The 140,573-nt window shown below is 51.6% G+C and overlaps 4 protein-coding genes and 2 long non-coding RNA genes across 7 annotated transcripts in view; 4 read left to right on the top strand and 2 right to left on the bottom strand.

Annotated features, from left to right (window-relative positions):
• Positions 1–2,969: 2,969 nt before the first annotated feature.
• Positions 2,970–37,527, top strand: LOC135974934 (C-type lectin domain family 2 member D-like). Of its 2 annotated transcripts, none has more exons than XM_065564279.1 (6): positions 2,970–3,129; positions 28,227–28,444; positions 29,077–29,175; positions 31,605–31,792; positions 32,499–32,602; positions 34,689–37,527. In XM_065564279.1, exons 2-6 carry the CDS (start codon positions 28,351–28,353, stop codon positions 34,840–34,842), a joined length of 639 nt encoding a protein of 212 aa, XP_065420351.1. In that variant the 5' UTR covers positions 2,970–3,129; positions 28,227–28,350; the 3' UTR covers positions 34,843–37,527. The 2 variants fall into 2 exon arrangements, with proteins under 2 accessions (XP_065420351.1, XP_065420350.1); XM_065564278.1 differs by lacking the exon at positions 2,970–3,129 and adding an exon at positions 22,076–22,247.
• A 7,984-nt stretch (positions 37,528–45,511) lies between these two features.
• LOC112060880 (uncharacterized) lies at positions 45,512–57,257 on the top strand. Its single transcript, XR_010591830.1, has 5 exons — positions 45,512–46,516; positions 50,695–50,930; positions 51,679–51,747; positions 51,944–52,070; positions 55,426–57,257. It is a non-coding gene; the product is annotated as an uncharacterized LOC112060880 (long non-coding RNA).
• LOC103306936 (uncharacterized) lies at positions 52,667–71,775 on the bottom strand. Its single transcript, XR_010591829.1, has 4 exons — positions 71,505–71,775; positions 66,076–66,663; positions 54,532–60,469; positions 52,667–54,023 (listed from the first exon to the last, which is right to left on the bottom strand). It is a non-coding gene; the product is annotated as an uncharacterized LOC103306936 (long non-coding RNA).
• A 21,809-nt stretch (positions 71,776–93,584) lies between these two features.
• LOC135974712 (uncharacterized) lies at positions 93,585–95,650 on the top strand. Its single transcript, XM_065563186.1, has 2 exons — positions 93,585–94,506; positions 95,057–95,650. Exons 1-2 carry the CDS (start codon positions 93,966–93,968, stop codon positions 95,485–95,487), a joined length of 972 nt encoding a protein of 323 aa, XP_065419258.1. The 5' UTR covers positions 93,585–93,965; the 3' UTR covers positions 95,488–95,650.
• Positions 95,651–114,516: 18,866 nt separating this feature from the next.
• Positions 114,517–131,125, top strand: LOC101952734 (C-type lectin domain family 2 member D-like). The gene is made up of 6 exons (XM_065564280.1): positions 114,517–114,927; positions 118,578–118,832; positions 119,531–119,617; positions 122,252–122,433; positions 123,887–123,990; positions 128,010–131,125. Exons 2-6 carry the CDS (start codon positions 118,736–118,738, stop codon positions 128,197–128,199), a joined length of 660 nt encoding a protein of 219 aa, XP_065420352.1. The 5' UTR covers positions 114,517–114,927; positions 118,578–118,735; the 3' UTR covers positions 128,200–131,125.
• A 4,981-nt stretch (positions 131,126–136,106) lies between these two features.
• Positions 136,107–140,573, bottom strand: part of LOC101953012 (C-type lectin domain family 2 member B-like) — a 7,645-nt gene continuing 3,178 nt past the window's right edge. The window contains exons 3-5 of the mRNA XM_008176429.4: positions 138,150–138,319; positions 137,263–137,366; positions 136,107–137,096 (exon numbers count right to left, since the gene is read on the bottom strand). Of these exons, the coding sequence (XP_008174651.3) occupies positions 136,949–137,096; positions 137,263–137,366; positions 138,150–138,319 (422 nt within the window). The 3' untranslated portion in view covers positions 136,107–136,948. The remainder of the gene's footprint in view (positions 137,097–137,262; positions 137,367–138,149; positions 138,320–140,573) is intronic.

The raw sequence follows: 140,573 nt of genomic DNA on the forward strand, positions 1-140,573 counted from the left end.
TGCTAATTATAGGAGTACATTTATCTTTCTTTAATGGTACAGCCTCAGCAATTTTGGAATCAGGGAAACATTTTTTTAACTAGCGACAGAGTCCTGTGGCCCTTTATAGAGTATAGACTAACAGACGTATGGGAAAGCTTATGCTCCAATACATCTGTTAGTCTATAAGGTGCCACAGGACCCTTTGTTGCTTTTTACAGATCCAGACTAACACGGCTACCCCTCTGATATTTTTTAACTACTTCAGTCAAGTGTTCCACAGATTGAATACTGACATTGTGTTCAGCAAAGTAACAGGCCATTCTCATCTCTGCATTTTTAACTTGCTCTTCACATTTTTGTGCTTTTTTTAATTTCACAAGCTAGTTTACTAAACATATCATCCGTTTTCTTTGTATTAGATATTGTCACAACCTTTTGTTTATGTTTTTTACCATTAGCGTGCTTATCTAACTCACTAGTACCTGCCTGGATTTTTACATCACAACATTTGCAATAAACTAAAAAACGATTGTTTTCTACTTTCTGCAGCCAGGCTTTGTATTTCCCTTCTTGAAGGCGTGAGTCTCGAAAGACTTTTTTGAAAGTAGATGGCTTCTCTTTTAGTGGAAGTTCACTCCGAGTCTTCAATACTCTGTCGGGGGTGCTATCCCATTGTTTTGGTTTCAACGTGGACGGATCTTTGTCTACTCCTGCAGTCCTCTTCTCGCCAGCCTTACCGGTCTCTTTATTCATTTTTTATGTTAGATAAAAAATGGAAAGAGATCTCTGAAATAATGGAATGCGATAATTAGTATAATGTATATTTCAATTTATATTTAAATCAAAGGGAACATATGATATATTATTACCCAGCACAGTAGGCGAAGATATTTAATATTTGCCTGGAGGAAGGTGCTGTTACAAACGTATGAACAGCCGAACGCTCTGGTCCACATTCTCTGTGCAACTGCAAGCACGAAATACAAAATTTTAGAGATTTAATGACAGATCAAGAAACTAATCATAACCAGTAAGTATTGCAATAGATTTAATTATTGGAAGAAACCTTCCCTAGAAGGTAAATTTCATAACCATCTCCTCATTACCCGCCAGCCAGCTGTTGCTGAGGTTGGTTTGTTGTGAGTGCATGTGCGCACTTGTCACTTCACAGGTGCTGTCATGATATAGTAGGTTGAAGCACCACCAATCAGAGAGCAGCACAGCCTGATTATGAAAATCACGTGACAAATATTCACCAATCGAAGAACGCATTTTGAGGGAAATTTAAAAGAAGCGCATATATTTTACTTTTTATGAAAACTTCCCAGGATTTTTGAGATTTGGAAAGTCTTTTACTTTTTATGAAATTTTCCCAGGATTATTGAGGTTTTGAATGAAAATTCCCAATTTCCCAAATTGAAACATTTTACTCAAAAATTCCCAGATTTTGGGAAATTTCCCAGGATATAGAAGCACTGATTCCGTCTCACACAGAGGACGGGACCCCCCTGGCCTCCTGACTCCCTGATTAGCCTGCCCACCCTGTCAATCAGGCTGACCTGGAGCATTGGCCTCTCCCTGTTGCCCCCTGGGGACTGTCAGTCTCAGGGTCCTGATTTCCCATTGACCCCTCCCCTTCCTTTTGGTACTGGGAGCTAGCCAACCAAACCCCCCACTGAGGGGGAAACTTGTACCCCCAAAGGGAGCAATGCACCCCCAACTTCCTTAATGTGGTGTGACTCAGCCACTGCAGGAGGGTTTATTCGATGTCTGGAAGACAGCGTAGAGAGTCCTTGGTTGGAACAGAAAGTTACAGCGCGGTCCATCCGCGTCAGCCGAGAGCCCTTTGACCCCTTTGCTGTCCCAGTTCAGGAGCGTGTCCCCGATTCCAGCAGCCCCACACGTAACAACCCCCAACCTGACTCCTCTTCAGCCCTTTGTTTTTGTTCCTGGGCAAACCTTGTCCCCTGGCCTTCCTCCTCAGCCCTTTGTTCTCCAGCTAATCACATCCCACTGGCTTCCTGCAGAGGGTGGGCCATCCATGGTCGTTAGTTGCTAGGTGCCAAATGTCTGGGCAATTGGAGTGGCCATTTTCTTCTGGGGATCTCCATGGGCATGGGGCCCCAGAGCCCAGGCATCGGCCACACCTGTATCTCTGGGTCTCTACAACGGGTAAACAACCTTTTCCCGCCACCTATTTAACCATGCTGCACATGGGGAAACTGAGGCACATAGTATTCATACAAAATAGTACAGAAAATTCCCACTCTGTCACAGTTCCTCACCTCCCCCAGCCTGTGCCTGGGACGGAGAGGCCCTTCTTTGCCCACCTGCTCTCCCAATCTGTGCCCAGGGCAGAGAGGCCCTTCTTTGCCCCTTCTCCTCCACTCCCACCAGTCTCTGCCCCTGCTCGCCCAAGGATTGCAGTGGCTCTTCACTTTTCCAAACGACTGCACCCCTTTCAGGAGTCTGATTTACATACCCCAAGTTACACCTCACTTAAAAACTATTCGTTTACAAAACCAGAGAGAAAAATACAGACGTGTCACACAGCCACTATTACTGAAATATTGCTGCCTTTCTCATTGTCACCATATCATTACAAAATAAATCAGCTGGAAAGATCCATGTCAGTGTATACTCTATAGAGCAGTAATGAACAAGTCACTGTCTGAAATTTTAGTTTGTACTGACGTCACTAGTGCTTTTATGTAGCCTGTTGTAAAACTAGGCAAATAGCTAGATGAGCAGAGGCGGATTAGCAAAACCAACGAGGAGTCCTTGTGGCAAGTTAGAGACTAACTAATTTATTATGTATTTGGGCTGATACAGACTAACACGGCTACCACTCTGAAACCTGTCACCATGAGAGGCGGGACCCTCTTCCCCCCCCCCCAGTGCTTCTGCCCCTTGTCCAGTCAAGAAGCAGTATGCTAATAAGGTGTATGAGCACATCCGTGGTGGTAGTTTCCTTCTCCTTGTAGCTGGCTTTTTCGCGCGCTTTTTGTGGCACTAGCAATGGGGGAAGACATGATGTGTGTGAAGTGGGGAGTTCGGGCTCCCCCCTCAGCTAATGCACGGAGAGGGAGAGGGGGAGCAGGGACCTGCCTTGCAAGGGGTGCTGCAGCTAAGGAGTCCCTGGAGAAGGTAAGCTGTGATCTTCCTACAGAGCAGTGCCCTGGGAAATTGACTCCCACCCCTGCTCTGCAATGGAGGGACTGGGATTAGGGTGGAGAGGGGAGGTTATTCTGAAGATCCCAGTGTCATAGCAGCCCTGTTATTATTTTTACAGCCCCCCAAAGCAGGGTGGAGCGCCTTACAGTGGTTGGGTGTGTGCAAGACAGGAAATCCCTTTGCAAAGGATTCCTTTGCTCCTCTCCGTGTTCTGCTTTGCAGTGTACATCTCCTGTGCTCCTGTCCTTTGTGGTTAACTCTCCCCTTCAGGCAGAGGTGAGAACTTTTCATAAAAAGTCGGGTTGGTTTTTTTTGTTCTGCTACACAGACTCGGTGCTGGTGAGGGGGGATGTGTTGCCTCATAAAGGTGCCCCTGGGGGTATTTAGTTTTCCCAGATTACTGGCCGGGGGCTTGAGACGGTTCTGTTTTGAGTTGTTAAGGGGAGCCCCTGGATACTGAACCACACCCTTGTTGCTGCCGACACCACGTGGCAGAGGGGTTACATAATTACAGCCCAAATCCCTCCCCCAGAGCAAAATTTTCCCTCAAAAAAAGTTGAACATGTGTAACGAGGCTGGTTCTGGTGGGACCCAATTGAGAGTGTCAATTCAGGACAAATTGCTTAGAGCAGGGCAGTTACAGCCCAAGGCTGGGGTTTCTATGCACACCAAGGCAAACCAAACCAGCCAAACAGAGAAGACTTCGGTTTTACCGCACTGGTTAACCATAAGTCATACAAACAATTCCCTTAGACACTCCAGTTTCCCAGTATCACCACCAGTGCCACTCGTTATGGGGACAAATGGTTATGAAAACCAATACCCCAGTAAAAGAAAAAAGGTTCTCCCGATCCCAAAGGACCAAGCCCCAGACCCAAGTCAATATACAAACCAGATCTTATCCACAAATCATGCTGTTGCCAATCCTTTAGAATCTAAAATCAAAAGGTTTACTCATAAAAGGAAAAAGATAGAGATGAGAGCTAGAATTGGTTAAACTGAATCAATTACATACAGTAATGGCAAAGTTCTTGGTTCAGGCTTCCAGCAGTGATAGAATAAACTGCAGGTTCAACTCAAGTCTCTGGAACATCCCCAGCTGGGATGCGTCCTCAGTCCTTTGTGTAGAGCTTCCATTTGTAGTAAAGTTCCTTCAGAGGTAAGAAGCAGGATTGAAGACAAGATGGAGAAGGTGCAGCAGCTTTTTCTAGTCTCTTGCCATGTGGCCTCTGCTTTCTTTGTTCCAAAGAGAACCTGTCCATGAAAAGCCTTAGGGCATGGCTCCACTTGCAGATATAGAGCGCTGTGAGTTAAATCAGCCTTCAGAGAGTGCAATAGGGAAAGCGCTGCAGTCTGTCCACACTGACAGCGGCTTGCGCACTGGCGTGGCCACATTTGCGGCACTAGCAGCGGCATTGGGAGCGGTGCATTATGGGCAGCTATCCCAGCATGCAAGTGACTGCAATGTGCTTTTCAAAAGGGGGGATGGAACATGACAGGGAGTGTTTTGTGTGTATGTGGGGGGAGAGAGAGAGTGGGTTTTGGGGGGAGGGGAGACCTGAGAGCATGTCAGCATGCTATCTTGTAAGTTCAGAGAGCAGCAGACCCCCCCCCCCCGCCTCTCTCTCTCACACACACACAGCATTCCACAGTAACGGCTTGCACGCCAGCTGTCAGAAACGGAGCTTCGAAAGGGCATTTCTGCATTCCTACAGGAGTTCAAAACAATGACCAGAGTGGCCACTTGACTTAAGGGGATTATGGGACATTTCCGGAGGCCAATCAGAGCGCAGTAATGCAACACCTCATCCACACTTACGCCCAGGCATTGCAGCCAAGGTGCAGCAAACGTTATTCCTCTCGCCGAGGTGGAGTACCAGTAGCGCTTTAGCAGTGGAGTCAAAGTGCTTTACATGCCTTGCCAGTGTGGACGGGGAGTGAGGTAGGGCGCCCTGGGCTCCTTTATTGTACTGTAACTCGCAAGTGTAGCTAAGCCTTTAGAGTTCTGTCCATAGGCATGTCCCTGAATGCCTTGCTGAGTCACAAGGTGTATCTGCCTTCTCTCAATGTGTCAATTGTATAGCTGACACCAACTTGTCTGGGGTATCACCCAGAAGCACAGCACAAGTTTGAACTAAAGACAGTATAGAGCCAATACCTATAACTTTAAATACAAAATGATACAGGACTCCTCACTTAAAGTTGTCCCAGTTAACATTGTTTTGATGTTAAGTTGCTGATCAATTAGGGAACATGCTCGTTTAAAGTTGCGCAATGCTCCCTTCTCACGTTGTTTGGCAGCCGCCTGCTTTGTCCACTGCTTGCAGGAAGAGCAGCCCTTTGCAGCTAGCTGGTGAGGGCTTGGAACCAGAGTGGACCGGCAGCCCCCCTACTAGCTCCCCCATCAGCTCCCCCCTCCCCTAAGTTCCCTCTGCAGCAGCTGCCCAGCAGGCCATCAATTGCAGCTGTCCCTGCCCCCACTGCCATGTGCTGCTCCTGCCCTCTGCCTTGGAGCTGCTCCCCAAGACTCCTGCTTACTGTAAGGGGGGGGGAGGAGGGGGAAAGAGGGGGGCTAATGTCAGGGTGTCTCCCCCTGCCCCTGCACCCCACTTACCCCATCTTCCATAGAGCAGGGGGAACACACGGAGGGAGCTTCTAGGCAGTAGCTGCGGTGTCAGGTCTCAGCAAGCTGATGTAATTAACAAGGCAGGTTACTTAAGCCTGGGGTCAGCTACTTAAAGGGGAATTTTTTTAAATTTTAAATTTAAAGCACATTTTTTCTCTCACACACAGGGTGTGTCTCTCTGTCTCTGTCTGCCCTCCCTCCTTTCCTGCTGCCCTGTACAGTGTGAAAGTTAACCCTTGAAGGCTCAGTCAATTGCTAGTTCATTTAGCAGTAAGGCATTCCCTGGGAAATATCCCACCCTCTGACTTCACCACCGCAACCAAGCTTCACAGTCATCATCACTGTCTACAGTATTACATTGTTTGTTTGAAACTTATACTCTGTGTGTGTGTGTATGTATATATATATACACACACACACACACACTATATATATATATATATATATAAAAATATAGTTTTTTGTCTGGTGAAAAAAAATTCCCTGGAACCTAACCCCCTCATTTACGTTAATTCTTATGGGGAAATTGGTTTCGCTTAACATCGTTTCACTTAAAGTCGCATTTTTCAGAAACATAACTACAGTGTTAAGGGAGGAGTTCCTATACATGCATACAGATAGCACAATCATAACCAGCAAACCATAACCTTGTCTTAGACACCTTATTTGACCCCTTTTATACAAGATTTGGTGCCACTACAGGACTTTGCTTGCAACAATGAACTATATGGTCCCAGTTCATGTCAATAACATCACACCCCCAACGCAAAATTGATGCAGGAAGGGATGACACAAACATCACTGACTGCATCCCAAAAACTCCCCATCCTTGGTTCTGTCTTACTACAGCAAGTATTGGGTTAGAAGACGTACCAGTGTATAACAGAAATGGTTTATCAAAGTCATGTTCAACAACATGATTGAATCTCTTTACAAACTTAAGGTAAAACTTGGTTAGAATAACAGTGGATAGGATCTGCTCTTGCAGCATGGTTCCTGTATGTCTCATGTGATCTTGCCCAGAGCTAAAGAAAACAGCTACTTTATCCATACAAGCTCTGGCAAATGTTTGGAACCCAGTTAACATCAAATGAATGTAGATATTAATGTCATTCATAGTACAGGAATCTTGGCATTTAGCCATGAAAGCAATAGGGTAGTGTGCCTCAGTTTCCCTTTTCATACAGCACATCAGAACTGGAATGTCTTTTCTCCTGTGAAAAGTTCCAAGACTGTTTTTAGGCATTAACTGTGCAACATCAGTATAACACGGACTTTTAACATAAAGTGTGTTCTCGTGTATTCCTTTTAACATGTTCAAGGGTTTTTTCCAAAGATTAGGCACATTGTACATTTTTACAGTTCTTGGTAATAGCAACACATTAGTTACAAAAATGACCATTAGCAATAACAACAAATCCATTGCAAGTGTCCATTTACAATCATCTTTGTCGTGCCACACCTTTGGCCCAATACCATTGGGATTTTGGCATTTTAGGCAAATGTGGCCTTCCTTTGCAAAATCAAGTTTTCTTTCTCCTCCTCGTCCTGAAGGATCAAACCCGGATTTTTCTTGCTTAACAGAATTCACTGGCTGATGGGGTGGGCTCGCTGTGCTAACAGCTATTAGCAAGTCTTTCTTTTCCTGGTCAGCCAGGTAATTTGCATTACCACAGTCAGGAACCAGTTCACCAGTTTTCAGGTTCTTAACTGCTACCAATTCCAAGGCTGGACTTTGTCTTAAAGAGATACCATCCATTTTTACTAGCAAGCTAGACTTAAAGTTTTGTTGTCCTTAGGGTGACCAGATGTCCCGATTTTATCGGGACTGTCCCGATATTTCCTTGTTTGTCCCGCGTCCCGACCGACATGCGGTCGGGACACTGGACAAACAAGGAAATGCCCCGGAGCCTAGAGCCCAGAAGTGCTCGCGCTCCCCCCCCCCGCCCCGCCCCCGCCCCCACCTCCCCCGATTGGCTCCCTCCCTGAATCCCCGCCTCTTCCCCGGGCTCACCATTCCCCCTCCCTCCACAAGTGCTGGAGGGAGGCCCGGGAGACTCAGGGGAAGCGCGGGGCCGGGGTGAGTAACAGTCCGGCCTGGCCCCGAGCAGGCAGGACTCAGTTGGGTGGTTGGGAGAGGAGGGGGGCGGCCCGTGGGGCCAGGCGGCGACTGTTGTTGTCCCCCCGGGCAGCGGGACTCGGGAGCAGCCGCTGCTGCAGCTCCCACTGCCGCGTGGGAGGAAGCGGCCATGGCGCTCCGTGGCTGCGGCGCCTCCGAACCCCCCGAGCCGGGGCCTGCTGCGGGGACCCAGCAGCGCGTACGCTGGGCCCAGCCCCTGGCCAGTCGCGTCTGGGCTGCTGCCCAGCTGGTGCAATCCCGCGGCGGCCCCGGGGCGGAGGCATCGGCAGCCCAGCCCCGTTCGTTCCCCTGCGGGACGGGGGGGCTGGGGCCTGCTGCCCCCACTCCGGGGCCACCGCGGGATAGCACCAGCTGGGCAGCAGCCCAGACGCGACTGGCCAGGGGCTGGGCCCAGCGTGCGCGCTGCTGGGTCCCCGCAGCAGGCCCCGGCTCGGGGGGTTCGGGCCCGGGCGCCAGAGCTGCAGCCGCGGAGCGCCATGGCCGCTTCCTCCCCCCGCGGCAGTGGGAGCTGCAGCAGCGGCTGCTCCCGAGTCCCGCTGCCCGGGGGGGAGAACAGCCGCCGCCTGGCCCCGCGGGCCGCCCCCCTCCTCGCCGTACCACCCAACTGAGTCCTGCTTGCTCGGGGCCAGGCCGGACTGTTACTCACCCTGACCCCGCGCTTCCCCTGCGTCTCCCGGGCCTCCCTCCAGTGCTTGCGGAGGAAGGGGTTTTTTTTTGGCCCCGCCACGCCCCCCCCGCATCACCCCCCCCCCCCCACGTCCCAATATTTGTCTTGGGTGATCTGGTCACCCTAGTTGTCCTTCCCTTACCAACCTCTGCTCCCACATGGAATCAGACGTTAAGTTTACTGAGAGATGACAAGTCATATCCAAAATGTGTAGAGATGAGAGTATACCTGCCCTCCCCTGCATTCTCAAGAGATTAACTGCCCAGCTGCTCTGCTCTGCAGACTCAGCTACCCAGTCTTCCCTCTGAACCTGAGACACAGACTGTTCACTCACAGAATCAGCATGGAGACATTCCTCTCTCAACAACCTTGTCTCCCCAACAAGCTGGCCAAACCCAGCCACTGGATTATAGGGCTGTTCAACGTTTTTACCAGCTTTTACTCCAACTGAGACCTTCTCAAAGCGATCCACACTGGATCTTTCAAATGGAAAGTCAGTAGATCCATTCACAACAGAAAATTTCTGGCTGCTAGGAATTGAAACTTCCTTGATTAACTTACTTTCACACCCTTCAGTTGCAGCAAACTGCTTGCACAAATTACCATGAGGATTCCTTTCTCTAGGAGCTTCTTTAAGCCACAATTCATCCCTCACAGAAATTCTGCCCTTACCCTCTTCACCTTCAACCCCCACTGCTCTAAAGAAACACTTTCCCAAGACCTCTTGCTGGGTCTCACTTACATCCAGGACTACCTCTGGCCCATCAGGCAGATTCCTACACAAACCCCATTCAGGCAAACTCATAGATTTTATAGTCAAAAGATCAGAAGCATTCTCCTTCCCTTTGCCGCACACAAGTTCAGGAATTTTGTCCTTCTTGCTACAAGTTTTCAAACTGTCAGTAGGTAACACAATTAAATCACCTTTATGCTCTTCTTGTGCCCTGGCTAGGATATTACCCTGATTAGACCGAGTTGCTATGTCCTTTTCCAACCACACACGAGCAACAGGCAAAATACAAGCACCAGAATTGTCTGGTCTCTGGGATTTTGCTAAGACATTAACTGGATGCAACCTAGTTACAGTGCCATTCTCCCCAGCAGACACAGACTTAGGACCATTCCCCTCCTGGGCTTTAGTTGAATTCAGAACCAACTTTGAGACAACTGCACTATTCTCAACTATCACAGGCCGAAAGGCACCTTCTGTCTGCTCCACAGACAAAGAAGAGCCGGAGACACCTTCTCCTTTACCAGACACACAGCTTGGGATTTCATTTCCCTTGTCCCAGCACACAGGGCTGTTCACAGACAACTGCTTGGAGCCCGAGGTAGCTCCCTCCATAGGCAAGTCACTAGCCCTGACAGAGACAGGCACATTTCCTTCACTGTCACACTTCTCCACACAGATAACAGGTAAGGTATAGGGACACTCATCTTTCACTATCCTTGCCTTCCCAAACTGCTGACTAGAAAAAGCCATCAGCTCACCGCTTATGGTTACCCTATTTGAACATTCAAAAAAGAGGACACCATGGGGGGTGTCGGCCCCACCCACAGTCCACCCCCGCTAGTCCCCAACCCTGACCCAGGTCCCCCTCAGCCCTGCCACCGCACCCCTCCTCACCCCCTGGCCCGCCGCTGGCTTGCTGCATCCCTCCTCAGTCCCCCACCCACCGCTCACCTCCTCCCACCTGCCACTCACTTCCTCACTCCCCTGCCAGAAACCCCCATGCCTGCTGCAAGAACCCTCGCCTGCCGCTGGCTCACCGCTCCTTGCCTCCTCACCCCCGCCTGCCCACCCGCCGCTGGCTCCCTCGCCGCTCACCTCTTCAACCCCAGCTGCCCCACTGCTGGCCTCTTCACACACCCCCTGCTCACCCCTCATCTACTCAACCCCCACTGCTCACCCCTCGCATCTTCACCCCACTGCCCACCGCTGGCCTTTTCACACACACACCCACTCACCTACTCAACCCCGCTGCTCACCCCTCGCCTCTTCAGCCCGCCCCGCTCGCCTACTCACCCCTCCTGCCGCAGGTCCCTCTGGCTCCTAGGATCAGGGGCAGCCGAGGGGTCGCCACGTGCTGCGCCTGCCACAAGTGCAAGCTACATGGCTCCCATTGGCAGGGAAAAGCGCCAATGGGAGCTACCGGAGCTGCGGAGTGGGGCTTGCAGGCACTGGCAGTGCGCAGAGAACCCTCCGTCCCCCCTCCCCCCCGACCTGACCCTAAGAGTCAGAGGGACCTGCCGGGCGGTGAGGTGGGGAGTCCTGGTGGTGCTTACCTGGGAGGGGCTCCCGGGAAGCATCTGACAGGTCCCTCTGGCTCCTAGGGTTGGGTCGGGTCGGGGGGGCGGAGGGCTCTCTGCCCGCTGCCGGTGCCTGCTAGCCCCACCCCCGCAGCTCTGATTGGGCAGGAGGGAGCCAGTGCAGCACGCGGAGACCCCTCCGCCTCTGTGCCTAGGGGCCGTCCACACTGCAGGCTCCTGCTGGCCAGCGGGTGCCGGGAGCTGCCCCAGGAAGTGCCACCAGCCCCGGGACTTTGCACTTAGGGTTACCACACGTTCGTATTTTCCCAGACGTTTTTAGATATTTTAAAGTTCCTCCCGGACAGTGATTTAAAAATTAAAAAGCCGGACATGTCCAGGAAAATACGGACGTATGGTAACCCTAGGCTGCTCTTCTCACTACACTGAGCTACTGCCAGCAAATCACAGTTACCCTTTGCAGGTTCACTTTTATAAGCTGTACTAGCCAACAATGTTTCACCCTTTCTTTCCTCAGTCAGGGCTCTAACCTGACCATCCACTTTAATCTGCTCCAGAGAAACATTTTCCTGACCCAGGAGATCTCTCTGTGCTTGATCTCATTCCAGATTCACTTCTGAGACATTAGACAGATGTAGCCCAGTGGGGCGGCTTACCTGTATTATATTTATTGCTTTGTTATTTTGCTTTATTATATTTAATAGTAATGCAAGAAACCTACAGGCTTTTATCCTGTAAGATTTGTCTTTAGTAAATAGTGTGAGGCTTAAGGCCTATAACCTTTGGCATAAATAAACTTAAGTAACTTATAAGTTATAGAAAATGAAAAGTGGCATGCCAGAGGGGGGATTTTGTCCAACATACTAATATCAGCCACCCACAGAACATAGCTAACACTAGCACAAAACATCGCTAACACCAACATCCGGAAGGTTCCGGACAAAACCTCCGACCGCAAAGGTGCTATAACAGCAAATTGACATGTGTGCGAATAGGGTAACACCATACAAATACTAACCTATAAAAAAACAAACACCTTAACGGGAGGAAATACAAATAAAAACCTCTATTAAATAGGCATTGGTCATGGCGGCGTCAGCGTAACCTACTATAAAAGTAACACCCCAGGGGCAGCCGATAGGCTGAAGAGATGTAGACCTTAAAAGGGGCCAAAATAATGGCCACCAAAAAATAAAATAAAAACAATAATGGTAATAAAAAAAATAATGGTTAAGTATAAAAAATAAAGGTGTAAGTATAAACATCCAAATGTACTTTCTGTATTATCTCTATTTGTCTTGTTAAGTTTAAATGTGTGTATAACTTTGCTAAATTATTAATAAAGTATATATTTGTGTATATATATAAAGTTCCTATAGTGTAAGTGGTGCACCTGTGCACATCAGGGTTCCCAAATTATATAATAATTTTACAATAATCTTGTGACGGGTTGGATCACAGAAACCCCCTTGGGAGCTGCCACCTGACATGCAAAGACTACCCCTGCTTCTATTTTCCCTGCCAGCTCAGGACTCCAGCACCCTGTCTTGCTGAGCCAGACACTCCCGTCTGCTCCAACATAGACCCAGGGTCTGAATCACTTGCCCCAAAGCTGCAAGTTTACCTGAAAACAGCTCACAGAAGTGTGCTTGTCTTTAGCACTCAGATGCCCAACTCCCAATGGGGTCTAAACCCAGATAAATCCGTTTTACCCTGTATAAAACTTATGCAGGGCAAACTCATAAATTGTTCGCCCTCTATAACACTGATAGAGAGAGATGCACAGTTGTTTGCTCCCCCAGGTATTAATACATACTCTGAGTAAATTACTAAATAAAAAGTGATTTTATTAAATACAGACAGTAGGATTTAAGTGGTTCAAAGTAGTAACAGACAGAACAAAGTAAGTCACCAAGCAAAATAAAATAAAATGCGCAAATCTATGTCTAATCAAACTAAATACAGATAATCTCACCCTCAGAGATGCTTCAGTAAGTTTTCTCTCAGACTGGACACCTTCCAGGCCTGGGCACAATTCTTTCCCCTGGTACAGCTCTTATTGCAGTTCAGGTGGTAGCTAGGGGATTCTTCATGATGGCTCCTCTCTCCCCTTTGTTCTCTTCCACCCCTTTATATATCTTTTGCAGAAGGCGGGAACCCTTTGTCCCTCTGGGTTTCCACACCCCCCTCACTGGAAAAGCACCAGGTTAAAGATGGATTCCAGTTCAGGTGACATATCACATGTTACTGCAAGACTTCATTGCCCACTTGCCACCACACACATATACAGGAAGACTAACAGGTAAACGCAGCCATCTGCAGACAATGGTCCTTGTTAATGGGTTTCAGAGTAGCAGCCGTGTTAGTCTGTATCCGCAAAAAGAAGAACAGGAGTACTTGTGGCACCTTAGAGACTAACAAATTTATTAGAGCATAAGCTTTCGTGGACTACAGCCCACTTCTTCGGATGCATAGGGCTGTAGTCCACGAAAGCTTATGCTCTAATAAATTTGTTAGTCTCTAAGGTGCCACAAGTACTCCTGTTCTTCTTGTTAATGGGAGTCATCAAGATTCCAAACCATCATTAATGGCCCACACTTTACATAATTACAATAGGCCCTCAGAGTTATATTTCATATTTCTAGTTTTAGATACAAGAGTGGTACATTTCTACAAATAGGATGATCACACTCAGTAGATTATGAGCTTTGTAATGATACCTTACAAGAGACCTTTTGCACGAAGCATATCCCAGTTGCATTATATTCACTTATTATCAAATCTTTATAAAACTATCCCAGTTACATTATATTCACTTATTATCATGTTTTTATAAAACCATATAGACTGCACGTCACAAATCTAACTGGGCCTAATTTTAAAACAAAAAACCTGTTAATCCTCAAGTTACAATTATATATACCCAACTTTGGGTCAGGCTACAGTTAGCCCCCCAGATGGGACCTCGAGGGGCGCACAGAGGGTAACCTCCCTACCCGGGATAGGTAACTCACCTTTGAAAATTCTAAATTAGAATCTAAATGAAGAATCCAGGCAACCTCTGAGTCAGAAGTTGGTGCCCGTCAGAAACACTATAACTCAGCAGGGAACTCCCGCTTTTTCCACTCAGCTGTTGTTCCTCTTTTCTGGTTCTTTGCCTTTAGTCTATTATGTCTGCTTTTCTTAAGTAAGGAAGGGACAAACATCAAAGAAAGGTGCACTGAACTCAAGTTTTAATCATCAGGCATGCCAGGAGCAGGATGCAAGTGGGGTGATGTGGGACATCAGCCTGGTTGCACTCCTCATTGTATATATTTGAGTAGTCAATGGGGTTAGAATCTTGCAAGAATCTCTTATACACGTGTTAAGGGGGCTTTGGGAGTAATCAGTAATTGTTAAAATAGCAGTAGCAGCACAGTGTACGGTGACCCACACTTTGAGGTGGCTGGAGAGTTAACTAATTGCCCCCAAGAGGCCGCAGTACCTGAAAACTTAGTATGGTTCAAGCTGCCTTAATGTCAGTCCCCTCAGCTCTCTTGTGCTGAGCCAAGATCCCTCGCTGACCAGCTTTCCCCTTGCTGTTTAGTAGGTCCGACTAGGTCATTGGCCTCTTGGGGCTGGTCCACACTAACCCCCCAGTTCGAACTAAGATACGCAACTTCAGCTACGTGAATAACGTATTGAAGTCGAAGTATCTTAGTTCGAACTACAAGGTACTTACCGCGGGTCCACACGCGGCAGGCAGGCTCCCCCGTCGACTCCGTGTACTCCTCTCGCGGAGCAGGAGTACCGGTGCCGACGGCGAGCACTTCCGGGATCGATTTAGCGCGTCTAGACAAGACGTGATAAATTGATCCCAGAAGATTGATTGCTTACCGCTGAACCCAGAGGTAAGTATAGACGTACCCTTGGTAAATTAATCCATCGAGGGAAGAGAAGAGATACTGCTCAGTGGGTCGGTCCATCAGAGACCTTGAGGCGAGTTAATCCATCAAGAAGGAGCAGAACCCCCCTCCCATCTGTTTTTCTTGGAACTTGTTTAAGTAATTGTTAAACCAGTCAAGGGGTTAATTATTTAACGTGGAACGTCCCTATATATGTATGTGTGTGTGGATGTGTCATATAACTTATTTAAGCTTTAAGTGGAAGTTAAAAAAAGTAAAGAATTCTGCTGAGAATTCTGTGGTCAACCAAAACCATATCATATAAATTATAAAAAAGTATACGTCTAATATGTCATATAATCATACATATAAAGTAATATACCAACTAACTCTTGTTGGTAATAACTAAAATTAATTAATAAAATAAATAAAAAGCTACAGAACTGTCTGAGCACAGCTGTAAGTACATGTCCAACTTTCACCTAAGCAGGGTGTTAAAAATCCCAAAAAACTAAATTAAATAATAATGTAAAAATGGTTCATTAAAAGATATTAAAGAAACCAGAAAAACCCTTACCAGAAAGTAGCAAAAAAATTGTTCCCCCACAGGTCATAAAGACTTTGTAACCATGCCTTTATCCCATATCATGTAATCCACCAAGCCAACAGTTTCTGTGCCCTTAACTTGTAATGTCAAAAAAACCCTCAGCAGCAAAAATCATTAAGGCTTTAACCAGTAGCTAGTATGTTGCTAAAAAGGGGAAGTGCTTGTGTGCTCTGTGCTTGAAAAAAAATAAACAGGCAAAGCAAACTGCTTCTAACTCAAGTTTAGCAGTTAATTAATAACTAAATAATTACAATTAAAAACTCCTAAACATTTAATCATATATAAAATGTCCCCCAGGAACAGTGCTAGAGGAAAAGTAAAGTAAGACAAATACTCTATGCAATTGATAGAGAGAAAATAGAGCATCTGACTTGCTGTACCCAAACAAAAAGTGAGAACTGTGTTTTTCTCCGACATTAGGAAATAAGCAATTAAATGTTGTAAAGGGGAAAAGTAAAAAAATATCTTTTTAAATAAAAAAAGGTTAGGTCTAATATGTCTAACGTGCATGTACAAGGTAAAAAAAAAAAACCTTCACTACTCCTAACCTGTAAGTGGTAGAATCAAGCAAGGTAATGCCTTTAGAACAAGTTGAAGCATTCAGTACTTGTTACTTGCATGTTTGTATTCTACATCCCTTCTTAATCTAACCAATCAGTTGTGTATTATTATTCCATAAATAGGTATCAAGTTAGTTGCAACTCCAGACCTACCTTATACCAAAAAAAAAACAAAAGAAGCCAGCAACATATAATATTTCTGCTTTATGCAGAAATCATTATTTTAAAAAAAGTGTTGAAGCTTCTTCAACATGTAGCAAACTTTGCTACCCGCAAAATAAATCGTGCTTATCATTATAGGTCCTAATTCATCAATGTAAAATGTAAAATTAATCTAATTACAGGTTGGCCATCGTATTTCTTAAAAAATATTGGCACCTGCTTTAATTCTTTTTTCCACCCATTTCTGTTTTAATTTAGAATCTAAAGAGTCAAAAAAAGCAGTTCCTAACTGAATAATTACATTTATGGTATAAAGCAACAGAGGGTCCTGTGGCACCTTTAAGACTAACAGAAGTATTGGGAGCATAAGCTTTCGTGGGTAAGAACCACACTTCTTCAGATGCAAGTAATGGAAATCTCCAGAGGCAGGTATAAATCAGTCTGGAAATAACGAGGTTAGTTCAATCAGGGAGGGTGAGGTGCTCTGCTAGCAGTTGAGGTGTGAACACCAAGGGAGGAGAAACTGCTTCTGTAGTTGGATAGCCATTCACAGTCTTTGTTTAATCCTGATCTGATGGTGTCAAATTTGCAAATGAACTGGAGCTCAGCAGTTTCTCTTTGGAGTCTGGTCCTGAAGTTTTTTTGCTGTAAGATGTCTACCTTTACATCTGCTAATTGTTCTCCTACAGGTTTTTGTATGTTAACATTCCTGATATCTGACTCGTGTCCATTTATCTTCTTGCGTAGTGACTGTCCAGTTTGGCCAATGTACATAGCAAAGGGGCATTGCTGGCATATGATGGCATATATAACATTGGTGGACGTGCAGGTGAATGAGCCGGTGATGTTGTAGCTGATCTGGTTAGGTCCTGTGATGGTGTTGCTGGTGTAGATATGTGGGCAGAGTTGGCATCGAGGTTTGTTGCATGGGTTGGTTCCTGAGTTAGAGTTGTTATGGTGTGGTGCGTGGTTGCTGGTGAGAATATGCTTAAGGTTGGCAGGTTGTCTGTGGGCGAGGACTGGCCTGCCTCCCAAGGTCTGTGAGAGTGAGGGATCATTGTCCAGGATGGGTTGTAGATCACTGATGATGCGTTGGAGAGGTTTAAGCTGAGGACTGTAGGTGATGGCCAGTGGAGTTCTGTTGGTTTCTCTTTTGGGCCTGTCTTGTAGCAGGAGGCTTCTGGGTACACGTCTGGCTCTGTTAATTTGTTTCTTTATTTCCTTGTGTGGGTATCGTAGTTTTGAGAATGCTTGGTGAAGATCTTGTAGGTGTTGGTCTCTGTCTGAGGGTATAGGCAAACCAAGGCTATATACTTAAACCAATATATATATACACACCTAATAATTTCAACCCTTAAAATTCCTAAACCTGCTCAAAATATCAATGTATAGTCCATTGGTGGTATGCTGAAATTACTTGTTTAAACTTTTTATAAACTTATTTTTCTTTTAAAGTTATTTTTATGTTTTGCGTCACATAAGTAAACCATTTTTATTTTTCTCTTTTCTCCTTACATGTTAAAAAGGTTTTTGTTGCAAAATGATCTTTTGCGCAATTATTAGTAACATATTTTTTCTTTGTGGTACCACATTAGTTCAGTTGTAAAATTAAAATCTAACCACCATAGTGTCTGTCCTTCTATGACACCTGGGGTGGTTCAATCTTTGTAAAAAATCAGTCAAAAATATAGGTATGTTTGTCTCAATGAACAATTTATGTAAAACTAACTCATATATATTGGTTATTAGCTTTAATTTGGAATTTGTCAGGCAATCTGGCCAGTTGTTTGGCAAAACCCAAATTACAATTGAAAAGTTCCTTAAGCAAACCATCATCCTATTAACGTATAATTAATAACTATATTGTAGCTATAGTGCTTTATAATATAGCTAACGTAACCTGGTATTAAACCGTCAGGGTTATCACCATTTGTGAATTTGCTCTTGTAAAATGTTTTGTTTAAAAATAGCAAAAAAAATTGATTTGCTAAATGAGTAAATGTTATAATATCAAATATCACTAGGCTGTACAAAAAAACCCCATGTCTTTACAGGTACTCAGCAATAAAACAAAATCCTCAAAAAGAACCCAAATCCAGCTCACAGCACTATGTTAACAGCATTGTTCCTCCTCTGCAGCAGTCTTAAGGTCCTAACAGTTTGTTTAAAAAGGCAAACTCACAAGCTCCAGTGTTTGTACCATGTTAGAAAAAACAAAAACAAAAACCCAACTAAACTTTGTTGTAAACCTCCAAATAATCATCTCTTAATGCTAAAGTAACCATGAGCTAAAAAATATAAACACACTTCTTGTTGCTCTGGTGCAAAAACACTCTTTAATACATTGGTGCCTTCCTTAAAGCCATATAATTTCATCCCCAGTATAGCAAACTTTAAAAAAAATTAATAATCAAAACAGTATTAAGTTTATTGCCTAAACTAATAATATCAATGTATATATATATATATATATATATATATAAATAATGTATTAAAATACAATATGTATGAAAACTAAACATATGGTAAAAGGGTATACCAAACAAAGGTGTAGCCCTCAACTAACAAATGTAACCATGTCACCTGTAGTAACTTAAAAAACACCACCCCATCCTCCCTCAATAACTCCAGGGTAAAAGGTGGCTACACTCATATCAAAGGTATAATAAAAACTATATGTCATATATCAATTTCTGGGTTAAAAAGCCCCACATTTAATTAAATATATATATAGTATATTAATAGTAATATTAAAATTGTTTTTAAATCTAAAACAGGAAGAGCCACTTGCTCGAATCCTTATTAAAAAATGCCACTGCTTTCTACTAAGGGCAGCTCAAAGACAGGGTCTGTAACATTACACCCTAATTAAAATTCTTATTTAACTAAAATTACATTATGGTACCTCCTTAACTAGGTCCAATCCAAATAAAAATGTATTCGGTCACTTGGCCGCTCCACTCAGTAGGTCACCTCAAAAATAAGGTCTACAACTATCACAGCCATGTACCTCCTCTGGTAGTATTCCTCCCAACGTAAAAAATGTCACTAATAGCCTGGTGTTCTAACAAAAAAATCAGTACATCAAAGTAATATTTAAGGTGGCCAAAAAAAAAGATACCAACAAAATCCATCGTCATCTTCATCATTGGTAACCAGCCTGGTTAATCAAGTGTATAAAGGGTAACATATATCAAAAGTGGCAAATATGGCAATAACCAAACATCAAATTATTTTTATGGCCAATTAAAGTGTAAGGTCACATTACATTTTGTTATACCCCACAGGCATTTTTACCAACATCTTAATTGGGCAGGTGGTGCTTCCATCAGTCTTCTAGTGTACGTAATGCACAGGCTTTAAACATACAGCAAGGCCCTAATTTATGTGATAGGGTTCATTGGCAATCACCCTATCGAGGTGGGGACTGTAGCCCAGTGGGCGGCTTATCTGTATTCTATTCATTGCTTTGTTATTCTCCTCTATTATATTTAGTAGTAATGCAAGAAACCTACAGGCATTTATCCTGTAAGATTTGGCTTTAGTAAATAGTGTGAGGCTTAAGGCCTATAACCTTTGGCATAAATAAACTTAAGTAACTTATAAGTTATAGAAAACTAAAAGTGGCATGCCAGAGGGGGAATTTTGTCCAAAATACTAACATCAGCCACCCACAAAACATAGCATCCGAAAGGTTCCGAACAAAACCTCCAACCACAAAGGTGCTATGACAGCAAATTAACGTGTATGCTAATAGGGTCATGTCATACAAATTCTAACCTATAAAAAACAAACACCTTAAAAAAAAACCCTCTATTAAATAGGCATTGGTCATGGCGGCGTCAGCGTAACCCACTATAAAAATAACATCCCAGGGGCAGCAAATAGGCTAAAAAAATGTAAACCTTAAAAGGGGCCAAAATAAGGGCCACGAAAAATAAAAATAAAAAACAATAATGGTAATAAAAAAAATGGCTAAGTATAAAAAATAAAGGTGTAAGTATAAACATCTAAATGTACTTTCTGTATTATCTCTATTTGCCTTGTTAAGTTTAAATGTGTGTATAACTTTGCTAAATTATTCATAAATTATATATTTGTGTATATATATATAAAGTTCCTATAGTGTGAGTGGTGCACCTGTGCACATCGGGGTTCCCAAATTATATAATAGTTTTACAATAATCTAACTGGGCCTAATTTTAAAACAAAAACCTGTTAATCCGCAAGTTACAATTATATATACCCAACTTTGGATCAGGCTACACAGACATTCAGAAACTTCGTTTATAGACAAACAGCTTTCTTGCACAGACAAATGGCTATTTCCCACCAGGTTAGAGTCCCCCCCCCCCCCCCCCCTGGTCATAGCATAATGGGTTAAACACAGAAAACTGCTCAGAGTAATACAACATTTCAACGTAGTTATAAGATGGACTTCCAAGAGGATAAAATTTTATCTGTTCTTCCATCGCTTTTTTTGACTTGGAACTGAAGTCTGGCCATCTCCTGTTGCATCTAGCGAACCCTCTCCTCAACAGCCAGCAGCTCCAGATGCCCCATACGAGCCCTTTCCTTTCTTTCAACAGCCTCTCTCTCCAGCTGGGCCAAGGCCTGCTTGTCTCTCATTCAAATTTCTGCCAGTTTTTGTTCATGTTCCGACTGCAGGCTGTCTCTCAGGGCTTGCAGTTTCATTGCTTCTGCTGATGCTTTCTGGCTCATGGTCACTGAGCTTTAACCAACAAAACTCTCAATTCCAAAATTCAAATTTGGATAGCGTGGGGTTCTGACCCAAAGCTTAATTGACCTGGTTGTGTGGATCCAAGCACAACTACGCCACTGTAACAAGGCTGGTTCTGGTGGGACCCAGCTGAGAGTGCCAATTCAGGACAAATTGCTTAGAGCAGGGCAGTTACAGCCCAAGGCTGGGGTTTCTATGCAAACCAAAGCAGCCAAACTGAGAAGACTTCGATTTTACCACATTGGCTAATCATAAGTCATACATGGGGATAGCTCAGTGGTTTGAGCATTGGCCTGCTAAATCCAGGGTTGTTAGTTCAAGCCTTGAGGGGACCACTTAGGAATCTGGGGTAAAAGGAGTACTTGGTCCTGCTAGTGAAGGCAGGGGGCTGGACTTGATGACTTTTCAGGGTCCCTTCCAGTTCTATAAGATAGGTATATCTCCATATGTTGTTTAAGCAAGTCCCTTAGATGCTCCAGTATCACCACCAGTGCCACTTGTTATGGAGACAAATGGTTATGAATACCCCAGTAAAAGAAAAAAGGTTCTCCCAATCCAAAAGGACCCAGACCCAGGTCAATATACAAGTCAGATCTTACCCACAAATCACACTGTTGCCAATCCTTTAGAATCAAAGATCTAAAGGTTTATTCATAAAAGGAAAAAGATAGAGACGAGAGCTAGAAAAGATCCCCAATGGTCACAGTGTCTCCTGAGCACCCTGCCCCGGTGTCGACTTAGGGTGGAGGCAGCTCCATGGCCCAGCTGGTGTGGACCCGGGAAGAGTAGTGTCATCCCCCAGGGAGCCAGGGCAGAGAAGGCTGTAGTTTCAAGGAGGGGGGCAGTGGGGCACAGGCGAGTTTAGTTTCAACAGCTGGAAGTGGTGGGGCAGGAGGTGGGGAGACTGCGGCATAAGCAGACCAAGCCTAAGCAATTGCTTAGGGCCCCCAGTAGCTCAAGGGAGCCCCGATAAATTTACTTTTTGTATTATAAGAACTTGTGTGTTTTACTATTGGGGGAGGGGCCAGTGCCCCCCAGCACTAGCCCGGGCAGGGAGAGGGAGAGGGAGAGGAAGGAGAGGAAGGGGCGGGGCGGGGCCAGAGCCTTGCAAGCCGGTGACGTTGAAACCCCCGGCCGGGCTGTGGCGCGAGTCCGAACCCCCCCAGTCCGCGCGCGAGAAGGGGAACTTCTGAACTTCTGGAGCCCTGCTATTGGCTCCTGTCGGCCGGGGCGCCCCGCCCACTCCCCCCCCCGGGACTCACATTGCTTGTGTCGTCAGCTTGTTTTGAGCAGCGGGACACTCTCCCCGAGCCGGGCAGCCCGTCCCCTCGCTGCTCCCTCTGCCCGCCAGCCGGGTTCGCTCCTAGCCCGCTCCCCGGGGGGCTCGGGCTCCAGGCGCCCGCGGAGCGATCGGGGCTGGGGGGCTCCGCCAGCAGGTGAGGAGGGGCCGGTGTTGTGCACGGACCGGGGAGGGGGGGTGCATCGATCACACTGGGGAACCGAAGGTGGACCCGGCTGCACCAGTGTTTGGGCCCCAAGCCCTGAGCTTTTGGGGGGGGGGCAACGTGGGGCGCTCCCACAAGCAGCCCCCGCCCCCCCCCTTCCCACAAGCAGCCCCCGGCCCGACGACCCTGCCTGCTGCGGGGAGTCTCAGCAGCGGTAGGGCAGCTCCGCACGATGCCTCCGTCTCCTGTTCCCGCCGCCCGCGTTCGCATCGCCCCGGCGACCCAGCGCCGATGCGGCTCCCAGCCCGTTGGCCGGGAATGGGAGCTGGGGGGAGGCGCCAGAGCTTCCCAGCCGCCCCTCCGCGGCGGGTCTCAGCGCCGGGCAGAGAGAGCAGCAGGAGTGTCACTGTCAGGGGGGGGGGGGGGATTGTGGGGACAGACAGAGCGGGGGGTGCAGTAGCGATGGGCACCCTGCGGTTGGCATCAAATACAGAGTAAAGGGAGCTTCCTGGGGGGGCAATAGCAACACCCCCCATTCCCCAGAGCAGACCTGGTCTGCAGCTGGCTCCATCCATCACCCCCCTGCCCCACAGAGACCCACACAACCCTCTGCCCCCCTGAAAGACCCCATGACCCCTCTCCAGAGAGCCCCCCTTTGTGCCACCAGAGACAGCTCCCTTCCCCCCTGCTCCCGAGCTCCCTACAATCTCCCCCTTTGCCTCCCCGCTTCCCCCAGCCTATTGGCCACTGTGGCTAATGGGAGCTGCACCTGAGGCTTACAGATGCAGAGCTGCCTGGCCTTGCCTCCACAGCATGGGGTGGGGGAGCCACAGGTGAGCAAGCAAGCCCCAGTCATCATCATCATCACCGGCCCAGCAATTCTCTGGGTATTTAATTTCACTGAGGCAAGTAATTCAGTCAACTCTTCCTTTCCAGACAGTTTGTGGCTTTTCCTGTAAGAAATCTTACAATTTCTCTACAAAGGAGTCCAGTTAGAGTTTGTTTTTTTTTCCACTTGGAAGTATATTTTCTGGTTGTTCATAAGCTCATTTATTTTGTTAACTCGGTTTCATAGGCAATTTTAAAAGTCACTTGAATTGTTCCTGGTTTTTTTCCATTGGTCCAAAAGCACGTGGAAGATGTGCAGATTTTTATTTCTGTGGGCCAAACCACCCTGTGTAGAAATGTAAATGTCGGAGCCAGAAAACCTCTGCAAGGGTGTGGGTCCCTCCAGGAAATTGTCCTCAAGTCATTCATTCTTCTGGGCATTCCACTCTATTGCTCCCTCCTATAGTGATCAGTGTCTCCACCCGCAGGAGAGAGGCAGAATTCTGAGTCAACCCTGCAGTGACTCTGCCATGCTCTAATAAATTTGTTAGTCTCTAAGGTGCCACAAGTACTCCTGTCCTTGTTCTCTGTCCGCTCTCTCTACCAGCCCCTTTGGTCTCCCTGGATTCCCCCTCCCATTACTCCCTCTGGGTCTTCTTTCTCTGGAGCAACTCCTGAAGTAAAGTCTGTCATTACAGGTTCTTATCTCTGTAATGTATTTAATTTTGATGAATTTATTTAGTGTTAATTAATGCACTATGGGAGTCCCCTTCAGCCCTCTGTATAAACTGATACCCTTCTTTCCATATGTTCTGCCCCTAGGATTTTCTGCATCCCTAGGGCACCCAGCAGTAACCCCTGTGCCTTTGCAATGGGGTGAGGGAAGGGGACCATGGGTTCCCTATTTATGTGATTTGCAAGAAGTGTTCTCATTATTCAGGGTACCAGATGTGTTTAAATGATGTAAGTGCCTTGTAAAATCCCAAAGCAAACTCATTTTTATTTCTCATGTAATAATCTCATACAGTATACGCACATTTTTCATTAATTATATGAGTTGAATTTATTGTTGTTGTTAGCTAGGTTATTATTTTTTTTTTCAGGGTGGAAAATGGCTATTTTACAGGTTGAATGACTGAATGACATAGTACATCCCCCTCCCCCCATGTCTGTCACTAAGTCTGGTAATTTTTGTCAAGTGTCCATAGCACAACATGGTGGTGTCTACCCCGGCCTCATGCTTCAGGGGGACGCGGGCTCCAGGGCGGCCTGGGGGATTAGCGGGGGGGCCTGGCGCTGGCAGCAGCAAGTGACCCGGCCTCAGCCCACTCTGCCCCGCCAGCTCCCGGCATTGCTCAGGGGCAGGGGCTTGGGGGAAAGGGTGGAGTGGGGGAAGGGGAGGCGCATGGCAGTTGTTCTGCTTGGGCACTACCAAAAATTATACAAACCTGGCGCCCATGGGTATAGGGGAGGGGGCCGTGTGCTGGTCAGATGGGGGAGGGGGGTTGGGGCCTCTGGGCTAGGGGGGCCGCCTTTTTCCCCCTCTTTCCCCCTCCCCTCCAGCAAGGGGGGTGTGGGGCCTCTCTTTTTTCCCCCCCTCTTCCCCCTCCCCTCTGGGCTGGGGAGGAGCGGGGTCTCTCTTTTTGCCCCCACCTCCCCTCCCCTCTGGGTTGGGGGGGGCATCTCTTCAGTGTCAGGTGGCTGGCTCTTGGGCAGGCCCCCTGGTCTGCTAGCTGGGGCTGGGGCACCTGTGCTGTGTGCCGCGTTGCGCTTTGGAGCCCCCAGGCTGGTCTTCCCAGGGGCATCCTCCCCCTGCCTGCATTGCCAATGAAAACGTTTTATACCTGAAGTTTTAATGGTTCTGTCACCCTTGAGTGTGCGCCTGGCCTTAGAAAATAACTGAAGTATAAATGGAAAAGTTGGTTAAAATTGATCATTTAAATTGAGGCTTTGGACTTGGTGATTTAATTGCCTTGATGTTACTCAATCCATCCTGGTTCCCTCCCTCCCCCAGCCCCGCCCACCAACTCCCCACTCCTGTTAGGATTCTCACCTCCTGCAATCAAGAGCAAGTAATGTGTGGGGAGGGAGGGTTTTTTCTCCTGTCCACCCCAGCTGGGTGCCTGTCACGTGTGGGCAGGTCCCGGCAAGTGGGGCCTGTAGCAGATCAGGTCTCTGAAGCCTTTGGGGGTGGAGGGGCCGATGGGGTTTAAGCAGTAGTGAGTTAGGGGGGAGCCAGGGGAGCGGCCGCCCCCCTGACCACATTCCTCAAAAGTGGCGCCTTTTTAATTTTCATACTCACTTGGCGCCGCTTCTGAGTCCTTCCGCTTCCGGGCCTCACTCGGCGCCGCTTCCGGGTCCTTCCGCTGTCTCCTCCCTCTTGGAGGCAGGGGGCTGGGGGATATGGCGGGCTTGGGGATGCTGCCCAGGTGGTGGAGGCACTGCTGGTGCTTGCTGCTGCTACCCACCCTGCTGGGACGGGCAGGATGTGCACATCGAGTGGAGCTTCGTGCCGGAGTAGTGTGCGTGCACGGTGTGCAGCGGGGACTTCGTGCGCTACCACTACCACGGCACCAAGTTCGACTCCAGGTACTGTCCCATCCGCCTGTCGCAGTCAGGACAGGAGCCAGGGGTGGGGGCCACAGGGAGAAGGAGCTGCCCCCTTCCAGGGCTTCCCACGAGGAGTTTGGGGTGTGGGGAGGTCAGCAGTAGATGGGGCAGGGGGATTTGAGGTGGGAGAGGCCCTTAGGAGTTTTCAGAGGGGGCTGGGGTGGGTTATGTTGGGGGATGAGGGGGGCTGGGTTGATTTGGGGGGTGCCAAGAAAGGTGGCAGAAGGGGATCAGGTGCATTGTGGGGTTTTTGTTTGTTTGGTTGAGGTTTTTTTTACTAGATTATTTGAAGACTTTTATTTAAGGTTTTTGATAATACCTTTGGTGCTCATGCTTACCATATAGGAATTAAAGATTGATTTAATCAAATGTATACTTACGATTTATTTATTACAAAGTATCTATTATGGTTCTCATAGCTGCAGCTAGTTTTTTAAATTAAAGGTACAAGAGAAGACTACATGAATGGAATCAGAGCAAATATATTCAGGTAGTGATTTGAAATGGCTTTATAAAAGACCTCTGTAGCCTAAATGGAGGCAGGCTTCTATGATGGATAATTGTCAGTTTTATTTAGCTTTGTGTTTCAGTGATGAAAGTTTTCTTTACAAATGTATTCATGCATTATACCACAGACCAACACAGGTCTGCGGGACTAATTTTACTGACCGCTTACACAGATGGTATTTGTTTTATTTCTTCAATATTCTGTAGTTAAAGTCAGACCCAAAACTCCAAATTGTTTATATGGGGATGGAAATAAGCACACCTATTTGAAGAAGAAACCAAATGGCATGAATTCTGATTTTTAAAAATAGATGGAATGTAACAATTACTTCCGCAATACATTTTACAAGTCTTTATAAAAAGTGATTTGTACCAAGGAGACCTAACTTAGAAAGAGCTGTACAAGTTGTGCACTTTCACTTCTGAAGGGTCCTGGGGATGTGCTGTGATGCCTCTTCTCCCTCCCTTTCCATCTGGACTTTGAGGCCTGGATTCTGGCCTGTTCCCAGGAAAGCAGCGAAACGTACGAACCACATGTAACAAAAAGAACTTGGGCTGGAGCGTAGGGCCTAGAATAGAACCCACCTACCCAGTAGCAACAGCAGCGGTGCACCGACCACCCCGCCCGCCTGGGCACCCCCCTCCTCCTCGGCTGCTACCGGGTCCTTCCGCATCTGGGTCTTGTAGAACTGATGAATTAAATTGTTTTTAATTGTTCACTTTATTAATGTAACTTCATAAGTAAAGTTTTATGAATGAAACAATATTCATTCATAAAACCGGTTACCCCAATAACTGGCTAATTAACAATTAAGATGCTTGTTAAGAGCCATAGCTGTTCAGTCAGCTGCCTTTGTAAGTTTCACTATCAATCCAATTCCTGCTTAAATCACTGAGACTTGCACTGTTTCAGTATTGTAACTTCTGTTCACCATTTATTACACTTGCCTACAGTGTAACTTCTGTTCACTGTTTGCCATCCATTATACTTGTCTATATTGTAACTTCTGTTCACTGTTTGCCATATTGTAATTCAAGCCCCATTTTAAAACGCTTACTCCATTTTGTAAGGGCTTGCTGCAACCTTCATTTTTGCAAACCCTGCTGTAATCTTATTAGTTTAGTTTAAATGTGTGAATGAGGGATGTATGGATGATGGAATCAACCTCCAGCCCCAGCCTGTCCTGATTAAATAGAGTTCAAACACCAATGGCTGAAGATGCAGACAAGAGCCCTAACAAAGTAAGAAGAATCCACCCTAAAAAGAAAAGGTACAATAGAAGGAAAATCAAAGCCCGGTCCCAGGCTGAAAGTCATGTCTGCAATTGACAGGTGATCAATCACCAAACCCGGAGGAAGCATGACACAGGGAGACCTATAGACTCTGGATTCAAACTAAAGCCTACAGAAAGGATGGGTGAGATGGAAAACTTTGGAGGAGGGTAACATTCTGCTGCCAACATGGAAGGGCATCGGTGCGCGCCCAACAGAGACCCAGCTTGTCCTTGTGCCCGGCTTTCCTGGCCAGTTAGCCGCCACAAGCTACGAACTCAAGCCGCAAACTCAAGCAGGACTAGTAACTATGCAGCAGCTGCAGAACATCTGATAGATGTGTGTGTGTGTATAGGTATTAGGTATAATGTGTGTGTATAAGGATTAAAATATTAGTTATTGGTCATAAATCAAATTGTTATCATAATAAATGTGGCATCTTTATCTTGTCCCCTTTAATAAGATCCTGCTAGTTTTTATTGGTATAACAGTCTCGGCAGCAATTCGGTGACAGGTCCTTCTTTCTTCTGCGGCAAGACTTGGGTTTTTCTTTTTCTTTCTTCATGGCGCCTTTTTTATGTGTTTGCTCCCCCTGCTGGTAAAACCTGGCTACACCACTGGGTTAAGGGGTCTAATCAGCATGGCACTGCCTCTAGCAGGGGGTTGGGCTGCTGGGCAGGGAATGAGAAACCACAAATCGCCCCCTCCTCCTCCGACCCTGACCTGTCCTGCTTGGTCTGTCTCGGCTTTCAGATCCGCTGGAGAGTCCGGAGCAGGGGCTTTGCTGCTGCTGGATCGGACCCAGTCAGACCGAGAAGAGCCGACCCCAGCCCAGCACCTGCAGCAGCGTCTGTAGCCTGAGTGTCGCTGAGAGACAATGGGGCCAAGAGCTGGGGACACTGAGAGCGAAGTGCCGCTGCAGGAGTTGTGTGTTAATGGCAATGGACACCTGGAGACTGGTGGGGAGCCAGGTAATGGGGCGTCGCTGCCTGGGAACAGGCTGGAGGGAGACACTGAGGCTGCCCCACATGGGGCCATGTTCTCAGTGGCAGCAGCCAGTGCCCAGCAAACCCCCCTGTGGGCAGCAGGGGCTGGATCTCCCCCAGGGGCTCTCAGGGCACCAATCCCTGGCTCACAGCTGCAGTCTGGCGCACACAGTGGTGGCCGTGGGGCTGTGCAGGGGCCTTTTGGGCTGGGTGTGTCAGACCCCCTGTGACAGCCCTGGCCCATCTCTGCCTGGTTCGTTCTCCCCACTTCTGCTGTGTATGGCCAGTGTGCGACCCCAGTGTGCGGGGACAGGTGCACTCGGCAGTGGGGGCTTGAGCTCCTGCCATCAGAACATGCGGGTCCTTGTCTCTGTATCCCTGAGCTCACCAGGCCCCATGACAGCCTGGCTGGGGGTGCCCGGGGAGGGCACTGGGCTGAGGGGAAGGAGGGACTGTTCTGCCAGCCCCAGCCTGCCTGAGCCTCCAGGCGCCTCTCCCAGAGCGTCTGACGGGAGGAGCAATCGACAGAACGGGGCATGTTCTAGGGCAGCTCCAGCCCTGGTGCTGTCAGTGAGACGTGTCCTCGTGGCCCTGCCTGACGGGTCTTTGTGTTTCAGAACCTCGACGTAACTGCAAGAAAAGTCAAAACTGTCCAGTTGCGGTTGCGCTGATAGTTGTATTGTCTGCTTTGATCGCTGCCATCATTGCTCTGGCAGGTGAGTTTCCAGCTTCCATCCGGATCCCTTCCCCTCCCCTCCCTCTGCGATTTCTGCGCATCCCATGCCCCCTGGGACTTACCACAGTCACAGTCTCTCCTCCCGGCCTGTCTGGCTTCTGCCCCTGAGACAGAGGATTCCTGGGGGATGTTCCTCCACGACCCTCCTCCCGCTCCCTCCCAGACCCTGCACCTGGGCACGCTCTGTGTCAGACGATCTGACTGACATTAGCTCCCCCCATGCAGCTCTGAGCAATTTAGACCCAAGTCACCTTTACCCGGCGCCATGAAGCAGTCACTTACCAGGGTGTCCCATGAGACAGGGCGCAGAGCAGCAGTGAGCCCTCTGCCTGCACTGGGTTGCTCTGAGGTACCAGCCTGGCCTTCCTGCATCTTCCGGTCATGCCTGTGGCTGGGTGGCAGGTGCTGCCGTGTTATCGTAATGAGCCATAGAATTCAGTCTAGACCCCTCCATCAACGCAGTGTTGAAACCCACCAATCGCTGATCTTGGCCATGAAGGGTCCCTTAGCACCATTCACACCCCCGGGCTGCACAGACAGCACATGCTAGTGCAGAGGTGAACATGAGCCCGGCTGTATCTGCCAGTAGTCTGGGGCAGGGGGAGCTGTAAGATTGTCAGGGGTGGGATTTATCTATTGCCCTGGGATGTGATCACTGGGCCCCAGGAGCGTTAGCAGCTGGCAGAGGGGGTTGAATCCAGGTCTGTCTGCATTAGGAATCCTCTGTGCTGATGTCATGACCTCAGTGCAGTTGAATTGGTGCAAACGGCTACAGTAGGCGCACTGCACTGGTGCACGAAGGAGCTTGCCTTGGTGCAGGAAGTTACCAGAGTGAGCCACGCTGCTCCAGCGCATCTCCAGGAGGTGTTTGCCCTGGTGGAACTGCGTCACTGTGATTATACTGGTGCAAATTGCTCTGATACAGATGGGCCCTGAATCCCGGCTCCTGCTGCAATGGCCGGCTGTTGCAATGGGCAGCATTGCCTCTCACTGTAAGGCGGGACCTGTGAACTTAGGTTGGTTACACTCCTACAGGGGCAGGGGGCTCCGCAGAACATGTGACATCTGACCTGGAGATGGATGGTAGAGACAGCCTGTGCCATCAGCTGTCAGTCACGGACTTCTCCCCTCAGTTCTGTGGGGGAGGGGTGTGGGCTACTGTGCACTGCACAGTTAAAGCTACAGGGTGAGACCTGTCTTGTGAGTGAGGTGAGCACATGCTCATTTTCTGATCACAGCTGCCACATTTCCTAACTCTTCCAGACTTAGTGTCTGTTCCTCACTGAGCACCAGCCACATGGGAAGGCTTAAAAACCAGCTACCGAGTTACTGTGGTGCAAAAAAAAGTGATGTGCTCCAAAATGTCTGGAGGGGTTTGAGTCAGACTCCTCCCCACCCCAAAAAGGAAACCGCAGCAAATACCCCGAAGGGTGAAAATGAGCAGGAGTGATTCTTGCAGGGTTTCGAATGGTTTTGTGGCTCTTACCCACCGTGATATGATAACTCTGCCTCTGCTTACTCACCAACTAGACAGGCCTTTCAGATCTCTCTTGGGTGTTGCTTATGGGTGACCCCACTGCTGTTCTTTCATGGCACTGAAAGGGTTACACTGCCCTGAGGGCTTCCAGCAAGTTCCTTTCTTGCTGTTGTACTGGGGGAAAGAAAAGTCTGCAGGTAGGAGGTGAATTAAGTTACATCATTCCTGGCCCATAGGGTAACAGGTCACTTCCTGCTGCTGCAGTTTCTGGCGCCACCTTGTGGCTTTCATGTCCCTGGGTGAAAGTTACCACACATCTCAGTTATTCACCTGCTGTTTATTGCTAGGTTGAACGTCCAGCTGTTGATCTTGTGCCTGGGGTGAAATGCTCTGAGCTGTGTTAGTCTCTCCCAGGCTGGGAGTGTCCCTGGAATCCTTCTTGCCAGGCAAATTTACTGGGACAAACGTCTTCATCAACCTGCGTCTGATTGCAGTGGACAGGCCCAGGCTGGGGGTCCCAGTTGGCTTGGCAAGCCGGTCAATTGACTGCCTGTTTGGCCGCAGTCAAATACTCCAGCAAGAACCCTGGGTGTAGGAGGCCGTTTGCCTTTTTGATTGTGTCATGGAGCCTCGCTTGTGTCTTTCAGAACTTCGTTTCATTGTTTTGCTTTTTTTTTCCTGAGTTAAAATAATTCATTTTAAAATACACCTAATTTTAAAAAAATGTACTTAAGTATCTATCTAAAGCTAAACCTACTGGAGACCATGCAGTCTTGCTCTTTTTTGTTACTGTTCTGATAAATTGATATTTTAAAATATTTGACCGTTTTTGGACACATTTGACTGGTCAACTGACCAATTCGTGTTTGTACCAGTCAAATGCCCAATTCTAGATGCAACTCTTACCCCACATGCCACTTTCTCATTCTCAGTGCTGGCATCTAAGCTTTCATCAGCTGCTCTGTGCCCCCCTGCTGGCCCTGCATGCCCGGACGGCTGGATGGGATACCGAGGGAAATGCTACTATTTCTCGGAGGCTGAAGGGAACTGGAACAACAGCCAGAGCCAGTGCTCTGCACTCAGCGCCTCCCTGGCTGGGATCGATAGTGAGCAGGAAATGGTGAGAGACTGTCTCATTGCGATACACTGGCCTTGGCACAGAGGCTGCTCCTGTAGGACCTGGGCTCTGCCTCTGCGGGGCGAGGAGCAGCTCTGACCCCTCTCGTGCTGGGAGGCCAGAGTGAATGGACTTCCAGCCCCTCAATGCCAGGCCTGGCTGGGCCCAGGGCCCTACTGTCTGTGTGTGATCACAGGGATTGCCCATTCTCAGCTGCCCCCTCCCCGAATAGGGAGACAGCCCCTCTCTAGGGCAGGACTGGCTCAGGCATCTGTTGGCTGCTGGAGTGGGACGGAGACCACAGGCAGTGTCCTGTTTTGGGAATGGGAAAGGAGCAGCGAGCTGAGGATGTGGGGGGGATCCTCTCACATCGACCCCTCCCACTTCAGCTAGACTCGCTCCCTCTTCCTGCCTTGCTGTGGTGCGGGGCGGCTGCTCTGTGAGAAGAGACGTCTGAGCTCTCTGCAGAGACCCAGCAGCTGCCCCCAGCCCAGGGGAACTAGGGGTGTGGGTGACTGGCAGCACAGGGGCGGGGCTGCTGTGTTCGGTAGGAGCTTGTGCTTTGCAAGAGGGAGGGGGAAATCTAGCGTCCTTCTGAAAATAAATTGAGCGCCTTCAATGTGTGACTGGGATTCTCTGCAGCACAGGGGCATGGGGGGGAAGCACCAGAGCTGTGTCTGATACCTGCTGTCCCTCGGCTTTCTTTAAGACGTTCCTCCTGCGCCATAAGGATGCCCATGACCACTGGATTGGCCTCCGGAGGGAGCGGGGGCAGCCCTGGAAATGGACCAACGGCACCGAATTCAACCACCTGTGAGTGTGTCACCCTCTGTACTAATTCCCTGGGCTTGGGGATTCTGGTGTCTGACCTGTTTTGAGCTCAGGTGGATCCACCATTCAGTGCTAGTGAAACAACCAGACATGACCAGGGCCGGCGGCGGCAGTTCAGAGGCAGGTCCTTCGCTCCTAGAGGGAGTGAGGGACCTGCCGCCCCCGAATTGCCGTAGGTGCCGCCCCTCTCCCTTTGCCGCCCCAAGCACCTGCTTGTTAAGCTGGTGCCTGGAGCTGGCCCTGGACACAACCCTGGTCAGCAAGGTCCCTGGGGTGTCTGACCCCCCCCCCCCCCCATTGAAGCTAAAGAATCCACTTCTTTAACTGAAAACCCCTCCTGATTGATAAAGCTCTTATGCAGGGCAGCCAGCAGAGGGGGATGGAGACCCCCCACTTCCCTGGTCTGGGTCACTTCAGTACTTTGAAAAATCAGGCTGTTATGGTGCTGGGTCAGCGCTCCCCAATGGCCAGTCCCTATTGTGCTGTATTGGACCCAGCCTTGGATCCCACCTGCTTCCAGCCCCACTGGGTCTGAATAGCTACGAGACACTGTCTCTAGTTCAGGCATCCGTGGCACGCTGCTGGGGTACAGACTCCCTGTCTGGTTCCCTCCTTAGGATGTGGGACCCTGCAGTCCAGCTGCTGTAGGGCCCAAAACCAGTGCTGAACCCTCCCAAACCTCCCTAGAGGCCATGTTGTCCCTAGAGCTCCACCCTCCAATCCAGATTAACGCTGGGAGGGTCATGTGATGGTTACAAACAAGGAACACCTGCTTTCGCAAAGGAACTTCTTAAACACACTCTCTTTCCCCCCTTCCCAGTGGAAAGCTCAAGAGTTATAGATCAGTGGAAGAGGAAACACCTGAATGCAATTTCCTCTTTCAGTGTCATCTTGGTTCTGCTCTGTGTGTTCAAGGAGGCAGGATCCCTCCTGCCCCCCACTTTTCCTGCTCAGTGGTCTGGTTCTGGTGATGCTCTGCCCCTCTTGTTAGAGGACCGGTCCCTTTTGAAAATCAGTCTCGCAAATTCTCTCTGTCCTGCTGGGGACTCTCCATTCTCTAGCACCCCTGTGGGCTGCTCAGTATAGAGCAGGGGTCTTCCCTGCGGTCCGCCAAGCTCCCCGTGCCCCCCTCCCCAGTTACTTCCTGTCACCGTCAAACTCCCCTCACCCCCAACCCCGAGATATTTTATGTGGCAGCTAAGTTCCCCACGCGCTGCTCCCCAATGTTTGGGGCCGGGTCACTCCCCCACCCTGCCTGCCGCCCCCACGCGCCTCCCCCAAGTGTCCCCCGGCCTCACTTGCTGCCCCTTCAGTGCCCCACGCTCTGCTCTGCCGGCTTCCTGCATCACTTGCTGCCACAGGGTCCTAGTGCCCCCCTCCACTAGGGCCAGGGCAGGCTGCCCTTCCCCTGCCCTAGTCCTGAGCCTCTCCAATGCCCCAAACCCCTCAACCCCAGCCCCACAGCCCTCACCCCTGCACCCCCTCCTATCCCAAAACTCCATCCCAGAGTCTGCACCCCAGACCCCCTCCCCCATCCAAACTCCCTCCCAGAGCCTTAGGCAGGTGGGGGCGGAGTTTGGGGGGGCAGGTTTTGGGCACCACCAAATTTCTACAAACCTGCCACCCCTGGAAGAGGCATAGCAGGGGGGGAGTGGTGGTGTAGCCCAGTGCAGTGGGGGGGCTTTACTGAGTGTATATATTTTATTAAAACCGCTTGGAGGAGGAGGTGGAGAAGAAACGGGGCAGGGGCGGGGCCTCATGGAAGGGGTGGGGTGGGGGTGGGGCCAGGGGCAGCGAGGAGGGGTGTCAGTGATGCGGCCCTCGGGCCAATGCACTAGTCCTCATGTGGCCCTCGCGGTCATTTGAGTTTGAGACCCCTGGCATAGAGGGTCACTAACAGTCAGTGGTTCTGCAAAGCCCCCACTGTCCTGAGCTCTGCTCCTGAGGGGCTGTGAGAGTAGCTGCTCCGCACTCAGGCCTGCACTGTGGAGAAGGGCGCTCCTGGCTGTGACTGGTGTGAAATGCCCGGGCTCTGTCTGACCCCAGCTCCCTGGCTTCTGTGTTGCAGGTTTCAGATAAGAGGAGGAGGTGACTGCGCATATCTGAATGACGAGAAAGGGGTCAGCAGCTCACGGTGCTACATGGGAAGACGTTGGATCTGTACCAAACCTGAGGTGTATGTGATGGGAAAAGGGACTGCACTGGAAGGGAGCTCAAAATAAGTCTCCTAGAAATGACACTGATACAACTCACACCTACAGTACTTGAATGAGCCATGTCCCCATTCATCAGCCTGGCCAATCTCAAGATCTCAGTCAGGCAGTGGGGCCCTCAAGCAATAAGTGTGTGTAGTTTAAACTGTGGATTCTTTGTATGTGCCTTCTGCTTCTGAACCTTTAAACTCAGGGACACATTGTCCAGCTTTTCTCTGAGCTGAGAGGGAGTGATCTTATGAGAAGGAGTCTCAGCCACACGCTGGGGAAGTAAGGGAAGGGGAGGCCTTGTTAGTTTAGACTCCAGAACAGCATTTCTCAAATGTGGCCACCAGCCGATTGTTTGTTTTGTAGCCACGAGAGCCTCCAAAGTGGTCAAACAATTGCTGAGATGTTAAGTGTCATAAATCATAATGCAACTGTTGTGGTTACTAGGCCTGCCTGAGCCAGAGTTCTTCCATATTTAAACTCTGTCCTTCCATGTTTAACTCTAATCTACCTCAACAACCAAGGACAGGAATTGGAATGTGTAAATAGCCAGTTAAACTAACAAGCTAGATTTATAGCCCTAGAATGATTTAGTTGCTTAAATGTATAAACATGCCTTCGGTAGAGAGGGGAGGGGGAGTAGAGGGGGGGCTTAGTTGTAAAGTGTATAAAGAAGAGAGAAACTGTTTTTGCTGGTGTGCTCGATTTGAGACTTGCCTGTCTCCTTGCACCACTTTGGGATCTCAAATAAACTTTGATTGTTTCTCCACCCCGGTATGTTTATTGGCACGAAGCACTCCAGGCACCGAACCCCACTGTTGCTGTCCTCAGGCCCCTGTGCCGGCAACACGCCCTCCCTTCTAAATAGTACGGTGCAGGCAGAGCTGAACTACATAGGTGTGGTTTTCTTTCAGGTTACAAAGCATATTCATTGGCTAATCACTGTGTTTACATCTCATGTTACTGTAGCTCTGTAAGAGGCTATTAGCCATCTCACTGCATCTCACTGGTGTTTGGGTAGGTTGCGATTGTTCATGGGGGGAGGTGAAAGAGTTAAATATGCGAATGGGGATCAGAAAGTATTTCAAATAATCCAGTGCCAGAAAATGACCCTGAATGTGATAGACTGCCCCAGAGGAGCCACCTGCTGCTAAGAAAAGCAAAACAGCAAGAAAAATGAACACTTCAGCACCAGGGGGAAAGGCAGATTCTTGTGTTTCTGAAGCATCCGATTCCGTTTCTGAGCAAGTTGCCGTGTGCGCTGTTTGTAAGCGAGAAATTCATCACATTGAAATGTATGTAGTGCAATGTCCCTATAGCCTCATGCAAGGGAAGTTGAACAAAATTACCACAGTGAATTTCAGAGCCGCAAGCTGTTAAATGATGCAAAAACCAAACTGAAAAGACAACAGCAACGACTCAGCAAGTTTGTTGTTATTACTGGGATAGATTGATTTTTTTTTTTTTTTTTTTTGGTCTGTGAAAGAAATTTTGGACATATTGGCAGATATGTTCTTTAATTATTATTTGGACGTCTATTATGTAAAGTATTTTTAAATTTAGTTCAGAATTGTTGTACAGCCATCCACCTTTTACCAAAAAAGCAAAAAAACCAACAAAAAAGACAATGTGCAAAGAACTTTGTTTGTGTTGAGGTCCAGTAAAGAACAGATACAACTGTACCTTATATTTATTATTGAGTCTTCAAAAAACCCCTATGTAAATATGCACATCATTTATTTATTTATTTTTCCTACAGTTAATTAAGTATTGTCAGAGTCACATTCTGAGGCTGCCAAAAATTTGTGAGAACCCCGGCTCTAGAAAGTGGCATGGTTACACGGGAAAACAAAATCATTACTTTCCAGTATTTATTCACTCTCACTTGCATTTATTTGATGACAAACTCATTCTTGTTTTCTGTAGATATAGATGTGATGTTGCATTCCTTATGTTTATGGAAATATGTTTGAGTGTGAATATAATGTAACTGGAACATGCTTTATGCAAAAGGTCTCTTGTAAGGTATCATTACAAAGCTTCTAGTCTACCGAGTGTGGTCATCCTATTTGTATGCATGTATCATTCTTGTATCTAAAACTAGAAATATGAAGTCCGACTCTGAAGTCCTATTGTAATTATTGCAAGTGTGGGCCATTAATGGTGGTTTGCAATCTTGATGTCTCCCATCAACTAGGACAATTGACTGTAGATGGCCCTGTTTACCTACAAGCCTCCACTGCATACATGCAGGCCAGTCCTGAAAGAATGGAGGGGGGCTCACAGGACATGTGACCATGTCACCTTAAACCTGGTGCTTTTCCATTTAGAAGGAGGGGTGGGGACCCAGAGAGACAAAGGATTCCTGCTTTGTGCCAAAGATATAAAAGGGGGTGGAACAGAACAAAGGAGGCTGCAAGTCGTGACGGAATCCCCGAGTTACCACCTGAGCTGGAACTAACAAGGCTTGTACCAGGGGAAAGGATTGGGACCAGACTAGTAAGGTGTCTAATCAGTTAAAGAAGCTTATTGGAAAATCTCTGAGGATGAGATTTACCTGTATTCAGTTTCTCAATGTATTAGGCTTAGACTTGCACGTTTTGTTTTATTTTGCTTGTTAACTTACTTTGTTCTGTCAGTTATTACTTGGAACCACGTAAATCCTACTTTTTATACTCAATAAAAGCACTTTTGTTTATTAATTAACCCAGAGTAAATGATTAATAGCTGGGGGAGCAAACAGCTGTGCATATCTCTCTCAGTGTTATAGAGGGTGAACAATTTAGGAGTTTACCATGTATAAGCTTTATACAGAGTAAAATGGATTTATTTGGGGTTTGGATCCCAGTGGGAACTGGGTGGTTGGAGACAGGAGTACTTGCTGAGCTGTTTTCAGTTTAGGCTGCAGCTTTCGGGGCATGGTCCAGACCTGGGTCTGTTGCAGCAGGCTAGCATCTCTGGCTCAACAAGGCGGGGTTCTGAAGTCCCAAGCTGGCAAAGAAAACTGGCTCGGGGCTCGTCTCAGCAGATCAGGTGACAGTGCCAAGGGGGACTCTGTTACCGAACCTGTCACAGTTACATTTATATCTGTATATTTATACATTTATATCTGAGCGCTGTGTTTTAAATAGAGTGGTTGACCTGAATTGGCTCTGACGAGCTGCTGTGGGCTGCGCCTGTGGGAATAGGGAGTCACAGTTCTGCACGTGCTCAGTGGAACAGGGGCTGAGCATTCCAGAGGGATGTTCAGAGGCTTTGGGGGCTGGTGGGTGCCTATCGCTAACCTGTACAGAGAGAGTGAGTCCTGCAGGGGACTGGCAGGTCGGGCTTGCGCTGCCAGGGGTAGGTGGTTGCAGAGAGCTGACCCATGGCGGGCATGGACAAGGGTCCCCCAAAGGTGCCTCATATGCCTGCTATGAATCGCTCAAACGGGCACACGTACCCTGCTCATTCCACCCCTGCGCCCCCAGGTACAACCTGCACCAGGCATTTTACCGGGGCGAGGAGAACAAGCGCGTCACTGCCCTTCTGTTCCATTCCTGCTGCTTGCACGGAGCTAGGCTCCTGCAATGGGTTTTCAGTGTTTGCTACTTTAAGTCGGTTTGGCCTGTGAGTGGATGGGGGAGGGGAAAAGGGAGTCAGAAAGTTGTATCCAGAGGGCTTAGGGAAGCATCAACCTCCGTAGTCACATGAAAGCCGTAGCAAATAAAGTATGTGAACTACCACCCTGCACCGCCTCGCGTTCCCCAACCTGTGTCAGCCTGTGATGCAAGGATGGGGGTGCACAAGACGTTGCTATTTACCTTGCTCGGCTGGACCCAACCCCAGTGATAATAGGGGGATTTCTGGTTGGGTGTGCTGGGCCTGCAACCCAGCAGTGTCTTGAGCCCTCTCCAGGGGAAAATTCTCACCCATATTGTCACAAATAGGGTGCAGGCCGTATCCAGCCATACTGCAGTTGGCATTAGTACTGCTCACCACAGGGCAGTGGGCAGCAGGAGGTTCAGTTACTCAGTTGGTTTTAAGAGCCATGGCAGGAGAGGGGAGGTAGGAGCCTCTTAAAAACTATATTGGGCACAGACAGGCGCTGGAGAAGTTTGATTTGCCCCATGGCCCCATCCCCACTCTGCCCCTTCCCCCAAGACCTCACGCTCGTGCTACCTCTTCCTGCCCCTGCTCTGACCCCCCCCCCCCCCCCCGCCCCCAGCTCCTTCCACCCACCCACCAAACAGCTGATTGGCTGGTGGGTGCTGAACACCTGCAAATTTTTTTTTCTGTGGATGCTCCAGCCCTGGAGCACCCACGGAGTCAGCGCCTCTGGCAGGTGCGTAAGAAAGACTAAGTGACGCGTGTGTGTGTGATAGAGAAATAGAGCGAGAGGTGTTTAGATAATTGCTGTATTGATAAACACGAGTTAAAAATGAGTCAGGCCTCAAAACTGTGAGACCCACTTAAATCATGAGACTTAAAAATACTAAATGCCGAGTTTGTTTTTATTTATCTGCTGGTTTGTGAGCCTTTGGCGGTCATAGTTTCTAGCGTTCTCTGCAAGGGTTAACAACTTCTTTTTATCCGCCCTCCCTAAGAAAACCCTGAGAACTGAGATTCTGGCCCACCTCACAGGACTCCAGGAGCTGGGGCTTTAAGAAAAACACCAAATATCATGAGACTTAAAAGGGGGGAATGGGCAGTAAGTTACAGCTGGTTTAGGGAAAGTGCAACTCTCCTTACTCCCCCTAGGAGTCCGAAGGAAGCAGATGAGGACTGTGAGTGGAGATGTATCTGAGTCCCATGGGGCCTCTTGGTGCAATGTGGATTATCCTCTGCCTCCTAGCTCTGCCTAAAGCCACAATCTAGCCCCATTGGAGATTAAATCCGGGTACTTTACATTCCAAATCCGGATCCTTAGTCCTGTTATATCACAACAGCTTCTTTTTGGCAGATCCATTTGAGTTCAGCATCACACGTATCCGACTGAATCCGGCTGCCTCTCAGCATCCACAGCTGTTCCCTGCAGTAGAGCCCAAGACTTGGAAGCTGCAGAAATAAGAGACAGCCCCTGTCATTGTGCTTCCCTTTCACCAGAGAAGGCCCCACCAGCAGCCATTGCTCCTCAACCTTCCCTCTATTGGGAAACTTGGCTCCAGCATCATCCATAATTTTCCAATAGAGCCCCAGCTGCTCAAAGACACTGCAGGATGGGAGGTGAGTTTGGTTGTGTCTCACAAGGAACAAATTGGGCTGAATCACAATGGGTCAGCCCCCTGGTGCTTTTTCTTGGGAAGCTGCCATCTCCTGTGCCAGCATTTCAGCTTTCCTTGAGAAACAAAGTCTCGGCCCTTATGGATTTGAAGAAAACCTGCACAATGTGACCCAACTGGAACCAGTGCAGCAAGTCTGCCTGAGTCTGCAGAGAGCCTGAAACAATCGCTCTGGGAGAGCAAACTGCCACATGCAGTTCAGTGGGATGTTAACTCAGCTCCCCATTAAAGAGAAATAAAACGTCAACACTGTTTGTATGGGAGAAAGGAGAGGGGTTATCAAATGATAAGGATCTGCCCCATTTATTGGGAGCAGCAAGTGATTTTGGCCCCACAAATGGCTAGTATCTGAGAGCTATCACCACCTTTTTCCCCCTGCAGTCTGACCCTGGCAGCCAAAAGGTGTTAAAGTCAGGTGACCATATTTTCCCAAAAGGAAAATGGGACACCCCTTGGGCTGCCCAATGCCATCCTTGCCCCTGTCCCCCCTCCCCCAGTGCAGGACCCCCTGAGCCCTCCCTGCCTCTGTGAAGCTGGCCTGAGGTCCATCTCCCCACCAGTGCCCAGGGCCTGCCCAAACCCCCTGCCCCCGCTGACCCTGTGTGACCCCCTTTGGTCAGAGCCCCTGCGCTGCCTGCTCATATGTGACACTGGTCCTCCAAACCCCTCTCCCGCAGCTGCCCATGCTCACGTGGGGCTCGCCTGACCCCCTCGCTGCCGGCCCGTGTGCGGGGCTATAAGCGTTGACTCCATGGGTAAAAAAAACCCGGGGGTGCTCAGCACCCACTAGCTACAGCTGTTTGGTGGCACCTCCCATGAGCTAATCAGGGTCCACCAAACAGCTGATTGGCAGCCACTGCCAAACAGCTGTTTGGTGGCTAGGAAAGGGGTGTGGGGGAGGGTGGAGAGCAGCGGACGGGCTCTGGAGGAAGGGGGCGGGAAGAGGTGGAGTGAGGGTGGGGCCTCAGGTGATGGGGGCAGAACAGGGGCAGGGCCTTGGAGCGGAGCAGGGGTGGAGCACGGCCAGGGAAAACTAGAAGTCGGCGCCAATGCGTGGGGCTGGTTCTCCAAGTCCCCCCTGCTGCCCACCCGCCCATGCGTGGGGCTGCCCACGCCCTGCTCTTCCCCCTGCAGATGGGGCAGGCCAGTCCTTGGTGTCACAGGGTGAGCTGGCCCTTCAGGGAGTGCTGGGTTCAGCCTCACCTGTGACTAGATGCCCCTGGTCTGAGAGGTTCAGGTGATGGAAGCAGGTGACCAGGAGCCAGGCCTGGTGGGGCTACGAGGGCAGCCCGAGGTCAGTCTGGGCAGGGCGAGATGTGATGGGGTAGGAGGATTCTGTGAGTAGCTCTATGCAGAACGGCTCTGCTGAGCTCTCAGACAGGGCTCAGGGGGGCAGAACCTGCAGGAGCCAGCTAGGCAGTCTGGGGTGGGAACGCTGTGGGGGTCTTGTTCTGAACTGTATGTTAATCAGCCAGACGCCCCGAAGGGGAGAAACCCCCCCCAGTGTGGAGTTTGGTTAACTGGGGGAACAGGAGAAATGAGGCAGAGGGGTAGAGCCAGACTGGATAAACCTGCTGCTCTGGGGTTGTAACTAGTGACACACGTCTCTCTCCAGCTGGAGTTTGAGCCTGTATTTTATGTTACCATCTCCTCCCGGTTCTGGATCACAAGCATGCGAGAGCTCTTCCCCGAGCAGTCGTCATGGAATATCTGGAATTGGCAGAGGTCACCAGGGAAAGGAAGAGGTTTCCAGTTGGAAGCCAACATTTTGGGACCGTTTAGGGCTAAAGCACAAGGGCAGGCGCACTGCCGCAGAGCAGACTGAGATTCGCTGGGTCGTACTTTGTACTCCCAGCTTCTCCCTTGCTCTGGGGTGGAAAGGGAGCAGTAATCAAATCATCTGCAAGTGCCCCAGATCTTCCTCAGTTTCACCAGCTCGTACAGTGTGGGAATGGGTGGGGGCGCCCTGGCTCCCTTGCCCCCTCCCTCTTCACACCCACCCACTGGTGTGGGGGCAGCTGAAACCCACAGAAGCTGCTTTTGTGGGCTGCTGCTTGCAATACATGTAGCTAGTGCAGGGCAGTCTGGGGACAGGGCAGGTGCAACCTTTTGCTCCCCTGCTCAGATGTTGTAGCCAGGTCACAATCTGTCCCCTGGGGGCGAATATCCCACAGCAAATCACAGCAAAACTAGGCCAAGTCCTAGTCCCATTGAAAGTGAATTTTGTCATTGATTTAGATGGAGTCAGGCTTTGGCCCACAGCGATTCATTTCTTTTTTTATCTCAAAATTAAAGAAGTTGCAGTTAATAATCGCCCAAGGTATGTTTTTCTTGGGAATGGCTGAGTAGCGCCATGATTTTGAAGATCACGTCTTACCCAGAGCGTGTTTCCAGATGGGTTATTCACAGCCAACGGGATTTTTATTTGATCAAGCTGGGTATTATTTTCAAGCCACTCGGCCTATTTCTGTGGATTTCCAAGAAGATGCAAAATTTCAGCTTGAGACAGAAAAGCGGGCGGCAACTTTAACTGTGGAGCAGCTGTGGCCACCCCCATTATTTGCCTCATTGTTCTTGTATAGGATTAATGCTGGAAGGGAGATCCCCTCTGAACTGGCTAGAAGCAAGACCAGGGCAGACACTGTGCAGGCTTTCCCCATCCCCTCCCTCAGCCCTTTGTTCTGAGATCACCCCTCAGTCATGATTCGCAGTCCCCGCGCTATTTCATTCCTACTCCTCTCCTGTGCACTTTTTCTGCAGTTGCTGAAGGGATATGGACAAACTTACCCCATTCTCCACTGCACATTCCTGTTTCAGGACCCCACGTTAGGGAGGATTTGGGTCCAGGCAGACACAGAAGACAAAAGCCATCCCATTGGCCCATTTTTCAGAGGCCCAAAAATAATCTTTGGTTATTGGGACAAATATGTACGTGACCTTTAATAAAGCAAGAAAATACCAACTGCAGCTGAGGAAGCCATACATGTGGAAGTACGTGGGCCCCACTGGGACTAAATGCTGTAAGTCACCTACATGCTTAGGTGTTCTGGTGGATTCACGGATGCCGAACAGTGCAGGATAACGAGCAAAGAGCTCAGGCCCACCTACATTGAAATGAGGGACAACAGGGAAAACTCCAGCACAGATGTGAAACCTGTTCACTTCTTGAGGGGCTGGACGGGAATTTACAGAACTACACCACCCGCCCCAGAGCATAGCCAGGTCGACAAGGACGCACGGACGGTGAGTCTGTGGGCAGGGGCTGCTCGCTAATGGCACTAACTGTGGGTGTTGGTGCTGCTGGTACAGAACGGTCAGCAGGAGCTCTCCCTGTGCAACCCCTGTTTATACAGACTCCCCTACCCTGCAGCAGGCAGAGCCGCTTGGCCCAAGCGACCCATTGTGGCTGGTGCTGGATTACAAATCGCTCTGGTATGGGAGGTAGGAGAGTGAAATGTTGTTCTCCGGATTGTCCGGGTAAAGGGCAGCAGAACTGTGCTTAGCCTGCCCTGATTGAGGGGTCACCTAACCTGGAGGGGAGGGGAGCCCAACCCCAATGGAATAGGGTCGTGCAAGAGAACTTTTATGATGGTTGGGTGTGTGTGGGACAGGAAATCTCTTTGCAGCGGGGTCAGGGCAGAGAAGGGTGTAGTTCAGGGGATGGGAGGTCAGTGGGGCCTAGGCCCAGGCCCAGGCCCAGGCCCAGGCGAGTTCAGTTTCAACAGCTGGAGGTGGTGGTGCAGAGCATGGGGAAACTGCGGCACATGGGCTGGGCTGGGCTACCCACACTCAGAGCCCTGGGCATAAACAGACTAAGCCTAAACAATTGCTTAGGGCCCCCAGCAGCTCAAGGGTGGCCCCTATTCCCTTTTTTTATTATAAAGTAAGTGGAGTCAGGATGAGCTGTACCCTGACATCTGGTGGTGAATTGTGGCGAGTTGTGGAAAAGAACTTCAGGGGCTGACCTTGTTTGCATAGGCACACCCACCCCGCCTAGCATAAGCCCAAATGGTCACTTTGGCTGCTGTGGGATCCCCAGTTTCTCTGTTATTGGGGCAGGAAGAATAAAGTGTTATTACCCTGATTATGTGAATCAAGGACAATGAAACTCTTTTATGACAGAGGGACTCGTCATCAACTAAGTAGCACTCGCTAGACAAGGGACATGGGTTCCAAAACCCAGTGAATTGAGAGAGAGGGGTGGCTAGGGATAGACACAGATGTTTGTACCTGATGGTATGTGTCCCTTGTTGAGAGTCTGAAATACCCATTGTGTGTCCTTCTCTCTCTACTGTAGAATATCAGAGCTATTTTTAATTCTATTAGGAGTCTAGTTACAGGGTGCTGAGCTGAATTAACTTTGGGCTAATAGTGCACCAGCCAAGAGGCTCCCCTACTACAAGCTGAAATCACTAAAGAGCTAAAATTACTGGGAGCTGAAATCACTGGGGGGGCAGAAGATATGTTGCTGAGCAGCTGGTGGAGCAGTTTGTGGGATGGCTGGAGTGGCTTGTGGGACAGGACAGCTTGGCAGAGCAGAGAAGTTTGCAGGAGGACTGGAGCGGTTCACTGTGAATGCTGCAGCAGAACCCCATGGAGAGGTGGGGCAGTCGGCCTCAGACCAGGTAAGGTGCCCCTTAACACTGCTGCGTCCCCCCTCCAGGCTGGGAGGTAAAACTCTCCAGATAAACTTTTGAACTCTGGGGCTGCACTGACCAGGGACGGTTGTTGGACTTTGGGGTAATTTTTTGGGTTGCTGGACTTAAGACCCTGAGGGGAAAAGGACACTGCCAAATATAGTTGGGGAGGTGGGTCTTTTGCTCATGGTTTGTGTTCTGAATCCTGTTTGTGGTGTTTCCTCAACATAATGCTGAATTGTTTCCCTCCTTTATTAAAAGGATTTGCTACACTCAGACTGTGCTTGCGAGAGGGGAAGTATTGCCTCCTAGAGGCGCCAGGGGGGTGGTATGTAATTGTCCCAGGTCACTAGGTGGGGGCTCGAGCTGGTTTTGCATTGTGTTATTGAAACAGACCCCTAGATACTGAACCCGGCCCTTATTGTTGCCACCTCTGACGGGCAGAAGGGTTACAATAAGAACTTGTCTGTTTTTGTATTGGGGAGGGGCCAAAAGGCGACTGGAGGGTCCAGTGCCCCCCAGCACTAGCCCGTGCAGGGAGAGGAAGGGGCGGGGCGGGGCCAGAGCCTCTCCGCAAGTCTGGGACGCTGACCCCCAGCGCAGCAGCTGCCTGGTACGGAGAGCGACTGGGGCTGCAGCGCCTGTCTGCCCCCCCCCTCCTCCCTCCACATTATACTGGAGGGGGGAGGAGCGAGGGGGCGGGGTCTCAGGAGAAAGGGTGGAGCAGGGGGCGGGGCCCCTCACTACACATTTGTAGGTGCTTCCCCCGCCCCCTAAAGCCGAGCAGGGCGGACCGGGCTGTCCCCCTCCCCATCCAGCTGCGGCGCACAGGGCCTGCCGGGGAGCGGCTGCGGCTCGCTGGGAAGCCGAGCCCGGGCAGCGATCGGGCTGCCGCTGCCGCCCCTCCCCAGCCAGGCTCCCCCCCGGCAGGAGGCTACGCTGCACGGAGCCACGTCGGGCAGCAGCTCCATCCCGCTCGCTTGCCGCCCGGGGCCCGGCTGCCCGGCAGGGGGAGGAGACTCTGAACCTGGGGGGCGGAGCAGCAGCAGGTCACAGCCCCGCCCACCGCGGGAGGGAACCACGTGTCTTCCCTTAAACGTTGGGGCCAGTCCTGGATGGCAGACGCGCCTAATATGGTATTGTACGTCACTTGGGGCGGGTTTCCCCGACAGTCTCCAGCAGAGGGGGACAAACTAGGGCCCGGGGGCCACATCCCGCCCGCGGGACCCTCCTGCCCGGCCCCTGAGCTCCTGTCCTGGGCGGCTCGGTCCCTTCCCCGCAGCCTCAGCTCCCCGCCCCGCCAGGCTCTCCCCGGCTGCTGGCTGCGTTGCACTGAGCGCCGTCCCGCTCCCCCATGCACCTGATATGGTCTCACCTGTTACCGTCTCCACGTCACTGGCTGCCGATCCCGGCGGGTATAAAAAGGACACCCGGGCTCAGCGATATGCCCGAGGCGGTAGCGGCACAACTGCAGGGAGCGGCGTGCGGTGCTGGGGAATCCTGGGCTGCCGGAGCCTCTGCTCTTAGCCCGCTCCCGGGGGCATTTCGCTTCGGTGGTTAATGACCCGCCCAGCTGAGCGGGGCTGCAGCAGCGGGACCCTCTCCCCGAGCCGGGCAGCTCCCGGCGGGGCAGCCCGTCCCCTCGCTGCTCCCTCTGCCCGCCAGCCGGGTTCGCTCCTAGCCCGCTCCCCGGGGGGCTCGGGCTCCAGGGGACACGAGCCGGTGCGGCTGGGCGAGCTGCGAGCCGGGCTCCGGCTGCCCGCGGAGCGATCGGGGGCTGGGGGGCTCCGCCAGCAGGTGAGGAGGGGCCGGTGTTGTGCACGGACCGGGGAGGGGGCGAGCAGGGAGCTGGGGGGTGGGTGCATCGATCACACTGGGGAGCCCTGGTCTATTGGGGAGGGGGCTATGCGCTGATCGGCTGGGGGAGGGGTCGGGCGGGGTCTATTGGGGAGGGGGCTATGCGCTGATCGGGTGGGGGAGGGGTCGGGCGGGGTCTATTGGGGAGGGGGCTGTGCGCTGATCGGGTGGGGGAGGGGTCGGGCGGGGTCTATTGGGGAGGGGGCTGTGCGCTGATCGGGTGGGGGAGGGGTCGGGCGGGGTCTATTGGGGAGGGGGCTGTGCGCTGATCGGGTGGGGGAGGGGTCGGGCGGGGTCTATTGGGGAGGGGGCTGTGCGCTGATCGGGTGGGGGAGGGGTCGGGCGGCGTCTATTGGGGAGGGGGCTGTGCGCTGATCGGGTGGGGGAGGGTTGAGGGGGCAAACTAGTCGGTTAAACTGCACGAGCTGAAGTTGCCTCAAGAGAGAAGAACTCCGCTGGGGGGGAGAAAATCAGGAGAGCGGATGGTTTTGTGGTGGGAGGGGAAATGACTTTTCTTCGTACTGAGAAAAGCCGTCTCCGTTGTTCCCCCTGCTCCCCAGGGCAGCCTTTGTTTCTTTGCCTTTTAACTGATGGGCAAAAGTGTCCTGCCCCCCCCCCCCCCCCCCCGAACTGCCGCTCCAACAGCACCGTGTGTCTCAGCGAGCCGTGCGGAAGGGTCTGCGGCCGACACTCCCTCCTGATCTCAAGCGAGCCCCGGGGGTGCCGGGCTGAAGTGGAGGGTAACTAGAGAGATTTTATTATAGCAAAGCGCCAGTTCTGCCTAGCGCACAGATCTCCTGCCTGCTCTACAATCCCCCCGTGACTTGGCGCCTTGACACTGTGTGTGCCTCATGGGGGGGGGGGCACGGGGCCATTTGGACAAGGGGTTCCTGAGATCCCCTCCTCCCCCTAAAAAACCCCCGACCAGCTACAGTTGCGATGCTTGGCACACAGCCAGAGCTTGAACCAGGCGGAGATCACCGCACCCGGGATTTTGATGGTTGAGAGTTATCCCAGCAGAGTCCAGGGCATCCCCCAGCCCTTTGGGGAGAGCAAATTACCGCTTGATGAACCAGTTTGATTCTAGGTAGTCCCGCTGCTAAGCACGTGTGAGACTCACACGCCAGGCAGGTCACACTGTGCCTGGGCAGGGAGAGAGGCCAAGGAGCTTGAAAGCTAGTTATGACCCAAGGGGGAACGGTCCAGCCATTGAACCACAGCGGGCACCATGAATTCATGGAGGACAGGTCCATCAATGGCTATTAGCCAGGATGGGCAGGGATGGTGTCCCTAGCCTCTGTTTGCCTGAAGCTGGGAATGGGCGACAGGGGATGGATCACTTGATGATTCCCTGTTCTGTTCATTCCCTCTGGGGTACATGGGCTGCCAGACCCTCTGCTCTTAGCCCGCTCCCGGGGGCATTTTGCTTCGGTGGTTGCTGACCCGGGGCTGCAGCAGCGGGACCCTCTCCCCGAGCCTGGCGGCTCCCGGCGGGGCAGCCCGTCCCCTCGCTGCTCCCTCTGCCCGCCAGCCGGGTTCGCTCCTAGCCCGCTCCCCGGGGGACTCTGGCTAGACCCAGTGTGGCTGTTCCTACGTTCTTATAAATTCCAATCCAACCCTTGGTGGGAAAGCTGGATCTCAAAATAGGAGGCATCTTGCTCTAATCTGCCTCTCTCCAAGGATTGATTGATTGGAAACAAAGTCCAAATACAGCAGAATATTCAGAAGGTGCTGACCCTGTCTTTGAAATGACAATGGATTACACATGCTGGGAGGGGAGGGTGATAAGGAAGGAAGTGTGTCTGGGAATGGGGCAGAGGGGGTTTGAGGTGCAGCAAGAGGAGGGGTGATTAATGGGGAGCGGATAAATGGGGTGAGTGGGTAGGAGAGAGGTTGGGGGCTAGGTGGGGTGGGACACTGAGAAGGGAGGTGTGGGGGAGAGGGCTGGGGACTGGGGGAGAATAGGGGCAGGGGTGCCTTTCAGCCCCACGTTCCTCTCCTGTGTGTGTGCCGGGATCTGGGAGCTGGAAGGCCTTGGCCTCTCCTTGGGGGATCTGAGCCTGTTTCCCTAAAACTTCCCATGTGTGACTGTCCCTTCTGTGAGTGCCAGGATCTGGGGAGGGCCCTGACCATCTCTGGGATTCTGACGCCACCCTCCCTGCCCTCCAGCCTCATGAAAGCCAGGTTCGGGGGGGGGGCATTGCTTTTGAGGAAGGGTCCTTAGCCCCCTCCCTCCCAATGATCCTCTCTCTACACCCTCATGTGAGCTTGGCTCTGTGGCTCCCTGTCCCTCTGGGGGTGCCTGAGCACCTCTTCCTGCACCCCCTGTGAGCCAGGATCTGGGGAAATCCTACCACTGTGGGTGTGGAGTGGAGAACAGACATACTGAGAGCATACACCAGGAACACACCGCTGACACCAGCGTGAGGAGCTGAGTACAGGCACACTTGGTGCATATCCCAGGCTCTCCAGCAGGGGGGTAAGAATATCAAGTTCAGCAAATCTCAAACATGATAAAGCCAGGAAATACAGGGAGGTGCCCAGGTAGATGTAATTCCGCCCTCTGAGTGATATCATGGACAAGTGCTACCTCCACTTGCCCAGTGCTCAAACACTAAGCATAATCCCTGCAGAATCCTGCACGTGTGAAGTGTCACAACCACTTCACACTCACTCACTGGATACCGTCTAAACCTAGACCCTTCCTTACCCGCCCTTCAGCCCCCAGACTGCTCTGGCATCCCACCGCACTGCTGCCAATCCCCATGGCAAGACCCCCCAGTGCCTTGCTACTGAGACAACCTACACAAGTTTGCAATAAAATGAGGCAGACTGGATCCTCAAGGTACAATGTTTCCTGCTCCTTTATGGGGTGGGGGCAAACCCCGATTTCCTCATAGCCCATTCACAGCTCAGGCCTTAGTCTGAGGAATGTGAGTCTCCTCATTTTATAATCCCCTCTCCCAACCTGCCCCACCATTCAGTACAGCGACAAGTCCCACAGTGAGTGCAGCTGCTGTACGTGCAGATAATCCCAGTGCCTATTGCCTGTTCCAGGGGGCAGAGATGATGGGCATGGACCGTAACTCTCGAATTCCCAGTTTTCTGATGCTTGAGTTCTGCTGATGCCCACGTTCTGGAAGGGAACGAGCTGTCACTGGGAAGCCTTACCTCTGCCTTCATGAAGTCTTTGCTGTTTAATTTATTTCAGATTCTGCCCATGGTTGGAACTGAATTCACACTGGGGGGGGACAGTCTCTCAGAGCCACACAAATCCTGTCAATCCCAACTGCCTTTCACCCCTCGGGATCTTTCTGTGCATGCTCAGTGTAATCCAGGGGTTCTCAAACTGGGGGGCGTGAGGTTATTGTGTGTGTGGGGGGTCACGAGCTGTCAGCCTCCACCCCCAAACCCTGCTTCACCTCCAGCAATTATAACAGTGTTAAATATATAAAAAAAAGTGGTTTTTAATGTAATAAGGGGGTCGCACTTGGAGGCTTGCTGTGTGGAAGGGGTCAAAAGTTTGAGAACCGCTGGTGTAATCCATTTGGTGCTTGAGCTGAAGGCACAAACCTAACCGGAGAAGCACACGCTTTTGCTTCTAGTGTTCCCAATTTTGCTCTGGCTGGTGGGGCTGCAAGGGTAGCGGCTGGTGGGGCTGCAGGGGTAGCGGCTGGTGGGGCTGCAGGGGTAGCGGCTGCCCCTGTCCCAGGCTGGGTAGGGGGAAGGGAGGGACAGGGACCCTGGGCTGGAAGCGCTGGGAATGAATTCTCAGCCAATCAGATTGTGGGGTGCGACACCAGGAGCATGGGCGAGGATATGAAGCCAGAGAGCTGGGTGGGGAATGGAGGGGCAGCAGCTCAGGAGCCCATTGGCGTGGCATTGGGACGGGGTGCTTGGGAGAGACCCCACTGGCCACAATCCCGTAAGTGGGAACTGGATGAACATGAGTGAATGTCACCACATGCCTGAGGGATCCCAGCAGGCCAGGGCCAAGGACTGAAGTGAGATCCCTCCAGCTGGTCCCTCCAGGGCCTGGTGAGGGGATATAAGGGGGATCATGATACAGGGACCTCACAACCCGTTCTAAACAATAGAGGCAATGTCTTGACTGACAGGTCTGGGAGGAACTGTCCGGACTCCCCTCGGAGAGACGCTCGCCACGGTCACACAATCTGCACGGGGCCAGGAGGCAACCAGCCCTGCGAACCAGCTGCCCAGCTCCCCCAGAGGGGCCTGATCCCAGCCCAGCGCTCGCCCGGAGCCCAGATGGAGCCAGCCGCTTCTCCCTCTACTGAGGCACCGCAGCCCACAGGGCATCTTCATGGCAGCGATGGGCCTGGCACAGCCCCAGGTACCGCCGCTTCTCTGCCCGGGACGGGGATGGGGATGGGGAGAGGCTAAACACTGACCCGGCAGCTGACTGGTCCCTGTGCAGATCCCCCAATTGGGATCTGCTGCAGCTGCTATTTGGGGGACAGGGAAGGGGCCCTACAGCCAGGCAGGGGGCACAGCTGTGTGTGCAATGGGGGCAGGGGCTGGAATTGGGGAGGGGAGGGTTGTGGGACCTGGGGGGGGGTGGGATGTGGGATTTCACAGCAGCTGTAACTAGTGGACTGACATGGTTCAATTGACTTTTTTTTTTAGGGAAAATTGGGTGTTTGATTAAAGGCAACTTTTTGTGGAAAGTGTCGGCTTTAATAGAAAACATTCACTGTTTTCTTGGAAAATTCAAACCCCCCAAATTGTTCGGCTTTCAATAATTCTGGACTAATTTGGCGCGTTTGGCCATTTTTGTTGAAGTTTTTCTTGTTCTAGCCCTCCTGGATGGGGAGAAAAGCTTGAAACAGTGACCCCTAAAGGTTCCACCACCACAAGATCAAGAACAGAACCCAAAGTTGTTTTCAGAATCTCACCATGTTTAAACCAATCTCATGGTTTTGGGGACTCTGACTTGTGATTTTTGGTCACTGGGGGTTGGCCTTCCCCGAACACACCCACAGACACCCCCGCAATGGGGGTCCAGAGCTAGGAGCGGGGCAGGGGGACCCCTGGGCACCGACTCCTCACCACACTCTCCTCTCGCTGGTCTCTCTCTCCAGATTCAGCCAGCCGGAGCCGGGGGGCAGCTCCTCCTGCCCCACAAGGACCCCTTGCTGCAGCTGTCATGAGTAAGTGTCGGGGAGCGAACCCCTCTGCCAGGGCTCTCCCAGGCCGGGATCTCGGTGTCTGGGGTTGGGGAGATTTGCTGGGGGGTGTCTCTGTTCTGCGCTCTCACAGCCCCGCTCTCCTCTCTGTTAAACCTGGGGTGGAATCCACCTTCCACCCCCCGCTGACCTGCCTGTGCCCCTCTCCTCTCTCTGCCAGGCCTCTGCCGCTACCTCTGCCTTCGCTTGGAGCTCTCGCCAGGGAGGGGCTGCTGCTGGCTCTGCTCTGAGCTCTGCCTGAGGATGGGGGAGCCGCGCTCGGCCCCTGGAGGGGTCAGGAACCGAAGGTAGAGAGAGCGTCTCACAGGGTTTCCTATTTCACACCGATCTCTGCACCATCGCTGCACCCTTGCGCTGGGAGAGCTATCGAGGGCCTGACTGTGGGAGCTGCCTCCTCCGAGAATCAGCCCTGAGACGCCTGGAACTAGTTCATGGTTGAGATTGTCTAGCTCAGCATTTCTCAGACGGGGAGTCCTGGCCCAAGAGGGGGTTGCAAGGCTATTGCAGAGGGGTCACGAGATCACAAATATTCTCAGGGGAGGGGGGCCAGGAGGGTACAACAGCTGCCACTGTGAGGGAAGGATGATTAAATTCATGGAGGTAAATGGCAAAGGGGATGTAACCAAAGGTAGACAGGGTCTGACTAACCAGAGTTCCGTCTTTGAGACGAGAATTGTTCAGGGCTGGGTCTAGGTTTTTTGCTGCCCCAAACAAAAAAAATTTTGGCTGCCCCCCACCCCAGCCCTGCGTTCACCCCAGCCCTGCGTTCTCCCCCGCACTCCCCTGCTGCCCCAGCCCTGGGTTCTCCCCCCACTCACCCACACCCCCTACCACCCCCCCCCCCCGCCACCCCAGCCCTGGGCTCTGCCCCCCCCCCCCCCCCCCAACCTGCACTCTCCTTCCGCCGCAGCCCTGGGTCACTGGTAACTCGCTCCCACGGCGGGTCATTCAGCAGGAATTTTGGATGTGCCCAGAACATAGACAGGTTTGGTTCCCATATGGTTACAGAACTGCAGTAAAGTGGAACAATTTTCAGCTTGTGTGATTGGAGGATATCTGGATGCATATTATAAGATTGTCCTACATAAATGAGGAAAAGTTGAGGTGCCTTTATTATTCTTTTGTTCCACTCTTTGTTTCTATGGGGAATCTGCCAATCCAATATCACTGTCTTCCTTTTTAAACTAAACAAAACAAAACAAAACAAAAAAAGCAATTCCAGTCCTAATAACCACTGGGAAGCATTTCTTGCTCAATTTATTCTACTTTTTCTACAGCAAGTTACAGTGGATCAGTAGATTTGATTTGGGAGAAATGAAGTAACAGCCGCCCAAATTGAGTTTGCGCACTCCTGAATTTTGAGGTGTTCAAATCTGGAAGGCAGGTGCTAGATTCAGATTTAGCTAATATTCAGAAAGGGAAAGGAAAGGTCAATTTCTGCTTCCATGGCTCAGAAGTGGAAATCCTCCTACGTGCCTGGTACTGTATCTAAAGCTGCCCAGTCTAGTAGAGCCTCCTCTCCCTTACTGTTCATTTTAAATTCTAGTGGGATCCACGTACCTCCCTTGCTAGGCTTCAGATAGAGAGGGGCACTGTCCATTTAGTCCCCCCAATTCCTTCTTTGGGGGCTGCAAGGTGAGGTCACACCAGTATCCCTAATCCAGTCTGGGGATGTCTTCTGAAGGGGATATCTGGGCCAAAGCCTTCTCCTTGGGCTGGGCACACTTGTTCCCCATTCATAGTGCCACCCCTTTCAACTCACAGCAAGCTGCAGCATGGCTCAGCTACGTCACTCCTTCCCCCTCCCTTTCCTGTTGATAGCTGCCAAGGGAATGCTGGGAAATGTAGTTCTTTCCCTGCTCCAGGGCTGGCTCTATAGGCAGGGAGCTAACCAAGGAACCACAGCTCCCATGCTGGATCCCCAGCTGCTCCCTGGCTCTGCAGGGTTGTGAGAGGGGAAGAAGTGAGTTTAAAAAAAAAAATGGCCCAAATAAGGTGGGTGAGGAACCAACTAAGGGGAGAAGGCTGAAAGATGAACTATGGGGCCAGAGGGAGGTTCCTAATGGAATTCTTCAAGGATGTGTCTTGGGATCCATCTTCATTAATCTCTTTACTAGTGGTGTTAACACAAAAAGTAAGAGGGTGATAACAAAATTTACTGATGATAAAAAGCTGGGAAACGTGGTCAGTCCAGAGGAGGGTCAGAATATTATACAGGAAGATCTGGATGTCCTTGCAGCCTGGAGTAACAGAAAAAAGATGAAATTTAATAGTACCGGGTGCAAGATCCTGCATCTAATCCTAAGAATTTCTGCTGTATGCTGGGGGCTCATCAGTTAGAGGGGACAGAGGAGGGGCGAGACCTTGATGAGTTGGTGGATTACAGGATGATGGAGCCACCAATGTGATGTGGTCATGAAGAAGGCAAATCTCACCCTAGGATGTATCAGCTGAGGCATTTCCAGTAGATAGAGAAGCATTAATGCCATTGTACATGGCACTGGGGGGGCTGTCATCTGGAATGGAGGGTCTGTCTTATGAGAGGAGAAAGGGAGAGCTTGGCTGGTTTAGTCTGGAAAAACGAAGGCTGAGAGGGGATCTGATGGCTCTCTATAAATACATCGGGGGTGGGGTAGACACCAGGGAGGGCAAAGAGCTGTTCTACATAAAGGCCAATGTAGGCACAAGAACAAATAAGGATTAACTGGCCAAGAACAAGTTCAGGCTGGAGATTAGAAGGTTTCTAACCATCAGAGGAGGGAGGTTCTGGATCAGCTTCCAAAAGGATCTGTGGAGCAAACAACTTGATTAGTTTTAAGATAGGTTTGGACTCATTTGAGTGTGATTGCATGACAGGGTTGCTGGTGGTGGGGGGGGGTTGGGCTGGCCAACTCTGGGGTCTTTTCTGGCATATGTCTTATGGTCCCAAGTCTCAGCACCCACCAGCAGCTCCCCGCCCCCCCTTTCCAGCTCACCTACGCCTCCTCTGTGAGCATGTCGCTGCATCCTGCTTCTCCCCCCTCCTTCCCAGCACTTGCACAGCAAAACAGCTGATTTGCAGGGCAGGGATGGAAGGGGAATGTGGTGTGCTGGGGGAAGAGGCGGGGCCGGGGTGGGAATTTGAGGAAGGGATCCAATAGGGACAGGGAGGGGGTGGAGTTAGGGCAGGGACGTTGGGTGGGATTGGAATGGGGGTGGGGCCAGGGGTGGGGGTGCGGGGGTCGCCGGGCACCCACAGATGCCGGAGAAAGTTGGTGCCTATGACTCCAAGTGAGTGTCAAAGAAACCTGCTTACCGCCCCACCTCTGTATCCTGTATCTGCCACAGAAGGAGTGAAGAGAATCAAGAGAGTTTTCCGGGGTAACCTAGGGCCGGAACCGCAGGGTGGTGTGGTGGGATTGAGGAGTATTGACAAACCTATGGTGGGGGGAGCCGAGGCCTGGGCTAGCTAGGAGCTGCAGGTCGGACTTGAGGGGCAATGAGGTGTTTGTCTACACTGAGACCTCTCGTAGCCTGACATGGTTGTCCAATTTGGTTCCTTGTTCAATCTTTTTGCCTTCATCCCTCTGCCTGCATGGGCAGCACAAACCTCCCTGCACTCGGCCTCTAACCCAGCCGCGGGGCTCTGTGCTTGGATTGTAGATTTCAACCACGCTCCGTGCCTTGCTGTGAACGTCACATTGCAGCTGCCACTGGGAGATGCTGTCAGGGCCAATCCCCCGCTCCCCACAGAGCCCCAGGATGACCCTGAGAGCAGCGATGTGGAGGAGATGGAAGTGGAGGAGATGGGAGAACAAGAGGACGAGGAGATGGACGTGGATTAGAACATCGCTCTGAATCTGATCTGTCTAGTGCTGGATGTGCAGATGGACCATAGGATGTGCCCATGTGGGAGGGGCATTGTTTACAGACCTAGATATCTCAGGGATTTTTTTAATGTATTTTATTATGTTCTCCTTTGCACTTACAAGACTTTAAGCAGATTAATGAATGTTCTGTTTCCAGTGGTGTCACCGTGCCGACAGCTCTGGGATTCAGACACGGTACGGGTGGAGTAGGGTAACATGCATCAAATCTCTTCAATCCAGACAGCGTGAGCAGAGAGCAGACGAACGATCGACAGGCTCTGTGTTGACCTGGTGTGAGTCAGAGCAGCCTTGAGGCTGCTGTAACATTCTGCTCCCCAGCGGCCCAGGAGCAGAGCACGTGCCGAGCCTTCACACCAGCCAGGGAGACGCCTTGTGCAGGGGAATTTTCCAGGGCTGTCTACACCCATTTTAAATCCCCTTTGCCTCCCAGAGTTACCTAATGGGGCAGAATGGGACTGACTTCAGGCAGCAGTTTGGTCTCAAAGCCAGTGAGAACCAGCAGCTGCCCAGGCCTGGCTGTGTCTGACACCCGTAACTAGGGTGACCAGATCACCCAAGTCAAATATCGGGACACGGGGGAGGGCAAAAAACAAAACCATCCCTCCCCCTCCTCCACAAGCGCTGGAGGGAGGCCCCGGAGACGCAGGGGAAACGCGGGGCTGGGGTGAGTGAGAGTCCAGCCTGGCCCCGAGAGCAGGCAGGACTCAATTGGGCGGTAGGGAGAGGAGGGGGGCGGCCCACAGGGCCAGGTGGCGGCTGTTCTCCCCCCCGGGCAGCAGGACTTGGGAGCAGCCGCTGCTGCAGCTCCCACTGCCGCGGGGGGAGGAAGCGGCCGATGGCCAAGCTTGGCGGCTGCGGCTCTGGCACCCCCGAAACCCCCTGAGCCCGGGTCTGCTGCAGGGACCCAGCAGCGCGTACGCTGGGCCCAGCCCCTGGCCAGTCGCGTCTGGGCTGCTGCCCAGCTGGTGCTATCCCGTGGCGGCCCCGGAGTGGGGGCAGCAGGCCCCAGCCCCCCTGTCCTGCTCGGGTCCCGCAGGGGCTAACGTTGGTGGGGACGCGGGACAAACAAGGAAATATCGGGACGTCCGGTCCCCCTTCCTGTAACAGACCTGCCGTGTGTGAGATACGGGTATGGATTCCATGGCTTGAATGCAGCTCCAGTCCTGGGTGTAACAAGGCAGCGGCAGAGCCCGACTGCTCCAGGTCTTAGGACTAAGGTTAATTGGGAATTTTTCATCAACTCTGTTTTTTAAAAGAAAAATTGGGTTTTCAGCAAACTCAGATTTTTCACAAACTGGCTGTTTTCTGTGGAAAGTTTTGTTTTTACCACCACCCCCACCCCCAATGTCTGAAAAACAAAATATTTGCACTAAACCAAAACAATGTCAGTCTGTAGAGCCTGCTGGGATGCTGCAAGGGAGCTGTTGTCCAGGTGCCTCATGTCCCCATTCTGCTCTGTGGGGACTCGCCTCATTCTGGCTGGCTGGACTACATCTCCCATGATGCACCATAGTCAGGGACACCCATGCTACAGCTGGCTCCCCTCTCCCTGAAGAGAGACCGTGGTGCACCATGGGAGATGCAGTCAGATCAAGAAACCGCATAACCTCTTGAGAAAAATGCACCGTGTTATATGTTGTTTCATGTTATGAATTAGTTCAGTTCAATGTAATCCTACCATGAGGCATCATGACAGCATTACATTGAACTGAAATATTTTGGTTTTCAATTTTTTCCCTAAAAGTTGATCTTTCTGTAGAAAATTTCAGTGAAAATTATTTCCCCTTCTTTTCATCAAAGTTTTCCATGGGGGGGACCCACATTTTCCAACCAGCACTGCCCATGCCATCTGCTTACCCAGGATCAGGTCTGTGATTCTGAGGGGCTCGGGGTAGCCCCACATGGTATCCCGTTTCCCTTGGGGAATGGAAATAAAGTCACCCTCTCTCAGGGGGCGGAGGGGGGTTCGGTCATATGTCACTCAGGGGCGTGGCTTTGTCTCATGCCCAGTTGTACCGATGTCAGGTTGTGGTGCAGAGCAGACCTCAGATAATTGCGCTTGGTTTATGGAAAGTCAGCTCCAGGGCCCCTTCCTGAAAGCCACAGCAGAGACCCCTTCCCTGCTCCCCATTCCCTTCCCCTGGGCTTGCAGCCATTGTGCGGCCTGCCCCCCACCCCTGCCTTCCTGCGCCCCCATTCCCCACCCTCTCCCTACATTCCAGCCCTCTGCCAAGCACATCCCCCGCCACCCTGCACACACAGCCCTCCTAGATCCCTGCACCCGTTCCCCTGCAGCCCTTCCCTCCCACTCCTGTCACCTTTGCAGCCCTTCCCCATCTGGCCTCCCATTCCCCCCTGGCACTCCCTCCTTTCCCAGATCCCTGCACCCCAGTCCTCTGGTAACTCCTCTCAGATCCCCTCCTCACCCCATTCCCCTGGCATCCCTACAGCTGATGCCTCTGTGCCCCACTCCTCCCAGTCACATTTCCTTGAGCATGGCCAGATCCTGCTCCTGCTCCTGGCAGAGGCTGACGCACACGCCTGGCCCAGCTCTGTGGGCAGCGCAGCGTTCGGCTGCTCCGGGTTGGGCACCTTCTCGCTGCAGCTGGCACAGCCCTGCCTTGTCCCTGCTGTGCGTGGCCAGGAACTCCTGGTTCAAGGCTTCAGCCACCCGAAGTCCAAGTTTCTCAGGCCAGACAGGCCGGGATGCTGCAGCACATGGAGCCCTGGCATGAGTCCCTGAAGTGCCTGGCAGAGAGGAGAGGTTCAGGAAAACGCTGAGAGGCGTTGGGAGGGGTGGAAGGTGGAGGCAGGGGCTGCTTAGCTCAGAGAGGGATTGTGTTAGGGAAGGATGAGAGCCCTCCTGCCATCAGGCGAAACACTCCATCGAACTCCCACCCGAACGAGCGCTCGCTGGCCGTTGGCCCCGAACGAGCGTCTCCCCAGGGCTGAGCGGGTCTCACTGTCTCTTGTGCAGAGAGATGTGGTCCCATCTCTGGGTCTGTTCTGTGGAGACCAGGATGGTCTGGCTCAGCAGGACGGAGTTAAGGGGTGCCCTTGCTGCCAGAAAGATGAGGCTCAGTGGTATGTCACCAAGGGGGTCCCGACCAGAAAACCCATTACACAGCATTAAGTGTTTATATTTTTATTATTTCTGACTTTTTCCTCGACTCCGGTGTATATACGGAGGCTCTCAAGGAGGACAGTCGATGTATCTTGGCTCTCGTCTCCTGGTGGGTTTTGTTGGCTTTCTTCAGTCACTTGGCCAAGAGGTTTGCATCTTCTGCTGCTTCCTCCTCGTCCTTCTCAGTGTTGTTGCCTCTTGAGAGCAAGAAGTCTGAGTCTCTCTTGGAGCACTCGGGGAATTAGCAATGGTTGGAGCTTAGGAGCCTTGGTCCAGAGTTTCTTGCCTTCCTTTCGCAGGGGTTTGTTCACTGCATATTGACCAACATCATCTGTTCTGGAACGGTAGAACAGCTGGCAGATTCTGCCAGCCCTCTTGGGACCAAGTTGAGGAGGCCCCGTGGGATCTATCGGGTCAGGAATCCCCCACAACTGAATCTTCTCGAACTCCTGTTTCCCCATCTCCATCTTCTCCTCCTCCCATCTCCTCCACCTCCATCTCCTCCACATCGCTGCTGTCGGGGTGCTCCTGGAGCTGGGGCTTTGCCAGGGCACTGGCCCCTTGACCGCCTACTGCCCCATATTGACCCCCAGCAGCACCTCCCGTTAGCACTGCAGGTGCAATCCAAACACAGAACCCAGCCAGGGGAGGGGGCAGAGCGCACAGAGGATTGTGCTGCTCACACAGGCAGGAGCAGGGAGGCGAAAACCTCCCCCCACTGACACTGTGCCTGGCTCCGCTGCCATGAGGCTGCCCCGCGGGCTGCGTTGCCTGGGCAGGGGGAGAAGCTGACGGCTCCATCTGCCGCAGGAGTCCTTGAAGCAGCCCGAGCCTAGAACAACAGAGCCCGGCTCGGGCAGGATCGGGGCCCTCGAAGCGCGCTAAAAGCAAGTCCTGCCAGGAGCCCGGCTTCGGCTGAAGCCCGCTGGGCTGTTCTCGCAGCCGCCCGTTCCCTGGCTCACTTGGGTCAACGAGCCCAGCGCGATAGACAACAGAGCCTCCACTTCCCTAGGAGTTGCTCTCAATCAAATCAGCTCCATTCATTAAGAACAGGGAACGGCGCAGCCTGTATTTATCCATTGCTGAGAACCACCCCGCCCCTGGGCGGAGCCAAGCAGGGAACTGCGGGAACCTGCCCACGCGCGCTCGTTCGCAACGCGTGCTCGTTCGTTCGTAAATCAGGAGGCGTTTCCATTAGCAGTAGGTTTAAAGCTCCACCAATCAGGTGACAAACTATCCCTGATCCCTGGTGCACACACCGCCAATGCCACCCCTCCCCATCCCTTATACAAGCGGCTTTCCATGGGGCCGGGGGACCAGCCAGGGTCCCCACGGAGAGAGACTTTTCCTTTCATCTGCCAATACTGGAACGCTGTGATCTGCCCCGTCACAATTCTTTACTTGAAAGACCCCAGGGGTTATTCTGAAAGGAACTCACCCGATCCCAGACTGGTTCAGAGAGAGGACCCACCGGTGGTCACCCGAGCCAAACACCATCTGCTGGAATGAGCTGGTCTCTGAGCTGAACCTGAGGTGGGGAGAGAAGAGATCCTCTAAAGAATCACTAGGATACAGAGCCAGGACTTGGTTCAGGGTTTCAGTTCATATGACTTAGAGGCGACTGAATACGAATGATACTTATCTGATGGGCCAGTGCTCAGGGAGAGTTCGTCCATATGCCCCAGGGACCTTCCTACAAAGGAAGTAACAGAATGTTACTAAACAAAACCATTCACATAGTCTGTTGGAAGGAGACGTCCGGGATGTTTCCGGATGTACCTAGTAGGGATAAAGGGGTGTTGAGCATCAAGGTCCAGATCCGCAAATGGACTTAGATGCCTAAAGTCCAGATTTAGGCACAACTGTGATCCACAAACTCCTGCTCGGCCGTCTCCTCGCCCTGTAGGCGCCTACGCTCACTCGGTGCCTACACTGTCCCTGTCAATGTCCTCCCGCTGCTACGTTCCTGCCTCTGAGCATGTGCCCTGCTGCCTTCCATGTGACTGTTATCCCAGGGGTTAGGGCACTCACCCAGGATGTGGGAGACCCAGGTTCAAGCCCCCCGCCTGCCTGATGAGAAGCAGGGCTCTGACCAGGTTCCACACCTCTCAGGAGAGCGCTGTAAGCACTGAGCTAGGGGCTGGTCAGATGTGGGGGCTCCCTCGGTCCCCGCTGAAGTTGTTCCACTTTCATTTAACAGCAATCGAGCCAGGGAAAAGGTGAGTCACACCCTACAGCCCAGGGGTTGGGGCACTCACCGGAGAGGTGGGGAACCCTTAGTCAAATCCCTTCTCCGCATGCAGAGGGGGGACTTGAACCAGGTCTCACAGTGCCTGGCTGAGTGCCCGCACCCCCCCCAGCTGCTCTGTGTGGGGCGAGGCAGGTGCCTGAACCACTCTCACAAGAAACGACTTGGGCAGCTAAGCAGCCTGACTCCGGGAAAGGGGTTCCCAGCTGGGACTGGCTAGAAGCTCTAGCGCCGCCCTGCTGCCCAGACTCAGGTGCTGAACTCTGGGGTGGATGGGAGGGGCTTGGCCCACACCCCCTTCATTGGCATCTCCCATTGGCTCCCTTAGGCGGCTCCTTGCCTAGGCGTGCTGGCTTCTGTGGACCCCATTCTTAGGTGCCCCCCTCCCCCCAATCACTGTACAGGGACCTGGGCATCTGACTCAGGCTTGGTGGAGCCCAGTGATTTCCCAGGCACCTATTGCAATGTCTCAGTACCTTTGCGGCCTGGGGATTTTATCCCCCAAATGACAAATTGTCTAGTTCAGAGAAGGAATCTCAGGGCAAATCTCACCCATAGTTTTAATTCATGCTAATTCGAGGGCAGTGACATCCCCTCCCCGCACCAATAGGCACACAGGATTCTTAAGGAACACCACAATTAAAAACACTACTACTAAAATGGTCATAACAATGCACACAACCAGCACACAATGGTTACATCAGTTACACACACGTGCACATGCATGGAGAGCTATGAACGATTTCCCCTCTGAGAATGGAGCTGCCCTGCTGGGACACTTTCTTTTAGTTACATTCACAGATTGAGGCCAGAAGGGACCATCAGATCATCTTGTCTGACCTCCTGGATTCCTGCATCCAGCCCATAACTCCTGTGTGCAAAGGAGGAATATTATCCCCATGTCACAGATGGGGACCTGAGCCCCAGGGAGAGCAAGTGACTCTCCCAAGTCACACACAAGGAGTCAGTGGCAGAGACTGGAAATGAACCCGGATCTACTGAGGCCCTGTCCAGAGCCTGGACTATCACCTGAACTTTCCTCTCTGGTAGAACCCAGGAGCCCAGCGCCCTAAGTTAATATATTGTGTCTTATTTCCACAAATCAGTGATGAATTCAGTTTTAGTGTCTCTCAGAACTAAAGCAGTTCACAGAGGAGCAAAGGGATTTGGTTTGAGGGTTGGTGACTCCTGTGAGGTTATCCAGGATAAACACAGGTCATAAATGGGCAGAGGTAAGTGAGTTAACTAAGTTCTATGAAACTGAAGACAGGGTTTAACTTACTTAAAAGAAGTAATTCAAGAGTCACTCATTTAGAATAGCGAAGGTTCTTATAAACCAAACAACTCACTTCAAGAAAACGCCTTGAAACAGGGCAAAGGATGAAATTTTTTTTTTTTTTTTTTAAGATTAAATCTCACTTTTTGGTTTACAAGGGTAACCTCTTAAACCTACAGGGTCAAGACAATTTGGTGTTTAACAAGAGAAGCTGTTTAGTACCTTAAATTAAAGTCATGTTTGTATTTCCTTAAAATTACTTAAAAACATAACGAAGTCTAATCCCTGGGCAGTGCGGCTGCAAACTCCATCTCACCCACGACGCCGGACGGCTGAGTGACGTCATTACGTCGCAGAACCAGGCAGCTTCCTGTTGAGTCTGCGACTTGTTTTATAGTGTTTCTTAGCTGTCTTGTTGCAGCCGCCCTTTGCTTGGATGAGATGAACCCCTGGGGCGGAGAGCTAGAGGAGGGGGCTGAGCATTAGTATTGTAATCTGGTGAGATTCAGATTTGCTTTATTTGTACCTTTTCAAAGAATGTCACAAGTGACCAGAGCCTGGGCTGAATTACAATAGAACCGTCTCCTCAGTCCTTTCACAACCATTAGTTGTGCTGATCAAACGTCACAGCCTGGGACATGTTCTTCAGCTCAGGTCTGTGCTGCAGTTGCCTTCATTCACCAACTCCTCCTAAGTCTGTCCCATAACGCCGTGCCCAGCATTTGGCACCTCTTCGGGGGCTTAGCTCAGTTTTGGAAGGTAAAAGTCACCTTAAGATTTTGTAAGAAAAACTGGAACTATTGCTGGGTGGGAAGGGGAGATTATCTGGCTGAGATCCTGTAGCGTGTTGCTGGGCAAGTTCTTATGGGCTGCATGGTGCCGCCTGGCTTCCACTGAGGAACGTGTTACATGCCTTAAGTACAGCTTTTTAGTTACGTTGTGGTGGAGTGGCATAAATGGAACAACCCAGGTAATTACCGGCCTGTCAGCCTGACATCGCTCCCAGGCAAAATAATGAAGCCGTGGATGCAGGACACAATTAAGAGTTATAGGAGGGTAATAGGCATTAATTATATTTTTTCCTTTGCATCATTAAGGGACAGTAGCTCAAAATACACGGCTTTGGGCCCCACTGCCAGACTGGATCATGCCCAAGGGCCCTCTGGCCAGTCTCCTGTCTCTGAGTTTCCAGACCAGCTACTTCAGAGGAAGGTGTCAGACCCCCCCCTCAACAGATGTGGGATGATCTGCCTCCACTTTAGATTTAATCCTGGACTCTACTAGTTAGAGATTGGATTGATCCCTCAAGCAGGAGGTTTAATATCCCTGCCAAAAAACCTATTGTCATTAACGATAGCAAGCCTGGATATTCTTGGTGTCCATAGAAACATCCAATCCCTTTTGGAATCTCATTAAGTTCTTGGCGTTAATAACTTCCTGTGGCAAAGCGTTCCACAGTCCGATCACACCTTACGTGAAAACTTATTTCCTGTCACCAGTTTGGAATTTGCCACCTTTTTAACTTCACTGAATGTCCCTGTGTTATGGCTCAGGGAGAACACACGCTACCCACCCACCTTCTCTAGACCAATCATTATTTTAGAGACTTTCGGCATGTCCTATTTGAACTATCTCCTCTAAGGCCTGGTCTACGCTTCAAATTGAGATCAACAAAGCTACGTTGTTAGGACGTGAACTAGTCACACTCCTGGGCATCGTAGTAATGCATCGTAGCAACCCGATCCCCAGAATTCTTCCACTGACCTACCTGCCACCTCTCAGCAAGATGCATTAACTACATCAATGGAAAAGCCCCTTCTGTCGCTGTAGGAAGCGTCTAGACTGGCACTACAGCAGCATAGCGAAGGCCCCATAGCTGTGTCCATGTAGCACCCGTTAGACATGCCCTAAACTAACAATGCCCATCTTTTCAACCTCTCTCCATAGGAGAATCTTCCCAAGCCCTTGATCCTTCCTATCACCCTTCTCTGAACCCCCTCTGGTGCTGCAATACCCATTTGGAGATGGGGTGACCAGAGTTGCACACTCCAGGTGAGGCTGCACCATGGATTTATAGAACATTCTATTTTCAGTGTTCTTCTCCATCCCATTCCTTACGCTTCCCAACATCAGCTTTGCTTTTCTGACCGCAGCCGCACACTGAGCAGAGGTCTCCATTCAGCTGTCCATAATCACAGAACTATAGGCTTAGAAGGGACCGCAAAGGTCATCTAGTCTAACCCCTGCCAAGGTGCAGGATTCATTGTGTCTAAACCATCCAAGACAGGTGGCTACCCAGCCTCCTTTTGAAAACCTCCAGTGAAGGAGCTTCCACAACCTCCCTAGGCGTCTGTTGCATTGTCCTACTGTTCTTACAGTTAGGAAGTTTTTCTTGAGATTTAATTTACATCTGCTACGCTGTAGTTTGAACCCAAGTCATTTTCCTGAGCAGACACTTAATTTAGACCTTGTAAGGTGGGAGTAGCTTTACTGTTTACCTCCAATGTGTGTTACTTTGCATCTAGCAACACTGAATTTTATCTGCCATTGTGTTGCCCATTCACCCAGCTTGTATAAGTCTCTTTGAAGTTCCTCACAGTCCTCTCTGGTCCTGACTAACCAAAATAACTTTGTGTCATCTGCAAATGTTGCTACCTTCTATATGAGGAGAGATTAAAGAGGCTGGGACTTTTCAGCTTGGAAAAGAGGAGACTAAGGGGGGATATGATAGAGGTCTATAAAATCGTGAGTGATGTGGAGAAAGTGGATAAGGAAAAGTTATTTACTTGTTCCCATAATATAAGAACTAGGGGCCACCAAATGAAATTAATGGGCAGCAGGTTTAAAACAAATAAAAGGAAGTTCTTCTTCACACAGTGCACAGTCAACCTGTGGAATTCCTTGCCTGAGGAGGTTGTGAAGGCTAGGACTACAACAGGGTTTAAAAGAGAACTGGATAAATTCATGGAAGTTAGGTCCATTAATGGCTATTAGCCAGGATGGATAAGGAATGGTGTCCCTAGCCTCTGTCTGTCAGAGGGTGGAGATGTATGGCAGGAGAGAGATCACTTAATCATTGCCTGTTAGGTTCACTCCCTCTGGGGCACCTGGCATTGGCCACTGTCGATAGACAGGATACTGGGCTGGATGGACGTTTGGTATGACCCAGTATGGCCGTTTTTATGTTCTTATGTACCTCATTCCTCACCTCCTTTCCAGATCAATAAATATATAAGACAACACAGGACTCAGTATGGAACCTTGATGTCTCCACCGTTCACCTTTTGCCATGATAAAAGTTGACCATTTAACCCTACGTTTTGCTTTCAGTTTTCAGGCCAGTTTTTGATCCATGACAATACTTTGCCCCTCACCCTGTGACCACTTAGCTTCTTTGTCCCTCACAAGAGGCTGCTCTTGTCAAAGGCCTTTTGGAAATCTAAATAAATGATGTCTGCTGGTTCTCCTTTATCTGCTACTTTATTGACACTTTCACTAATCTTCAGAATTCTTTGAAACACGATTTTCCTTTGCAAAATCTCTGCTGGTTCGACCCTGTCAAATCATGATCTTCCAAATGTGTTGTAATTTTAATTATTAATACAACTAATTTGCCTGGCACAGATGTAAAGTTCACAGCTTGGCAGTTCCCTGGATCACCCCTAGAGTCTTTTTAAAATATAGATAGAACATTTGGTACCTTCCATTCCTCTAGAACAATGGCTGGTTTTAATGAAAGATCACAAAGTTCTGTTAGCTGTTCAGCTACTCATACCTGAGCTCCTTCGGGACTCTTGGATGGACCATCTGGGCCAGGTGCCTTGTTAGTCCGATGATCAGTTTGCTTCCGCACCTCTCCTTGTGTCACCTCAGTCTCTGAGAAGACCTCTCCGTGGTTTCCAGCAAAGACTCCCACATGTGGCCCCTGGACTCATTTGTATTCCTTTGGATTAGGTGTGGCGGAGAATTTCACAGGCCATAGTCAGCCCTGTGCTATATTAGTGATGGGAAGTCTGCATCAAGGCAAGGTATCCAAGCAAGCTTCTCTTCCAGGGGACTTGCAGCTGGTCAGTGCAGTCCAAACGTGGTGAATAGTGGCCAGGAAAGATGCCCAGTTGACGACTACGTATCCCAGAGGTAGCCCCCATTGACAGGTCTGCTGTAATGCCCTGGGCTTGCTTCCAAGTTGCAGGGAGAGAAGTGTCTCATCCATTTGCAGCCTGGATAAAGATGATAGGAACATGTCCTGGTGCCAAGGCAGATGTCACAGTGCGGCTACAAAGGGTCCTAAATTAATGCTGGGAATTCCAAAACGAGTCACCCGAAAGACTGACTTGGTAACATCAACAGTAACTTCACAGGCCTGGGAAGGGAACAGAAGACAGAGGAGATGCAGATTAACAGAGACCCTTCTTTATTATTATTTACTTTGGGGTAGCCCCTAGGAGCCCCAGTCAAGGGCCAGGATCCCCATTGAGAGGCGCTGTACAAACACAGAACTAAAAGATGGTCCCTGCCCCAAGGAGCTGTCATTCTAAGGAACAACACTACACTTCTAACTTCTGGTACCAAACTACATGTGACTAAAAGGGTCAGAGCAGATGTGCCCTGCCAGGAGCATGAATGATTTGAGAATTGTGGATTCTCAGAATGTTACAGTAGCTTCGGTGGTGACAGCCCGTTTGGATTGATGGCCTCAATTTTAAACAGATGCGCTAGAGACATGTCAGCTGGAAGGTCCTTTCAGCCACAAGCGAGAAGTTTTAGCTGCTGTGGGACAAAATGCTAAGAGTAACGTACTACGGTGTCGCTGCACAAACACAAGAAAGATGCTAAGTGACTATGATTTACTGGATCTAACGGGAATTGCTTAGATGTTGCACTTCCCTTGCACCTGTTTTCTCCAGCTACCCACTGATTCCCAGGTGTACCAACACCTATCAAGCTGTGCATCTGATCTAAAAACTATCCCACCTTCTTGTTGGAGGCTGTAGTTACTGGGCTGTTTAAACACAGACACACACGCACCAGGATGCCACAGAAGCCCTTGTGAAACTGTCTCCTCACCCTCCTATGGTCATGGTGTGCACAGGAAAGTTACACTCTCCACACAAGAGTCGTGCAGCGTCCTCCCTACCTTGCTTTCTTTCAGGTGTAATCAAATAGTGCAATGCAGCCACGAGTATCCAGATCACCACTGCTGTCACCTCACTTTGCTGCGCTGCGGCAAGTCCCCACTAGGTGTCAGCATTACACCACATTCTAGCCCACTAATGATGATATCCCACCTCTCTCTCCCCCCCGCCCCCGCAAATCTCTTTCCTAAGCAGAACGGCTGTAATAATTTTTGTCTCTCCTCCTCTAAAAGCTGTTCCATATCCTTGATCATTTCTGTTGCCTTCTCCGAAGCTTTTCCCGTGATCAGAACTGGACCCAGTATTCACTGTGTGGGTGCACGAAGCATCCAAAACAGAACTCCCAGTTAAAATCAATCACAGAAAAGGAATTTCTTTGTCCCAAGCTCTATATAAGGAAAGAGCACTGGGACGTTAAGTCAGAAGCAGATCAAGCTGCTCTCACTTCTCCAGTGATCACATTCGTAATATACGTAATTCCTTTCAGTATGGTGCTGCATTAATCGAACCAGCTATCTGACATCTCAGATCATTAAATCTGAACACACAACACTATGATAACGATGCCTAGTGGCCTTACAATCTAGGATGGTTTAATGTCTTTACTATCCATTGAGAGAAACAGCCTATAGGGTAGGAGGTTCCTGTGAGAGCTGAAAACACAGAAGTCCTACTGTCAACAGGGGTGGAAGTGAGGAGAGGCCTAATTCTGTGGTAAATTGCAGGGTATTTCCTAGGGATTATGGGGAAAATGCTACAGGGATTAAGTATTGATTTTATTGGGGGAAGGAGGGATTGTTAAAGACTATTAAAGATTTTTTTCTCTTTATACAGTATAGCGACCAAATAAAAACCTGTAAACTGCTGCCACCCCATTCTGTGCCCCTTGGTCCATTTTACTCCTTTCTTCCTAACTCCGTTGGATTAGTCTGTAGGATGAGCTCTTGGGCAATACTAAACCAACAGTTACACGGCAGAAGGGGCTCACCTGGGATGACTGGTGGAGCACTGCAAGGTGTCTGCAACCCTAACTCCACTCACAGGACCTATCGGGCCAGCACAGCCCACTGACCACATTGGAGGTTTACTCCTTATTTCCCCTCCAAATAGTTTTTCTTGATGGTAAAATACTAAAATAATTAAGCAAGTAACGTCTGGGTGTTTCTATTGCCCTGTCCTCAGCATTCTGCTGCAATGTCGGTCAAGTTTATTAATAGTGGCTTAGCCACAGGCCAATGTGCAAAACCAAAATATAAAAATACACATAAATACAGATTAAAGAGAACATAAACCGATTAAACCATACAGAATCACCGCACCACCTGTCTTTTCCTTACTGTAGCACAGTGGTTCTCAAACTTTTTTACTGGTGACCCCTTTCACACAACAAGCCTCAGAGTGTGACCCCCCCCCCTTATAAATTAAAAACACTTTTAAATATATTTAACACCATTATAAATGCTGGAGGCAAAGCAGGGTTAGGGGTGGAGGCTGACAGCTCGCGACCCCCCATGTAATAACCTCGTGACCCCCTAAGGGGTCCCGACCCCCAGTTTGAGAACCACTGATGTAACCTCATTTTAGGAGTTCAATGGACTTTACAAACACTAATGGATTATTCTTGCTCTGCACTGAGCAGGGTGAACATGCTTACATCCATTTCCCTGAGGGTGAAATTAAGGTGGAAGCAATAACCAACAGCCAGCTGTGGTAACAGAAGCAGAACTGGGATTAGAACCTGGCATCCTGATTGCGTGCTCTGCTTTAACCACGGTACATCCCTTCCTCTCAAATCTGGGCATAAAATGTGCTCTAACAATTAGCTTCCACTCCTCTTCCAGACCTGGGAATGGAACCCCACAGGCCCCCCCCCACCCCACTCCTGAAAACCAACCCACTTTTATCACCTGAAATGCAACAGTAACTCTGCCACAGCTACATACAGCCCAGCAATTACTTTAGTACAAGTCAAACTTCTAATTTTGCTCTCCAAATTCTGGTTGGTCCTTTGTCCCTCTCCTTCCCTGGGTGAGATAAATACTGCTCCTTCCTGCTTATCTTCCCCACACCTCATCCCAAAAGAAATTACATTTCAAAGTGATTCCCTCCCCCACAAAGATTCAATGCTGTGGGAAAGAGGATTCAGTAGGGATGTCTTTGCCATAATAAGAAACTAGACAGAGAAAGAGGTACAGCTCCAGATGTCCTCCCCGCTTCAAAAAAACAAACCAAACCTCCCACTTTCTTTATATCTTTGTGATTTGGGCACAACTTCCATTAAAATTAAAGGAAGATGAGTGCACAACAGGGTGCTATCTGAGTTGGGTCACCTAGGCACTGCTGTGATCCAGGTAATTATGTATCTAAATCCCCTAGGTTGTCTTTGAAAATCTCAACTCAGGCCTCCCCTCTCAGCTAATACACTGGCAACTGAACACGGGCCTGGATCTCCAGAGCCCACAGCATGAGCTGCTACAATTTAAGCTAAAAAAACCAACTTGTGGCTGTCACAGACTCACATATTCTCCTGATTGGCCCAGATGGTGACACTTGGCACACACTCGCTAGGGTGTTACACATGCAGGGAAAAGGCTGTGAGTTCTGTGCTGTGAATTTTTCTACGTCGCCAGAGGGCAGCACAGAAACGACACACACACGCACACAAAGAGAACCAGCAGCTATAGTGTCCTGTGAGAATTTCACTTCAATTTACAAAAATAAAATTAATTTTCTAGTCCCTGTGGATACAAAGAGCTTGAAAATAAGACCTATTTCCTCCCTAAAGGCTCAGAAACCAAACAGCAAAGAACACCTCTTGGCTGAATTCAATTTTCATTTATGTTTTATAATTTTGACAGATAATATGGAGGTTTATTTTTAAGCTTCTATATTTTTATCAATTTAAATGTTCACAGTTGCATGAAGTTATGGGTTTTAAGCATTTATTTTATTGATTTAAATTTTCAATTATGGGAAATTCAGGGGGGAGGGAGGTCAGACAATTGTTTACGGCCAGTAGACATTGAAGGTTAAAACACAAACTGTGAACACCACATATCAAAATGTACAAAGTCAATGGCCATAAATGAAACCCTAGTAAGTTCTCTGGCAGCATTTTTCTTACTGTGCCTCTCTGTAAACGTCAATGATCGTCGCCATAAATAGTTTGTCAGTTTGCCTGGGTACAGCGAACCTACATACACTGATACAAATCAAATCCTTCCAAGCCTACTCTAGCACAGGGCTAGTTCTACATAAGGCTCAATTATTTAATAGGGTCAGTTTTTGATTAACACCCCCTCCTCCCCCCAACACATGGTTTAATTCCAAGCCCTGATTTCTCCCCGCCTGGTGCTTTTTCTCCAAGAAAGGCGCGGGGGGGGGGGGGGGCGGGGGGTGTCTACAGCAGGAGGAAGCACAGACATGATGGTGGCGATTGTTTGGGAAATGTCCCCCACCCCCTCCGAGCTGGGAGTTGGCTCCTCCCCAGCCGCAGCAGCGTTTTAAGTGCGGAGCAGCCCGAGCCCGCCGGGGGCGCAGAGCCCGCACAGGGGAGAGAGCAGCAGAAGGCGCCGCCAGTCACCGGCTAGTTCGGTCCTTGTTCTCCGGTCCCCGCACGGCGCTGTTCGTTACTCTCCGTACGCAGCTCTCAGCAGCCCACACCCCAGAGCTGGGCACCTCCTGCTCTACCACAGCGGTTTCAAATGACAGCCTTTTTCATGTGCAGACCCCTAGCCCATTTCAAAGGGAGCTGCAAACCCCCTTGGAAATCTCAGACCCAGTCTGCGACCCACAGCCCCCCCTCCCATGTGTCTCTCCCCCACAGCTCCCTATACCTCCCCCTACTCCCCATTTCCCCTACACCCCAAGACGGGTCTCTGCCACCCCCTCCCCTCCCCCCAGGTGTATCTGGGGGTCTCCTTGCCCCCTTCTTCCCCCCATTCCCGCGCCCCCAATATCCCCCTGCCCTTGGGTGTCACTGGGGCTCTACCAGCCCCGTCTCTGGGGCCGGGTCTCTCCCCTCAGACCCGCGCCCCCCCTGCCCCGGCCCGGGGTAACAGACACTCACCGGGAAGGGACAGCAGGAAACGCTGGAGCTCACACAGACACGCCACCAAAAAGCTGAAGCAGCGAAGGACCAGATCCAGTTTCGTTATGAATGTTAGATCGCGGGTCGGGCGAGTCCTGACTCTCCGGCGCAGTCACCAGGCACAAAGGAGGTTGGGGAGCGAGCGAGCCAATTGCAGACACAGCGGGCGTGGTGCCAGGACACGTACACACCGCAGCGAGCACCATGGGACTCCGAGGCCCCCATTGCACACGGCGCAGGACAGGGGGAGGGGAGGTAACCGAGCGCTTTTAGCAACCTAGCCTCGCCCGGCTTGTTTGTGAGTCACACAAATTCCTTCCCGATTGGCTGTGGCCGCCCTGCGCGCTCTGATCCGTCCACAGCTGCTCGGGTGTTTCCTGTGCTGCTTCGTGCAAACCGCATCCAACTTCTCCAGGCCCAGCCGCACACAGCGTTTTACCCCTGACATTGCACTGTGTGTCGGCTCTCCTGCCACACAAACCCCGACCCCCAGCGGCTGCCTGCAAAGCTCTCACTGGTCACACCAGCGCTTGTCCTCGGCAAAACTTTTGTCTTGTGGGGGGTGTTGTTTTAACACCTGTGAAAGACAAAAGTTGTATCTTCCAGTTGCCAGTGTAGACTTAGCCGGTGTGAACAGCGCTGCTGGCAAAGCTAACCTCGCTGGGTGGGGATAGAAGTTTTTTTGCGGGCAGGAGAGCCGACAAACAGCGGCTACGCTGTCGCTGCAGCAGGGACAACACAAGGTACAGGGCAGCCCGGGAGAATCAGGCCCATGGATCATCAGGAATAAATGGGGCCTTTCGCTTCCATTGGGGTCGGCGTTACGCGCCTGCTGCTGGACAGGGCAGTCCAGACCCCTGAGCTCCTCAGGAAAAAGGAGCCCCTGGAAACCTTCAAGCCCCTCCAGGACTGGGACCAGGCGACTCTTGAGGGGGTCCCTCTCCCTGGGTATCTATAGGCTGAATCTCTCCTCTCCTCCCATCCCCTCCTCTCTCTGTGTGTCCCCCAAATCCCCTGCCCTGAAGGTGTCTATAGGGCTCATCTTTTAACTCCTTCACCCCCAGCTTGCCTCTTCTCACCTTTTCCCCCTGAGTGTCTATAGGGCCAGGTCTCTCCTCTCCCCAAGCAGGGGAGAAATTCTGTCCTTGCTTCTAAAGCCCTGGTTTGGAACTGAGCGAGGGTAATGGGTGAGCTCCCTGCAAACCACCCACACCTGCTCTTGCTGCCCACCCAGACACCCACCGGGAGAGAGAGACGAGCAGAGCAACATCTATCCCCTGCTAGTCTGGGAGGGGAGTGGGCATAGAGTGGTTAGAGCAGGGGCCCCATTATGATTTGTGTGAAGGAGGGAGCCTCCTTTGTGACTGGCTGGTGGAGTGGAGGCAGGGGGATGCAGACCTGTAACCCTAAGTCTGCTTTGTGCACTAAAGTGACCTTGGGTCAGGAGCTGCTGCTGGCACAGAGGGCAGTCGCTCTCTGATCTCTCAGGGAGAGCGCACATGGCATCTTACTTTGTTTCCCGTTCCCCTGCCTCTCAACTACATTGCCTACAGCCGGTGGTGCAGGCTCTGGTGTTTCCGTAACACGATGGATGAGAGGGCGGAAAGTCTTAAGACATTTGTGGCATTCAGCCAGCCCTGAACTGAACGGATCTGTACCAACAAGGCCCCATCTGGAGTTGAGCAAATACATTTCTGAACTGACTGTGCACAGAGCAAGCTAAAAAGCCCAGCTAAAAATAGACCAGCATGTCCGATGGTTGTTGTGATAATTGAATCTTGTGTTGCTATGGCAACTGAGTTAGATTATTAGGGGATAGCCCAGCCGGTTTTGGCTGGTTTTTGGTTAGTTCGGTGTGTGGCAATAACTGGCTGCTTCAAGGTTTACAGCTCTCTGTGTCTCCAGTGATTTCTTCCTAAAACTGTTCCCTCCAAGGATATACACTAACGGCCTGTAGCAAACCTCTGAAGACTCCTGTAGCAAAGGGACCAGCAGCAGTGACAAACCCTCATCCGGAGAAGACAAAATGTGACCCTGTCCCACGTCATGAACCAGCCAGAGGTGACTCTGGGCAGCTCAGAGTCTGGTTTATTCCTCAGCCGCCATGAGCCGCAGCCGAGCCCCACTGGGGAGAATATTTCTAACCCGCCCCACCCTGTTCCGCTCTATGCAAACAGCCCCATGTAACAATCGGTTGTAACCTAGTTATTTCCCATCCATGTCAGACTAGTCTTTATGGATGAGATCAGGGCTCCCAAAGCTCGCTCTAGGTCTGGTACATCATGGACGCAGTGCACTGGTTGGCCTGACTGTGCAGCTCGGCCAGGGAGGTGCTTGGCTGGGGTCTGAGGGAGGCTGCAGAGAAGTGAGCCGTGTACCCACGTATCTTAGGGTTTCATGCTGCAGCCCATCACCGTAGTATCTGGGCACATTTCACATATAATCATCATCAGCAAAGTCCTGGTGGATTTCATGGAGTCTCTGGCTCTTCTCCCTATTGGAGTCAAATCTCTGCTTGAGGGAGGGAGTTTGGGTTTTGATCTTTTTAATTATTAATTTCTTCTTTTATGTTTTAGTTGTTTTGGGGTTAGGGTGAGAAGGGGGTGTCACTGCTGCGGGGAGGTGTCTGAGTTGGGGGCTTGGTGACATGGGGGATCCTGGCTCTGGGAGGACAGTGGTATCTAGTGGTTACAGTGGTGGAGACCATTACAATGTGGGCAAGGTAGGGAGGCTCCACATTGGATTCAACCAGGCAGCAAGACTCTTCTCTTTGGGGTAGGGGGGAGATCCGGCCAGAGGTGGGGTAAGGCTCGATGTGGGAGGTGGGATTATAGCAACACCCTGTCTCTGGGGATGAACACAAGAGCCTTGGGAGAGCTCCAGCTGGTTCTGGGTGGGGCCAGACAGCCCCCCAAGCAATCCCAGGAAAAGGGACCCGCTGAGTTCTGCTGCTCCAAGTCCTTCACTGGTTCCACACTGAGCCCCACATCCCATTCAGGGGCATGGCCCTGATCTTCTGGTCCAAGCTCTCTGAGTGGCTCCCACTCAGCCCCTCCGCCCTCAGCTTTTCTCACCTCTGCACCCCAGATCCCCTGCCCCATGAGTGTCTCTAGGGCTGAGTCCTTCCTTTGAACCCTCCCACTCCCAGCCACACCGGGTCCCAGTAACCCCCAGACACATGGTTCAGGGAAAGGGTATTTGACTAGGGCTGGCGGGACGGGGAGAGGTTGCAGATCCCCTAGGTGTAGAGGCTTAGACGCTTACAGCTCAATATGAACAACAGTATTTCCTGTTTGGACCCCTGAGGGTGGGGACAGTTCAGTGGAGGGCTTGGGCGCTTCAGGCCTAGTGCCTGGGGTGCCCTCTCCCCAGACCAGTCTCTATTCAAAGCAAATAGGAGCTTGCAGGTCTCCAGGCCAGAATCAGCTACTGGGGTGTGTCTCATTGGGGCCCCTCTGCACTGGTTCACTGCCCAGCGGGTGATCAGATGTCCTGATTTTATAGGGACAGTCCCGATATTTGGGGCTTTTTCTTTTATAGGCACCTATTGCCCTCCAACCCCATCCTGAATATTCACACTTGCTGTCTGGTCACCCTACCAGCTACTGCTGCTTCCCCACGAGCCCCACACAGACCTGAACCCAGCTGCAATGTCCGGCACTCACACCCTGTTCCCCAGCAGCTCCCTGGCTCCTGCTGCAGCCTGCTCAGTACACAGCTCCCTGGGGATTTCTCCCTGCATCGCCTGGCTTCCCTGCTGCTGTTTCCCCAAGAACCGGCCACTCCCTGGGTCAGGGTCCTTCCTCCTCACTGGCCGGGGCAGGGGACGTGCAGCGGGGAGGGAGTTTCTTACTTAGCAGGTTCCTGACAATACAAACCCTTGGGCCAAAGTGGGGTCGCTGCTGTATGATTTCAAGGCTGGTTGCTCCCTATTGCACTAGGGCCTGGATTTTCAGAGTGGCCCAGCACCCACTACGAGGGCCAGGTTGTCAAAAGAGCTCAGCTCCCATTGGAAATAACAGAGAACGGAGACGTGCCTTAGCCAAACATCCGGTATTGGGCTCAACACTGGAGTAAAAGGGGGGATTCTCTGGCCTGGGACCGGGTTATATAGAAGGTCAGACTAGTGCTAAGGGTCCCTTCTGGCCTTAAATTCTCTGAATCAATGAACCCCCCCACCCCTCCACCCCATTGTTCCCAGTGGGAGCTGAGCTCCTTTGGCAATCTGGCTGCAATCCTGGGCACCACATTCCCTGGAATGCGTGGCCCTAGCTGGGGCCCCTGGCCTGCCTGTCGCAGCCACTGGCCCGGTTGGGAACAACCTCAGCTTTCACCCTCTGGGATTTGTTCTCTCTTGGTTTCCTTCATCTCAAATAGAAGTTGCTGAGGGCTGGTCTACACTGACAGCACTGCAGGTGCAGCTGCGCTGCTGTAGCATGTAGTGAAGACGCTACCTGTGCCGACGGGAACGCACTTCTCCTGTCAGTGTAGGTCCCCCAGCTCTCCGAGGGGCAGTGGCTATGTTGACAGGAGAAGCCCTCCCCTCACCATAGCGCTGTCTACACCAGGCGTTCAGTCAGTAGGGAGTGGTAGTGGTGGTGCGGGAACTGGGGAAAGCAGAGCCAGCGCTAGGTGTAAGAAGCCTGAGCAATTGCTACGTTTCCTCCTACTGTCAGCCGAGGATATTCTGTTGCTCATTCCGCTTCCTTCGAAGCAGAGTGCCGAGCTCGCTTCTCATGGGGCGTATCCTCCAGGTCATTAAGTCCAGCCCGGCAGCCTGTAGGTGCCACTTGATTCAATCCTTGTAGCAGAATTTGGGGTGGCCAACCTTCCTACTGAGTTTTTCAAATTCGCTGTACAGAACTCTCTCAGGCAGTCGATTGTTTTCCACACCGGTACGTAGGGCGTGGCTGACCCAGGTCATTCCCCTCCGCGCTAGCACGGCTTCCACGCTTGGCATGGCTGCCAGCCGTAGCACTACATTGGTGGTGATTCTGTCAGACCATTTGGTTCCCATTCTGCTGTGCAGGTGGCCTTGTCGCAGGCAGTTAAGTTTTTGGATATGGCGACGATAGAGGGGGCAGGTCTCTAACGAGTGAGAAGACGAGGGAGCAGAGCAGCTCTGTAAACTTGGTGTTTTGTGGATGCTTTGACATCCCTCCCCCCACCCCCCATCTTGACCATAAGAGGGGTGCGGTGAGGGTGCTAAGAAAACAGTCACTTATTTTTTAACACAAAGGTGGCCACTCTACTGCAGAACAATGGGCAGTTCTCTTTAACGAGAGCCCACTGCTGTATGAACTAAGGGAGCTACTTTCTACTGTGCCTTGTACTAAGCAATAAACAGGAGGAGTCTGACAGCTGGGATCATACCACCAAGCCCTGAGCAGCTCCTGGGCTGCTGATTTACCAGAAGTGGGCGGGTTGTGGTTATTTTCCACCCCCGACTGCCTGGACTTTGTAACGCTGGGGAGCGCTGCCAAGGGAACGTATGTTCCCTCCTACTGTCAGCCAAGGTGGCAGGACGATGTTCGTGAAGGCAGAGCTGGATTTGCATTTCTCTGAGCATGTCAGAACCGGGGCCTGTGCGCCATGGCAGTGTCCTGTCTGCTATGTACACATGTAAGGGACAACACAAGGTGCAGGGAGGGGGTGACCATATTTCCCAAAAGGGAAAACGGGACACTGCCTGGGGCTAGTCTGAGGGGGGCCCCCTTCCCAACCTAGGTCTGGTAGCAGCTGCTGGTCTGTGCCCATCCCATGCAGGGCCGGCCTGCACCACTCACTCCCCCCTGGGCTCGTGCTGCTCACCTGAGCCCTCCCTCCCCCTGTGGGGGCTGGTGTCACCCCTCCTTTCCCACTGAACAGTCCTCCGCACCCCGCTAGGGGATAGGGGCCTCGGGGATTAAGCTGCTTGAAAAACAAGGCTTTATTCTGTGTCTGAGGCCTGCCTGTGCAGAGACACCAGAGCTGCCCAGCACCCTGCCCAGACTGTCTGGGAAGCTCAGCCCTTAAAGGCGTAGTCTTCAATGTCAAAGGAGGAACGGGGAAGGAGGATCTCTGCTCCACAGCTCTGTGTCAGGGATTCTGTGAGCCTCAGTGACTGCAATGAGGCTCCTTTTTCCCTGCTCTTCTGGGCACCCTGCCAATGATTTTTGCTTGAGTCACCCAGTGGAATATTTTTCCTCCATAACACCAGGAAGTCAATCCCACGGAGAGTGGGTCTTTGCTGTGCTGTTTGCTCTGCTGTCACCCCACGTGCAGCTCATTTACCACTGGGTTATTATCGCTTCACTGTTCCTGGGGACATGAGAGGGGAACCCAAGACTGGGGGGAAGTTCCTTTACTTGGGGTGCAGGGGGAGATCTGGAGAGTGGGGGAAGGAGGCTCCCCTGTCGTGTGTGTGTGGGGGGAATTATTGCATCACACTGTAGCTGGGAAGGAACACGAAAGTCTCCCAGGACAGTCCAGACCCCTCAGCTCCCCAGGAAAACGGATCCCATCAATCCTGCTGCTGCAGTCCCTGCACTGGCTCCCCTTGAGGGGCTAGAACCAGGCTATTCTTTAGGGGGTCCCCTTCCCTGGGTATCTATATGGCTAAATCTCTCCTCTCAATCCCTCCTCTCTGTGTACCCCAACCTCCTGCCCTGTGGGTGTCTATAGGGCTGAGTTCTCCTATTAACTCCTTCACCCCCAGCTCGCCTTTCCTCCTCTTTGTCCCCGCCCCCTGAGTGTCTATGGGACCAGGTCTCTCCTCTCCCCAGCAGGGGTAGAAATTCTGTCCTCGCTTCTAAATCCCTGGTTTGGAACTGAGCTAGGGTGATGGGTGAGCTCCCTGCAGAGCACGGGCACCTGCTCTTTCTGCCCATCCAGACACTAACAGGGAGAGAGAGAGGAGCAGCATCTATCCCCTGTTCTTGGAGGGGGGGGAGGGGACTGTGGTCTAGTGGTTAGAGTAGGAGTGGCTGGGAGCCAGGACTCCTGGATTCTATCCCCAACCCTGGGAGGGGAGAGGGGCCTGGTGGTTAAAGCAGGAGGACCTATTATGATCTGTGTGAAGGACGGAGCCTCCTTCGTAGCTGGCTGGTGGGGTGGAGGCAGGGAGACACAGACCTGTAACCCTATGGCTGCTTTGTGCACTAAAGTGGCCCCGAGTCTGGAGCTGCTGCTGGCACAGAGGGCAGTCGCTCTCTGCTCTCTCAGAGAACTCACATTGCAACTTACTTTGTTTTCTGTTCCCCTTCCTCTCAGCTAAATCGCCTAGAGCCAGTGGTGCAGGTTCTGCTGCTTCTCTAGCATGATGGGTTTGAGGGGGGAAAGTCTTGAGTAATTTATGGCATTCAGCCAGCCCTGAACTGAATGTATCTGTCACAACTAGGCCCCATCTGGAGTTGAGCCAAAACATTTCCGAACTGACTGTGTGCAGAGCAAACTAAAAGGCCCAGCTAAAAATAGACCAGCATTTCCTAACGTCCTGTAACAAACCTCTGAAGACTCTTGTAGCAAAGGGACCAGCAGCAACAACAAACCCTGATCCAGAGAAGACAAAATGTGACCCTGTCCCAAGGCATGAACCAGCCAGAGGTGACTCTGGGCAGCTCAGTGTCTGGTTTATCCCTCAGCCGCCATGAGCCTCAGCCTAGCCCCACTGGGGAGAATATTTCTAACCCGCCCTGTTCCGCTATATGCAAACAGCCCCGTGTAACAATCGGTTGTAACCTAGTTATTTCCCACTCGTGTCAGACTAGTCTTTATGGATGAGATCAGGGCTCCCAAAGCTCGCTCTAGGTCTGGTACATCATGGACACAGCGCACCAGTTGGCCTGACTGTGCAGCTCGGCCAGGGAGGTGATTGGCTGGGTCTGAGGGAGGCTGCAGAGAAGTGAGCCATGTACCCACGTATCTTAGGGTTTCATGTTGCAGCCCATCACCATAGTATCTGGGTACCGTTCACGTATAATCATCAGCAGCAATGAAGTCCTGATGGATTTCATGGAGTCTCTGGCTCTTCTCCCTTACTGGAGTCAAATCTCTGCTTGAGGGAGAAGGTTTAGGTTTTGATCTTTTAAATTATTAATTTCCTCTTTTATTTTATTTGATGGTTGTTTGCGATTTAGGGTGGGAAGGGGGTGTCACTACTAGGGGGAGGCTTCTTCATTGTGGGGGGCTCAGGGCCATAAGGGATCCTGGCACTGGGAGGGCAGTGGTTTCTAGTGGTTACAGTGGTGGACACCATTATGATCTGGGCAAGGTAGGGAGGCTCCACATTGGATTCAACCAGGCAGCAAGACTCTTCTCTTTGGGGTAGAGGGGAGATCCAGGCAGAGGTGGGGTAAGGCTGGGTGTGGGGAGGGGGGATTATGGCAACACCCTGTCTCTGGGGATGAACACAAGGGCCTTGGAAAAACTTCAGCTGGTCTTGGATGGGGCCAGCCAGCCCCCCAAGCAACCCCAGGAAAAGGGACCCTTTCAGTCATGCTGCTCCAAGCCCTTCACTGGTTCCACACTGAACCCCACATCCCATTCAGGGGCATGGCCCTGATCTTCTGCATCCAATCTCTGAATAGCTCCCACTCCTTGGGTATCTATGGGGCCGAGTCTCTCCTCTCTGCCCCTCCACCCTGCCTCAGCTTTTCTCACCTCCACACCCCAGATCCCCCACCCCATGAGTGTCTATAGGGCTGAGTTCATCCTTTTAACCCTCCCATTCCCAGCCACACTTCTGCCCCTCTATGTGTGTGGGGGGCTGAATTTCTCCCTTCTCCCAGCACTCCCTGCTTTTCTCCCCTCTTATCTATCCCCAAATATCTCCCTCATTCCTCTGGGTGTCTGTGGGGCTGAGTCTCTCCCACCTCCCGGTATGAAAGGTTCCCAGGACTGCTCAGTCAGTGAAGAAGCAGATCCAACCTCCTTCAACAGCCCAGGAAATGCAGCTGCAGTTCAGGGAGGGTGGAACCCACAGCCGGCCTGTTTCTAGCACAGGGCTGAGCTCAGCTAAGAGCTTGATCTGTTCTATGGGATTTTGAAAGAGCAGGAAGTGGTTACAAATCTCTCTCCGGCTGAACAGGAAGCAGAGTGACATCAGAGCCCCACACATCTGGCAGGGCAGGACCCTTTGAAACATTCTGTAATTCGTGTAGCTGCTCAGTGCCGGTGAACACCAAACCACTGGTAGGAACTAGCCGTGTGCCGGGTACCGTGACTCAAAGGCCAGCGCTGTAGGCCTTATAGGGGCTAGTCCTGGTGGGTCCCAATAACCACCCAGACATATGGATCAGGGAAAGGGTATTTGACTAGAGCTGGCAGGACGGGGAGAGGTTGCAGATCCCCTGATCTAATGGTCCCTTCTGGTCCCTTTACCTCTAGGAGTACTGCCCCCCCCCCCATTATTCTCAGTGGGAGCTGAGCACCTTTGGCAATCTGGCTGCATCATGGGTACCACATTCCCTGGAATATGTGGGCCTGTCAGCAGCCACTGGCATGGTTGGTGATATAAAATTATTCTGCTTAACTCCCAGGGGGCAAATTTGTCACATACACATGGAATGTATGTGTATGTCTTAACTCAGGAAGTTCCTTCAAGAGGAAATGTAGCCAAACTCCAAACCTGGAGACAATGGACCTTTCTGTGCCTGTGTCCTGTAGATAACTAACTGCTTGGTTTGCAAAATAAGCAAGGAGGAGGGAGCAAGTAGATGGACAATAAGGGGTCATAAGAGGGGCAGATACATGTAGCTTGTTAATTATGTATGGTAATGATAGTGTATTTTGGCCAATCATAGAGCGATAGATTATCATAAGCAACTGCATATAATGCTTTGGTGTAAGTGTTTTCTTTGTTCTTGCTGACTTATGAGCTCGAACCCAATTGCAATTGAAATAAACGGATCGCCCCTCCCGGGGCTCCTTGTGTGGCTAGCTGTGTCCGCCTCTCCTTAGTCCTCAGCTGGAACGGACAGAAATTTCTGTGACAGTTGGGAACAGCCTCAGCTTTCACCCTCTGGGATTTGTTGTCTCTTGGTTTTCTTCAACTCAAATAAAACTCGCTGAGGACTTGCCTACACTTACAGCACTGTCCGTGGTTAATCCACCTCCCTGAGAGGTGTAGCTTTGGGGACGGGAGGACATAGCTCTGTCTACATGGGGGTTAGGTTGGTATAACTGAATAGCGTTATAACTGAGTGACCTAAGTTCGTACTATGGACCAATGAGACTGAAAGCAGGAGCTCTGTTCTCTGCCCACCAGAGCGGGGCTGGGAGAGCAGGATCCGGCGCTGGAGTTGGAACAGCAGCTGCCAGGTGCCTGAGCTGGCTGCCGTGTACATGTGGGACCTGAACTGGGAAACTCGCTCCCAAGCTGCATCCAGAGCCGAGCCAAGGCTGTAACTGGCTCATTTTGGAGTAGGGTGACCAGACAGCAAATGTGAAAAATCGGGACGGGGTGGGGGGTAATAGGAGCCTATATAAGAAAAAGACCCCAAAATCAGGACTGTACCTAGAAAATAGGGACATTTGGTCACTCTATTTTGGAGCAAAGTCGGCTGGGTGAACAAAGTGACTCATCTTGGCTGCTGGGAGTCTGGGCTTTTATTGACTGAATTAGGGTTACCATATTTCAACAATCAAAAAAGAGGACAGGAGGAGCCCCGCCCTAGCCCCGCCCCTGTCCTGTCCTAGCCCCGCCCCTGCCCCTTCCACTCCCTCCCACTTCCTGCCCCCTCAGAACCCCCAACCCTCCCCCCCCACGCCTTGTCCCCTGACTGCCCCCCAGGACTCCACCCCCTCCCTAAGCCTCCCTGTTCCTTATCCCCTAACTGCCCCTTCCTAAGACTCCCCCCAACTGCCCCCTAGGACTCTACCCCCTACCTGTCCCGACTGCCCCAACACTTATCCACACCCCCACCCCCTGACAGACCCCCCCAGAACTCCTGACCCATCTAAACCCCTCTGCTCCCTGTCCCCTGACTGCCCCCTCCTGGGACCCCCGCTCCTAACTGCCCTCCAGAACCCCACCCCCTACCTAAGCCTCCCTGTGCCTTGTCCCCTAACTGCCCCCTCCTGAGACCCCCCACCTGTACTCTGACTGCCAAAAACCTTACACCCCCAGCCCCCAGACAGCCCCCCCCTGAACTCCTGACCCATCCAACCCTGCTTCCTGCTCCCTGTCTCTTGACTACCCCCCCCCCCAGAACCTCCCTGCCGCTTCTCTGACCCCCGGCCCCCTTACTGTGCTGCAGAGCAGCGCGCTCGGCAGCGGGGGAGGGGAGCGAGGTCGGAGCTCCAGACTGCCAGAGGCCAGAGGCGACGGCCGGGGATCTGTGAATGCAGGGAGGGAGGGGGAGGGAGAGAGAGGAGGGGAGTGGTGTCAAGTTTCAGGAGAGAGGAGGGGGAAGTGCAGGAAGGGCTCTGGCTCTGGCTCTGGCTGCCGGAGCCCCGGCTGCTCTGTAAGCCGCGCGCACGCTCTGTAAGGGGGGGGAGGAGGGGAAGTCCGGACATTGACAAATTCCCCCCGGACGCTATTTTTAACTCGAAAAAGCCGGACATGTCCGGGGGAATCCGGACGAATGGTAACCCTAGACTGAATGGGGAACAACAGGGCCTAACGCTGTGTAATTGAACTCCCCTGTAGCAGAAACTCCAGCAGCCACATACCCTGAACCAGGAAAGACAAAATGTAAACATATGACAAGGCCAGAGAGGCAACTCTGAGCCTCATTCAGCCCTTTAAAGCTTGGTCTGGGGACAGCCCCCCCCCCCCCCTTCACTGGGACAGATCTTTAGTGGTGTAAAATGGCACAGTTCCAGTGACTCCAGGCAGTGAGGGCCCTCCTGATTGATACTGGGTGAGTGAGGGGAGACGCAGGCTGACAGTGAGTGTGTGAGGATACAGACTGAAGTTGGATTCAGCCCCTGGTTATCAGTAGAGTTAGAGTAGCACCTAGAGACCCCAGTCAGGACCAGGGTCACATTGTGCCAGGCGCTGCACAGACACACAGGGAGAGACAGTCCCTGCCCCAGCTGAGATCAGGGCCCCGTTGTGCCAGGCGCTGCACAGACACACAGGGAGAGACAGTCCCTGCCCCAGCTGAGATCAGGGCCCCGTTGTGCCGGGCGCTGCACAGACACACAGGGAGAGACAGTCCCTGCCCCAGCTGAGATCAGGGCCCCGCTGTGCCGGGCGCTGCACAGACACACAGCGAGAGACAGTCCCTGCCCCAGCTGAGATCAGGGCCCCGTTGTGCCGGGCGCTGCACAGACACACAGGGAGAGACAGTCCCTGCCCCAGCTGAGATCAGGGCCCCGTTGTGCCGGGCGCTGCACAGACACACAGGGAGAGACAGTCCCTGCCCCAGCTGAGATCAGGGCCCCGTTGTGCCGGGCGCTGCACAGACACACAGGGAGAGACAGTCCCTGCCCCAGCTGAGATCAGGGCCCCGTTGTGCCGGGTGCTGCACAGACACTCAGCGAGAGACAGTCCCTGCCCCAGCTGAGATCAGGGCCCCGTTGTGCCAGGCGCTGCACAGACACACAGGGAGAGACAGTCCCTGCCCCAGCTGAGATCAGGGCCCCGTTGTGCCGGGCACTGCACAGACACACAGCGAGAGACAGTCCCTGTTCAAACAGCTCACAACCTAACTAGAGAAGAGAGACAGGGTGGAGGGCAAAGCCATGTACCACACAAGCAGAGCCCACAGTGCAATGATTTGTGAGCATTTTCTTAGTGACACCCTGTTTGCCTAATTTTTAAAATAATTTTGGGGAGTTTTTTAATTTATTTTTTCTTTCTTTCTTATTTCTATGAACTGTAGCCCAGGGCCCAGGCTGGTGAGGGGAGGATTGGCTGAGAGGAAAGGCAGGCAGGAAGAGGGGAGTAGGTAAGCAGCAGGAGGGATAAAAGCCTGGCGGTTAGGTGGGGGGTGAAGTGAGGAGACTGTCAGGCAGCGGCTGGAGCCTGCAGCCAGTCAGCACAGGGAAGAGAAGGTCCAAAGTGGGAGGAACAAGGGGATCGGGGTCCTGCTATGGGCTCTTTCCAGGGAGGCTTGCTAGGGCTCACTGTTCAGCCTGGATTTTCATCTCTCCCCTGCAGTCATGTCCCAGGACTGGAACCCCAGCCAGGCAGGGGACTCGGCAGCCCTGGGGAGAGTGGCGATGACCCTGCTGCTATCAGTGGAGTTGTGCTAATTGCACCAGGGCTGAATTAGTCTTTCTGGGTCTGGGACAGGGAATGGGGTACAATAGTTAGAGCAGTTAGCGGGTCCAGGGATCAGGACTCCTGGGTTCTATTCCTGGCTCTGGGAGGGGAGTGGGGTCTAGTGGTTAGAGAAGAGGGGCCCATTATGATCTGGACAAGAGAAGGAGGTTTCTGTGTGGCTGGTTGGAGCTAGGGGTGGGTGCAGATTTTTAACCCTAAGGCTGCTTTGTGCCCTGTGGCCCAATGGCCTGGGAGTTGCTGCTGGGGCAGAGGGGACTCGCTCTCTGCTCCCTCAAGGAGAACTCACATTGGATTGTGCTTTGTTTCTTGTTCCTCTTTATCTCAACGGAATCTCCCAGATCATGGCAGTCCCTGCTCTGCTCTTTCTGAGTGGGGAGTACAAATTCAGGCAGCTGCTGGGGGAGCAGTCAGTCAGTTGTGGATTCAGCCAGCCCTGAACTGACTAGATCTGTAACAACGGGGCCCCAGCTGGAATCCACCCAAGTGCTTCTCATTTTCAGCAGGGAAGCAGACTGGGTAAAGAAGGAAACTAACCCAATTACTAATGGGGGAGGGCAGCCGCATTTCCTAAGACACCGTAGAAAATGTCTGATGATCTCTGTGGCAGAGAAAGCAGCTGCAGCAACAAAGTGTGACTCAAAAGCTGCTGGTTTTTTTAGGAGCAGGAGGCTCTTTCAGGAAGCTTGGGGAGAGGTGTGTGTGTGGGGGGGGGGTTGGCCATATGAACCATTGAGAGGTTTTGGGGGGATCTGGGCAGACGGAAGGCTCCTGCATTGGGTATTCAGGGAGGAATCTGGGCATGTGATGGCTCCTCCATTGGTGGGATCCAGACTGCGGGGTTCAGATGGCTCTGGGTGGGTGGGGGGAGGCTCCTCCATTGGAGGGCTTGGAGGTGGGATCTGGGCATCCTGCACACTGTTTTGGGGGCCTCCCCAACTTCATCCTCTTCCCAGCATAGAGTCTGAAGTGAATGGCTCTGGGCTGGGCACTGCCGGGTGCTGTGTGCCCCAGAGACAGGGCAGTGTTCGCTCTCTGGTAGAAGAAGGGAGCTGTGGTGGTCAGTGATCATGCTGCCAGAGATCCTCAGAGGTATCTAGGCACCTAATGCTGCCATTTTGGAAGTGAGGCATCTGAATACATTTGGGGAAATGGGCTTCGGGGCTTAAGGTGCTTGTAAGAGTAAAACTTTATTCTGAGTCTGAGGCCTGGCCATGCAGAGCCAGGAGAGCTGCCCAGTGCCCTGCTCAAACTCTCTGTCTGGGAAGCTCAGCCCTTAAAGGCATAGTCCTCAATGCAACAAGAGGAACAGGGAGGGATCTCTGTTCCACAGCTCTGTGCCAGTGACTCAGTGAGGCTCCTTTTCCCCTGCCCTGGGTCCAGGAACTGGGACAGTGATGTTGCTTGAGTGACACAGCGGAATATTTTCCCTCCACCACCAAAGCAGTTCTGACCCAACCCTGCTGGAAGTGAGTCCTTCCTGTGTCGCTCGCTCTGCTGTCATCCCATGTGCAGTTCATTTACCACTGGGTTATTATCGCTTCACTGTTCCTGGGGGGAGGAGAAGGGAGCCCATGCTGGGTGGGAGGTTCCTTTACTTGGGGTGAAGGGGGAGATCTGGAGAGTGGGGGAGGGAGGATCCTCTGTCATGTTTGTGGTGGGGAATTACTGCAACACACTGTAGCTGGGAAGGAACATGAAAGTCCCCCAGGACAGTCCAGACCCCTAAGTTCCTGAAGAAAAGGGAGCCCATCAGTCCTGCTGCTCCTGTCCTTGCACTGGCTCCCCTTGAAACTTTCAAGCCCCTCCAGGACTGGGACCAGTGACTCTTGACCTCTCCCTGGGTATAATCTATATATAGGGCTAAATCTCTCCTCTCAACCCCTCCTCTCTGTGTACCCCAAATCCCCTGCCCCGTGGGTATCAGTAGGGCTGTGTCCTCCTTGTAACTCCCTCACCCCCAACTCATGTCTCCTCACCTTTGCCCCTGAGTGGCTATGGGACTAGGTCTCTCCTCTTCCCCAGGTTCCTCTGTCCTCGCTTCTAAATCCCTGGTTTGGAACTGAGTGAGGGTAATGGGTGAGCTCCCTGCAAACCACTCACACTTGCTCTTGCTGCCCACCCAGACACTAACAGGGAGAGAGAGAAGAGCGGCATCTCTCCTGTTATGGGAGTACAGTCTAGTCTAGTGGTTAGCACAGGGGACCTGGGAGCCCAGACTCCTGGGCTTAATCCCCAGTTCTGGGAGGGGAGTGGGGTCTAGTGGCTAGAACAGTAGAGATCATTATGATCTGGCTAAGGTAGGGAGGCTCCACATTGGATTCAACCAGCTGCAAGACTCTTCTCTTTGGGGTTGAAGGGAGAGGGCAGCGGTGGGGCAAAGCTGGGGGGGGGGGAGATTATGGCAACACCCTGTCTCTGGGGATGAACACAAGAGCTTTGGAAAAGCTCCATCTGATCTTGGATGGGGCCAGCCAGCCCCCCAAGCAACCCCATGGAAAGGGGACCCTTTCAGCCCTGCTGCTCCAAGCCCTTCACTGGTGGCTCCCACTCCTTGGATGTCTATGGGGCCAAGTCTCTCCTCTCAATCCCTCCACCCTCCGCTTTTCTCATCTGCACCCCAGATCCCCTGCCCCAGGGGTCTCTCAAGGGCTGAGTCCTTCACTTTTAACCAGCTACACCTCTGCCTCTCTGGGTGTGTGTGTGGGGGGGTGAAATTTCTCCCTTCTTCTAGTACCCTATTGAGCCCAGTAACTGGTGTCTGGCTAAGGCACGTCTCCACTCTATTTCCAATGGGAGCTGAGCTCTTTTGACAACCTGGCCCTTGCAATGGGTGCTGGGCTGGTCTGAAAATCCAGGCTGTAGTGCAGTGTGGAGAAACCAGCCTTGGAATCACACAGCAGCGACCCCACCCAGCCCACCCTCCCTGTGAGGAACCTGCTGTGACGGGTTGGATCACAGAAACCCCCTTGGGAGCTGCCACCCGATGTGCAAAGACTACCCCTGCTTCTGTTTTCCCTGCCAGCTCAGGACTCCAGCACCCTGTCTTGCTGAGCCAGACACTCCTGTCTGGCTCCAGACACAGATCCAGGGTCTGAATCTCCTGTCCCAAAGCTGCAGGTTACCTAAAAACAGCTTACAGAAGTGCGCTTGTCTTTAGCACTCAGATGCTCAACTCCCAATGGGGTCTAAACCCAGATAAATCAGTTTTACCCTGTATAAAGCTTATGCAGGGCAAACTCATAAATTGTTCGCCCTCTATAACACTGATAGAGAGATATGCACAGTTGTTTGCTTCCCCAGGTATTAATACATACTCTGAGTAAATTACTAAATAAAAAGTGATTTTATTAAATACAGACAGTAGGATTTAAGTGGTTCAAAGTAGTAACAGACAGAACAAAGTAAGTCACCAAGCAAAATAAAATAAAATGCGCAAATCTATGCCTAATCAAACTAAATACAGATAATCTCACCCTCAGAGATGTTTCAGTAAGTTTTTCTCAGACTGGACACTTTCCAGGCCTGGGCACAATTCTTTCCCCTGGTACAGCTCTTGTTGCAGCTCAGGTGGTAGCTAGGGGATTCTTCATGAAGGCTTCTTCTCCTTCTCTCTTCTCTTCCCCCCCTTTATATATCTTTTGCATAAGGCGGGAACTCTTTGTCTCTCTGGGTTTCCACCCCCCCTCACTGGAAAAGCACCAGGTTAAAGATGGATTCCAGTTCAGGTGACATGATCACATGTCACTGCAAGACTTCATTACTCACTTGCCACCACACACATATACAGGAAGACTCACAGGTAAATACAGCCATCTGCAGACAATGGGAGTCATCAAGATTCCAAACCATCATTAATGGTCCACACTTTACACAATTACAATAGGCCCTCAGAGTTACATTTTATATTTCTAGTTTTAGATACAAGAGTGGTACATTTATACAAATCAGATGATCACGCTCAGTAGATTATAAGCTTTGTAATGATACCTTACAAGAGACCTTTTGCGTGAGGCATATCCCAGTTACTTACATTCACTTATTACCGTATTTTCTCTAAAACTATCTCAGTTACATTATATTGACTTATTATCAAGTTTTTATAAAACCATATAGACTGCACAACGTCACACCTGCTAAGCAAGAAACTCCCTCCCCGCTGCACATCCCCATCCCCTGGCCAGTGAGGAGCAGGGCCCAGACCCAGGGAGTGGCCGGTTCTTGGGTAAACAGCAGCAGGGAAGCCAGGCGCTGCAGGGAGAAATCCCCAGGGAGCTGCAGGCTGCAGGAGCTGGGGCAGGGAAGAGGAGCAGGGTTGGCATGACTCGGTTCTGGCTCAAGAGGAGGCGGTTCCAGTCTTGAAGACAACCCGCTACCGGCTCCGCATTGAGTGATTGTTTCCAGCAGTGTCTGGGGTGTGAACAGAAGCGCTGCAAGTCTGGGCCGGCGCCAGGACTCTGAGCCTCTTCGCTCCGGGCTGGGTGGAAGGGGCCGGGCGCTCAGTTCTCCGGGCGGAGAGGGGCAGGAACGTATTTGCTTGGGGGAACCAGGCTGGGGCAGTTGGGGTTTTGGGGGGGGGGGGGGAAGAGAGAAAGAGACCGGCTGGAGCATGCGCACTGTGGCGCGTGTTGATTTCCCACTCCAATCCAGTAGGTGGCGCCTTGGTTCTCTGCTAGCCCCGCCCCGCCTCCTTGTCGGCCTCCGTGCAGCCATGGGCGGGGTCGCTACTCTCTCTCACGCCTCAACTGTAGCCTCCTCCGCACCTCCCGCCTGCAGCGATCCGCTGTCACCCGCCTGCTCCCTGGGAGCTGCGGAGGGCTCCCTGCACAGCTAGCGCGGGTAGCACCCAGTCCCTGCAGGCGCAGGGTTCAGGGCTGGCCGCTGCCCTGGTGGGGCAGGACCGAGACCCAGGGCTGGGAGTGAGAGCATGTCTGAGACACGGTGCTGCAGATCGGACCCGGCACTGCCGGAGCAGCCACTCAGCAGCTGATTTGGCCAGGGGCAAGTCGTCCTCCTCCCTGCACCTGGCCGTGAGTCTCTGCTCTGCCCTGCCGGACTGCAGCCTTCCCCACGCTGTACTGCTGTAGGGTGGGGAGGCTGCACTCACACCAACTGTTAGCAAATGACATTGTTTTTTTTATTTCAGTGTTTCAACTGATATTGACGATTACGGACAGTTATGGATTAAAGTCCAATCCTGCCCAGCCTAGAAATGACCCTGTCATAACTATAAAGGGAAGGGTAACAGCTCTCCTGTGTACAGTATTCTAAAATCCCTCCTGGCCAGAGACTCCAAAATCCTTTTCCCTGTAAAGGGTTAAGAAGCTCCGGTAACCTGGCTGGCATCTGACCCAAAGGATCAATAAGGGGACAAGATACTTTCAAATCTTGGGAGGGGGGGAAAGGCTTGTGTTTGTGCTCTTTGTTTGGGATGTTGTTCGCTCTTGGGACTGAGAGGGACCAGACATCAATCCAGGTTCTCCACATCTTTCTAAACAAGTCTCTCGTATTTCAAACTTGTAAGTAAACAGCCAGGCAAGGCGTCTTAGTTTTTACTTTGTTTTCTCAACTTGTAAATGTACCTTTTACTAGAGTGTTTATCTCTGTTTGCTGTACTTTGAACCTAAGGCTAGAGGGGGGTCCTCTGAGCTCTTTAAGTTTGATTACCCTGTAAAGTTATTTTCCATCCTGATTTTACAGAGATGATTTTTACCTTTTTTTCTTTAATTAAAAGTCTTCTTTTTAAGAACCTGATTGATTTTTTCCTTGTTTAAGATCCAAGGGGGTTGGATCTGTATTCACCAGGAGTTGGTGGAAGGAAGGAGGGGGCATGGTTAATTTCTCCTTGTTTTAAGATCCAAGGGGTTTGGATCTGTATTCACCAGGGAATTGGTGAAGAGTTTCCCAAGGCTTCCCAGGGAAGGAAATCCACTTGGGAATGGTGGCAGCGGACCAGATCTAAGCTGGTAGTTAAGCTTAGAAGTTTTCATGCAGGCCCCCACATTTGTACCCTAAAGTTCAGAGTGGGGAAGCAGCCTTGACAGACCCACATGCATAAAGTTCAGCATGTGCAAGTGGCTGCAGAATCAGGGGCCTTGGGTCCTCCCAGTGGAGAAATAGCTTAGGGCGGAGGTTCCCAACAGTTTTGCGGTGACACCTCTGTTTTAATAAAGTCTTTCAGGCCGCCATTTTGAAGAGCAAAGAGGCATCCTCCGCACAGTAGGGCTCACCGTGACCCCATCTGCTGTTGCTGTGATCCCATCTGCAGTCGCAACCCACAGTTTGGGAAGCGCGACTGGGTGAATTTGCTATACAGTTGCCCTAGGGGCCACTGTGCGCATCAAGGCTCTGAGCAGCTCGTGGTGACCTGATGATCAGATTTGCAGTCACGTTTGTAGTTTCTTTATCCCCAAGAGGGCGCAGACCTGGCATAGAATCTTTGACGTAAAGTTGGTGCCTTGATCAGTCAGGAGTTCCCGGGGGAGGCCAACCCGGGTGAAGATTTTCATGAGCTCGGCGGCAATCGTCCGGGCCGTAATACTCCGCAGGAAACTGGGCTGCATAGTCCAGGACACCAAGATATACTGGAATCCAGAGACGCTCTTCGGCAGGGGCCCCACAAGGTCCATAGCGATCCTCTTAAATGGGGTGCCCACGACGGGCAAGGGGATGAGAGGCGCTTTCGGAACGCCCTTTGGGGCTGCTCGTTGGCAGTCGGGGCAAGAGTCGCAAAAGTCTCGGACTTCCTTATATACTCCTGGCCAATAGAAGCGGGCCAGGATCCGGGCTAGTGTCTTCTCGTGGCCCACGGCAGGGACATCATGTGCCAGCTGTAGAACTGCCCGTCTGTGGCATCGAGGAACCACCAGCTGCATCCGAGTTTCATCCCTTTGGCTCTCGCGGGTGATCCGGTACAGGTGGTCCTCCACCAACTCAAAATGGGGTATGTGGTGGCCTGGTGGCAGGTTCAGGGTCCCATTCACACTCATTAATTGCTCGTAAACCCACCTCAGGGAGGGGTCCTCTCGTTGGTCCCGGCTGAAATCTATGTCCTGTGTGGGGGCTTCTTTCGGGCTGGGTTCCATTCCTTCCCGGAGGCCAGGTTTTGAAGACCCCGCAGGTTGGTCCACCTCGTTGGGGTCCTCCAGGGCCTGGTCCGATTCTGCTAATGGTTCACCTTCCAGGGCGGCCTTGGCTGGTGAGGCCCTATCGGTCATCGTTCGCAGGAGCCCCGCAAAGCCCTTCCAGTCTCGGCTCAAAATGATGAGATATGCCAACTTTGGGGCTAGCCCCACCATCAGGGTCCGGGTTTCTCCTCTTACAGTCAGGGCCACCGGGGCCTTGAGGTACGATTGCACATCTCTGTGGATACACTGGAGCTGAATGACCCCTAGGGGTCGCTCGGGCGGGGCGACGAGACCCTGGCGGACAAGCATCTGCCCACACCCCGAGTCAATGAGCGCAGCAACGATTGCTCCATTCACCGTCACGGGGACAGTCAGCTTACCCGAGGCGCGCTTATGGGCCCAGGCTTCCCCCGAATAGACCTGGCGGAAACTGCAGTCCATCATGGGGCACTCTCGACGGAGGTGTCCAAGGCGGCCACAAGTGAAGCAGGGGCCGAGTCCAGGGTGTCGGGGTGGATCCGGTGCCGGCAGTACTGAGGCCGACGTCTCTGCGGCCTGGGGTCTCCTCTCGGTGGAGGTCTCCAGCAGTGGGGCTCGCTCTCTCCGGGGCCTTTGTTGGGCCAGGCCGACTGCCCGTCCCTCCACGGGTCTTAGGCTAGGTCGGGGCTCGCTCCTCTGGCCCCGGGTCTTCTCTTCCTGAGACTGGACTGGGATGGCAGGTGGCGGACGGGGCCCTGGCCCCACAGGGGTCTCAGCCACCAGGAAGGCCTCCATCAGAGCTACAGCCTTGCTTAGCATAGCTGGCCAGTGGCGCGTGACCCAAGTTCTCCCGCGTGCTGGAAGGATATGCAGGAACTGTTTGAGCACCACTTGTTCTGCTACCTCCGCTCCTGTATGTTGCTCAGGCCTCGCTCACCTGCTGGGCTACCACCCTGGGGCGGGCTCCCGGCGGGTATGTCTTCTCGCGTAGTCGCCTCCGGAACATCTCGGGGTTGATCTCCAGGGCGTCAAGAATTGCGGCCTTCAGAAGTGCGTCGTCATGGGCTTCGGCTACCGGAAGTGCCCTATAGGCGGCTTGGGCCGGGCCCATTAGGCATGGTGCCAACAAAGTGGCCCATTGGACCACTGGCCACTCTGCGACAGAGGCGACTCTTTCAAACGTCATTAAAAAGGCCTCGGGGTCATCATCAGGCCCCATCTTGGTTAGGCGTACTGGCACCACAGGGTCGGGGGTCCTGTAGCCCTGTTGAGGTTGGATGTGCCCAGAGTCAACCAAAGGGCTGTGAGCTACTGCAGACATTACTGTTGTTGCTCACGGGTTTGGGCCCCCGGCTCCCGGATCAGCTGTTGTTGCTGCTGCTGCTGGCTCTCGGCTAGCCACTTAATTAACTTTTCCAACTCCATCCTTAGTAGAGTGGTGGAGGATGGAGGGCTGTTATATGGTTTGGCGGTCGGTGCGACCCCTTATCTCAGGGGTGGGGTTGAAACTCCCCACTTCTGGTACCACGTGTAATGCTCCCTCACTCTCCCGGTGGGAGAGAGCCTGCTCAGGCTAGTCCTATGGGGGTAGGACCAGAGTCTGTAAGACAGGCAAATAGTCAATACCCGGCTGTAGTCTGGATTGGGGTGGCTCAGGTAGTCAGCCCTTAACTACAGTCTCCAAGGGGGCTGGCTTTAAACCGGGTGGGGCCCAGGTGGGCAGCAAGCACACAGTCTGTGGCCTGGTCTACACTACGGGTTTAGGTCGACTTTAGCAGCGTTAAACCGAATTAAGCCTGGACACGTCCACACAACGAGGCCCTTTCTTTCGACTTAAAGGGCCCTTTAAACCGGTTTCTTTACACCACCTCCGACGAGGGGATTAGCGATAAAACCGGCCTTTGCGGGTCGGAATTGGGGTAGTGTGGACGGAATTCGATGTTATTGGCCTCCGGGAGCTATCCCACAGTGATTCATTGTGACCGCTCTGGACAGCGCTCTCAACTCAGATGCACTGACCAGGTAGACAGGAAAAGACCCGCGAAGGTTTGAATTTCATTTCCTGTTTGCCCAGCGTGGAGAGCACAGGTGACCACGCAGAGCTCATCAGCACAGGTAACCGTCATGGAGTCCTCCCAGGATCGCAAAAGAGCTCCAGCATGGACCGAACGGGAGGTACGAGATCTGCTCGCCATATGGGGAGATGAAGCAGTGATAGCTGAACTCCGTAGCAGTAAAAGAAATGGAAAAGTATTAGAAAAGATCTCCAAGGCCATGAAGGACCGAGGCCATAACAGGGACACACAGCAGTGCCGCGTGAAAATTAAGGAGCTACGGCAAGCCTACCACAAAGCCAGAGAAGCAAACGGAAGGTCCGGGGCAGAGCCGCAAACTTGCCGCTACTACGCGGAGCTGCATGCGATCCTAGGGGGTGCAGCCACCACTACCCCAACCGTGTGCTATGACTCTCTCACTGGAGAAACACACAGGGAAGACGGTTCGGGGAACGAGGAAGATGACGATGGAGGTACTGTAGGTAGCTCACAGCAGCAAGGAAGCGGAGAAACCGTTTTCCCCAACAGCCAGGATATGTTTGTGACCCTGGACCTGGAACCAGTAACCCCCGAACTCACCCAAGACCCTCAGGGCACACAGGAGACCTCTGGTGAGTGTAACTTTGTAAATATTTGTAAACATTACAAAAAAAAAGCAAGCAAGTCTGTTAACGTGTATGGGGATGGAGCGGAAATCCTCCAGGGACATCTCCAGAAAGCTCTCCTGGTTGAAATGGGGTGATTTTATTAAGGGGGACATTCAGAGGCGCCCGTTCCTGCTATTCTGACCAGAAATGTTCCCCGCTGTTAACCACGCGGTGGGGGGGAGGGGTGAAGTGATCATCCCAGAGAATCGTGTGTGTGTGTGTGTGTGGGGGGGGGGTTTACTTGTGTTTGTGCCGCATGTTAACCGGGAAACCGCAGCCCCCTCCTTTTACATTGAAACCCCATTTTAAATGGACAACCCAATTCATCCTTGATATGGGAAATGCGCTGCTGTTTGCAACCTTTCCCGCATGTTAAGAAGGTTAAAAAAGCCAAAACACTGTGGCCTACGATGGCTGCCTGCAAGCCGAAATATGCGACCTTGTAATGAAAGAGTGTACCCATTGTTCCCTAAAATGTGTCTTTTTTAACCACCTCTCCCTTCTCCTCCACCAGCTGCAAATGTTTCTCCTTCGCAGAGGCTCGTGAACATTAGAAAGAGAAAACGTAAGACGAGGGACGAGATGTTCACGGAGCTGCAGATGTCCTCCCACGCTGATAGAGCACAGCAGAATGCGTGGAGGCAGTCAATGTCGGAGATGAGAAAAGCCCAACATGAACGAGAGGAGAGGTGGCGGGCTGAAGATGATAGGTGGCGTCAGCTTGCAGACAGACGGCAAGAGGCAATGCTCCGTCTGCTGGAGCATCAAAGTGATATGCTCGAGCGTATGGTTGAGTTGCAGGAAAGGCAGCAGGAGCAGAGACCGCCGCTACAGCCCCTGTGTAACCAACAGCCCTCCTCCCCAAGTTCCATAGCCTCCTCACCCAGACGCCCAAGAACACGGTGGGGGGGGCCTCCGTCCACCCAGTCACTCCACGCCAGATGATCGCCCAAGCATCAGAAGGCTGGGCTTCAATAAGAGTTAAAGTTTTAAAATGCAGTATGTCCTTTTCCATCCCTCCTCCCCCACCCATCCCAGCTACCTTGGCAATTATCCCCCTACCTCTGTAAGGAACTAATAAAGAATGCATGAATGTGAAAAAACAATGACTTTATTGCCTCTGCAAGCGGGAGGGGAGGGTGGGGTGGGGTGGGGTGGTTGGTTTACAGGGAAGTAGAGTGAACCGGGTCGGGGGGGCGGGGTTGGAGGGTTCATCAAGGAGAAACAAACAGAAGTTTCACACAGTAGCCTGGCCAGTCACAAAACTCGTTTTCAAAGCTTCTCTGATGCGCACTGCGCCCTGCTGTGCTCCTCTAACCGCCCTGGTGTCTGGCTGCGCGTAATCAGCGGCCAGGCGAGTTGCCTCAACCTCCCACCCCGCCATAAAGGTCTCCCCCTTACTCTCACAGATATTGTGGAGCGCACAGCAAGCAGCAATAACAATGGGGATATTCTTTTCGCTGAGGTCTGAGCGAGTCAGTAAGCTGCGCCAGCGCGCTTTTAAACGTCCAAATGCACATTCCACCACCATTCGGCACTTGCTCAGCCTGTAGTTGAACAGGTCCTGACTCCTGTCCAGGCTGCCTGTGTACGGCTTCATGAGCCATGGCATTAAGGGGTAGGCTGGGTCCCCAAGGATCACGATAGGCATTTCAACATCCCCAATGGTCACTTTCTGGTCCGGGAAGAAAGTCCCTTCCTCCAGCTTTCGAAACAGAGCAGAGTTCCTGAAGACGCGAGCATCATGTACCTTTCCCGGCCATCCCACGTTGATGTTGGTGAAACGTCTCTTGTGATCCACCAGGGCTTGCAGCAGCATTGAAAAGTACCCCTTGCGGTTTACGTAGTCGGTGGCTTGGTGCTCCGGTGACAAGATAGGGATATGGGTTCCGTCTATGGCCCCGCCACAGTTTGGGAATCCCATTTCAGCAAAACCATCCACTATTGACTGCACGTTGCCCAGAGTCACTACCCTTGCTATCACCAGGTCTTTCATTGCCCTGGCAAATTGGATCACAGCAGCCCCCACAGTAGATTTGCCCACTCCAAATTGATTCCCGACTGACCGGTAGCTGTCTGGCGTTGCAAGCTTCCACAGGGCTATCGCCACTCGCTTCTCAACTGTGAGGGCTGCTCTCATCTTGGTATCCTGGCGTTTCAGGGCAGGGGAAAGCAAGTCACAAAGTTCCATGAAAGTGCCCTTACGCATGCGAAAGTTTCGCAGCCACTGGGAATCGTCCCACACCTGCAGCACGATGCGGTCCCACCAGTCTGTGCTTGTTTCCCGGGCCCAGAATCGGCGTTCCACGGTATCAACCTGCCCCAGTAACACCATGATTTCCACATTGCTGGAGCCTGTGCCTTGTGAGAGGTCTATGGCCATGTCAATTTCCTCATCACTCTCGTCGCCGCGCTGCAATCGCCTCCTCGCCTGGTCCGGGTTTCGCCTTGGCATGTTCTGGCTCTGCATATACTCCAGGACAATGCGCGTGGTGTTCATAGTGCTCATAATTGCCGCGGTGATCTGAGCGGGCTCCATGATCCCAGTGCTAGCTATGGCGCCTGGTCAGAAAAAAGGCGCGAAAGTAGTATCTGATGGACCAGGAGAAGGAGGGCGGGAGGGAGGGAGGGAGGGCCGAGTGACGACATGGCGTACAGGTACAGGAACAGGGAGAAACACAAACAACTGTCACACAGAATGGTGCCCCCAAAGATTAAACTGGAAACCCTGGGCTTAGCAGGCCGTTGATTTCACGGAGGAAGGGGAAGCAAATGAACACAGAACAAATCTATTTTTTACATCTTAAGGTGGCAGCCGACGCTGCAGCATGAGTGACAGCCATACCAATACGACGACGATGGGTACCAATCATAAAATACCATCATCTGCCAAAAGGCAAGGGGCTGCTGCTGTGTAGCAATGCAGCCCCACGTCTGCCAGCCCCACGTCCGCCAGCACCCAGCATCGCCCTCGGCCTCTTCTGGGTGCTTAGCAGACAATACTGGGCAATTGGCAGAAAATAGTATATTATGACTGGTAACCGTCATCATCAAAACAGTAGCATGTCTGCCCAGGTGGCCATGATTGACAGCCATACCAGTATGACGACGATGGGTACCAGTCATAATATACCATCGCCTGGAAGGGGCTGGTGCAATGCAGCACTACGGCTGCCAGCCCCACGGCTATCACTCATGCTACACTGTCTACCGCCAAAAGGCAGTTAGCAGCTGCTGCTGTGTAGCAATGCAGTCCCACGTCTGCCGGCACCCAGAGGACATATGGTGACGGTGAGCTCAGCTGAGCTGAGCGGGCTCCATGCTTGCCGTGGTATGTTGTCTGCACAGGTAACCCAGGTAAATAGGCGCGAATCTATTGTCTGCCGTTGCTGTGACGAGGGGGGAGGGGCCTGACGACATGTACCCAGAACCGCCCGCGACACTGTTTTGCATCATCCGGGCATTGGGATCTCAACCCAGAATTCAAAGAAAAGGCGCGAACCGCTTCTCGGCTCGAGCTGTGGCGCAAACGTAGTATCTGACGGCCTAGGGGAAGGAGGGAGGGGGGGCAAGTGACGACATGGCGTACAGGCACAGGGAATTAAAATAAAGAATGGTGGCTGTGCATCAGGGAGAGACACAAACAACTGTCACAGACTGGTCCCCCCCAAAGATTAAACTGAAAACCCTGGGTTTAGCAGGCCGTTGATTTGACGGAGGGAGGGGGAAGCAAATGAATACAGAGAAAATCTATTTTTTTACATCTTAAGACGACGGTGCAGCGTGACTGATAGCCCTCGGCATCTTTCTGGGTGCTTGGCAGCAAATACGGGGCGGTGTATGACGATGGTCTTCAGGCCTATTGCACAATCGGCTGCTCGGGGAAGACTCTGCTAACGTGCGATGACCTGACTTGTAATAGGCCGGCTAACAGTCATAATACACCATTTACTGCCAAAAGGCAAGCCCCACGGCTGCCAGCACCCAGATCGCCGATGAAGGCTACCAGTCTACTGCACCGTCTACCGCCAAAAGGCAGTTAGCAGCTGCTGCTGTGTAGCAATGCAGTCCCACGTCTGCCGGCACCAAGAGGACATATGGTGACGGTGAGCTCAGCTGTGCTGAGCGGGCTCCATGTTGTCTGCACAGGTAACCCAGGTAACCCAGATAAAAAGGCGCGAATCTATTGTCTGCCGTTGCTGTGACGGGGGAGGGAGGGGCCTGACGACATGTACCCAGAACCGCCCGCGACACTGTTTTGCATCATCCGGGCATTGGGATCTCAACCCAGAATTCCAAGGGGCGGCGGAGACTGCGGGAACTGTGGGATAGCTGTGGGATAGCTACCCATAGTGCAATGCTCCGGAAGTCGACGCTAGCCTCGTACTGTGGACGCGGTCTGCCGACTAGAGCACCTAGAGCATTTTATGTGTGGATATACACAATCGGCTGTATACAACCGATTTCAATAAAACCGGCTTCTATAAATTCGAACTAATTTCGTAGTGTAGACATACCCTGTAAGGTGCTGGCTTAGCCTGGGCGTGGCTCAGGCGGCCAGCAAACAAACACAGTCTTTCAGGCGCTGGTGTTAGCCTTGGCAGGGCTCTGGCAGCCAGCAAACAGACAGTCTTTTCGGGGTGAATGATAAGGGAGCTTCTATCCTGGGTTAGAGCCTCCTTACATCGGGTAGGGGGTCAGCCCCCCGAGGTGGGGTGGCAGGGGGACACGGGCCCACCCTACTCCACCGCGTCCCAGCCCAGGGCCCTGACAGGGGCAGGATTGGCTGCCCCTGTGTCAGCAGGGATCCAGCCGCAACACACCGACTGAGCCACGCCGGACTTTGCAGCCGGCTGTTCCATGGCTGCCCCTGGGCTACTTCCTGCCTCCCCGGGTTATGGTACCTGCAGTCTCCAGGCCTCTTCTGGTTCTTTGGGGTAAACGGCAGCGGGTACTCTGGGCCAGTCCTCGTCCATGCCTGTGGCTATGGAACCGTCAGGCCCCGGTTCCTCTCGGGGTCTGTGGAGAACAGGCTGAACGTCCTCCTTCATTGCAGGTTCTCCCCCAACTGAGCTGCTGGGACGGCCTTTTATACTTCCGGCCCTGGCCCGGTCCTTCTGGCGAGGGGGGCGAGGCGATCTAGGTGTGACATTGTGCAGTCTATATGGTTTTATAAAAACATGATAAGTGAATATAATGTAACTGGGATATGCTTCATGCAAAAGGTCTCTTGTAAGGTATCATTACAAAGCTTATAATCTACTGAGTGTGATCATCCGATTTGTATAAATGTACCACTCTTGTATCTAAAACTAGAAATATAAAATATAACTCTGAGGGCCTATTGTAATTATGCAAAGTGTGGGCCATTAAGGATGGTTTGGAATCTTGATGACTCCCATTGTCTGCAGATGGCTGTGTTTACCTGTGAGTCTTCCTGTATATGTGTGTGCTGGCAAGTGGGTAATGAAGTCTTGCAGTGACATGTGATCATGTCATCTGAACTGGAATCCATCTTTAACTTGGTGCTTTTCCAGTGAGGGGAGGTGGAAACCCAGAGGGACAAAGGGTTCCCGCCTTATGCAAAAGATATATAAAGGGGTGGAAGAGAATGAAGGGGGAGAGGAGCCATCATGAAGAATCCCCTAGCTATCACCTGAGCTGGAACAAGAGCTGTACCAGGGGAAAGAATTGTGCCCAGGCCTGGAAGGTGTCCAGTCTGAGAAAAAACTTACTGAAGCATCTCTGAGGGTGAGATTATCTGTATTCAGTTTGATTAGGCATAGATTTGCGCATTTTATTTTATTTTATTTGGTGACTTACTTTGTTCTGTCTGTTACTACTTGGAACCACTTAAATCCTACTGTCTGTTTTTAATAAAATCACTTTTTATTTAGTAATTTACTCAGAGTATGTATTAATACCTGAGGGAGCAAACAACTGTGCATATCTCTCTATCAGTGTTATAGAGGGTGAACAATTTATGAGTTTGCCCTGCATAAACTTTATACAGGGTAAAACGGATTTATTTGAGTTTAGACCCCATTGGGAGTTGGGCGTCTGAGTGCTAAAGACAAGCAAACTTCTGTGAGCTGTTTTCAGGTAAACTTGCAGCTTTGGGGCAAGTGATTCAGACCCTGGGTCCGTGTTGGAGCAGACGGGAGAGTCTGGCTCAGCAAGACAGGGTGCTGGAGTCCTGAGCTGGCAGGGAAAACAGGAGCAGAGGTAGTCTTTGCACATTGGGTGGCAGTTCCCAAGGGGGTTTCTGTGATCCAACCCGTCACACTAGGCTCTGCCCTCCCAGGGACTTGTAATTCTCCCTCACTCTCCCGGTCAGAGGGAGCCCGCTCAGGCTCACTACAGGGAGAAAAAGCCAGAGGACCCGTGGCGCACAGGGCAGCTGGCCAATGAGTTTGTGGTCAACTGGTCTGGGGCTGGAATGGAGGAGTCCCAAAGGAACAGGCTCGCCATGATGCAGAGGGAGAGTCACCCTGGGACCTCCCAAAGAAGGAATGTCGAGAACCCCCTCCCAAGGGGAACATCCGGCGTCAGGACCAACCGAGCGGCACGAGGGGACTAATGGGACATGAGCTGCTATTACTGTGGCCAGAGAGGCCACATACGGACCCAGTGCCCCAAACTCAAGGACAGACTGAGCAGACCAAACCCGCACAGGGTTAACTGGGTAGAGACACAGCCAGAGGAGGGGCAGGCTTTCCGGGGCGGTGGGGGGGGAAGCTGACAGCTTACCAACTTCTCAGGAGGAAGGGGTTTCCCAGACCAGCTCCTCTGGGGGGCTGGATGCTCCGGACTCAAGGTTCTCAATTTACAGGGTGGGCGCAGGGCTGTCCCTGCGGAGTGAGTGCCTTGTTCCCCTGGAGGTGGATGGGAGGAGAGTCAATGGATACTGGGACATGGGCGCGGAGGTGATGCTGGCCCGGCCTGAGGTGGTGGCCCCAGATTGGGTGGTGCCCAACACCTACCTGACCCTGACAGGGGTGGGTGGGACCCCATTCAAGGTGCCTGTGGCGAGGGTACATCTGAAATGGGGGGCCAAGGAGGGCCCCAAGGATGTGGGGGTGCATCACCATTTGCTCACTGAGGTGATGATTGGGGGTGACGTAGAGGATTGGCCAAGCAACACCCAGAACACCCTTGTCGTGATCCAGAGCTGGCAAGGGGCACTATGCCCTGACATCGGGGAGGGTAGCTCACTGGAGGCGCAGGACCCTACCCTGGTGGGGAAGGAGTGCCCAGGGACAAGGCTCAGGGGGCCAGCGGCTTCAGACCCAGCCGGTGAGAGGGAGCAGATCCCAATCCCTTCCCCAGCCGCTGAGTTCCAGGCCAAGTTGCAGAAAGATCCCTCCTTGCGGAAGCCAAGGGACCTGGCTGGCCTCAGTGTGGCACAGACCATGGGGAGAGGTTGCCAGGAGAGGTTCCTGTGGGAGAAGAAGTTCCTGTACCGAGAATGGGCTCCCCCAGGGGAAGTGGAGTCATGGGGGGTCCAGAGGGAGCTGGTGGTCCCCCAGAAGTATCGCTGCAAACTACTGTACCTGGCCCGTGACATCCCTCTCTCGGGACACCAGGGAATCCAGCGCACCAGGCAGAGGCTGCTACAGAACTTTTACTGGCCTAGAGTCTTTACTTCTGTCCAACAGTATTGCTAATCCTGTGACCCCTATCAGAGGGTGGGGAAGGCCCGGGACAAGGGGAAAGCGGCTTTGAGACTTTTGCCCATTATAGAGGAGCCTTTCCAGAAGGTGGCTGTGGACATAGTGGGGCCTCTCAGCAAGACGACCCAGTCGGGAAAGAAATACATTCTGGTGGTGGTAGATTTTGCTACTCCGAGACAGTGCCCTTATCTTCCATTGAAGCAGACACAATGGCAGATGCACTGCTGACCATTTTCAGCCGAGTGGGGTTCCCCACAGAAGTCTTGAGAGACCAAGGATCCAACTTTATGTTGGCCCTGCTCCGGTGCTTGTGGGAGAAATGTGTGGTCTGGCACAGCTGGGCCTCCGCATATCACCCCCAGTCCAATAGGCTGGTGGAGAGGTTCAATGGAACTCTAAAGATGATGCTGAAAACCTTTATGAACCAGCACCCGCAGGATTGGGACAAGTACTTACCTCACTTGCTGTTAGTGTACAAGGAAGTGCTCCAGGAGTCTACCAGGTTTTCACCTTTTGAACTGTTATATGTATGGGAGAAAAACGAGTCCTCACTGAGGTTGAAGCAACAAGCCAGAGGCAGCTTTATTTCGAGCAATTGCAAATGCATGGGAGAGTGCACACGGGCAGGTCTCCATTAGATAAACAATTAAGGCAAGATTTTATACCTTTGTTACATACAATAATGAGCAACAGCTGCATTTTGTTATACATATTTCTTCCTGATATCTCACTTTTCTCATTAATTTCTGCCACAGTCTACATTCCATTCTTATCTAAGGTCAAAACAAGGTCAAAACAGTATCTCTTACAGTCTGTTCCCATTCACTTTCCCGCTTTCCACCCGCCTAGGCCCTGCCTTCAAGTCTCGCATTATTAGAGTCAGTGTCAGCCTGACTTTGTTAGCCTGACTCTTGCTCTACTCCTAGAGACTAAGATATCTATGACAGGTTTCAGAGTAGCAGCCGTGTTAGTCTGTATCCACAAAAAGAACAGGAGTACTTGTGGCACCTTAGAGACTAACAAATTTATTTGAGCATAAGCTTTCGTGGGCTACAGCCCACTTCATCAGATGTTCTATTCTATGCATCCATTCTATGCATATGATCCATTCTATGCATCTGATGAAGTGGGCTGTAGCCCACGAAAGCTTATCCTCAAATAAATTTGTTAGTCTCTAAGGTGCCACAAGTACTCCTCGTTCTTTTTAAGATATCTATGTTCAAATTCCATTTATCCCTTTCTCCACTTCCACACTCCCCCCTTTTGTGCTTTCAGCACAACTATCAGTCTTAAACCTCCATTTTCATCAAACCTTGTATTTCTGATTCCAGATCAAATGGTTCAGTCTTATGAGTTTTGGTTGAATGCAACGACAATGCATGGTTAGTATGAACATGGAAGGTGCTAGTATTATGTCCTTTACAACAACAATAACATAATCCTGAACTAAACAATAATACTAAAAGCATTAACATTCCCATTGTAACAATATGATGTGGTTGTTGTATGGCCTTAGTCACAGAACACAATACATCATACTTAGTACATAAAGTAGACACTCTATAGGCTGTATGAAAAGCATACTTTTCAATTTGATATATGTTTTGGAGCATATGAATTTCCCCTTATAATTCAGAGATTTTCTGGACTTCTGGTAAGACTGAAAGCAAATTTTGGAACCCATCAGGTACTAAGGCAGTCCAATTAAAGAGTATCTGAAACTTAAGGGCTGATTGTAAAATTTTATTTGCAGGCCAATAAATAATATTATTGCCTGCCGCGGTGGTGAGATTAAAATGTATATCTTGCAAAGTGGTGGCCTTAACATATACACAGCTATTATTCGCTTGAAAAAGCAGGTGTCCTGTCAGGGTAGTTTCTTGTCCCCTACCCTTCCAACAAACATTGTCATGAACAGTGACAACTTCCCCAGGCTTCAGTTTACATATACACTGAAGTTGTGGGAGTTCTAACGGCCAGAGTGTCCATTGACTCCCTATTCCTATCCAAATGTTGGGTGTTATTCCAGGAGCACTGACTATAAATCGATTAGGCATACCAGGTAGTTTAATTTCCCAAATGTCTTGGTGAATTATCCAATCCCATATGCATCCTCCCCATGGACCCGGCAGGATTCGGTATGTGGGAGCCCACACCCCTCCAATCAGTCCATATGCTTGGAAGGAGCACTGCGAACATCTGCACTTCCACCCAGAAAATCTCCAAGTATGTCTCCAGGGCCATAGATCAGATGATACTCCTGAGGTATCTGTAACGGCAGTGGGCCAAGCCTGATGCTCAAGATTACTCTAAATGGCCATCAGCTGGTCATTCAGGAAATCCTAAATCTCTGAACATGCCAGATCCCACTGCAATGACTTCCCAGCCTCAGTGATATTCAATACCATCTCTGTCAATAGTTTCTGGGTCATTGAACTAAGGGCGGAAATAACACGTAATTCACCAACTCCAGCCTGTACCTTGGTTATCTGTGCTCTGGTAATAAGGCCTGTGGCCTTTTCCAATTGTCCTAATTTCACAATTTACATATGGGCCTTCTTGATTAATAGGAATTAAAGGATTCATGATGCAGTTACGTTCCCTCAGGCTGTCCTAATAAGAATTGTTTTGTGGGGAAAAAGCAGGCGCTTCAGGGTTTGGAAAAGGGGGTGGAGGTTTTGAGGCAGTCAGTTCGGGCATTCGTTTCTCCAATGTCCCTCCTGGCCACAAAAGTGGCATGCAGTATTCCCTGGCAGGGCAGGATATGAGGGACCTCTCCCTCTTCTTCGACCTTGCCCACCCCTCATTGCCCCATGGCCTCTATATTGATAAGTTTGCAGCTGTAAGGATAACAGTTTTGTTTCAGTAGTCTCTTTCTTCTGCTCTATGCAAGCTGTACAATGGTTGGCAACTGTCACCAGCTCAGAAAAGGGTTTAGTTTGCCAACCAGTGCAATAAGCCTTAATTGCTGCTGAACCTTTGGTAAGAGTCCCTGAACAAAGGCAGCCTCTACTGCCTCTCTGGCGTGGTCAGCTGGCTGGTCAATTCCTGAATGTTGTTCAAACATCTTAGTTAGTCTGTCTAGATAATCAGCAGGGGACTCGCCCTTGTTCTGTTTACAGTTATTAATCTTAGTCCAATCGTCTTCCTAGGGCAGACCTCTGTAACGGTTACCAAGAGACGTTCCCTAGCCTCACTTAGAGCATGTCCATCTCCTGGATTGGCATTAGGCCAAGTGGCCTGAATGGAAAGCCGTTGTCGAACTTCAGGTGGTATAACTGCTTGCAAGAGTTGGTTAACATCTGCCCATGATGGGTTGTAACACTGAATCACTGTCTGAAGTTCTTCTCTAAACTTTTCTGGCTCTTCCCTAATATTAGGAAATGCCTTTACTAAATTTCTAAGGTCCCCTGGTGTCCAAGGGGCATGAACTGTAATCAAGTTATTCTCTTGACCGGGCAATTGTCTTAAGGGAGTCTGGAGCACTGATGACTGGCTCGTAGTGTGGTAGGCAATTGGGTTGGATGAGCTACTCAGGGGATCAGAATTGGAATAAATTCTCGGCTGCTGATGGGGCAAAGAAGAGGAAGCCCCCCCCCCGCCATAGCAAGAACAATGTGTGCAGTTGATACAAGCTGCGGTGAGGTTTGTGCTACCAAAGGGAGATCATGAGAAGGCACAACCAGCGGAGGGGAGGAAAGGGATATTGGCTGCTGCCAAGGAACATTGCTGAAAAAATCCACAATATCCTCAGCGGCTTCCTCCTCGCTCTCAGTCTTAACTAATGGGGGATATAAGGGCGCAGAGGGAACTACTCGGGCAGGGAGGCATCCGGATGCTTTGCATTTAGTTTTCAAATCCTGTACTTGAGTCTTTAATTTTTTCCTGGGAGTCCTTCAGACTCCGCACTCGAGACTCATGGAGTCTCTTTGTAGCTTCCTCCCACCAATAGACAAATTGCTCCCACTGTTTATCAGAGGCTTTTGGTGATGTAAATGTTCCTTTGAGGTATATAATTTTATCTATATCGAAGGTACCTTTTAGTGGGAATTGTTTAGACGGATTATCATGCGTGTAAAAATTCCAGTTCTCTAAATACCTGCAGGTCCTTGGGCCATTGTGCACATACATGTAACACTGGTCTACAATTTTTGAGAAGTCGTCTGCTTCAGAGATAAAATGTGCTATTTATTATGTATTTTTATGTGCTGAATTCAAATATGACAATTAAAACAACTGATTGGCTACTGTTTCTAAGATATTTAAGTTTTTACATTTGATGTCTATGCATATTGTGTAGATAGTAGAGTTTTAATCATAAATTGTAAATCTAGGTCTTTTCATGTGTTTATGGTTGCTTTACATGATAATATTTCACCTGTCCTGTTTATGTAACACTTTAAAAATCAGCAAAAGGGTTATATAAATAAAATTTATTATGAAACAAAAGGCAAAAAACTATTATGTACATAGTTTAGTCCTATTCAGTGTCTACTCGGCGCTTCTTGGCTTGTCTCTTGTATTCATTAAATGGAGCATCTCTTGTCACTGTCCAGCAATAGTCTGCAAGCATTGATGGGCTCCATTTGCCCTGATAGCGTTTCTCCATTGTTGCAATGTCCTGGTGAAATCGCTCGCTGTGCTCGTCGCTCACTGCTCCGCAGTTCAGTGGAAAAAAATCTAGATGAGAGTGCAAAAAATGTCTCTTTAGTGACATGTTGCAACCAAGGCTTTTGTATGCCTTGAGGAGGTTTTCGACCAACAACCTGTAGTTGTCTGCCTTGTTGTTTCCAAGCAAATGTATTGCCACTAACTGGAAGGCTTTCCATGCCGTCTTTTCCTTGCCACGCAGTGCATGGTCAAATGCATCATCTCGAAGAAGTTCACGAATCTGAGGACCAACAAAGACACCTTCCTTTATCTTAGCTTCACTTAACCTTGGAAATTTTCCACGGAGGTACTTGAAAGCTGCTTGTGTTTTGTCAATGACCTTGACAAAGTTCTTCATCAGACCCAACTTGATGTGTAAGGGTGGTAACAAAATCTTCCTTGATTCAACAAGTGGTGGATGCTGAACACTTTTCCTCCCAGGCTCCAATGACTGTCGGAGTGGCCAATCTTTCTTGATGTAGTGGGAATCTCTTGCACGACTATCCCATTCGCAGAGAAAACAGCGGTACTTTGCGTATCCAGTCTGCAGACCAAGCAAGAGAGCAACAACCTTCAAATCGCCACAAAGCTGCCACTGATGTTGGTCATAGTTTATGCACCTCAAAAGTTGTTTCATGTTGTCATAGGTTTCCTTCATATGGACTGCATGACCAACTGGAATTGATGGCAAAACATTGCCATTATGCAGTAAAACAGCTTTAAGACTCGTCTTCGATGAATCAATGAACAGTCTCCACTCATCTGGATCGTGAACGATGTTGAGGGCTGCCATCACACCATCGATGTTGTTGCAGGCTACAAGGTCACCTTCCATGAAGAAGAATGGGACAAGATCCTTTTGACGGTCACGGAACATGGAAACCCTAACATCACCTGCCAGGAGATTCGACTGCTGTAGTCTGGAGCCCTACAGCTCTGCCTTACTCTTGGGTAGTTCCAAATCCCTGACAAGGTCATTCAATTCACCTTGTGTTATGAGGTGTGGTTCAGAGGAGGAGGATGGGAGAAAATGTGGGTCCTGTGACATTGATAGTTCAGGACCAGAAGTTTCATCCTCTTCCTCGTCTGACTCAAGTGAGAATGATTCTGGTGCATCAGGAACCGGCAGTCCTTCTCCGTGGGGTACTGGGCGTATAGCTGATGGAATGTTTGGATAATGCACAGTCCACTTTTTCTTCTTTGACACACCTTTCCCAACTGGAGGCACCATGCAGAAGTAACAATTGCTGGTATGATCTGTTGGCTCTCTCCAAATCATTGGCACTGCAAAAGGCATAGATTTCCTTTTCCTGTTCAACCGCTGGCGAAGATTTGTTGCACAAGTGTTGCAGCATATATGTGGGGCCCACCTCTTGTCCTGATCTCCAGTTTTGTAGCCAAAATAAAGGTGATAGGCTTTCTTAACCATAGTGGTTATACTGCGCTTTTGTGATGCAAAAGTCACTTCACCACAAACATAGCAGAAGTTATCTGCACTGTTCACACAAGTACGAGGCATCTCTGCTCACTTTGGCTAAACAGAAATGTGTCCCTTTGCAAAATCAAACACTGACAAATAAGAGCACGACACTGTATGATTTCTAGAGCTGATATAGGGCAATTTGTTCAGCAGAGTGATGTAAGCTTCGTTATGATTGCATCATCCATGACTTCTAGGAATACCATGATGGAATTCATATCATGTATGACGCAATACCAGCTTCAGATTGCATCATTCATTGTTTTGCCTAAAAAGCAAGTACTGTCCAAACCCAGTCATAGATTTATTCATAGATCCAGTCAAAGATGTATTTTAGTCATTTCTGGTTTAAATTGAGATCCCTTCCCTTTATAACTCACTTATCCTCCGCCATTCCCAAGTCAAGGGTCGTATATACTGACCCAACAGCATATCTTGAAAACTAGAGCCAATCAACAATTTTAAGCATCATTTTCGTTCTCAGTGACCCAGAATTAGTAAAGTTTGACTACATTTATTTCAGAAGCATTTTGGCTGTAGAGCAGTGTAATATGCAGGGGTGCCCTTCGATGGTGTGGGGGAATTCTTAGACTGCCCCCCCCCCATTTTCCAGACACACAGGGGAGTGCCCTGTCCGCTAGCGGCTCATGAACTAGGGAAGAGTTTCACACACACACCGGGGAGAGCACCCTGTCCGCTAGGTCAGCGGCTCATGAACTAGAGAAAATTCTCACTCTCTCACATCCCCGGGAAGGGTCCACTGGGCCACGGGTTCCACCAACTAGCGGCTTAAGTCCAGACCTTGTCAGTGGCTCATGAATAAGGAAAAACTCCTATCCGCTGGGTCACAAGGTTCAGCTGACCCCCCTTGCTTTCAGAAATCCCTCATGGGGTAGCCCTGGGGTAGCTGGAGTCAGCTTAGTCTTAGATCTGGTCAGCAGTTCATACCCCCCCCTTCATTCATTCACACACACACACTCAATCCCCCATCTTGATGCATCCCATTTAACAATAACCTTAATTCATTATGTCCGGACTCAATACAACCTTTCCCTTATTCGAGGCGGTAAAACCCCCTCAGCACCGGTGCATTAACCTTATTGAGGACCTCAAAACCACAATAACTAACCTACTTGAGGGCGGCAAAAAAACTATTCCTCAGAACTGCAATGACTAACCTTACTTGAGGGTGGTAACAAATTCCTCAGAACCACTCTGCATCTGATCTTTTTGCAAAACAATAAGTTTGGATGGCGTGAGCCCCAAAGGGATAGATGGCCCCACGGGCAGTCCTCCTGCGACACCCCAATAGAGATTTCAAAAGGTATCTTATCTCTATTATGGCGCCATGGGGTTCGCAGGGGAACAGTCCACACCAGTTGTTGCTGTCTCAAAGGGCGTTGCCATCCGAGTCATGGCACCAAATTGTGGGAGAAAAACAAGTCCTCACTCTGAGGTTGAAGCAACAAACCAAAGTCAGCTTTATTTCGAGTAATTGCAAATGCATGGGAGAGTGCACACGGGCAGGTCTCCGTTAGATAAACAATTAAGGCAAGATTTTATACCTTTGTTACATACAATAATGAGCAACAGCTGCATTTTGTTATACATATTTCTTCCTGATATCTCACTTTTCTCATTAATTTCTGCCACAGTCTACATTCCATTCTTATCTAACACAAGGTCAAAACAGTATCTCTTACAGTCTGTTCCCATTTGCTTTCTCGCTGTCCACCCGCCTAGGTCTTGCCTTCAAGTCTCGCAGTATTAGAGTCAGTGTCAGCCTGACTTTGTTAGCCTGACTCTTGCTCTACTCCTAGAGACTAAGATCTCTATGTTCAAATTCCCTTTATCCCTTTCTCCACTTCTACATACGGAAGGAGGGTAAGGGGGCCCCTGAACCTGATGAGAGATGAATGGGAGGGGAAGGCCACCCCCGATGGAGAATCAGTAGTGGAGTATGTCTTGACCTTCTGAGCAAGACTTGCTGAGTTCATGGGCCTGGCCAAGGAGAATCTGGCCAGAGCCCAGAGGAAGCAGAAGGTCTGGTATGACAGCACGGCGCGGGCCTGCGCCTACGCCACCAGAGATCAGGTGATGGTTCTCATCCCTGTGAGAAAAAAACTACAGGCCACCTGGCAAGGCCCTTTCAAGGTTGTCAAGTAACTAAATGAGGTAAACTATGTGGTGGAGCCTGCTCCTACAGGATTATGATTACTAACTGCTCCGCAGAACGCTCTTTTTCTCAGCTGAAAAGAATAAAAAACCCTCCGAGAACAACAATGTGTCAGGACAGACTTGATTCACTTTCCCTATTGTGTATGGAAGCAGACATGCTTCGTCGAGTCAGCTTCGATTAATTTATCCAGAATTTTGCAATCTGAAAATCTAGAAAGAAGTTATTTTAATTTCAACATACATGTAAGTTTTGTGTCATTTCAAAAAATAAAATTTTATTTTACGATATAGTATTGTTTTTATTTTGAATTACATATGGGAGGGGCACCATAATCTTTTCAGTGCTTAGGGTCTCTAAAGGTCTTAATCTAGCCTTGTCTCCACCCTAAAAACCATCATCACCAGAGATGCGTGGGATTTACAGACACCATCACCCCAGCCCAGCGCGGAGCTCCGGTAAATATGTTCAACCCTCCTGGAGTTTTTATAGAATGTGGAGGGGAGGGGGCACCGGGAAATACTCTATGAGCATTTAAACCCTGTCCCAGCCCTTATCAGCAGGTCTCCTCCAGATCCCCCAACCCTCGCTGTCAGAGTCAGACCGTGACCTGGATCTCAGCGCTCCCCGGGTTTATCACTCCCCGGTCTGCCTTGCAGCGGGGCTGCGGAAGCAGCTGCATCCTGTGGCGGTCAGTCAGGTCCATGGAGAGAGAATGTCCCAGCGGTGATGTCCAATGGGAGTCGCGTGCGCCAGCAGCTTGTGAGCACCGAGCGCCCCACGCACCCTGGGGAGCCGGGACGGAGCGCAGAGAAAAGCGCCTGGGTGAGAGCTCAGGAGTTACCGGTCACACTCCCATAGTGCGGTAGTCTAGTCATTTATAAGTGATAAGGAGACACCCTGACCTGTGAGTATGTTCCTCCCCACTCTGTCTCTGCCCTGCTCTGAGAGTCGGTTTCTCCCCCCTCTGCTCTGCTCCTCCCCACCCTGGCCCTGCTCTGACACCAGCTCTACAATGAAAAGTTAGATGGACCCAGCTACATCACTCGGGGATGTGGAAAATCACCCGCCCCCCCCCAGCAATATACTTAGTGCAGCCCAAACACCGCTAGGTCGATGGAAGAATTCTCCTGCCAGCCGAGCTACCACCTCTTGGGCAGGTGCACGTGCATTAACTACAGCGAATCCCCATAGTGCGTGTCTGCACTGAGTCACTGAGCGGAGGTGCTGTCTGGTCTCCTCACACCTCCCTTGTTTCTCTCTCTTCCCCCTGCTTAGAGACTTTGTTTCTCCCTGGGGCTTGTGTACACTGAAAACGCCCCAGTGACTGGCACGGCTGCTGCCGCAGGTCCTGCACTGGGCGGGGTTCTGCTGTTGGTGTAGTAGTTAATCCACCTCCCCCAGAGGCGGTGGCAATGTGGAGGGAAGAATCACTCTCGGTCTGCATTGGTAGCAACACCAATATCCCCGTGCCCCTGCCCTGAGCTGGAGCCCCCAGAAATGGCAGTTCCAGGGTTTGGGTTTCTGTTTTCAATGCAGACAGAGAGGGAAGGGAAGGTTTGTGGCTGTAACAGTCACACAGCACAAAATGTCCCCTGGAAAGGGACAGTAACTCAGGAACTGAAGGACGACACAAGACATTGCTTGGCCCAGAGAGACTCCACCCCACCCCCACCCGGGACACTAGGAGAGTCCTTGTCCCCTCTCCCCCCCCGCCCCCCAAAAAAGAATGGCTCCATGCAGAGCAGGCTCAGGAGCGGGGGGGAGAGATTGAGGCAAGGGGTGGAGAGGAAGGAGGGAGAACTGAGAAAACCAGGGCATGAAAAGGGGGAACAGGAGAACGCAACAAGGGGAGGGGGAGAGAGAGAATCGGGGTAGAAGGTGGGACTGGAGAAGGAAAAAGAGAGAAAAGAAGGGAAGGAGAAGAAGAAAAACCAAAAGAGAATCAGGGAAGGAATGTGGGAGCAGCCCCCAGTGACTGCAACAAAGAAAACCCAGAGCTGGGAATGATCCCCTCAGTCAAGCCTCCTGGAATCTGTGCACCCCTGAGAGGTGAAACACTGAAGAGGTGCTGGGGGTCAGAGTTGCACCCCTCAATCTGGCTCCCCTCTATGTGCCATGTAACCTAAACCAGCTCCCTGCATCAACCTGGAATCAGGGAGTTGTTTGATGCATGACAGAGACACCCAGGTGGGATATGTTAGCAGGAGGGAGATATGAGCTCTGTGATGTGTTTATATCATTTTAATACTTACCGCAGAATGACTGTGTGATGGGTTGGATCACAGAAACTCCCCTGGGAGCTGCCACCTGATGTGCCAAGACTACTTCTGCCCCTGCTTTCCCTGCCAGCTTGGGACCCCAGCACCCTGTCTTGCTGAGCCAGACACTCCCGTCTGCTCCAACACGGACCAAGGGTCTGATCCACGTGCCCCCAAAGCTGCAGATTTAACTGAAAGCAAGTCACAGAAGTGTTCCTGTCTTTAACACTCAGAAGCCCAACTAGGATGACCAAATGTCCTGATTTTATAGGGACAGTCCTGATATTTGGGGCTTTTTCTTACATAGGCACCAATTACCCCCCACCCCTTGTCCCGATTTTTCACATTTGCTATCTGGTCACCCTAAGCCCAACTCCCAATGGGGTCCAAACCCTAAATAAATCCATTGTACTCTGTATAAAGCTTATGCAGGGTAAACTCATAGATTGTTCGCCCTCTATAACACTGATAGAGAGATATGCACAGGTGTTTGCCCCCCAGGTAGCACTACATACTCTGGGTTAATTAATAAGTAAAAAGTGATTTTATTGAATACAGAAAGTAGGATTTATGTGGTTCCCAGTAGTAACAGACAGAACAAAGTGAATTACCAAGCAAAATAAAATAAAACACGCAAGTGTAGGTCCAGTACAGTAATACAACTGACTACAGATAAAATCTCACCCTCAGAGATGTTCCAATAAGCCTCTTTTACAGACTAGCCTCCTTCTAGTCTGGGTCCAGCAATCACTCACACCCCCCATGGTTACTGTCCTTTGTTCCAGTTTCTTTCAGGTATCTTTGGGGGTGGAGAGGCTATCTCTTTAGCCAGCTGAAGACAAAATGGAGGGGTCTCCCACGGGCTTAAATAGAATCTCTCTTGTGGGTGAAGACCCCCACTTCTCTCCTATGCAAAGTCCAGCTCCAAGATGGAGTTCTGGAGTCTCCTGGGCAAGTCACATGTCCATGCATGACTCACAGTTTTTACCAGACAAGCCACATTCCTGGGAACGCTCAGATGTGGATTGTCATCTTCAAGTTCATTGTTGGCTTAAGTGGGTCTTGACTGGGCACTTAACTTTGCAAATTCCTTTCTAAAGAAGCTGACTAAATGCCTTACTAAGTTTATTTAAAATCAAGCCAGTACACAGCTAATATTCATAACTTTGAATACAAAAATGATGCATGAATACAAATAGGATGAATAGATTCACTAGATCATAACCTTTACATAGATATGTTACATGGCATATGTAGCATCAAACATATTCCAGTTATGTCATATACACATTCATAAGTATATTTCCATAAAGTCTTATGGGAGGCACTGTCACAGACTGAAGCCAGGAATCAGGGTGGGCAGCAGAATAGGGCAGGGGTTGGGGTGAAATACTGACTCCCCAGGATCAGTGAGGTGGGGGGCAAGGCACCCCAGAGTGACTGCACCCTTGGATAAATGCCGGGGGGGGGGCTGTGCACCCTGTAATGACTGTGCTGTGGGATCAGGGCACATGTGTGGGGGACTGTGCATCTCCACTGACTGTACTCCAGAAACAGTGCGGGGGGGGGCAGTGCTGCACCCCACAGGGTGCCCCAAGGTCACTGTGTAACGAGACTGGTGCTTTTGAAATGTTTACATGAGCACTGGAGCACAGGCTCTAACCACCTCAGTTGCAACAAAGTTCAGCCTGGCGTGCACGATGCTGGGTGTATGTGTGATTGATCTGGCTGCACTGAGCCTGCAATCTCCACGGAGAGCTCTTGGCTCGCTGCCTCTCAAGATTTGGCGGAGTCGAACTCACTCAGCAGAGAGAGAAACAATTCCACACTGAGATCTGCTGATAACACGAGCCTCTGAATGACCTCAAAACCACACTCTTGAATGTAAACTGAAGGGAAGTCAGAGGCTTCCGGGCTACCAACAAGGCTGGGTTGCGAAAATAGTGATCTTTTGTTGGTGGGCGAATACATGATGTCAGGAGGCGAGTCGTTTAGGGGCTGAGCTCTAAGTATAAAAGCCTGGCAATGGTCCGCAGTAGAGCAGAGCCAGCAAAGTGTAGCAGCGGATGTGTGGCAGAAGCCGCTTCCTATCGCGGCAGTTGATGAAGCTTCGATCCCCGCGATACGGGCCCGCGGGACTCTCGGGTAAGAGGAGCCGGTACGAGGCCGACCCGGGCTGGAGGGACCGAAGGACTGAGCAGGGCAGAGAGTCCCGGGAAGCCGCCGTTAGACATGTCCTGGCGCGGGGCTAAGAGCCGCTTGTGAAGCGGAGGCGCCGCAGCGCTCGGTGCGGATAGGAGGCGAACCAGGGGCGCGGTGCCCGGGTGCAGCCGGGGTCCCCCCGTATGTCGGGGCGGCTGGACAGTGAGACGCCCCCTATCCTGCCCCTTCCCTGAGGCCCTGCCCTTGCTCACTTTAACCGGGCTGGGACAGTGGGGAGGGCTTTGGCTGTGGGTGCAGGCTCTGGGGTGGGGCTGTGAGTGAGGGGTTTGGGTGCAGGGGGGTGGGGCTGAGGGGTTCAGAATGTGGGAGGTGGCTCCAGGCTGGAGCAGGGGGTTGGGGCACAGGAGGGGGTTTGGGGTGCAGGCTACAGGTGGCTCCCTGGGAAGTGGGGACATGTCCCTCTGCCCCCTAGGGGCACCCAGGGGGGTCTGTGCACTGCCCCTGTCTGCAGGTGCTGCCTCCACTGCTCCCATTGGCTGTGGTTCCTGGTCAATGTGAGCTGTGATGTTGGTGCTCAGGGTGGTGCCTGTGCTGCAGGTAGGGGCAGTGTGTGGAGCCCCCTGGCTGCAGGGCCGGCTTTAGGAAGTGCGGGGCCCGATTCAAACAGTTTAGCCGAGGCCCTGGCAGGCAGGTGTAGTGTAACTGGCGTAGATCATGAGCCTCAGATAACTTAAAGAACGAGGAGTCAGAGGTGAAAGTAAGCCGGTCCGGTGTACACTGTGCCAGACTGCACCAGCTTCCGCAGAGGGGATTTAAAGGGCCCGGTGCTCCACGGCGGCCAGAGCCCCGGGCCCTTTAATTTGCCCCTGAGCCCCGGGGGCTCCCAGCCACCTCAGCAGCTGGGAGCCCTGGGGTGACTTAAAGGCCCTGCAGCTCCCAGCCACAGCCAGTGTCCCAGGGCCTTTAAATCTCGAGATGCCCCACCTCTTGCGGTTGAGGCCACACCTCTTCTGGGTGAGGCCACTCCCCCGCTCAGGACTCCGGCCGTACCAGTAAGTCCTGTAAATTACTTTCACCCCTGCGAGGAGTACTTGTGGCACCTTAGAAACTAACAAATTTATTTGGGCATAAGCTTTCGTGGGCTAAAACCCACTTCATCGGATGTATGCAGTGGAAAATACAGCAGGAAGATATATATACATGGAGAACATGAAAAAATGAGTGTTGCCATACCAACTATAACGAGAGTAATCAATTAAGGTGGGCTATTATCAGCAGGAGGAAAAAAAAACTTTTGTAGTGATAATCAGGATGGTCCATTTCCCACAGTTGACAAGAAGGTGTAACAGTAGGGGAAAAAAATTAGCATGGGGAAATAGTTTTACTTTGTGTAATGACCCATCCACTCCCAGGCTTTATTCAAGCCTAATTTAATGGTGTCCATTTTGCAAATTAATTCCAATTCTGCAGTTTCTCGTTGGAGTCTGTTTTTGAAGGTTTTTTTGTTGGAGTATTGCGACTTTGAGGTCTGTAATTGAGTGACCAGTGAGGTTGAAGTGTTCTCCAACTGGTTTTCGAATGTTATAATTCTTGACATCTGATTTGTGTTCATTTATTCTTTTGCATAGAGACTGTCCGGTTTGGCCAATGTACATGGCAGAGGGGCATTGCTGGCACATGATGGCATATATCACATTGGTAGATGTGCAGGTGAACAAGCCTCTGATGGTGTGGCTGATGTGATTAGGTTCTATGATGGTGTCCCTTGAATAGATATGTGGACAGAGTTGGCATTGGGCTTTGTTGCAAGGATAGGTTCCTGGGTTAGTGGCTTTGTTGTGTGGTTGCTGGTGAGTATTTACTTCAGGTCGTGGGGCTGTCTGTAAGCGAGGACTGGCCTGTCTCCCAAGATCTGTGAGAGTGAGGGATCGTCCTTCAGGATAGGTTGTAGATCGTTGATGTGCTGGAGAGGTTTTAGTTGGAGGCTGAAGGTGATGACTAGTGTCGTTCTGTTACTTTCTTTGTTGGGCCTGTCCTGGAGTAGGTGACTTCTGGGTATTCTTCTGGCTCTGTCAATCTGTTTAGTCACTTCAGCAGCTGGGTATTGTAGTTGTAAGAATGCTTGATAGAGATCTTGTAGGTGTTTGTCTCTGTCTGAGGGATTGGAGCAAATGTGGTTGTAATCTGATGAAGTGGGTTTTAGCCCACAAAAGCTTATGCCCAAATACATTTGTTAGTCTCTAAGGTGCCACAAGTACTCCTCATTCTTTTTGCTGATACAGACTAACACGGCTGCTATTCTGAAACCAGGACCAGCTCCAGGCACCAGCAAAGGAAGCAGGTGCTTGGGGCGGTCAGTGGAAAGGGACGGCACGTCTGGGTCTTCGGCAGCAATTTGGCAACGGGTCCCTCAGTCCCTCTCTCCTCTCTTCCTCTTCCCACTGCCGAATTGCTGCAGAAGAATGAAGCGGCACGATTGAGCTGCCTCTGAAGTGCCACCGATCGGCTTTATCTTTTTTTTTTTTTTTTTTTTCGCTTCGCCACTTAGGGCAGCAAAAAAGCTGGAGCCGGCCTTGCTCCTGCCCCGGCTCCTCACCCCCAGGCTGGGCTGCAGGTCAGGCTGCCCGGCCGCTGGAGAGCCGGAGCATCATCCCCCGGAGCTGAGCCCCTCTCGCCGCCGCAGCCGGGCTCAGCTCCGGGGATGACGCTCCGGCTCTCCAGCGGCCGGGCAGCCGGAACTGCCGTCCAGCCTGTGCGACTCCGGCTGCCATGAGCGCCATCTAGCGACTGCAGCCAGAACTGCAGCGTCAGTTCCAGCGCAGCCTGAAAGCCTCAGCTGACAGGGAACAGCTTGGTTCAGGGCCGGCTCCGGCTTTTTGCACCCCAGGGGGGGAAAAAAAAAAGCCAGGAGGGTGGGCGGGGGGGAGGGCTGGAGTGCCACCCCTTGGAAAGTGCCGCCCCAAGCACATGCTTGGAGCGCTGGTGCCTTGAGCCGGCCCTGCCGACAGGGATGACTTAAAAAAAAAAACACGTGGGGCTTGTACTCACCGGGCCGCGCTCCTAGTCTTTGGCCGCGGGCCATTCACTCACTCCGGGTCTTTGGCGGCGGGTCCTTCAGTGCCGCTGAAGACTAGGAGCGCCACCGGGTGAGTAAAAATTAAAAAGGCGCCTCTAGCCAGGTAAGGGATTCTCTACCACTTGCCCCCACTCTGGGCGTCCCTGCCACTGGGTGCAGGGTCCGCTTAGGTGCGGGGCCCGATTTGGTGGAATTGGCCTAAAGCCGGCCCTTCCTGGCTGCCCATATGCCTAGGACCCAGAGGGACATGTTACTGTGGCCAATTAGATTTTTGCCACCAGGGTCCCTTTTTGACCAGGTGTTCTGCTTGAAAACCAGGCAACTGGCAACTGTATCTTCTTCCCTCTCCCACCTTCCTGATGAGTGGGTTCTGTAGTAGATCAGGTCTCTAAAGCCCTTTGAGGTGGAGGGGCTGATGGGGGCGGGCGGGGGGGTTAAGGGGGTTTAATCATCATGGCACCACCTCTGGCAGGGGGTTGGGCTGCTGGGCAGGGAATGAGAAACCACAAATCACCCCGCCCCCAACCTGTCCTGCTTGGTCCATCTTCGCTTCCAGATCGGCTGGACAGTCCAGAGCAGGGAGGGAGCCAGGGCTAGGACCCCCGTCCCGACTTGGCTTTGCTGCTGTTGGATTGGACCCAGTCAGACCGAGAGGAGCCGACCCCAGCCCAGCACCTGCAGCAGCGTCTGTAGCCTGAGTGTCGCTGAGAGACAATGGGGCCAGCACCTGGGGCTGCTGAGAGTGAAGTGCCGCTGCAGCAGGTGTCCTGTAATGATGGCAATGGACACCTGGAGACTGGCGGGGAGCCAGGTAATGGGGCGTCGCTGCCTGGGAACAGGCTGGAGAGAGACACTGAGGCTGCCCCACATGGGGCCATGTTCTCAGGGGCAGCAGCAACTGCCCAACTCCCTCCCCCGCCCTCCCCCCGTCTGTGGGCAGCAGGGACCGGATCTCCCCCAGGGGCTCTCAGGGCACCGATCCCTGGCTCACAGCTGCTGTCTGGCGCACACAGCAGTGGCCGTGGGGCTGTGCAGGGGCCTTTTGGACTGGGTGTATCAGACCCCCTGTGACAGCCCTGGCCCAGCTCTGCCTGGTTCGTTCTCCCCTCTTCTGCTGCCTATGGCCAGTGTGAGACCCCAGTGTGCGGGGACAGGTGCACTTGGCAGTGTGGGCCCAGCCAGCGCTCTGCAGGGGGCATAGCGGGGGTGGGGATGGGGGGGCAGCTTGAGCTCCTGCCACCAGAACATGTGGGTCCTTGTCTCTGTGCCCCTGAGCTCACCAGGCCCCGTGACAGCCTGGCTGGGAGTGCCTGGGGAGGGCACTGGGCTGAGGGGAAGGAGGGACTGTTCTGCCAGCCCCAGCCTGCCTGAGCCTCCGGGCTCCTCTCCCAGAGTGTCTGATGGGAGGGGCCATCGACAGAATGGTACATGTCCTAGGGCAGCTCCAGCCCTGGTGCCGTCAATGAGACGAGTCCTCACAGCCCTGCCTGATGGGTCTTTGTGTTTCAGAACCTCATTGGTACTACAAGAAATACTCAGTCGCCCTTGCAGTCGTCACGGTCTTAATTCTCATAATCGCTGTTATTGTGCTGGCAGGTGAGTTCTCAGCCCTCCCTCCCCCCTCTCTGCACATCCCATTCCCCCTGGAGCCACCACAGTCACAATCTCTCCTCCTGGCCTGTCTGGCTTCTGCCCCTGGGACAGAGGATTCCTGGGGGATGTTCCTTCGTGACCCTCCTGCTCCCTCCCAGACCCCTGCACCTGGGCGCTCTCTGTGTCGGACGATCTGACTGACATTAGCTCCCCCCAGCCCAGCTCTGAGCCCAAGTCACTATTGCCGGGCCCCAGGGATGGTCACTGATACCTGTGCAGAGTGGGGGTGATTGACAGAAGAAGGTGCAGGGCAGCGATGAGCTGGGCCCTCTGCCTGCAGCATGTCGCCCTGTGGTACCAGCCTGGCCTTCCTGCATCCTCGGGTCATGCTCAGTGCTGGGCAAGTGCTGGCGTGTCACTGAAATGAGCTGTAGAACGCAGCACAAACACCTCCATTAACACCGTGTGAAACCCACTAGTTAGTGACCTCGGCAGTGCAGGGTCCCGTAGCTCTATTGACTCCCCCACCTGCACAGACAGCGTGTGTTAGCGCAGAGGGTGGCTGTTCATGGTGAACATGAGTCCAGCTGTATCTGCCAATAGTCTGGGGCAGGGGGGCTGTGAGACTGTCAGGGGTGGGATTTATCTATTTCCCTGGGAACTGATCACTGGGCCCTAGGAGGGTTTAGCAGCTGGCAGAGGGGGGTGAATCTGGGTCTGTCTGCATTAGGAATCCTCTGTGCTGCTGTAACAACATTGATACAGTTGAATTGGTGCAAACTGCTAACATAGATGGGCTGCAGTGGTGCAGAAAGGGGCTTCCCCCGGTGCCAGTCACTGCAGTAAGTTACCACAGCAGGACATGCTGCTCCAGAGCATCTGTGCGAGGGGTTTGCACAGATGTATCTGCCTCCCCATCCTTACACCGGTGCCAGCTGCCCTGCTACAGGCGGGCCGTGAGTCCCAGCTCCCTGCTGCGCTGGCCGGCTATTGGAATGGGCAGCGTTGGCTCACCCAGCGTAAGGTGGGATCTGTGAGGTTGGGGTTCCATAGCTACAGGTACAGAATCCCCCAGAACTCGATGGCACCAGTCAGAGGCTCCTTGCTGCCCTGTCCCTCCTAGGCTGCCAGGCTTGTGGGCCCCTTCCAGTACTGCCTTTCTCCCAGGGCCTGTGTATTCCTATATCCAGCTCTGTACAGGGTCTGAAACATGGAGTTGTGCCCCACAGCTGCAGCAGCTCCCTGAAACAAGTGACAAATCACACACTGAGCGGGACAATAAAGCATCGTCTGCACTGACTGCCCTGCTCCGTTCATGTTTGAGTACTAGTGTGTACAGCACCCTGCACTATGAAATCTCCAGGGAAATACATGGCTGGCGCATGACCTCCTCGTTCTTTGATCACCGCTGCCTCAGCTGCTAATGTTCTTCCAAACTTGTGTGTCCACAGCTGGTTTTTTAAGCCTTCCCCTGTGGCTGGGAGTTACTGTGGTGCAACATGAGGAGCAAAAAAAGTGACTAGCACAAAAATGGCTGGAGGCATTTGAGTCAGATTCCTCCCCACCCCAATAAAGGAAACAGCACGAAATCCCCCTGAGGCTGTGAGCGAGCAGGAGTGACTTGGGGGTGGGAGGGGCACTCACTGACATGGTGTTTGGACTGGGTTAACAGCTCTTCCCCATAGTGACCCTAATAACCCTGTCTCTGGTTATTCACCTAATGCACTGACCTTGCCAATAGCTCCTTGGTGTCAGCAGCAGTGGGGTCACCCATAACTCTCTGGCACTGAAAGGGTTACACTGCAGGCAGAGCAGCTGGGTATTTGGGGGGAGAAATCTCTGTAGGTGAGAAGTGCATCAGGTTGCAATTGGCCAGTCAGTGTAACCGGCCATTTCCTGTTACTGGAACTCTGGCGCTACCTTGTGGCATTTTGTGTCCCTGACTGAAAGTTACTTCACTTCCTTCTCCCCTGCCTTTTAGTGCTCTGAATGTCCAACACTTGCTCTTGTGCCTGGGATGGAATGCTCTGAGCTGTGTTAGTCCCCCCCAGGCTGGGAGTGTCACAGGAATCCTTCCTGCCAGGCAAACATATCACAAGAAGTTTCTCCATCCGCCCTGTGTCTGGCCGTGCTGGACGGGCCCAGGCAGCGGGTGTTCAGTCTCCTGGTTTGTTCCCATCGTCATCTCAACCTGCCTCCCCTGGGAAGCCAAGTGCAGAGCAGGGGGAGGGGGCAGCCGCCCAGACTAGCAGGATTTCTTGGGGTAATAGACCTGACAAACATGACTGAACTTGACCTCTTATCCAGTGTCCCTCTTCTTCCCCTTGATAACTGCCCTCTCCTGAGCTCCCTGCCCATCCCCTGCTCTAACTCTCCACTTGGGCCTGGTTCTCTGCGCTTTGAAGCACGAGCTGTTTGTCAGCTGCATCCCTAATGAACGTGAACCAGAGACAGTGGCCCAGTGAGACCAGGGTCAGATAACCCCCCTCTGGGGATGGATTCCCAGTGTCCTCCTGGCTCCCTCACGCCCTCCCCGCAGCTGCCAGGGGAGTCTCAGAAGCCTGGGGTGCCGGGGCTCATCTCTCCCCACAGACGGGCAGGTCCCCTCTTAAACCACATGTTACTGTCTCATTTCAGTGTTATCTGGACGTTCTTCAGCTGCTCTGGGCCCCTGGTGCCCTGCGTGCCCGGACAGCTGGGTCGGATACCGAGGAAAATGCTACTATTGCTCCGAGGCCAAAGGGAACTGGACCTACAGCCAGAGACACTGCTCCTCCCTCGGTGCCTCCCTGGCTGGGATCGACACCCAGCAGGACCTGGTGAGAGACTGTCACTGTAATGGCCTGGCCTTGGCACAGCAGCGGCTGCTGCAGTTGGACCTGGGCTCTGCCCCTGCGGGGCGAGGAGCAGCTCTGAGTCCTCTCGTGCTGGGAGACCAGAGTGAATGGACTTCCAGCCACTGAATGCCAGGCCTGGCTGGACCTGGGGCTCCTTTAGTGTCAGTGTGTGACCGTGGGGATCACCCACTCTCAGCCCTCCCAACAGGAGACTGTCCCTCTCTAGGGCTGGGCTGGCTCAGGTGTCTGCTGGGCTGGAAGGGGGGGACTGAGACCCCAGCTCGACTTGAAGAGCCAGACCTCCTGGGTAGGCAAACGGGCAGCCAGCTGGGGTGGGGGGAGGGATCCTCTTGGCCCTGTCCCTGTCCCTGTCCCCTTCTGGCTGAGGATGAGGTGGGAAGTGCATCTTCTCTCAGTTCTGGCTCCTCCCAGCATTCCCTACTCAGATCATCTCTCGCCTTCCCCTTCCCCTGCGATGGTGAGGGTAGGGTTACCATATTTTGTCCCTCCTAATGGAGGACACTCCCGGGGGCCCCGCCCACGCCCCCAGCCCCGCCCATGCCCCCTCCCAAAGTCTCCGCCCCCTCCCAAAGTCTCCGCCCCCTCCCCTGCTTCCCGCGAACATTTAATTCGCGGGAAGCCTGAAGCAGGTAAGGGGGGGGTGGGGGGGGGGAGGAGGCGCGGCCCAGCCCAGCTCAGCCCAGGCTGGCTCCCCCGGCGGCCCGGCGCACCCCCCGGCTCCCAGCCCCACGGGCCCGGCCCCCGGCTCCCCGATCCCGGCCCGGCTCCCCGACCCGCGGGCCTGGCCCGGCTCCCAGCCCCACGGGCCCGGCCCCCCGGCCCCCAGGCCCCCGGCCCGGCCCCCAGGCCCCCGACCCCGGCTCGGCTCCCCGACCCGCGGGCCCGGCCCCCAGGCCCCCGACCCCCAGGCTCCCCGCCCCGCGGGCCCGGCTCCCCGCCCCGCACCATGCCCCCGGCCCCGCACAAAGAGGCCCCGGCCGAGCCTCCCGATTTTCCCGGACATGCCCAGCTTTTGGGGATTTCCCCCCGGACGGGGATTTGACCCCCCAAAAGCCGGACATGTCCGGGAAAATCCGGACGTATGGTAACCCTAGGTGAGGGGAGCTCAGCTGCTCTGTAAGACGGGGCTTTGACACAGAACCTGGCCTTGCATGGGGTGCGGGGGGCAGCTTAGACCCAGCAGCACCCAAGAGCTGCCCCAGCCCAGGGCAGATTGGGGTGGGGGGGAGCTGGGTTTGGGGTGGGAGGGTTAATACTGAATTACCCAGAGCTGGGCAAGAGGGAGGAGAAAATCCCCAGCCACCCCCTGGAAACACTCAGAGCCCTTCTGTGTATAACTGGGATTCCCTGCCCAGAGCCTGGGGGAGCAGCAGGGTCGGGCTCTGACACCAGCTCTCCCTCTGCTGTTTTTTAGGATTTCATGCTGCACTGTACAGGCAAATTTGACCACTGGATCGGCCTCCGGAGGGACCTGGAGCAGCCCTGGAAATGGGCCAACGGCACCGAATTCAACAACCTGTGAGTCCTCTGTGAATTCCCTGGGCTTTGGGAGTTCAGAGATGCAGTCAGTGCTGTGGAAACAGCCAGCGAGTGCTCGGGTTCTTATGTACTCAGTGTATTAGTGATGGGTGGAAGCCAGTGTCTCCTGCTGGGAGATTGGCCGAAGCCTCAGATCTGTCTGGCTGTAGTGAGGCCCCTGAATTTGTAACGAGGCATCTATGCTAAAGGTGCCTGATAGTCACAAGTGCTGAGTGCCTGGGGCTGCCATGGGAACTGGGGTACAGCAGAGATAGCCCAGACAATATCCCAAGCCTGATTTCAGTGGGATCAAATAACCAACCCCACTTGAACCAATAGCAGGTTGAATTCTGGACTATCCGCAGTAAAAGAACATAAGAACGGCCATACTGGGTCAGACCAAAGGTCCATCTAGCCCAGTATCCTGTCTGCTGACAGTGGCCAATGCCAGGTGCCCCAGAGGGAGTGACCCTAACAGGCAATGATCAAATGATCTCTCTCCTGCCATCCATCTCCACCCTCTGACAAACCGAGGCTAGGGACACCATTCCTTACCCATCCTGGCTAATAGCCATTAATGGACTTAACCGCCATGAATTTATCCAGTTCTCTTTTAAACGCTGTTATAGTCCTAGCCTTCACAACCTCCTCAGGCAAGTAGTTCCGCAAGTTGAGTGTGCGTTGTGTGAAGAACTTCCTTTTATTTGTTTTAAACCTGCTGCCCATTAACTTCATTTGGTGGCCTCTAGTTCTCATATGGGAACAAGTAAATAACTTTTCCTTATTCACTATCTCCACACCACTCATGATTTTATATACCTCTATCATATCCCCCCTTAGTCTCCTCTTTTCCAAGCTGAAAAGTCCTAGCTTCCTTAATCTCTCCTCATATGGAACCCATTCAAAACCCCTAATCATTTTAGTTTCCCTTTTCTGAACCTTTTCTAATGCCAGTATCTTTTTTGAGATGAGGAGACCACATGTGTAATAGCGACCATAAATTTAACATCCTTGTAGTGGGGGACAGGAAGGAAGAGAATGCCAAAGAAACCCAACACAGTGGCATTTAACTTCAAAATGGGGAACTACACAAAGATTAGAAGGTAGTTAATGGGAAATTGAAAGGAATTGTCGCAAGGTGAAATGCCTGCAAACTGTATGGAGACTATTTTAAAATACCATAATAGAGGCTCAAATTAAATGTATACTCGCAAATAACTAAAAAAAAAAAAAAGCCAGCATGGCTAAACAGCAGAATAAGAGGTGGTTAGAGGCAAAAAAAGCATCCTTTAAAAACTATTAGGAAAGGAATAGGTAATAAGACAGAAAATATCATAATACCACTATTATGGTATTATGGAACAGCTTCCCTGTGAGGAGAGATTAAAAAGACTGTTTTTGGACAACAGACAACTAAGGAGGGACAAGATAGAGGTCATACAATCGTGACTGGTGTGGAGAAAGTACATAAGGAAGTGTTATTTACTCCTTCACACAACACAAGAACTAGGGGTCACCCGATGACATTAATAGGTAGCGGGTTTCAAACAAACAAAAGGAAGTTCTTCTTCACACAACACAGTCAGCCTGTGGATTGTTGCCAGGGGATGTTGTAAAGGCCAAAAATATAACCGGGTTCAAACAAGAATTAAGTTCAGAGGATAGGTCTACCAGTTCCTGTTAGACAAGATTGTCAGGGATGCAACCCCTTTTGTTACCCAGGGTGATCAGAACCCACAGCAGCGGTAACTTAACAGTTTCACTCCAGGTGGTGTCAGGAATAAATCAATGGGAACACAGCAATTCTGTCTGATGAAAGATTAATGCAAGTAAGTGGGCTCTATCTAAAACCAGTTTTAGATTTACGCCCACACAGACATAACCATTGGGTTTAGAACATCCCAAATATCTTCAGAAAATCTGGAAGGGTATTGAGTAATTTACAGCAGGTTCACGGTGGCCAGTTGCTCACCTGCCGGGGAGAAAAAGCATCAGAGAAAAGTCTCTTAAGATGGCTTCAGAGGATTGCTGCTCTGAAGTATACTGTATTTACTAGTCTTTTATAACTGACTTCTACAAAACACACAGGTCATAGTGATCCCTAGTAAATCAGCACTTTTCCTAACTGTCAATAAACTACTTCTCAACAAATATTCCTAACAATCTTCTTCATAATTAGACTTCTATATCAAAGGCTCCCAAATTCAAGGTTTTCTGTCCAGTTATTTTCTTTGTCTCAATTGTTGGCTTTTTTCTCTCCCCTCCTCCCATTCTGATTAATAGAAAATGTCGGCTAGTTTTGATCTGGCCTCTAAAAGTCTGTTTTTCAAATTAACCCTTAACTATGTGGTCTGTTTTATTAATTCGTGGTGACTGAATGCATATATGGTTGCAATTAGCTTGATCACATTCTGGGGCACACACCCCCCTCAAATCCAGGGTGTAACATGCTCTGGGTGTCCCTAAATCTCTGACTAGCAGAAGCTGGGACTGGATGACAGGGGATGGATCACTCAGTGTTTGACCTGTTCTGTTCATTCCCTGTGAAGCACCTGGCACTGGCCAATATCGGAGGACAGGACACTGGGCTAGAGGGACCGTTGGTCTGACCCAGTGTGGCCACTCTTATGTGCTTAAAAAGGCCTGTGTAGCTGGTGGGAAGCTGGAAAATGTGCCCGCAGTGGGCTTAGGAAGCTGGTCAGTTGACAACCTGTTATTTGATCCCAGTCAGATATTGTCATATGTTCCAGCAAGGATGCCCTGGTGTAGGCAGAGCCTGCCTTTGTGATGGCATTGTGGAGCCTTGTGTTAAGAAGCCTGCTGGGAGAGGAGGGGGTCTGTCTACACTGCCTGGTAGCAGGCCTCCCAGCCCAGTAGACAGGCTGGAGCTCAGCAGAAATGGTCCACACACACCCCCTACCTCAAGCTGCCGCCTACATCAGTGTCCATGCTGCTATTAACCAGAGCTACCACAAGCCAGTCTGCCTGGGCTGGGAGCTGCTCTCCCAGCTGCACTGCAGACACAGCGCTGATATCCTGAGCGCTCAGGGCACGTCTGCACTGCAATAAACACCCACGGCAGCGAGCCTCCGAGCCCAGGGCTACAGACTCAGATTCCACCGTCCTGGGGGAGCCACCCCAGCAGAAGGCTCTGGGTGCATTGTTGCCACCCCATAAGAGCTGTGCTGGGGTGATGCTGGTGGGGGGGGGGGTCCCAGAGCCATCTGCTCAGGGATTTGGGGAGCTGGGTTCTCCCTTCTCTGGGACAGATCCCAACCATCTGGAGCCAGAGGCTGGTGGTTGGGGGAGGGGAGATCCCAGCCTGTTCAAAGAGTAGTGCTGGACCTCCTTCTAGCCCACCACGTGGCTATTGTGTAGCCAGGATGGGACCATGGGGCAGGATCCTGCCCTGTTCCCAGGGGGAAGTGCTGGCCTCCAGTTCTCACGGGAAGCTCTGTGTGAGTGGCTGGGGTCACACCACAGCCGCTGGGTTTGTGCTGCAGTCTCTGTGCTGCTGGCGTTTCACTCCTGCAAACTTCAAAACAGCCCTCTCCAATACAGTGTGCCCTGACAGTCCTCTGGCCTGAGAGCTGATGTAAACTGTCCAGGGAGCTCTGCACCCAGCTCTTGTGTGTGGCGTTACTGCTACTCCTTGCCACGCTGACACTCACCTGGAACCTGCGCCCGGGGCAGTTTGGGTGGGTTGGGCCTGCAGGGGCCCTCCAGACCCAGCTGGGAGTGTGGGGGGAGCAGGAACTGGAGTTAAAATACCCACCCGGCATAAATGTTCCATGGAGGTCAGTTGATCTTAGAACCTCTCCTGACCCTGCTGCCCCACTGCCCCCTTTCTAGCTCCCCCCTTCTGCTGGGGGGCTGGGGACTGTGGCTGGTGCAGGAGGGGGAATCGTGAGGGGCTGAGAGTGCAGCAGCTCCCTGCACTGTGCGAGTGTCTCCCCCTATCTGTGACTGACGGGAAACGCCCAACTCCTGACAGCAGCTCCCTGACTTCTGTCTTGCAGGTTTCGGATAGGAGGAGGAGGTGACTGCGCGTATCTGAATGATCTGGGTGGGGTCAGCAGCTCACAGTGCACCAGTGAGAGACACTGGATCTGCACCAAAATGATGCATTTACAGAGGCAAAGGAGGCTGCTGCAGAAGGGGACTCGTAAGAAGAATATTGTAGAATTAGTCCCGGAAAAGCTGGACTGATCTCTTTACAATATCACATCTGAGCAATTCTGGAATATCAGGGAATGCTCTGCGCATCACTTGGCAGAACACTGATTCAGGTGAAAACCAGAGATGCTATTTGCACATCTTGTTCCCCCACCCTTGCCATCTATTTTTTCTGCCAGTGGAACCCCTGTTACACTCCTCATGGGACACCTAGGGCCTGGTATGTAGGAGTAAGAAGGAAAATGTCTGGTCACTCCCTTCCTGGAGCCAAGTGGGTGGAAGAGGGCAGGGAGGGGGTAGGTGTGACACTGGCAGACCAGGTGCCAGCTCATGCCAAAGTCCCCATGTCTCAGTGGGACCCTGAGAAATACCCAGCTGGGGTCAGGCTGGCTCACCTGCGTGTTAAAATAGGTATTAGCGTTACAAGAATGTGTTTAGCCATTAGTGAATGCTTGTGAGCTGCTGCAGCATTAATCTCCTTTCTTCTGACACCCGTATCCCACATTGTACGGTGATATTGGAGCGTTTGTTTTGGGAGCCTCTGTGACTGTGTAAATCACCAGACAGGAGAGTGCATTAAGGCGTTAAGGAGTGTGAAGTGCTGATCTCCAGCAGCTCAGAGCACAAAGGAGGAGGTGGGATACAAGAAGGAACTGAATCTATGTCGTTGCTGCTTGGATGCTGGGGGGGAAGGTTTTCTAGGCGTAAGCAAGAGATCCCCAGCTGCTTAGCCTGGATTAGCCCTAAAGGACACAGAGTTTATTATGGACCAATGATAGACTGCGGCTCATGAGCTGCAAGTGACTCTTTAATGCATCTCCTGCCGCTCTTTGTAGCACATGATATTAAAACACAGATTTAATTATTAACCAATCAGGATGCTTTAACTATGGTATCAGCCGCTAAGTTATTTGCTGTGAGAATTTATATAAAACCTAAATATTTCCCCTGCCCTTCTGTTTAAATAGGAGTAGTACTATAGTAAATGAAACAGTGAATTCACATGACTGTGGCTCTTTTGGGTAATGTTGATCGATAATTTCGCTCCTGAACTGCTGAGCTCTGAGAATCACTGCTATAGATGTTTCTGTTACCTTTTGAAACTTAAGATTGTAGCTTAGTTGTGTAGAAATGTTCACCTGCTTTAGCCTTGTAAATAACTCTTATTTCCTTTTTAATAAATTGTCTTATAATAAGACCGGCTACACGCACGGTCTTTGGTGTGAGATCTAAAGTACAGTTCACCTAGGGTGCCTGGACCGGTGGGACTGGGAGTAACCGGAATACTGTTGTGATTCTGAGTGTAAGAGACCATCTATCTCACCGAGGCAGGCTCACCTGGGTTGCGAGACAGATCGGAGTAGCCAACGGGGCTGTTACGGTGCCGGAGGAATTTACACTGGATGTTTGGTTGGTGAAATCTAAGTCTAGAACTCTCAGCCAGTTTGGGGTTTGTGCCCTGGTTCCCAGCTGTCTGCTCTGAGGCTGGCACTCACCCTCTCAACACACTGCAGACAGCATTAGAGCAGGGTCTTGGCTCCAGTTCCCCTCCTTACAGGACAGAGGAACTGAGCCTGCCCAGAGAGGGAGTTTGGGGACAAGATGTATGTGACCCAGGGACCCCTTGGTGCCAACTGGCAGGCGGCACAGAAGGTTTTACAGGAATCCCCTGGATCTGATCTCTACATCAGTACTTTTCAACCTTTCCAGACGACTGCACCAGAGGCCCAATTGAATAACGTTCTCCTACCATAGACCACTAAACCTTCAGGGAAAGTTGCTCTTGAAAAAACGAAGCATCTGCAAAAATACTAGCATGCTACGGACTTTTGCAGTTCACAAAACTATCCCTCCTGCATGCATATTATCTGCACACACCGCTCAGCTTTAAGATGCTAAAGAAATCTGAGTCAACTAGAAATAGTCACACTCTCATCGCAAATATTAATGCAATATTTTCTGATACTGGAAAGGAGAGTCAAAGGCATTCACTCAGACTTCTACAATTTCTCTGGGCTGTCAACTCGTAATATGATTAATACATCACACGTAGAACAGTAACATTAAGAAATGAAGCAACACAGAAAGCAACAAACCCACAAACAAACAAGTGACACCACTGAAAATACGAAGGGAAGTAAAACATCAAGTGGTTGGTTTGGGGGATTTTACATGAGTGTTTAGGACCCACGCTGTGCAAGTGCAACAGAGCCCTGTACAAACAGGTAAAGTTCTCCTGGTTTCGTGTGTGTGTGTGTGACCAACTCAGAGTAGCCTCATTAGGTTTTTACAAGCCCTGGAGCACATTAATACATGGCTTCAGAGTTTGCAGACAGATTCCCTGCTTCAAAGAGCTTGCAAATAAAGTCTTTATCTTACAAAACACTTAGTACCACTGGCATGGATGCATGTCTTCTGGAATGGTGGCTGAAGCATGAAGAGGCATACGAATGTTTAGCATAGCTGGCATGTAAATACCTTGCAATGCTGGCTACGAAAGTGCCATACAAACACCTGTTCTCACTTTCAGGTGATACTGTAAATAAGAAGAGGGCAGCATTATCTCCTGTAAATGTAAACAAACTTGTTTCTCTTAGCGAGTGGCTGAACAAGAAGTAGGACTGAGTGGACTTGTTGGCTCTAAAACTTAACATTGTTTTGTTATGGAGTGCAGTTATGTAACAAAAAAAATCTACATTTGTAAGTTGCACTTTCACCATAAAGAGATTGCACGACAGTACTTGTATGAGGTGGATTGAAAAATATTATTTCTTGTGTTTGTCACTTTTACAGTGCAAATACTCGTAACCAAAAATAAATATAAAGTGAGCACTGTACACTTTGTATTCTAATTGAAATCAATATAGTTGAAAATGTAGAAAAAACATCCAAAATATGTAATAAATTTCAGTTGGTATTCTATTATTTAACAGTGCGATTAAAACTGATTAGTTGCAATTAATTTTTGTGAATCTTGATTAATTTTTTGAGTTAATCGTGTGAGTTAACTGTGATTAATAAACAGCCCTAATTTAAAACATACAATATTCCTGCTGGAAGGTTGCACTGTAACACAACTTTATGGCTTAGAATCTAGAATCCAGAATGAGAACACACAGCACCAAAACCCGAGACAAAGCAAACTGCTCCTTGAGGGGGCAAGACACAACTCACCCTACCTTGATCTAAGCTGCTGCTGTCAAAACTGACTGGTTGCTGCTTCCAGACCCAGGCATCACTAGAGCTCTCTAGTGTGCAAGCAGGACCAGGCAGCCTCCCCCTTCCCTCAACTATCCCTTAAAGCGACAGCTTGCAATTCCACAGAAGCTGGGAATGGGCGACAGGGGATGGATCACTTGATGATTCCCTGTTCTGTTCATTCCCTCTGGGGCACCTGGCATTGGCCACCATCGGAAGACAGGACACTGGGCTAGATGGACCTTTGGTCTGACCCAGTAGGGCCTTTGGTCCAGGTCCGGATTAACTCTCCTATGGGCCCGAGGCTATTATATTTTGTGGGGCCCCTGCCTACAAGTCTTTTTCTTAATTTAAAACAAAATGATCACAATTATGGCATCAAGCAGGGTGACCAGATGTCCCGATTTTATAGGGACAGTCCTGATTTTTGGGTCTTTTTCTTATATGGGCTCCTATTACCCCCCACCCTGTCTCGATTTTTCACACTTGCTGTCTGGTCACCCTAGCATCAAGGCTATTAACAATATACTAAACTTGCCTTTTCATTAACATAAAGCTGTTCTGTGGTTACATTTCAGTCTTAAAACATGTAGAATATAGTTAATTTAACATAGCCTACTTCTTACCTTAGAACAGCTGTTATATTAGTTTCTGGGAGGGAGTTTGGGTACAGGAGGGGGCTCCAAGCTGGAGCAGAGTGTTAGGGTACAGGAGAGGGTGAGGGGTGCAGGCTTTGGGAGGGAGTTTGGTGCAAAAGGTGATTCTGACCTAGGACAGACGGCTGAGGTGCAGGAGGGGGTGCGAGGAGCAGGCTCTGTTTGGGAGGTGCTTACCACAGGTGGTGTGACAGGTTGGATCACAAAACCCCCTTGGGGCTGCCAACTGATGTGCCAAGATTACTTCTGCCTCTGCTTTCCCTGCCAGCTTGGGACTCCAGCACCATCTTGTTGAGCCAGACATGCCAGTCTGCTCCAACACAGACCCAGGGTCTGAACCATGTGCCCCAAAGCTGCAGACTTAACTGAAAGCAACTTAAGAAGTGTTCTTGTCTTTAACACTCAGATGCCCAACTCCCAATGGGGTCTAAACCCAAAGAAATCCATTTTACCCTGTATAAAGCTTATACAGGATAAACTCAAATTCTTCACCTTCCATAACACTGATAGATATGCAGTTGTTTGCTCCCCCAGGTATTAATACATACTCTGAGTTAATTAATAAGTAAAAAGTGATTTTATTGAATACAGAAAGTAGGATTTAAGTGGTTCCAAGTAGTAACAGACAGAACAAAGTAAGTCACCAAGCCAAATAAAATAAAATGCGCAAATCTATGTCTAATCAAACTGAATTAGGGTGACCAGACAGCAAGTGTGAAAAATCAGGACAGGGGGTGGGGGGTAATAGGTGCCTATAGAAGAAAATTAGGGTTACCATACGTCCGGATTTTCCCGGACATGTCCGGCTTTTTGGGCTCCAAATCCCCGTCCGGGGGGAAATCCCCAAAAGCTGGACATGTCCGGGAAAATCGGAGCGGGGCCGGGCCGGCGGAGCGGGGCCGGGATGGGGGCTCCAGGGCCGGGACGGGACAGCGGAGAGGGGCCGGGCCGGGGGCTCCGGGGCCGGGCCGGCGGTGCCGGGGCGGGGGTTCGGGGGCCGGGCCGGCGGTGCCAGGCTGGGCCGGGTGCTCGGGGGCCGGGCCGGGGGCTTGGGGGCCGGGCCGGCGGTGTCAGGCCGGGCCGGGTGCTCGGGGGCCGGGCCGGGGGCCGGGCCGGCGGTGCCAGGCCGGGCCGGGGGCTCGGGGGCCGGCGGTGCCAGGCCGGGCCGGGGGCTCGGGGGCCGGCGGTGCCAGGCCGGGCCGGGGGCTCGGGGGCCGGCGGTGCCAGGCCGGGCCGGGGGCTCGGGGGCCGGTGGTGCCAGGCCGGGCCGGGGGCTCGGGGGCCGGCGGTGCGGTGCCAGGGGCTGGGGGTGCTCGGCCGGGGGCCCGGGGGCCGGGCCGGGGACCGGCAGTGCTGGGCGGGCCGGGGGTGGTCGGCCGGGGGCCGGGCCCGGGGCCGGCACCCCAGGGCCCGAGCCGACCCAGGCTGGAAACGCCGGGGGGGCCAGCCTGGGCCGCGCCTCCTCCCCCCACACACCCCCTTACCTGCTTCAGGCTTCCCGCGACTCAAATGTTCGCGGGAAGCAGGGGAGGGGGCGGAGTTGGGGCGGGGGCGTGGGCGGGGCTGGGGGCAGGGCCGGGGCCCCGTGGAGTGTCCTCCTTTCGGAGGCACTAAATATGGTAACCCTAAGAAAATGCCCCAAATATCGGGACTGTCCCTATAAAATAGGAACATCTGGTCACCCTAAACTGAATACAGATAAGATCATCACCAGTTCCAGAATGACCTTTTACAGACTAATCTTTTAGCCTGGTTCCAGCAGTCACTCACACCCCCTTGTTCCAGTTTCTTCCAAGTATCCTGGGGCGGGGGCGGGGAGAGGCTCTCTCTTTAGCCAGCTGAAGACAAAATGGAGGGGTCTCCCATGGGTTTAAATAGACTTTCTCTTGTGGGTGGAACCCCCCCCTCCTCACTCCTATGTAAAGTCCAGCTCCAAGATGGAGTTCTGGAGTCACCTGGGCAAGTCACCTGTCCATGCATGACCCAGTCTTCACAAGCAGAAGCCACTGTCCACATGGTATCTTGTATGTCTCCAGGAAGACTTCTTATGTGGACTGGAGCATTCCAAGATGCATTGTTCTGCAAGTGCTTCCTGATCAGGTACTTAACCCTGCAAATTCCTTCCTTCCTAAACGAGCTGACCAAATGCCTCACAAAGCTTACTTAGAAATCAAGCAAGTATACAACCAATATTCTTAACCTCAAGTACAAAATGATGTGTACAAATAGGATGAATATAGTAGACCATAACCTTTAGATACGTTACATGGCACAGGCAGCACAAAACATATTCCAGTTATGTCGTATTCCCATAAAGCCTTATGGGAGGTACCTTGAGACTCAGCAAGGTTTGCAGGGACTTGCTCATGTGATTCCAGACTCCATTTTGCTGTAATTTTCCACAGTAAGAACAAAGGTGTTCTTACACCTGGAAAAGACTGTAAAAGGCTGGTGCCTCATCTCCATCATCTTCAATCCTCCTTCTTACCTCTGGAGGAACTTGGAAGCTCTACACCAGGCCTGCACAACTCGTAAAGCGGCAAGGGCCATATTACTCCAAAGAAAACAGCTGAGGGCCGAACCCCACTCCAGCGCCGCCGAACCCCTCCCCAGCGCCACCCAGCCCCCCTGAAACAACCCCCCCAGCGCTGCCAAAACACCCCCCCGAATGCTGCCCAGCCCCCCCGAAACAACCCTCCCCAGCGCCGCCCGCCCTGCAGAAACAAACCCTCCTTCCCTAGCGCTGCCCCATCGAAACAGCGTTATTGAACCTTGGTAATATGTTATAGTGGGCCCCTAAGGTAGTATAATTAAGGTAAAAGAAAACTGTCTTTTTGCTAGAAGTAGAATAAGATCTTCCTCCCACTTTGTAATCAATTGCCCTGTTGAATGAATGAGGTGTGAATGAGGAAGGCGTGGAAGGCAGGCACCTCCAAACAGCTGCAACTATTGGAGGGGATTGGAGCCAGACCAGATCAGTAGAACAGGTCAGCCACCAACTCACCACTCGCCTCCTCAGCCCCCCACCCCCGCCGCTGGCTCACCTGCCCCCCTGCCACTGCCTGCCCACTCGCCGGCTCACCTGCCCCCCCCACCACTGCCCGCCCGCTTCCTCAGCCTCTCCCCTCCCCCCCCGCCTCACCTACTCACCCCCGCCAATGCCCACCTCCACAGCCCCTCGGCTTGCCTACTCACCCCCCGCCACTGCCCACCTGCTTGCCTCCTCAGCCCCCTCCCTCACCCGCTGCTTGCCTACTCACCCCCCACGGGCTGCACAGTGAGCCCACACAGGCCACATGCGGCCCCTGGGCTGCATGTTGTGCAGGCCTGCCTGCTCTAAAAAAGAGGACTGATGACCCATCCCAGCTGGGGATGTTCCAGAGACTTGATTTGAACCTGCAGTTTATTCCATCGCTGCTACAAGCCTGAACCAAGGACTTTGCCATTACTGTATGTAATTGATTCCATTTAACCAATTCTAACTCTCATCTCTATCTTTTTCCTTTTATGAATAAACCTTTAGATTTTGGATTCTAAAGGATTGGCAGATCTGACTTGTATATTGACCTGGGTCTGGTGCTTGGTCCTATGGGATCAGGAGAACCTTTTTTTCTTTTACTGGGGTATTGGTTTTCATAACCATTTGTCCCCATAATGAGTGGCACTGGTGGTAATCGTGGGAAACTGGAGCGTCTAAGGGAATTGCTAGTGTGACTTAAGGTTAGTCAGTGGGGTAAAACCAAAGTCTCCTCTGTTTGGCTGGTTTGGTTTGCCTTAGAGGTGGAAAAAACCCAGCCTTGGGCAGTAACTGCCATGTTTGAAGCAATTTGTCCTGAATTGGCACCCTCAGTTGGGTCCCACCAGAACCAGCATCGTTACACCAGGCTAAGCAGCTGGGGATCTCTCACTCATGCCTAGAAAGCCAGAGGCCAAGCAGCACAGACATAGATACACTTCCTTCTGGTTAGGGGGTTGTATCCCACCTCCTTCCTTGAGCTCTGGGCTGCTGGAGTTCAGCACTTCACACTCCTTAATACCTCTCTCCTCGCTGGTGAGTTACAGTCACAGAGGCGCCTAACACAAAAGTGGTGGTGTAGCCTGCACACTTTAAAATCAATCCGATTTTCAACACATCACAAAACTGACCCACAAGAAACATCTTAACAAGAATTTTTGTCGGAGAGGGGGAATGTTCCCCACTCAGCTCTAGTCCATAATTTAAAAGATTCCATAGAGAATTATCTCCAGTGAAAAGCTCTAGTGGGGGAACATTGAAGCTGGTGAAAGTTGAGGCTGGTGTCTTGGCTCTTTCCTCGGGTAGGCAGAGTCCCTGGCCCAGCTGAGGTAGGGTTGAAAAGGCTGGACTAGAGCAGTTTCACTGACAGGCAAAAGAGGTGGCAGGGGTGGGGAGCTAAGTTCCCTCTAAGCTGCACGGCCACGCAGCAGGCTATCAAGGGCCGCTCAGGCACACCGCCACAGGGGCCTGGCCCTGGAGAAGAGAGAGGTAGGGGATGTGCAGGGCTGTGGCGAGAGAAGGTTGGGGTAGTCCTCTATGCCATAGCCCCATGGCAGCCTGCACCCCAAACCCCTCATCCCAGCCCCACCCCAGCATCCTCACCCCAACCCTCTGCCCCAGCCTTTAGCCCCCTCCCACACTCCGAACCCCTCCACCTCACCCCTGCCATACATCACCTCCATAGTGGTGCACATAACAAAATTCATTCCACACATGGGTGTAAAAAATTAGAGGGAACATTGGTGAGGGAACAAGGAGGTGCAGATAGTGTTTCTGTGTTTCACCAAAATCAACAGTGTTCTGCCCAGTGATGCTCAGAGCATTCCCTGATATTCCGGAATTGGTCCGATGTGATGGTCACAGAGATCACAGTCAGGCTTTTCCAGGGCTAATTTCCACAACACTCTTGTTATCAGCCCCCTTCCACCTCATCCTCCTTCGCCTGTGTAAACACATCGGGTTTGGTGCAGATCCAGTGTCTCTCATTGGTGCACCGTGAACTGCTGACCCCTTTCTCATCATTCAGATACGCACAGTCTCCTCCTCCTCTTATCACAAACCTGAAAGACAGAAGCCAGGGAGCTGGTGTCAGGCAGTAGTTGGGCGTTTCCCGTCAGTCACAGATAGGGGGAGACAACACTGACTGGTGGATCGACCTGAACTTGGTATCTCAGAAACCCAGGACCCAAAGCCCAGGGAATGCACAGAGGCAGGAGAAAGACTCACGTGTTGTTGAATTCGGTGCCGTTGGCCCATTTCCAGGGCTGCCCCAGGTCCCTCCAGAGGCCGATCCAGTGGTCGGGTTTGCCTTTATAGCGCAGCAAGAAAGCCTAAAAACAGCAGAGGGAGAGGTGGTGTCAGAGCCCGACCCTGCTGCTCCCCCAGGCTCTGGGCAGGGAATCCCAGGTGTACACGGAAGGGCTCTGAGTGTTTCCAGGGGGTGGCTGGGGATTTTCTCCTCCCTCTTGCCCAGCTCTGGGTAATTCAGTATTAACCCTCTCACCCCAAACCCAGCTTCCCCTCACCCCAATCTGGGCTGGGGCAGCTCTTGGGTGCTGCTGGGTCTAAGCTGCCCCCCGCACCCCATGCCAGGCCAGGTTGTGTGTGAAAACCCCATCTCCTTACAGAGCAGCTGAGCTCCCCTCACCATCGCAGGGGAAGGAGAGAGAGACAATCTGCATAGGGAAGGGGCCAGGACTAAGAGAAGACGCCCTCCCCCCTATTCTCAGCCAGGAGGGGCCTGGGCCCAGGCGTCCCCTCTCCCCAACTGGTTGCCCTTTCCTCTGTACAGGAGCAGCACTGGCTGCGTTGTGCTGGGTCCTCAGTCCCCCTCCATGCAGCTCAATAGGCCAGGAGATGCCCAAGCCAGCTCAGCCTTAGAGAGGGGCTGTCTCCTATTGGAGGGGGAGGGGAGGAAGAGAATGGCTGAGAGTGGGTTTTCCCCAGGGTCACACGCTGACACTAGAGGAGCCCTAGGCCCAGCCAGGCCTGGCATTCAGCTGATGGAAGTTCATTCGCTCTGGCCTCCCAGCACGAGAGGAGTCACAGAGCCCAGGTCCTACTGCAGCAGCCACCACTGAGCCAAGGCCAGTGTATCGCAATTAGAGTCTCACCATGTCCTGCTCACTGTCGATCCCGGCCAGGGAGGCGCTGAGTGCAGAGCAGTTCGTCAGGCTGTAGTTCCAGTTCCCTTCAGTCTTTGAGAAATAGTAGCATTTCCCTCGGTAACCAACCCAGTCATCCGGGCAGCAGATCACAGCTGAAGGAAGCTTATATCTCTGCACTGGGAATGAGAAGGTAACACGTGGTATGAGTGGGACCTGCCGCCTGGCCACAAAAAGAACACGGGGAGATGCGCCCCTACGTCCCAGGCTTCTGAGACGCCTCAACCCCCCCCCAGCAGGTGCTGGGAGGGAGCCAGGACGACACTGGGAATCCAGCGCCAGAGGGGGGTTACCTGACCCTGGTCTCACTCTCTTGGGTTCACATTCAATAGGGATGCAGCTGACTAATAGCTCATGCTTCGAATCCCAGCACAGAGAACTGGGCCCGAGATCAGTGTTAGAGCAGGGGGTGGGTAGGGAGCTGCAGAGGGAGGGGACAGTTATTGGGAGACAGCAGGGGGAGAACAATTAATGGATAAGAGGTCAATCTCAACACGATTTGATTTGCTAGGCCTGTTACCAGAAGGAATTTTGCTATCCTGGGTCCTTCCCCCTGTTCTTTGCTTCCCAGGAGAGGCAGGTTGAGATGAAGATGGGAACAAACTCCCTTCCCTTCACCAGACTGAACACCCGCTCCCTGCGCCCGGCCAGCACAGCCAGACGCAGGGCGATGGAGACGTTTGCCATGATCCGTTTGCAGCCTGAGCCTGAACAGCTACACTGCACTTAGTCCCTTAGCCCAAGAAGCCCCATGAGCCTGCACCAGCTGCCTCAGACCAGCCGCAAGCGTCTAATTACAGTGTGGACGTCCCCTGAGCGGCCAGGAATGCTGTAACTTGATTCACCTCTTAGGTACAGACCAGGGGTCGGCAACCTACGGCACGCGTGCCAAACACGGCACACAAGCCGATTTTGAGGGCACGCTGCTGTCCACTGAGAGGAGGCGGAGGAGGGGCCGGAATGCACCACGCCGGGGGAAGAAGCGGGGGAGGGGGGAAGCTTGATCCTGCGGCAGCCAAACATCCCTCCTCCCCTGTTTCTTCCCACAGCGTGGTGAATTCCGGCCCCTCCTCCTCCCAGAGGAGCAGAGCCGAGCGGCAGCGTGCTCGCTGCTCCATAGAGGAGGCAGAGAAAGGTAGGGACGGGCCTGGGAGAAGGGGGTGGAACAGGGTAATCCCTCCCAGCCCCCTGCCATGAGCCGCTCAGGGCAGGGGGCTGGGAGCACCCCCACGAGCCGAGCACCCCAGCCTCCTGCCCTGCACCCCCCCCAACCCTCTGCCCTGAACCCCCCACACCCAGCCTTGTGCCCTGACCTCGAGCCGTCCCCCACCCCAACACCCAGCCCTCTGCCCTGAACCCCCCTAAGGCTGGCGGCGTAAGATCAGCATTTTAATTTAATTTTAAATGAAGCTTCTTAAACATTTTGAAAACCTTGTTTACTTTACATACAACAATAGTTTAGTTATATAATATAGACTTAGAGACCCCTTCTAAAAAAACGTTAAAATGTATTACCGACACGCGAAACCTTAAATTAAAGTGAATAAATGAAGGCTCGGCACACCACTTCTGAAAGGTTGCCTACCCCTGGTACAGACCTTTCTTCCCCCAAATACAGCAGCTAGAAGGAAACTCGCTGGAAGCCCTCACTGTAGTGACACCCTTTCAGTGCCATGAGAGAGCAGCAGTGGGGTCACCCATAACTAACACCAAGCAGCTATTGGCAAGGTCAGTGCATTAGGTGAATAACCAGAGACAGGGTTATTAGGGTCACTATGGGAAGAGTTGCTAACCCAGTCCAAACACCATGTCAATGGGTGATCCCCCTCCCCCCAGAATCACTCCTGCTCGCTCTCAGCCTCAGGGAGATCTCATGTGGTTTCCCTTTTGGGGTGGGGAGGAGTTTGACCCAAACACCTCTAGCCATTTTTGTGCATGTCACGTTTTTTGTTCATTTTGTACCACAATAACTCTGTAGCTGGTTTTAAGCCTTTCCTTGTGGCTGGGACTGGGACACACTTATGTCTGGGAGAATATTAGCAGCCGGGGCAGTGGTGATCAAAGAAAGAGCAGGTCATGTGTCAGGCATGTATTTCCCTGGAGATGTCACAGTGCAGGGTGCTGTACACACTAGTGCTCACACACACGAATGGGGCAGGGCAGTCAGTCCACACGATGCTTTCTGGTGCTGCTCAGTGTGTAGTTTGTGTCACTCATTTCAGGGAGCAACTCAGCTGTGGGGGGCACTGGGGCATGCTGTGCTTCAAAGCAGCACCCTGGAACCCCCCTATTCACCACTGTCATATAATTCTATGTTTTGTACAAAGTGCGCCTTGTGAGGCTTCGTTTTAAAAGTCTTGATCTGTTGAACAT

Source organism: Chrysemys picta, chromosome 12 (genome assembly GCF_011386835.1).
Source record: "Chrysemys picta bellii isolate R12L10 chromosome 12, ASM1138683v2, whole genome shotgun sequence".
Taxonomy (NCBI): domain Eukaryota; kingdom Metazoa; phylum Chordata; order Testudines; family Emydidae; genus Chrysemys; species Chrysemys picta.

What these genes read in the sequence shown, in the direction of transcription:
- LOC101952734 (XM_065564280.1), top strand. Translation starts at nt 118,736, where the DNA reads ATGGGGCCAGCACCTGGGGCTGCTGAGAGTGAAGTGCCGCTGCAGCAG. An exon ending in CGCTGTTATTGTGCTGGCAG is followed by an intron (nt 119,618 to 122,251) that starts GTGAGTTCTCAG and finishes GTCTCATTTCAG; the next exon opens with TGTTATCTGGACGTTCTTCA. An exon ending in TCGACACCCAGCAGGACCTG is followed by an intron (nt 122,434 to 123,886) that starts GTGAGAGACTGT and finishes GCTGTTTTTTAG; the next exon opens with GATTTCATGCTGCACTGTAC.
- LOC135974934 (XM_065564279.1), top strand. Translation starts at nt 28,351, where the DNA reads ATGGGGCCAAGAGCTGGGGACACTGAGAGCGAAGTGCCGCTGCAGGAG. An exon ending in GGAGACTGGTGGGGAGCCAG is followed by an intron (nt 28,445 to 29,076) that starts GTAATGGGGCGT and finishes TTTGTGTTTCAG; the next exon opens with AACCTCGACGTAACTGCAAG. An exon ending in TCGATAGTGAGCAGGAAATG is followed by an intron (nt 31,793 to 32,498) that starts GTGAGAGACTGT and finishes GCTTTCTTTAAG; the next exon opens with ACGTTCCTCCTGCGCCATAA.
- LOC135974712 (XM_065563186.1), top strand. Translation starts at nt 93,966, where the DNA reads ATGGAGTCCTCCCAGGATCGCAAAAGAGCTCCAGCATGGACCGAACGG. An exon ending in GGGCACACAGGAGACCTCTG is followed by an intron (nt 94,507 to 95,056) that starts GTGAGTGTAACT and finishes CTCCTCCACCAG; the next exon opens with CTGCAAATGTTTCTCCTTCG.